Consider the following 144,179-nt stretch of genomic DNA (forward strand, 5'->3'; position numbering starts at 1 on the left):
TTTTTCACCTCAAAGTGTTGAATTTATTTCAGTATATTTTGAGCACTGTTTATAAATGAGTTCCTATTCAGATAAAAAGTTTCAATGCTTATTATTTACTGAATCTGGTAATAGCCCATTGACTCTGTTTGAAATAATTTATTTAATTCATTACATGTGCATTTTATTGCCAGTTATTGCTGAAATTTATCTCCTATGCAAGTTATATTACAACATATATTAATATCTTTTTAACTTGACAAGGAAAAATATGAAAATAATATATACTCAAGAGTTACAGGCACAAATATATATACTTAATCATTTGTAATAACCTAAAATGTATGTATAATAATGAAATCATCTTTTAAAATACATTCACATATTATTTAATTGATATATTTCTCTTGCTATAAGCTTGTGCAAAACTAAGATTAGAAAAACAAATTATACTTTAAAATAATGTCAGAGTTACCATTAGTTATATCTTTACAGGTTTTCATCTCAGTGTGAAAATAAATTACTGTGTTGTGGTAAGAAAACATAATATGCTGGTTATTCTACAAAGAAAATTACAAATTTGTTTGTTTTCTGACATCAAATAAGAAATATAACAAGAGCAAATGGGGAAAAAATGAACAGGAAGGTTATATCCAAGTCATGGCTGTCAGAAATTCCAATTTTACTTCCTAATCTACCCATTGTTGTGTGAAGACAGCTAATGTTCAATCCTAATCATAATAGTGACAGCCATCCAGACTTGAAAGGTCTGTACACATAAAAGATAAAGGGTAAATCAATCTTCATACAATTTCAGTTCTAGGATAATCTTGGATGAGACAACAAATCATGCTCTTGTTTTGGCTTCATTTTGGTTTTTGTGTTGTTTTCTTTCTCAAGTTAGAAACTGTCTGTAGTTATCCAGTACTTTGGAATTTTATTAACATGAATAAAATGTTCATGTTTACATTGATTTGGAGCATGTCATAGATTTCCATTTGCATAATTATGCAATTAAAACCTCATTTATTTATTTGGTAATATATTTACAAATGGAATTTACAATATTTATTACTTTGTAAATCATAATGGTTGCATTTATTATTAAATGTGTTTCCAGGCACTGTTTTGAAATAATTGTAGCTAAAGTGTATTTCACTTCTTATTTCTACAGTGTCTATTATTTGTGAAATAATTCTTCAAATTAATTGAAACGCATGGAATTTTCAGCAACAAGCACCACTTTTAATCAGCAATTATAGTTATCTTTGAAATAATAGCGAATCTCATGAATTAGAAAATTACAAAAACGAAATGGGGAAATTTCCAGAAAAAAATAATTTATAAAGAAACATATGTATCACTTGGGAAAATATTTTAAAACTGTAACAAATACAGTTTGAATACAAATGTTCTAAGATAATGATGAAAGCTCATTTTCTCCCTTCATATTTACAAAGTAATGTCCATAGCTTGGGAAAACACTCTCATACAGCTTTTAATGGAAGTGTATAGATTGGCAGTAATATTTTATTTGTAATATCCATGATCTGTAGAAAAATGTACCTACAATTTAAGACTTTCTTAGTCTAACATAAATTCATACTTTTTCAAAATATGTGGAAAGATAAATGTACAAGGTGCTTACTGCAGCATTGTTTGTAGGAACCAACATCTAGAAAGTATTTATTGCAAAACAGTTGACACATTTATAATTTTTTAGTGAGAACCTATTTTGCATGAATAATACAGTAGTTAAACCATGCATAAATAAGTTCTGTGCCTGTGAAATGTTATTTGAGGGATATATATGAGCCAAAAGAAAAAAGAATCAAGTTTATTTTATTTTAAAAAAGAAAACATATGGTACTCTAGAGGTTATGATAATGGATATCTAATCTGGTAAAGCTTCTTGAAGAAATAATGAATAAGGTTTTATTGCATGAAATGACCCAAGACATAAGAACTTCAGATATAGTGAGTGCCTAAAGAAAACTATATACAGAATATACTAAGTATTTAAAGAAGACTAACGTGAAGCAAAAGTGTCTAGGAACAAAGGAGTAGCAACTAGTATAAATGTAGGGAAATGTTCAGAGCAGATAATTAACATAGATTATCTGCAGGATATAATAATTTATTGAATATGAGGAATAAAGACCGATGGCAGCAAATTATTTCAGATTTCTGTCTTGAATAACTTGAAAGGTTACTTACAACATAGAGAAAGAACAGTGGAAAAAGAGAAGGTTTTTTTGTTTAGTTGGTTTTTCAGATGTAATGAAGAAAAACTGTGAGCTCAGTTTAGTGTTGTGGATTTGAAAAGCCCAAGAGCCATAAAGGCAAATGTGTCTTGTAGACACTTGGATTTTTCTGAAATTTATTTATTTATTTTTTAAAGATTTTATTTATTTATTCATAGAGACAGAGAGAGAGAGAGAGGCAGAGACACAGGCAGAGGGAGAAGCAGGCATCATACAGAGAGCCTGACGTGGGACTAGATCCAGGGTCTCCAGGATCACGCCCTAGGCTGCAGGCGGTGCTAAACTGCTGCGCCACTGGGGCTGCCCCGATTTTTCTGAAATTTAAAAGAAATTGTCACATATATAATATATATATGGGAATTGTCAATATAATTTAAAACACTAGAATAGTTGAAATCAGCCAGGAGATATGATAAGAACACCTGAGATACAAACCAAAGCTAACCTATTAAATTTTCCCTTATTTAAGGATTTGGTAGAGGAGGATGAGAGTGAAGAATGAGGAGGAGCAGCCAATGAATAAGGGAATAATGTTTTTAGAAAGCCAGGGATAAGATTATTTCAAGGACAAGTGTGCTTAGCTGTGTCAAAATTTTCCTACAAAAAATCAGAATCAAAAAATAGGGGGATCCCTGGGTGGCTCAGCAGTTTAGCGCCTGCATTTGGCCCAGGGTGCGATCCTGGAGTCGCAGGATCGAGTCCCACGTCGGGCTCCCGGCATGGAGCCTGCTTCTCCCTCCTCCTGTATCTTTACCTCTCTCTCTCTCTCTCTCTGTCTATCATAAATAAATAAATAAATAAATAAATAAATAAATAAATAAATAAATCTTTTAAAAAAATAGAATCTAGAATCAGTTCTAGATTCATATAAATATATATGTGATATGCTCAGAAGTCAAATGATAAATGTTTTTAATGAGGTGTAAGTGGTAGATATAGAAATTCAGGTAGCAAGAGAAGCAATTCTTGATATATTGTGAAAGGAAAGGAAAAAAGAACAATAAATAAGGTATTTGGAAACTGCACTAGAAGGTAAGTAGGGTTTTTGTACATATGTCTACTGAAAGAAGCTGGATAGGAAAAATCAAGTAGAGTGAATGCCTGGAAATACATAACAAAGAAACAATATATATAAGATTGTGAGTGAAATAGGTGAGAATACATAGAAAGTGAAATGCCTCTCCAGTATAAAAGAAGTGAAAAAGGACATGATGGATCTGGATGGCTGGCCATTTGGCAGGTAAAACAGGAGAGTCTGTCAATTTAGACTTCTATTTTTATTTGATTGTATAATAGGGGGCAGTTTCTTCTGTTGAGAATTAGAAAGGAAGTAGGGTTGCCAAGTTTTTTAGAGGCTGGAATTGATTTAAAAAACTATTGTAGAAAGATGAGTGAATAGAAAAGTGTTGCAGTGATTCAGGGCATTGTTCAGTGACCATTAAGGATCAGTTGCTTTGAATTTATAATGGAACCAATTCACATAAACAGTATACTAAATCCTGGATTAGGTTAGGGAAGCCAAATCATTTTAGGGAAGTTTTTAGTCTGCAAAGATATGTTCTAAATGTAGAAAAATACAGGAAGTGTTAGGATGTTTGTAATAAGTGATAAAATCGCAAATATTTGGAATCCAAGTAAGCTAAGAAGGAAAAAAAGAAAGAAAGAAAAGTGCAGGAGTGTGATGTAAGAGCACATAAAGAGTGATATTTCTCTCTTTTCTGTGTAAAATAACTGTGAAAAGCAAAGCTCTCTGCATAATGGCACACATAGTCTAGGAAAGCAAGGATTGTCTGGTTAGTGTTACATATGCAAAATTCTAAGAAACTTCTTGGTAGGTGTGTTGGATACGTGTGTTTCAAATAATCCAGTAGTGACCTGCAGTTAAGGGTTAATTGTGAAAGCTGACCTATTAAATTTTCTAGATATTTATGTGTGCACTTTATTCACTATCATATGACAGCTTCTAGTAAACAGGAGAATTTTAAAGATTTTGTGAGCTAATACTGGATATCTCAATTGTGGGATAATGCTAGGTTTGTTTCTTTTTCTGGCCGCCCAAGTATAAAAGTAAAATTGTCTTTACGTAACATATTTGAGGATCAACAGAATTGGGAAATATGTGAGTGAGGAGGTGTCTCATTGACTAAAAATGCCATATGTATCTGGAATAGGCAGCCCTAATTATTTTTGTCTTATGTTTGGAGAGCTAAGTTCAATAAATTATGAAACTTCCACAGAAGGGGACTTAAAAATAATGAAATAAATAAATATATACTGACATGGAAAACATGAAATGCACTGCCATCAAATCATAGTTTTATATTGTTAACTGGGAAGGAACAGATGAATAACAGTACACATTACATAATATAATTTTAAGAAAAAAATAATAGTATAACAAAGGCAAAAAGCAAGAGGCAATAATATGGAGACACACACGGTCCAGTAAATAACCACCCTCTCCTCACCCAAGTTTAGAATTAGTTGAGAGTTATTTAGACATTTGGGAAATCAAAATATTACCTTTATCACTGATAAAATAAAAAGGAACTTTAACCATAAGTTTAACAGGGATGTCTGGGTGAAGAAACAGACAAAGAGGCTTAACAGCAAGAAAAAGTTTTTGATAAAGGCCACTATGCCAATTACAGAAAAATTTATAATTTGTTTATATTAGTAATTTCTTTCTGACACACTTTGCAATTAGGGAAGATGTGAAACAAGGTTCTAAAGTGAGAAAAAAATATTTGCAACATACCAGTAATAGAAATTTGATATTTAAAATGGGGTACCTGGATGGCTCAGTGGTTGAGGCTTTGCCTTTGGCTCAGGTCATGATTCCGGAATCCTGAGATTGAGTTCCACATCAGGGTCCCCACAGGGAGCCCGCTTCTCCCTCTGCCTCTCTCTCTCTCCCCCGAGCAAATAAATAAAATCTTTAAAAAAAGTTTACAAAAATACTTACATCCTACAAATCATTACAATGTAAAATAAATCTAATTAAACAATTTCCTTCTAGTAACTATAAATAGACAATTCTGTTTGCCATTGAATCTTAAAATGTCTTTAATTTTATTTTTAATTTAATTTTTAATATTTATCACTGGCTTGAAAAAATAAAGGGGACTTTTTTGTACATATATCAAAACTGATAACCAAAAAGGCTTGAAACGTGAGTTATTTATTCAAGATAAATGACAGAATCTCAGAAAGGACAGTGAAGTTTGTGATGTTTTAAGTTGTATTATTCCTGTACGCCTCTCTTAGCTTCACAGTATCCTGGTAAACCAACAAATACAGTAGCCATGAAAACTGGAAGCCTAGCAGCCACTAGGTGGCAAAATGAGTTTGAAAATCCCCCCAAAATAAAATCATGAATGAGAAAGGAGAGATCACTACCAACACCAAGGAAATACAAACGATTTTAAAAACATATTATGAACAGCTATACGCCAATAAATTAGGCAATCTAGAAGAAATGGACGCATTCCTGGAAAGCCACAAACTACCAAAACTGGAACAGGAAGAAATAGAAAACCTTAACAGGCCAATAACCAGGGAGGAAATTGAAGCAGTCATCAAAAACCTCCCAAGACACAAGAGTCCAGGGCCAGATGGCTTCCCAGGGGAATTTTATCAAACGTTTAAAGAAGAAACCATACCTATTCTCCTAAAGCTGTTTGGAAAGATAGAAAGAGATGGAGTACTTCCAAATTCGTTCTATGAGGCCAGCATCACCTTAATTCCAAAACCAGACAAAGACCCCACCAAAAAGGAGAATTACAGACCAATATCCCTGATGAACATGGATGCAAAAATTCTCAACAAGATACTAGCCAATAGGATCCAACAGTACATTAAGAAAATTATTCACCATGACCAAGTAGGATTTATCCCTGGGACACAAGGCTGGTTCAACACCCGTAAAACAATCAATGTGATTCATCATATCAGCAAGAGAAAAACCAAGAACCATATGATCCTCTCATTAGATACAGAGAAAGCATTTGACAAAATACAACATCCATTCCTGATCAAAACTCTTCAGAGTGTAGGGATAGAGGGAACATTCCTCGACATCTTAAAAGCCATCTATGAAAAGCCCACAGCAAATATCATTCTCAATGGGGAAGCACTGGGAGCCTTTCCCCTAAAATCAGGAACAAGACAGGGATGTCCACTCTCACCACTGCTATTCAACATAGTACTGGAAGTCCTAGCCTCAGCAATCAGACAACAAAAAGACATTAAAGGCATTCAAATTGGCAAAGAAGAAGTCAAACTCTCCCTCTTCGCCGATGACATGATACTGTACATAGAAAACCCAAAAGTCTCCACCCCAAGATTGCTAGAACTCATACAGCAATTCGGTAGCGTGGCAGGATACAAAATCAATGCCCAGAAGTCAGTGGCATTTCTATACACTAACAATGAGACTGAAGAAAGAGAAATTAAGGAGTCCATCCCATTTACAATTGCACCCAAAAGCATAAGATACCTAGGAATAAACCTAACAAAAGATGTAAAGGATCTATACCCTCAAAACTATAGAACACTTCTGAAAGAAATTGAGGAAGACACAAAGAGATGGAAAAATATTCCATGCTCATGGATTGGCAGAATTAATATTGTGAAAATGTCAATGTTACCCAGGGCAATATAGACGTTTAATGCAATCCCTATCAAAATACCATGGACTTTCTTCAGAGAGTTAGAACAAATTATTTTAAGATTTGTGTGGAATCAGAAAAGATCCCGAATAGTCAGGGGAATTTTAAAAAAGAAAACCATACCTGGGGGCATCACAATGCCAGATTTCAGGTTGTACTACAAAGCTGTGGTCATCAAGACAGTGTGGTACTGGCACAAAAACAGACACATAGATCAATGGAACAGAATAGAGAACCCAGAAGTGGACCCTCAACTTTATGGTCAACTAATATTCGATAAAGGAGGAAAGACTATCCATTGGAAGAAAGACAGTCTCTTCAATAAATGGTGCTGGGAAAATTGGACATCCACATGCAGAAGAATGAAACTAGACCACTCTCTTGCACCATACACAAAGATAAACTCAAAATGGATGAAAGATCTAAATGTGAGACAAGATTCCATCAAAATCCTAGAGAAGAACACAGGCAACACCCTTTTTGAACTCGGCCACAGTAACTTCTTGCAAGATACATCCATGAAGGCAAAAGAAACAAAAGCAAAAATGAACTATTGGGACTTCATCAAGATAAGAAGCTTTTGCACAGCAAAGGATACAGTCAACAAAACTAAAAGACAACCTACAGAATGGGAGAAGATATTTGCAAATGACGTATCAGATAAAGGGCTAGTTTCCAAGATCTATAAAGAACTTATTAAACTCAATACCAAAGAAACAAACAATCCAATCATGAAATGGGCAAAAGACATGAAGAGAAATCTCACAGAGGAAGACATAGACATGACCAACATGCATATGAGAAAATGCTCTGCATCACTTGCCATCAGGGAAATACAAATCAAAACCACAATGAGATACCACCTCACACCGGTGAGAATGGGGCAAATTAACAAGGCAGGAAACAACAAATGTTGGAGGGGATGTGGAGAAAAGGGAACCCTCTTACACTGATGGTGGGAATGTGAACTGGTGCAGTCACTCTGGAAAACTGTGTGGAGGTTCCTCAAAGAGTTAAAAATAGACCTGCCCTACGACCCAGAAAATCCCCCCAAAATCTAATCTGGAGAATTGTCCTATTCAACCTTTCTGGCCACTGTTTGAAAATTTTGACTTACAAAACGATTTGTATTGGAACAAAGAGCTCACTCAGTGTGAACAGTCTTTGCTTTGCAGTATTTGTTGGAATCAGTTGGTAGAAATTAACATTGCACCAGTTTAAGGGAGGATAAAAATTGGGGAAAATGAGGCTAGCCAAAAAACTTAATACAGAAATCAGAGGAATGAGATTGCCTATAGGGTGCTTTGAAAAACTTGAACATACTGCCACAAATTCAAAAGGACATACATATGTGCACAGCTCTTTATATGCTCAATAAATATCAGAGAAAGCCTTTATCTCTCTTTTACAATGAATCACGAGTCTCTGCACAAATGGTGTGAAGACATTGACCAGGGTGTAAATTACCAGGATGTAAAAGACAGTCCCAAATATGCTGATTGTACATGGTGGTCAAGACCAAAAGACCTCTTGGGGTGCCTGCATGGCTCAGTCAGTTTGGCATCTGATTCTCAGTTTCAGCTCAGGTCATGATCTCATGGGTGGTGAGACTGAGCCCTGTGTCCTGCTCCACATTCAGTGGAGCACTCTCTGTCTCTCTCTCTAAAATAAATAAATTAAATATTTAAAAAATATTTTTATAAAAGACAGAAACTTCTTAATTCAAGGACCTAAGGAAATCTCTGTCTGATTTCCAGGTAATAATTAAGAATTGAAGCAGAAACTTTATTGACCACATAATACAAATAATACAAACTTGAGTGAATTAGTTTAGTTTAGAAGTCAGTGAACAAATAGAAGCAGTAACAAAACAACAACAAAGAGCAGTGGTGATGTACCCTGCATCTGATTACCAGACTCAGAACATTATATTATTTAAAGTGTCCAGTATAAAAACAAATAAAGCAAAAAATATCTAGACATGCAAAGAAAAAAAGAAAGAATGCCTCATATATAGAAAAAATTAACATAACTAAGCCTGACAGAGTTCACATGTTAGATTTATGAGACTTTAAACTAGCTTTATTAAGAAATATTCAAAGAACCAATGAAATCCATGTCTAAAGACCTATAAAATATGTAAGAATAAGGTGGCATAAAAAAGACAATATCATAAAGAGCTTAAAAAATATAAAAAGAACCAAATATAATTTTGGAATTAATGGAAATGAAAAATGTATTAGAAGTGCTCAGTAGCAGGTTTATGTTAACAGAAGACATAATTAACAATCCTGAAGATAGGTCAATTAGAATTACCCAATCAGAGGACGAGAAAGAAAAGGAAGGAATAAACATTAATAGAGCCCCTGAGATTTGTAGAATACCATCAACCATACAAAAATGTGCACAGTGTGATTCCCTGAAAGTAAGGGGAGAGATAAAGGAGCAGATATAAGAAGAAATAATGTTTTAAAACTTCCCAAATTTGAAGAACATTAATTTAAATAACCAAGGAGCTCAGCAAACAAGGTATGATACATTAAAGAAAAACACCAATATCACTCATGATCAAACTCTTGAAAATCAAAGATGAAAATTCTTGAAAGCAACAACAGAGAAATCATTCATTATAAATAAGGGTTAATAAATGAGATTAACTCATTTCTTTTAAGAAACCAGAGAGATCAAAATATTCAAAGTGCTGAGAGAAAGACTCTCAACCAATATCCAGTCTTTATAAGTATCAGAACTAGGTCAAGTAGATATCTTCCTATAAAAGAAAGTATTTGAACTTGACTTCATAGCATAAAAATTAACTAAAATTGTATCATATGCTTACTGTAAAATTAAAACTATAAAACTCTCTGAAGAAAACATGGGAGTAAATCTTTTGACCTTGGATTAGGCAGTTGATATAACAATTAAAGAGTAATCATAAATAAAATAAATTTGATATCCAAATTAACAATGCTTTTGTTTCAAAGGACAATTAAAAATAATCTATGTAATGGGAAAATACATGTCATTTATCAAGTATACAATACAGATATATTACCAGGTATGTTATTATATCTGACATATCAGATGTAATATTTATGATATCAAATATATTTATCTGATTCATATCATACATCTGATGAAGAACTGGTATTCAGTATAAAGAATTCTCACAACTCAAAAGACAAAAAAAATACAGTTTTAAAAAAGGTCAAGGATTTGGATAGGTATTTTTCCAAAGAAATGCATAGATGCCCAAAAAGTACTGGAAGAAATGCTTGGCATCATTAGTTATTAGGAAAACACAAATTAAAACCCATATAACATGTCACTCTCACTAAGATAGTGAAAATAAAATGTAAAAAGAGTAAGTTTTGTCAAAGAGAAATTGGAAACTTCACACATTGGTAGTGGGATTTTAAAATGGTATAGCCACTTTGAGAAACATTTGGCAATTTCTTAACAGTGTTGAATATAAATCTATGATATGATCCAGTATTCCCTGCCAGGTATATAACTAAGATAATTAAATACTCATGTCCAAACAAAAACCTAGACACTAAGTACATAAGCAGCAGCATTTATAATATGAACAGAGTAGACAGAGTCCAAATACCCATCAACAGATGGGGGGCTAATCAAATTGTGCATATCAATAAGTGGACTATTCAGTAATTGAAAGGAAATAAGTACTAATCAATGCCACTACATGGAAAATTTTGAAAGCATTTTAAGGAAAAGATATCAGTCAAAAAATCGCATACTGAATGGAATTTATATAAAATGTAATAGAAATTATAGGAAATACCAAGAATAAGGAAATCTATAATGGCAGAAAGTAGATTAGTGGTTGTCAGTGACCAAAGGCAGGGGGCAATGAGGCGTGACAAAAAAAGGTACAGAATTTCCTTGTGTGGTTATAAAAATATTCTGAAATCAGAGAGCAGTAATGGTTATGGTTGTGCAAGTATATCAAAAAACTAAAAACAACTGAATCAAAAACTTTAAAGTTGGATAAATATATATATCCCAATACATCTTCTATTTAAGTAAGAAAACTTTAAGAATGTTCTAACGTATTATCTTAAATAGAAATATATCAAAATATCTTTTTTTTTAATTTTTATTTATTTATGATAGAGAGAGAGAGAGGCAGAGACATAGGCAGAGGGAGAAGCAGGCTCCATGCACCGGGAGCCCGACGTGGGATTCGATCCCGGGTCTCCAGGATCGCGCCCTGGGCCAAAGGCAGGCGCTAAACTGCTGCGCCACCCAGGGATCCCCAAAATATCTTTTTTATAGAAAAAATAGTTTCACTTTAAATCACTTGCCAGTGCTTAAAATTGCACATGCTCTTACCTAACCATGTATTTGCATATATATTTATACTTTACAGATTTGTATTCCATGAATAAGGGTCACTTTCCTTTGTATACTTATTTTGAGAAAGTTTTGTTTCCTCCCTCCCAGAAATTGCTGTTTATTGTAAAATTGTATCAGTTATATACATGACTAGCATAGACAGCTGCACTCCTACATCTTTAAAATTCCTATTACATGACTTATCACATTATCCACTTAAAAGAAGTATAAAATGTTGAATTAAAATGAAGTTGAGTTTGAGAACTTTGGAAAATGTCAAGTTGTTTTGAAGTAATATGTTTTGCACTAATGTTATTCTATTCACTATACTGCCACAGAGCTAAGTAAAGTCACTGATGCTTAGCAAGGTAAAAATAAAATAAGAATAACTTCACCTCTTAGTTATGTAAACTCTGTAAAGTCTGAAAGGAAACAGGATCTTGCATGAAACAAAGATTAATATTCATGCAAATTGCAAACACTTGTCAAATAAAACTATTCCAGACTTATGTAAGAAGAGATTTTATTCAAATTTGCAGTATGAAGAGTGCTTGGACTCTTCACAGGATCTATACACATCTCTAGATCAAACAGAGAGTGATTATTTTAATAGAATAAATCAGGACTGGCAGGAACATTGTGAGGTGTAGGGCAAGTAGACAGGCTGAGCAGGTGGAAAAAACAGAAGTTTTCTACAGGAAATGTATCTCTCTGTGGTCAATCAATTCTTAGAGTGAAGGTATAAAAAGGGCTGTTTTGCATCTTAGTGCTTCTTTAAACTTGGGACAATCCAGAATTTAGGGACTTGTGAAGTGAATAGAAACCTAAGTTTCATGGAGCCAAAATAGCCAGAGGAAGTTGATATTGTAGTTACTTGGTCAAAGCTATCTTCAAGAGTTATTTATGAAAGACAGAGAAAAATAACAGCAGATACCAACCTGTGAAGCAATCTCTAATTATGTTTACATAATTGCACAAAAAATGATCTATGTCTTCTTATAAATTCTGCAAAATATATAAGATTTTTCTGTGGCATATTTCTCTGTGGTGAATCTTTAAATTATTTGTTTTCTCAATGAAGTATATTGATACCTAATAATAGCGATTATTATACTTTCTAAGAGTATGAGTCTGCAGTCAGAAAGGTCTGGTATTCCAACTTCATTCTGTTCAGTACAACTACTAAGAACTTCAGGTGAGTTGGCTTAGAGTTTTATACCCTAATTATAGAATTTTAAAATGATTTAAAAACATCTTTCATAGAGTATTAAAATGCTTATTTCAAAAAACAATATAGTAGGCCTGAGAAGAGGGAGAAAGAGAGTAAGAGAGAAATTGTATCTTACCCTGCCTTATTTCAAACTTTATTAATGGGAAAATTGGTATTTATCAAAATAAATGTTACATTTACTTTGAATATGTTAGTCAAATAGAGGATTTTTACAGTGTGATACAAGTACGTCTTCAAACTATTAATGTTTTTTTCTTTTTTAAAAAATATTTATATTATTTAAGAATCTTGAAAAAAGTGTCCAAATATTTTGATAGATTTTCTGCAAAATATGAATAAGCTTGATATTGCTTTAAAATTGCAATTAATATTTTGATTTAAAATGTCTATATTTATTAATTGTAAGATGACAATAAATTATTCAGTTTGCATTTGTTTATTTAAGTTTTTAACTATTCAATGACTCATATTTTTTGTTATTTTTCATTTCCTAACTTTTGACATTTCATTAGTTGGAATCAATACTATCACAAATCCATTGACTTATCAAATGAAAATCTTAGTTTTTGCATTTACACATATCTCAAATATATTGCCCAACCTATATTCTTTGATAATGGGGTTAGGGACACATAAAAATTCTTAATGATATGTTCAAATTGGTAGGAACACAGGATCCCTGGGTGTCTCAGCGGTTTGGCACCTGCCTTTTGCCCAGGGCATGATCCTGGAGTCCTGGGATCGAGTCCCACATCAGGCTTCCTACATGGAACCTGCTTCTCCTCTGTCTGTATCTCTGCCTCTTTCTCTCATGAATAAATAAATTAAAAAAAAAAAAACTAAAAAAAAAATGGTAGGAACTAGTCATTTTCATTTCCAAGATAAATTGTCTCAGCTATAAAAGTTCGATAAATATTGAATAATATTTGTTTCCCACTGAATTTTTAAGTGTATGTCTCTCTTATGTAAATTTAAAGTTATTTCATTGACATGAGAGGTGAGTGAATTCATAAATTATTTATATCTAACCATCAGGTATGGGAAAATTGCTCTTTTCTTAATTTATACTTTATGACTTTTTCATCCAAGCTATAAGGAGAAGTTCTAATTAAAGAGATGGGTAACTAAGAAGTGGTTGTATGTAGGAAAAGAACATGATCAAATAAGAATTTTTAAAATATGTAATTATTTTTAGTGAGAAACTACTTCACTAGAAATTAGTGAAGGTGAAGATTAAAAAGACTGACCATGCCAAATGTTGGTGAGGATGTGGAGCAACTGGAACTCTCATACATTGCTAATGAGGATTTGAATGATGCATACACTTTAGAAAGCAAAGGCTAGTATTTCCTTGAGATTCTGTACTTTTTTAACAGGCTAACTTTAAAAGTGCAGATTTTTTAGATAGAGAAAAGCAAATTATACACAAATATTTTGCTACATTTATTTTTTTTTAAATTGTTATCAATCTATGCATAAATACTGGTATATAAGCACACACACACATGCACATAAAGAGTAGAGTAGGGGGAAAGGAAAGAGGGAGGTAAAGGGAGAGGCCTTGAAGTAGACAGCTATTTGAAGATGCTCTGGGGAAATTGATAATTTATTATTATTCTCTCATTTTTAAGTTATCCAAATTGAAGGTTGTAAACATACACACACACACACACACACATATATATATACACACAAGAAGACATATACATATGTGTATACATGTATATATGTATATAAAGCATTTTATATAATGTTTTTATATGTTACACACTTACATAAGTATAATAGATATGGGTATGCATGTGATAAAGACAGAGATTTCTTACTGCTTGTATTTTCCTATATATCCTTATAAACATATAAATGTATATTAATTAAAATACCTACTTGAGAACCAGGTATCCTAGGTTAAAATTCCAGCAGTGATGCATACTTTTAGAAAATTTCCCTATAGGCCTATTGCATTTCTTCACAGTCTGTGACTGAAGACAGAGGTTGTACTCTGAGACTTTTTTCACAGTTATTAGTATAATCCCAGAAAATAGAGAAAGTGTCTCTCTTCCAAAGGGCACACTTACTAGCTTAAAAGAGAGATATTGTCTCTTTCCAAAGCAAAAGACTGTCATACTTACTTCCCATAATTTCGTAATAGAAACCATGCATTATGTAGTCCTCTGTCTTGAGCCATACTTTCTCTCCTCACTGGACTTACTGACAAGAGGAATTGAAAAAAAATATGCTGAATTTCAAATGTTTACTGTGCTATAAGTAATAAAGTATTTTGTTTCTGACCTAGGAATCTAATGTCTTTGACCAGCATCCATAAAATTGTATTAGACTAACTCATTGTCTTACTAGTAGGGTAAAGGTTTAAAGCCTTCACAGTTCTTAACATATACTAGCTCATATCTTTGGACACTGCCTTAATTTCCTAGAGCTGTTGTAATAATATATCATAAAATGGATAACTTAAAACAACAAAAATGTATTCTGTAATTTTTCTTGAGGCTAGAAGTCTAAAACTAATTTGTCAGTAGGGCCATGCTCCATGCTCTCTCTCTAGGTAAAATGCTTCCTTGCCTCTTTCTAGCTTTTGGTGATGGCTGTCCATCCTTGGTGTTTCGTGGCTTGTGACTATCACTTTAATTTCTGCATCTGTCATCACATGGCATTCTCCCTGTGTAACTGTGCCTACATCCAAATTCCTCTCTTAAGTACACCAGTCATATTGGATTAAAAGCCACCCTACTCCAGTGTGACCTCATTTTAATGTAATTACCTCTATAATGACCCTCTTTCCAAATAAGTTCACATTTGGGCTACTGGGGTTTAGGTTTTTTAATTTTGAACATCATTCAGCCCATTATGAACATGTTATATAATGTCTCAGCATCTAAAGTACCTCATTGGTAAGGGGGGAATGATTATTATCAATATGATTAGATTAATTGAATTATATATAAGACTCTTTGATGAGTACCTGTTAGATGTTTAATTGTTATTATTACTATTATTCTCATCATATACACATATGCATACCTAACTATAACAGAAACATTATCAGTTCTTTCTGGGAGGACAGAGATAGTGAAGGCTATCAATAATTTAATATTTTATTAAATATTAAATAGCATTGTGATTAACAGTATATTCTTAATGTCATAACTTTGAATTGATATAATACATTTTTACTCAGTTATAGTAAAACTGCATCTATAAAATAAAACCCTAGTATTTAACAACCTAGAGAGAATTGGGATTTTGAATATTTAAGTATATTACACATACAGTTAGAAATTCTAGAGCTTTAGAAAATGTCAAGTTGTTATGCATTGATTAAAAATTATTGATGTAGCTCTTGACAAAACAAGTTTAGTAGCACTTGCTAAAACTCATGAAGTGTGTAATGAAATTAAGTAACAATTATGTAAATATAATCTCACTTCAGTGTTACTCAAGAACATTGTAAAATAGTATCTAGCATCTCTGAATTTCAGATAATATATGTTTTCAAACCTGGGTTCGGGTTTAGGTAAAAGTGTCCTGATTTATGAATCTATTTATTTCTTCTTTTAGCACACTTATTCTCATTTACCTTTGATCATCTGGGTCATATGTCAAGCCACTACTACATGACTTCATGTTTAGGTTAATGTGTAAAATACAAATAATATATTTACATAGTATATGCTATATTAATTACTAGTATCTCCATGAGTTTAATAAATGTTAAAGTCAAAAGCTCATAGTTTTGTTATACTATTTTATAGCCTGATTTTATTTTTTTAACATTTTTATTGATTCAACTCTTCAAGCACTGCAGTAGCTGCCTATGAATGTTACTCTTTCCTTAAGTATTTTGAATAGTATACCATGCCAAAAAATAAGAACTTAATGAGAAAATAATAATAGAAATAGCAGTAAAGTGTCAAAGAATCTACATTATCAAGCAAATGAATAAAACTCTTCTTTAAGGCAGCTTCTTATATCACACTTTGAAATTGACCTTATACCTATCAATTTCAATTATGGTCCTATTATTCATTTAAAAAGTCATTCTATTCTCAGCTCTGTGTGCCTCAATTTAATATTTATAAACAAACTTATATTTCATAACTCTACTGAAGGCATATACTTAAAACCAAATCTGCATGTGTCATTGGTTTAAAAAAAAAAAACTAGGACATTGAGAAAATAATTCTGTCTGGCATAATTGCCACAATGTTTGGATTATCATTATTTCCAGATTTCTATGTTAAAGTAAAGACAGTTGCCATTAAAGGGAAAATCTCAACATTTGGAATAAGAAATTCTGGAAGGTTTTGAAAAACTTGAAAAAAAAAATGGACCTCTAAACCTTTCTCATAATGCTTCCCATTCCAATTTCTATCCTTGAAAAACCTGAGGATCTTTCAAAAGAGAAAACTAAAACTCCCGTCATGTTTCAAGATTTTTTTTTCTAATCTTAGTCACTAAATATTTAACAAATACATTACTAGAGATAAAATGATTTAAAAAATTCATACTATTGAGAGATGTGTAGGTATAACTTTTTGATAGATTTTCAACCTACAAGAATGTAACATACTGTTGAACCATATTCAAAGTACATTCATTTTGTGAATTTGGGAAGCCAGCCTTTGTTCTCATTGTTTTATGGTGTGGTTTAACAAGACTGTGATCAAATATTGACTTCTGACATGAAGCATAAAAGTAATAGGAAATATGTTATGCATAGGGAAATTAATTCAAAGACAACAAGAAAAAAAACCACCACCTACTTACTCCAAATTTTACCTAACAAGGTCCATGCTCAAAGAAAATAAATTGATGAGAATGGCACCATAATCTTGAAAACAAAATTTACCAGTTGTTTTTGGTACATAAGGAATTACAGCCAAAATAAATGATATTGAAATAAGATCCATCATCTCAGTGAAGTTGGAGGGGGTCACTAGCATTAGTGCTATAGTAGTTATGGTAAGAAACAAAGTGTACAAAGTCATTAAATAGGCAGCAACGGTGATTCAGTAATCTTAGTGAGTGATCGAAAACATAGAGCTATTTGGCTACAGATAATTGATACATTTCCAAGAAATGAAAATTATAGGCAACCTATTAGTGTCTTACTTGAATTGTGTAACTAATACAAAATAAAATCAGAAAAAAACTTACAAATTCTTTCTCATATAACATATACCTTCCATTTGTTAAATTGATGCTGAGATATATCCAGTGATCAAGACTTAAATACTTGTGAGAAGTCACCAAGACCTCTGCCATTATCAAGAATTGGGGGGGGGGGGGGGCGGCGAGATGGCGGAAGAGTAGGGTCCCCAAGTCACCTCTCACCACCAACTTACCTAGATAACTTTCAAATCATCCTGAAAACCTACGAATTCGGCCTGAGATTTAGAGAACAGCTGGAAAACTACAGAGAGAAGAATTTGTGCTTCTAACAAGGTAGGAAGATGGGTAAAAATAAATAAGCATCCAGTGGGGGAGGGGCCCCGTGAGGAGCCGGGCTAAAGCCACCCGGCAAGAGCCTCCAGGACAGGAAAGCCCACTCCCAGAGACACAGGAAATTTACCAATCTTCCTGGACAGAAAGGCGCTCCCAGGGAACTCGGGCAGGATCCCAGGAAGGGCAGTGGAGCCCCAAGGTTTAGGGTCACTAACAGAGGAACTGCACCCCGGGGTGCAGCATGCAACACACTGTGTGTGGGCTGAGCTCCGTAAAGGGCTAGAGCGACAGGCAGGGCCCGGGAGAAGCTCAGGTGGCGTCTCCCCACGGAGGGGGCTGTGCGGCCCAGGAGCGCGATTCCAGTGGTGCAGGCCCCGAGCCGAGGGCCCCAAGGGACACAGCCCAGGAGCCGGCGCTCCCCCGCGCCCCCCCACCCCCCGAGATAGGTGGAGACCAGGATGACACAGGACAGCAAGGACACTCCTGCTCATTGTGCAGGAGCTCCTGCCCGAGCTGTGCAGGTCAGTGCCCCCACCCCTGGAGCATCAGGCCAGTGTGCACTGGAAGACTGCAGGAGTTACTGCGGGGCTGGACCCAGGGCTGGAGAGCTGGCTGCCAACCACTGTTGCTGTTCCTCCTGGTGTCACCCTGTGCCTGGGAGGGTCTGGGTGACCAGGAAACAGAAGCCCCACTGGATAAATGGCTCCCAGTAAGCAGGCACCTGGCGGGAGGCGGGGCAGCTCCCCCAGGTGCACACCTGAGAATCAGCACAGCAGGCCCCTCCCCCAAGACCAGCTAGAAGGACAGGGGAAGAGCAAGTTGTTGACTGAGCAATGCTGAAAAGCTCCAGAGGATACCCTGCCTTGTTTTGTTTGTTTGTTTTGTTTTTGTTCTTTAGGGTTTTTTCCTTTTTTTTTTAATCTCTTTTTTTTCCTTTTTCCAGCACAACTTGTTTTTAGCCACTCTGCACTGAGCAAATTGACTAGAAAGAACTCACCACAACAGAAGGAATCAGAAACAGTACTCTCTGCCACAGAGTTACAGAATTTGGATTACAATTCGATGTCAGAAAGACAATTCAGAAGCACAATTATAAAGCTACTGGTGGCTCTGGGGAAAGCATAAAGGATTCAAGAGACTTTATGATGGGAGAATTTAGATCTAATCAGGCAGAAATTAAAAATCAGTTAAATGAGATGCAATCCACATTGGAGGTCCTAACAACGAGGGTAAATGAGGTAGAAGAACGAGTGAGTGACATAGAAGACAAGTTGATGGCAAGGAAGGAAGCTGAGGAAAAAAGAGAAAAACAAAAGACAATGAGGAAAGGTTAAAGGAAATAAATGACAGCCTCAGAAGGAAAAATCTATGTTTAATTGCGGTTCCAGAGGGCACCGAAAGGGACAGAGGACCAGAAAGTGTATTTGAGCAAATCATAGCTGAGAACTTCTCTACTTGGGGAGGGAAACAGGCATTCAGATCCAGGAGATAGATCCCCCACTAAAATCAATAAAATCCATACAACACCTAGACATTTAATAGTGAAACTGCAAATTCCAAAGATAAAGAGAAAATCTTTAAAAGAGCAAGAGACAAGAGATCCCTAACTTATATGGGGAGAACTATTAGATTAACAGCAGGTCTCTCAACAGAGACCTAGCAGACCAGAAAGGGCTGGCAGGATATATTCAGGGTCCTAAATGAGAAGAACATGCAGCCAAGAATACTTTATCCAACAAGGCTCTCATTCAGAATAGAAGGAGAGATAAAGAACTTCCAGGATAGGCAGAAACTGAAAGAGGATGTGACCACCAAACTGGCTCTGCAAAAAATATTAAGGGGGACTCTGTAAAAGAAAGAGGAAGTCCAAGGAAACAACCACAGAACAGGGACTGAATAGGTATTATGATGACACAAAATTCATATCTTTCAATAGTAGCTCTGAACATGAATGGGCTTAAAGATCCCATTAAAAGGCACAGGGTTTCAGATTGGATAAAAAAGCATGACCCATCTATTTGCTGTCTACAAAAGACTCATTTTAGACCTAAGGACACTTACAGCCTGAAAATAAAAGGTTGTAGAACCATTTACCATTCAAATGGTCCTCAAAAGAAAGCAGGGGAAGCCATCCTCATATCAGGTAAAGTTTATCCCAAAGCCTGTAGTAAGAGATGAAGAGGGACACATATAATACTTAAAGGTATCCAACAAGAGGACCTAACAATCAGGAATATTTATGCCCTAATGTGGGAGCTGCCAAGTATATCAATCAATTAAAACCAAAGTTAAGACATACTTAGACAGTAATAAATTTATACTAGGAGACTTCAACACAGTGCTTTCTGCAAAGGACAGATCTTCTAAGCACAACATCTCCAAAGAAACAGCTTTAAATGATACACTGGACCAGATGGATTTCACAGATATTTACAGAACTTTATATCCAAATGCAACTGAATACACATTATTCTGCACATGGAACTTTCTCCAGAATAGACCACATACTGGGTCACATATCAGGTCTTACCTGATACCAAAAGATTGGGATTATCCCCTGGATATCTTCAGACCATAATGCTTTGAAACTAGAACTAAATTACAAGAAGAACTTTGGAAGGAATTCAAACATGTGGAGGTTAAAGACCATCCTGGTAAAAGATGAAAGGGTCAACCAGGAAATTAGACAAGAATTAAAAAGATTCATGGAAATTAATGAGAATGAAGATAGAACCATTCCAAATCTTTGGGATACAGCAAAAGCAGTCCTGAGAGGGAAATACACTGCAATACAACCATCCCTCAAAAAACTGGAAAAAACTCAAATACACAAGCAAACCTGGCACCTAAAGGAACTGGAGAAAGAACAGCAAATAAAACCTACACCCAGTAGAAGAAGAGAGTTAATAAAGATTCGAGCAGAGCTCAATGAAATAGAGACCAGAAGAACTGTAGAACAGATCAACACAACCAGGAGTTGGTTCTTTGAAAGAATTAATAAGATAGATAAACCATTAGCCAGCCTTATTAAAGACAGAGAAGACTCAAATTAATAAAATCACAAATGAAAAAAGAGAGATCACCACCAATACCAAAGAAATACAAATGATTCTAAAAACATATTATGAGCAGCTATACACCAATAAATTAGGCAATCTAGAAGAAATGGACACATTTCTGGAAAACCACAAACTACCAAAACTGGAACAGGAAGAAATAGAAAATCTAAACAGGTTGATAACCAAGGAGAAAAATGAAGCAGTCATCAAAAACCTCCCAAGACACAAAAGTCCAGGCCCAGATGACCTCCTAGGGGAATTCTATCAAACATTTAAAGAAACAAGACCTATTCTACTAAAGCTGTTCCAAAAGATAAAAAGAGATGGGATACTTCCAAACTCATTCTATGAGGCCAGCATCACCTCAATTCCAGAGCCAGACAAAGAATCCGCCAAAAAGGAGAATTATAGACCAATATTCCTGATGAACACAGATGCAAAAATTCTCAACAATATACTAGCCAATAGGCTCCAACAGTACATTAAGAAGATTATTCATCATTACCAAGTGGGATTTATCCCCGGGATGCAAGGCTGGTTCAACACTCATACAGAAATCAATGTGAAACATCATATCAAGAATAGAAAAAACAAGGACCATATGATCCTCTCAATAGATGCATTGAAAGCATTTGACAAAATACAGCATCCATTCCTGATCAAAACTCTTCAGAGTGTAGGGATAGAGGGAACATTCCTCAGCATCTTAAAAGCCATCTATGAAAAGCCCACAGCAAATATCATTCTCAATGGGGAAACATTGGGAGCCTTTCCCCTAAGATCAGGAACACGACAGGGATGTCCACTCTCACCACTGTTATTCAACGTAGTACTAGAAGTCCTAGCCTCAGCAAGCAGGCAACAAAAAGAAATAAAAGGCATTCAAATTTGCAAAGAAGAAGTCAACTCTCCCTCTTTGCAGATGACATGATACTATACATAGAAAACCCAAAATACTCCACCCCAAGATTGCTAGAACTCATACAGCAATTTGGCATGTGGCAGGATACAAAATCAATGCCCAGGAATCAGTGGAATTTCTGTACACTGACAATAAGACTGAAGAAAGAGAAATTAAGGAGTCAATCCCATTTACAATTGCACCCAAAAGCATAAGAAACCTTGGAATAAACCTAACCAAAGAGGTAAAGGATCTATAACTTAAAAACTACAGAGCACTTCTGAAAGAAATTCAGGAAGACACAAAGAGATGGAAAAATATTCTATGCTCATGGATTGGCAGAATTAATATTGTGAAAATGTCAATGTTACCCAGGGCAATTTACACATTCAATGCAATCCCTATCAAAATACCATGGGTTTTCTTCAGAGAGTTGGAACAAATCATCTTAAGATTTGTGTGGAATCAAAAAGACCCCGAATAGCCAGGGGAATATTGAAAAAGAAAACCAGAGCTTCTGGGCATCACAGCTGGATTTCAGGTTGTACTACCAAGCTGTGATCTCAAGACAGTGTAGTACTGGCACAAAAACAGATACATAGATCAATGGAACAGAATAGGGAACCCAGAAATGGGCCCTGAACTCTGTGGTCAACTAATATTTGACAAATCAGGAAAGACTATCCACTGGAAAAAGGACAGTCTCCTCAATAAATGGTGCTGGGAAAATTGGACAGCCACATGCAGAAGATTGAAACTAGACCATTCTCTTACACCATACACAAAGATAAACTCAAAATGGATGAAAGATCTAAATGTGAGACAAGAATCCATCAAAATCCTAGAGGAGAACAGAGGCAACACCCTTTTTGAACTTGGCCACAGCAACCTCTTGCAAGATACATCTATGAAGACAAGGGAAACAAAAGCAGAAATGATCTATTGGAACTTAAGATAAAAAGCTTCTGCACAGCAAAAGAAATAGTCAACAAAACTAAAAGACAACCTACAGAATGGGAGAAGATATTTGCAAATGACCTATCAGATAAAGGGCTAGTATCCAAGATCTATAAAGAACTTACAAATTCAACACCCAAGAAATAAGCAATCCAGTCATGAAATGGGCAGAAGACATGAACATAAATTTTATCAAAGAAGACATAGACATGGCCAAGAAGCCCATGAGTAAATGCTCCACATCACTTGCCATCAGGGATATACAAATCAAAACCACAATGAGATACCATCTCACACCAGTAGAATGGGGCAAATTAACAAGGCAGGAAACAACAAATGTTGGAGAAGATGTGGACAAAGGGGAACCTTCTTGCACTATTGGTGGGAATGTGAACTGGTGCAGCCACTCTGAAAACCTGTGTGGAGGTTCCTCAAACAGTTAAAAATAGAACATCCCTACGACCCAGCAATTGCACTGCTGGGGATTTACCTCAAAGATACAGATGCAGTGAAACGACATGACACCTGTGCCCCAATGTGTATAGCAGCAATGTCCACAATAGCCAAACTGTGGAGGAGCCTTGGTGTCCATTGAAAGATGAATGGATAAAGAAGATGTGGTCTGTATATACAATGGAATATTATTCAGCCATTAGAAATGACAAATACCCACATTTTCTTCAACGTGGATCTAACTGGGGGGTATTATGCTGAGTGAAGTAAGTCAATCAGATAAGGACAAACATTATATGGTCTTATATGGTCTCATTCATTTGGGGAATATAAAAAAGTAGTGAAAGGGAATAAAGGGGGAAGGAGAGAAAATGAGGAGTGGGAAATATCAGAGAGGGTGACAGAACATGAGAGACTCCTTACTCTGGGAAACAAGCAAGGGGTAGTGGAAAGCGAGATAGGCGGGGGTTTGGGGTGACTGGGTGACAGGCACTGAGGGGGGGCACTTGATGGGATGAGCACTGGATGATATGATATATGTTGTCAAATTGAACTCCAATAAAAAATGAAGTTAAAAAAATCAAGAATTGGTTAAAAGACAACTATGACCATGTAATGTTGCCTAGCTATGAGATAGTAATATTTTATTTTTCTTTTTAATACCATAGGATATCACCAAGTCTGCTAGGAGCAAAACAATAATCTGATGCAGATACAAAAATAAATGTAGACTTACTAAATGATATTGGTATTTTTATAATTGTTTTTGGTGTAAGTATAATAATAATTTTAAACAGTTTGCATGTTTACTTTGCAGATTAAGACCAAAAAACTATTAAAAAGTGTTATAAGGAAATTATATTAAATGTACACTATATTGAAATTTTCAACATTCTCCTTATTAGATATTTGAATTAAATTAGTGATCATTAAAATTAAAACACCTATGGGTGTTCTTTTCCCTGTAAAAAAAGTGTATATCTCAAAATACATAAATACCCTCTGAATCCTCCCCTAATATTATTCAAAGGCCATGCAGGTTTTGTCCTTGCTACTATGTGTAAATTAAATAAAAATGATGAAACTTCATGGACTAATGGAGAATTCAATTAAGCTAATATTTTGATATTTCAAATGTATTATTTTTCATTTAGACTAGAGGAGATACAGAACCACATGAGAAGTGAATTCTTATCAAATTTCACTGTGGTTTATATTAGAGATATCCTGGGAATGTTCTAAGATTATTTTTCAAGAATTTGATTTTATATTTGTTTCACACCTATTTAGGAATAAAATTAGGGCATCCTGGGTGGCTCAGCAGTTTAGCACCTGCCTTCAGCCGAGGAGATGATCCTGGAGACCCGGGATGGAGTCCCACATTGGACTCCTGCATGGAGCCTGCTTCTCCCTCTGCCTGTGTCTCTGCCTCTTTTCTCTGCCTCTCATGAATAAATAAATAAAATATTTTAAAAAACAACAATAAATTTAGTGCTTGCATTGGTTTGGAGTATTCAAAAGCAATACTGAATCCTTGAAGAAATCGCATTAACCAATGCCACCGTAAAAAATAAGTGAGATGTGTGTGGGTTGTTACTACTCTATCTCCTTTTAAATTACCAGTTTGGCAAGTGTGAAAAATGGATGGTTTTTAAGAGAATGACTTAAGATGATAGTAACTTAAGTGGAGGCTCTAATGTTGGCTGCTTTTGTTTTTTAATCCATACTAAATTTGACAATCTTTGGCATGAGGTAGGAAGTAAAAAATATGAATTACATTTTTTTAAAATAAGGATAAACTTTTACTATAACTGTTATTTTTCCAATATAAAATTGCCTTTTAAAAAATTTAGTTTGCATTGATATATAATATTATGGTAAAATGTTCTCTAATTTGCATATCTATAGCTTTTACATTTTTGTATTGTTTCTTTTTTTAATCATATGTATACATATATTTGAATATTTTGGAGTTTTTTTTTGTTAAGCTAGATTATTCATTTATATAGGCATTCAAAATATATTTACTGGTTACTACTGTAGTAACATGGACCTGACATATGGAAGTTGAATTCTTGTGCTAACAGAATAAAATAAAGAAAGGAAATAAATAATACTTCATGTAATGGTTAATGCTATGAAGAAAAACAGATCAGAATTGATAGTGAGGGATGTGTGCAGAAGGCCAGATATTTCTGATAGAAATCACTAATATCTTCTCTGAGGAGGTGAAATTTAAACAAAAACTTAATCTTTGAACATCTATAATGAAAGTATTTTATTCTAGAAGGCAGCAAGTATAAAAGCTCAGGGGTGGAAATAAGCTTGAAGTTTTTAAGGAAAAAATAGAAATTGTGTGGCTGTAGCTATAACGTGTAAGAGAGATACTTTGGAAGGGGTAGCTAAAGAAGATTCTAAGAATGACTTTGGGGATCTTTGTGAAGGTATTTCTGTATTTATATATATGTGTATGGTTTTGTAAGATGTTAATCTAATGTGGCATGAAGGCATTAGAGGATTTTGATCAAAAGCATGGTAAGTTCTCTACAACATAACATCACACAAGTTGTTTTAGAGAACAGACTATAAGGAAAATAAAGTGGCACCAGGGAAATGAGCGATAACAGGAAATTGGAATAAAAGGTAAACAGATTAGTCCAGGTCAGGGGTGATGATACTCTGGGATTGAGTTTGGTATTGAAGGTAGTAATAAATTGTTAAATTGGGGAAATGATTTTTAGTAGAACTGACAGGAGGAGCTGATGGATTGTGAGCTTTGAGGTGAAAAAAATCAAGGATGACTTCAACGTTTGGGTCTGTGTGACAAGGTGAATGACAGACAATGTTACCACTAAGAAGGGGGAAACTAGGGAAAGAAGTTTGGGAGTGGAACTGTCATGCATTCAATCTTGGATATGTTAATTTTATAAATGCTTGTTAAATAGCCAAATGGAGATGTTGCTCAGTAGATAATTGGATAGTCTAGAATTAAAGAGGATTGCAGCAGATAGGTATGAAGATTTGAAAATCCTTCATGGCATTAAAAATTATGGAATTGAATGAGATCACAAAGGGTCACATCTTGGAACACCCCCACTACAAGCAACTATACACTCTTTCCTGTGTATGTTGAATATTATTGCTCTTCAAAAAAATCCCCAATACCATATATTCTTGTTGTCAAGTTCTTTTCTCTGTTGTGGCTCTTCCTTAATTCATTTGGCTGTCCATGGATGATACTGCTCTCTTTCAGGCTTTTCAGGCAGTGGTTGCTTTTCTTCATATGTCACAAGTTTCTACATGAACATATGCTTTCATTTATCTGGGATAAATGTTCAAGAGAGTAATTACTGGGTATTTTGGTGACTAACTCTCCTTTTATTTTTAAAAGAAATTGCCTAACTATCTTTCAGTGTGACAAACTACATTTACATTCTGATGAGCAATGAATAACAGATGCACTTTCCCTACTTTCTCACCAGCATTTAGTGTTATCACTATTTTTTATTTCAGCCATTCTTTAGGTGTATAGTGATACCTTATTGTTATTTTATTTGCATTTCTCTACTGGTTAATAACATCCAACATTTTTGGCATTTTTTAAACATGTATTATTGAAGTATAGTCGATAGTGTTATATTAGTTTCATTATACAACATAGTGATTCAACAATTGTATACATTACTCAGTGCTAACCACAATAAGTATAGTGAAGTTCTGTTACCATACAACATTTTTATGTGCTAGTTGGCCAAACATAAATACTTTTATGCAAAATGTCTGTGGGTATGTGTCTATCCATATTCTGACTGAGTTTTTATGGTTTAAATGTTAAGCTGTGAGATTTTTTATATATTCTAGATAATGGTCTTCTGTGGTCTGAATGTTTTTGTTCTCCCAAAATTTGTATATTGAATCCTAATATTTTAGGCAATGGTATTAGGAGGTGAGGCCTTTGGGAGGTGATTAGGTCATGAAAACCTAATTGTAGGCATACTTTTAACATAATCTAGTCCTGTTGGAGAGAGCCCCCTTTCCCAGGACCTAATCAGTGCCAACAGGCATGATTCATGGCAAGTTCATGTCCCTTGGTAAATTAATCAGAATACTATTCCTAAGTATTGAATACGATGGTTCCAGAATTCAAAGAGGTCTTCAGAAAAATGTGCTTCCTTCTTATTGGGAATGGGTTCAAATTATAATAATTTGTTCAGTACTTAAGGGGATAAGTTACATGGCCCAAATCATTGTGTCCCTAAAGATTCTTCCTGATGTTATAGTTGTTATTGAATCTTCTTAAGGGTTATATCCTAACCTCTGGGGCCATATGTCTTCCTAGCCCCTTCTATCATATTTGACAATTCTTTATTATCCATACAGATTAACATTATATCATTAGTTTAATGGACTAATGTGATACTCTGGAGAATGTACAGAAGCTCCAGATCCCTTTGGACTATTATACTTTAGAAGGAATTAACATTTCTCTGGGACAAAAAATAGAAGTCTGTACTCTTGTTTATCCCAAATAAATCCAAAACGTTTCTGGAACTCCTTCCTGATAGTGATAGGAAGTAACACATAACATCAATGACCACTTACCATATTTCTAACACCCCATGTTACTTTGCTAAAGATGCGAGTGGCCTGTTAACTGAATGTTAAAGAATACTTCTAATGTTTTGTAGGACTGAAAATTGTTAATTTAATAGGGTTATAATAGGGGATATCACCCATCTTTTTTTTTAAGATTTTATTTATTTATTTATGAGAGACACAGAGAAAGAGAGGCAGAGACACAGGCAGAGGGAGAAGCAGGCTTCATGCAGGGAGCCCGATGTGGGATTCGATCCTGGGTCTCCAGGATCACTCCCTGGGCTGAAGGTGGCACAAAACCACTGAGCCACCCGGGCTGCTGGAGTATCACCCATCTTTAAAGGTGACACAACTCTCTCTATTCCCATTAGAATATATTAATTATTTAAAGTATACCTTCGGCTGGCATGAGGAATAATTCCAAAGTCGTCTACTTGGCATCTGTCATGATGATAACCATTAACTCACAGACCAAGGATTCAATGTGAGGACTCTGCCAAGCATCAAATATGCTCATTCCAATAATATAGCTTTCATATTTCTCTGACCAATGTGTTTCCTTCCCACACCAAATGACATGACAGTATTATTTGGTGCAGGGCATCTTACTCATAAAGCTTCTAGTTATGAGTTTGCCTTATCTCCTGGTGGATATGTGTTTCTGTTAATAACTATTTCGTGGAAGAATTCACTTACATCACTAAATTCTTTCTTATCTAACATTATGGTACCCTCTGACTTACCCTGAGGATCAAGTGCCATACATGATTTCCCAGCTCTTGAATGTATTCTGGCTAAGTCTGCAGCCTCACTGGGGTGTAGTCCTTTCTCTCCTTTACTGGTCCAACACTCTGTAGTCTTGTTTTAATGTGACCTAATCAAAGTTACTGGTAAGAAAGGAAGGTAGGAATAGAGTTGGAGTAAGTGTATATTTCCTTACAAGGCACAGACAGTTGTGGGGAAGGGCTAATAGCTTGTCTTTTAAGGAAGAGTGGGTCATTTCTGTGAGAATAGATGGTTTAGAAAGATATTGTTTCAAAGTTTTTTTTTTTTAAAGATTGTATTTATTTGTTTATTCATGAGAGATATACACATAGAGAGACAGATCATATGCAGAGGGAGAGAAGTAGGCTCCATGCAGGGAGCTCAATGTGGGACTCGATCCTGGGACCCTGGGATTATGCATTAAGCCGAAGGCAGATGCCCAACCACTGAGCCACCCAGGTGTCCCTGTTCAAAGTTTTAAATCATCAACCTAGATTTCTCAATTCCAAGTCTTAGAGACACACTCCATCCCAACTGGGTCAAAACTGACTTGAAATGTCTGAGAATTTATCTTTCTTTGGAGCTATGCTACTCTTATAAATAAGTCTTGTGCCTAATACTCTCATATTTCTGTGAATCCAGCAAGAGATGGCTGTGTTATATGATGCTACAGCAGCTTCTTGACTTTCATATTCATCTTTAATTGGTTAATATTCATCCTTGATTTTTTTTATTATCTTCTCCAATGCATTAATAGCACTCTGCATGGGTCATCTAACTCCATTGTTCTCATAATAGTGCACCTACTATATTTTTCTTCCACCTTCCATTAATGTCCTATACCAATTTGCCATCTGTGATTTTTTTCACAATTGCATTGATCTTCTGGGTTATGTGTTTTGATTTACCTAGTACAATTAATGGGATCCATATTTCCAGCATGTTTGGTAGGTGATCCAGCTCCATATTTCCAACTGAGAGTCTGTTCTTTTGAGCTACTGTTGGAAACAATTACAACAGATCGATTTCCTAAGGAATAGAAATTTTTAAATAAGAATCTTATTAGAGAGTACCCACAGGATGAACACATGTATAGGAGTAGAAAAAAGTAGAACAGGGCAAAATGAAGAGTTGAACTGCAATACAGTTATAACAAAGATTCGACAAATACTATTGACAGCTCTGAAGCTGGGATGACCCTTCTGGACCATCCTTTCTAAAGGCAGGGGGACTGTCATGTATACACATATGGATATCAGTTATTGTATAGGGCTTACCCCTAATCAGGACTTTGTGGGAAGAGGCACATGATTAGGCTGAAGGCAATTTCCAGAAAGAGACTTACCTGAGGGTCCTCAATTTCCAAAATTCCCAGCAAATGTGAGAAAAAAAAATGTCTCAGAAGTATGGATTTTCTAAATGAAGGACTGCATTCACTTCCCCTATTAATGTCCAGATTCCTTGCACCTAATTGTTAAAGATTTAGCATCTTTCTCTCCACTGTTAGTGCAGGCATTGTTCTTGGTTATTTCAGCAACTGCATTAACAATCTACTTGTCAAATAAGATGGCTTATGCTGCATCAGCAATATGCTCCAGATCTCAGTGGCTTAAATAATTTGGATTTATTTCTTATTTGTTATGCATGTCCAGAATGAATTGTTAAAGTGCTTTTCTCATCTTAATCATTTAAGGGCTGGAACTGAAGGAGAATAGTTTTGCTTAGTTTTAGGTTGGTATAGCAATCAATTGTTCATTGATTCTTAAAGCTTCCACTTTGAAATGCAGTCTCTTATTTTTGCTTATTCTTCATTGAACAAAGCAGCTTTCATGGACTCACAGATTTTAACAGAACCAGAAATGAATTTCTACTATGTACACAAGAACCAAAATAACCATTTGATCCCTTAATAGTCCTAATGACAAAACAATATTTAACACCTATGAGGTTACGGTCTACTCTCTTAGTTTCTTTGTCTTTTAATTTCCAATAATCTTTTATCTTTCCTAGATTAGCCACTCGCTTCTATTGTAATTATACAAGACCTTTTTTATCACTAGTAATTTTAATTCCATAAATTTAATTAATTATATTTCCTTAACTAATTCTATAAATTAATTTTATTTCTAGTAATTACATCACCTCCAAAATTTTGATTTTAAGTTTTCCTTTCTCATACAAACAACATCTTGTCTTTCAATTTTACATACTATAGTACAGACATATCAGCATTCATATATCCTCTCAGGATATTCAGATTATTCATTTTAACTTCTTACCCAACTAGAATTCCATGAAACAAGCCAAGATTGCTGTATGGCATACACTTAGTTATTTTGCTACTCAGTCTTTTCACTGAAATCTCCTAGGAAAACCCCATCTAAATTAGTTCTACAAAAGGGAAGCTGAGGTTATTGTTGAAAATGACAGGGGATCCCTGGGTGGCGCAGCGGTTTGGCGCCTGCCTTTGGCCCAGGGCGCGATCCTGGAGACCCGGGATTGAATCCCACGTTGGGCTCCCGGTGCATGGAGCCTGCTTTTCCCTCTATGTCTCTGACTCTCTCTCTCTCTCTCTCTCTGTGTGTGACTATCATAAATAAATAAAAATAAAAAAAAAGAAAAGAAAATGACAACAACAAAGAACGTTCAGTTTTTCAAATTTTAAAATATACCTACAAATTTTAAATGCTTACTAATAAATGAGACCATAAAATATACTTCTGTATAATAAATACATAAACAAATTCAATGATAACAAATGTAGTATGATGGAGTTATCACAGATAAACAGAAAGGATTTCTATACAGTTATAGAAATATTAAGTAACTTTTTCAGATAATAGTAAAAGGAAAAAAAGATAAAAACAATTTCCTTCCAAAGAGAATTTAACTATATCTAATTTTTGATTAATAATATTTCCTTAATAAATTCTCATTTCTCACATTCTCTTTTTTCCACACTGCACTTTTTAAAAACTTCTACAGTATTTGCTGCCTACTCTAAATTTCAACCAATTCTTCTTCCTATTTCACCAAGAAAATAGTTGTACTCATGTGAGAACAATCTCACATTATCAAATCTATAAACTATATATAATCTTTTTACTTCTGTACCTATAATGTGTCACCTATATTCATATGATTTTTTAAACCTATATATATCTAATCCTTTCATTGATGAAATCTTGAATCACTCTCTATACACTATTCATGGAGTTTCTTGCACTTTTTCCTCGTTCTTTATAGTGAAATTTTTTTTCCTGGATTTTTCCTTTCTTTCTACTGGATCAATCTTTTTAAGCTTAAAGGTATACCCTAATATATCACATTAAAAGAAAAAGACACAAACATTTTTCTTGATGGTGTATCCTTATACAGCTACCACATTATTTCTCTGCTCCAATTTTCAGCAAAAATATTAAAACCGTTTTCTAACATACTACTTAATTTTCTTAATATCCCAGTAAGGAAAAGCAAGAGCTGAGGTGATTTTTCCTACGTATTTTGATGAGGGAAAGAGATTTTGTTCTCAGAGCTAATAATAAATATTTTTATGGCTAAGTATAAACATTTTTCATACACAATAATTATAAAATTACCTACATTATTACAAGCACAATTATAGCATCTTTCCATAATCAACATTGTGTATTTAAGAACATGAATCAGGATATCATTCATTGTATTCAGATAATATACACTTAGAAAAACATTATGTTCATTGTGTGCTTTTTACATCTTTTCCTTGGGGGAGAGATCATATCTTCTACATACTGGTGTAATGATTTTGTTAAATTAACATTTGCTGAGTGAAGAATAGGGTGCCAGAGGTTGAGTCAAAATTCAACAGAAGACCGCAAGATAAATTGAAACAGAGAAATGTATTACTTTTAAGTCCTGGAGGAGTTACATGACATGGCTTGAGGGGTACCCAGGAAGGTCAAGACAAGGTGCAGGCAGACAATGGCAGGACATGAGGCATATGCATTTATTAGGGCTGTTGGTAGAGTGCTTTGGGGTTCTCAGACTAGGGATAGATTATTCAATGCAAATCAAAAGAGTGATGTTTTGATAAGCTCCATAGAGATCTTATCCAAGAAGTGCACAAAGGAAAGGCTGTGGGAAATTGAGAAGACTTTTGATCACAAGGACTTTTGAGGAAATCATATCAGCAACTTACATTTGCTTGTGACTCTGTAGGCTGCTCTCTAGGGCATGTACTTGCATGAGAGGTTAGTGTTGAATTAAGGTGCCTGTACACAGCTTAGCCAAATAAAATGGATGCTGAGGTAGCAAGAGTAGCTTGGATAAACTTTCAGCAATTGGAAAGACAGGTAAAGCTAATTTTTTGAGCTATTAATTTTAGCAGAGATAACTAACACAAAATAAGCCTACATTTTCAAAAGGGAGTGAACTGTTTTCTAGATTCATTCCATAAAGCAAGCAGTCAGCAGTTATAGAACTCATTGGAAGAAAGACAAATCTTGATTAAAATCAACAATCACATAAGGCTGTTCACCAAAAGGAATTTCTGGCTTTTGTGTATGAACAAACAATAAAGTTAACAGAGCCATCAATCTTAGAAATATTATATTAGCCCTTAGAATGATAGGTACTACTAGTATTCAACTCAAAGGGTACATGAATCCAAAGTGTCTAAGAGGAAAGACAATTATTTTTCATACAATGTAGTATTGGAGCTATTTATATGTTAAGCAGGAACTGCACATTGAAAAATCTTATTGTATAGTAGTGTTTAAAGTAATGCATAGAAATATTGGCCTAGTTTTCATTTCTGAATATAGTGGCATGGTAATTCCTAAATTAAGAACACATATGGATATATTCATATATAGATAACTGGATTAAATCAACCCTACTTTAAAAAATGCAGTCCAGATTATAATCATCAGAATAGGATAAACAAACAAAGCATTGCCTTTTATAGTTTATGCTATTAAAGGAGCACATTCATGTCTGTGTGTGTTACAAATGGTGGAATTTAAAAATCAGACACAACCCAATATTTAAAATGAACAATTTTTTGAACCTCAAATATTGAACTAAAAAAGGGTGCAGTATTTTTAGCCAATTGGAGTCAATCCCACATTAAGAAAGATAAATATAGCATTGAAAATAGAACAGTGCCATGCTAAGCTGTGAAAACTGAAGCACATGCTTGCCATTTTTTTAATTGGCTTATTTTCATCTTTCTAGTGAATCATTTTAAACTTTTAATGCATTTAATATCCGATCCTCTTGGAAGGAAGACTGCTAAAACTTCAGTTTTACATAATTACATAGTTTTACATAATTTACAAATTATATCTATAAATGTTTTAAAGCCATTCTACCCACCCAACTCCTTATGTTATATGTTACTTATTGAGGACTTTAGCTGTACTGCTTTGGATTGCTTCAGACAGTTGAAACTTATCTTTTCTGTGAAATCCTAATATTTTTTTTTTGAGAATGAAAATCTAATCATCCTTTCATCATAATCCTAAAACAAATAAATGTTTTTTTTAAGCATATGCTCTAAGCCAGGTTCGGAATTTGTCGCAAGGAATACAAGGCTAAACAGAGGTGTAAATTTTGCCTTGACACATACAAACAAGTATAATGCAGTATAGTAAATACGATTGCTGAACTGTGGCGGTATAGGAAGGGAATCAGATAAAGTAATAATGCATATGACATTTTAAAGGAGTCTCTCAGAATACATTGGGATGTCTGATAATAAAAGCCGTAAACTTTTTGTCATCTTTTATAATACTCAACACAGAATTACTCTTCATCTTCACAAAATACACATTGATGGACAAACTATCTTTCTTATAAAGTTGTGGTGATAGGTGGCCCAGTCAGTTAAGTGTCTACCTTTGGCTCGGTTCATGATCCCAGGGTCCTAAGTCCCTTCCCCATATGCCCCGATTAGGGTCCCTACTCAATGTGGAGTCTGATGTGGAGTCTGAGAAGGGGACTTCTCCCTCTGCCCCGTCCCTGTTCATATTCTCTCTTTCTCAAATAAATAAATAAAATCTTTAAAATTACATAAAATTTGGTGAGTAAGAGGACTTAGTAATTTTCACATTTTTTGCCTGTTTACCAACAGCCTTATAACATTATGAAGCTATAAATCACTCATACGCATATGCACAACCATAGTCACTTATATATTTCCATACACACATATTACATTTTAGCTGTTCTTCCATTAAGTAGCAATAGAGTATTGTTAAAATATGAAATGAAATAAGATGCAAATAAGAGGTACCTTTATAAGTCATTCTAAGAAGTCTTAAGATATTTTTTTAAGAAAAGTCATTGTTGGCTAAATACCCAAAGAGTTTATGAAAATTTATATTGGCCAGAGAAGATAAAATAAACTTATTTTCTTTTTTCATAAAATGCAATTCCTCATACATTTGTTGCATGCATAAACTATTCTGTTTATAAAAACAAAGCAACAATTGAACAAACAATGCCTACACAGCAAGTTAAAGATATTAGATTTGGAAATAGCTTTCAAGTGTTCTCCAGCTATAATTATTTAACTTTTAAAAAGCTGATCTATTCATTTTTATTATGTTTTTAATTTAAGGCCACTTAGTGTAAGTTTTATCTCTAAATGATCATGCATACTTACATCTTTATTGCTTCTGAAAAACTTTTAATACTATTCATGGTTGTAGGTTTTGCAATCTCATAAATATGAATTGATTTAAATCCATAACTGAAAATATGATGTTATTATTTCTCTGGTCATTTATGCTAGCAGAATAAATGGTTTCTTGATACATATTGTTCTTCTAGTAAACATTATACCATTTACATTTTAATCAATTTTAAGAGAAACATTTTGAAAAAGTTACATTATTGGCTTTGAAATATATTTCCAATGGATTAAATAATAGTTAATTTTATCTATTAATAATTTCTGCATTTCTTATTTTAAGAAATAATTATATAGATGAATAATTAAAAGTAGCAAACTGATTTAGTTGATTTTGTCTATTAAAACATTATTGATGCTATGAATACTTCCGTTTTATACTGAAAAATTCATCTTTTTTTCAGTTGGCCACCCGGTGAGTCTGGATTTGAGATAGTCTATCACCACAGGAAAATATGACATACACACAAACCAAACAAACAAAACACAAGGCTAGTTCAAGGGAGAAATAAAGTACGAAAGCAAGGAATAAGTCACTTAGTGAAGAGGCTTCATGGAGAAACATTACCTTTGAAGTCAGACATATGGAATTTGAAAACTAAGCTCTAAGATGCTGTTCAAAAAATGTGCAAATAGCCTTTGATTTCTCATTAAAAATAAGGTATAATAGTCAATACTGAATGAAATAATGCCTGAGTTATACCTTGCAGAGTGAGAAATGCACACTAGATCCTCAGTAAATGTTATTTGTATCCATGTCTTCACAGTTGATGGTGCTGTAATCTGCAACAGTTAGAAACAGTTTGTATGATTAAAAAGTAGGAATCTAAGAAGGGAGAAGATATGAGTAATCTAGAACAGAAACTTTCAAAATTTAGGAGTGTAAAAATAAAAATAATTGTGATATTTACTCAAATGGCCCAAACCCAGAGATCAGCTTCAGCTGGTCTAGAGCATGCATAGGTCTCTGTGTTTTAATTAGGTCATCAAGTGATTTTGTGATGTGAAAAATTCAAGTTCTGTGGCCATTGCACCTCAAGCTTCTTTGAAAGATCAAGATTTTATCCTTATGTGAAAGCAGAGCTTATTATGTACAACAATCTAATATTTGACTTTATATCAATATTTCAATATTTCTTAATCATTTCTCTCAAACTTGAAAAATAGGCATATTTTTAAGATGTTATTTATTTATTTAGAATGAGAAAGAGCACACAGCTGTGTGTGTGAGTGGGGGCAGCGGCAGAGGGAGAAAGAGAATCTCAGGCAGACTCTGCTCTCAGCAGGGAATCATCATGAGGCTATATCTCAACAACTCTGAGATCATGATCTGAGTTGAAACCAAGAGCTGGATGCTCAACAACTGAGCTACCCAGGCTCTTTGAAAAATAGACACATTTAAAATAAATACATTCTGAAGAGTTGCCACCTCTGTCCAAGATGCAGTATCAGTGACCAGATTTACCCTCCTATCTGAAACATCCAAAAAAACAACTATATATTTCTGTCTCTATTGTTTATATCATCAATATCATCTATTTCTTCTTTATATGTGTCACTTTTATGAATATATGCATTGATTTTCAAGACACCAGATGACAATGAGTAATGTTTTCTGACACATGGGAAAAATAAGATACTTTCTTCACTAAACTAACTGCCTTGAGAGAATTTCCATGCTGGGACAAGAAAGAGGAAAGCAAGACAGAGTTCAGAGGATTTCATAAAATGAGGAGACAGAGATGAAGTTTCAGAAAGAAAACTGGAGCTGAGAATTACAACACAGATTACTGGAGAGAAAAAAACCCTTACAAGGAAGTAACTCTGCATATCTAAATAGGCCCTGAATACTGATCAGCATGAGTGTTTGAGAAAACTGTCCAAAGCTGAGTTAAAAATAAAATCTGAGAAGATTAGAAAACAGTGCTCACTATTCATATAAGACTGAGAAATTGCATATTCCCACCAGCTAGACCAGGCAAGTTTAATAATTTATATGATATTGGATAAAATACTAAGGATATTCTTGCCTCAGAAATCGGGAATAAAATGCCCTATACAGATCACTATTCTAGACACACCTAGGAAATCATAAAATCATAATGAACCTGAACACTCAAACTCTAAATTAATTATAACCCAGCACCAGCCTCACAAAAATTTGTAGGAAAAAAATATTTATATTCAGATCCTAACATGGTAAAACCCACAAATCTCATACAACTTATATTTATTCAAATATCTGCCAAGACTTTGTTCATACAGTAATATACATGGTATCATGTAGACTTTGATGCAATCAAATAATTATATATAAAGTTCTCTTTCTTTACTTTTTTTTGCATATATCATTGGAAGGAAACAAACTTGTGTGCATTGTGTAAATTTGATCATAAATATACTTCACATTAATATCTCATAGACATAAATAGTCCAGCTGTGGCTATCTAGATAAGTGTTCACAATATGTGTGAACATTGCTATCGAAATTGAAGCACATTTGGAGCACTCCATTTAAAATTATAATAATTGTGGAAAATATTTAAGCAAGAAATTAAAAAGATTTAGGAAATATTTTCTAGTGGATGGAATTGTATAAGCCACTTTTGAGGACATAATGCAGTTACTATAGTGAAAGATGATGACACTTCTAAGAAACTGGCAATAGAGAAAATTTAAGTGTTTAAAATTGTTTATGGCTGTGATATTTAGAGTAAGTGGCATAAAGAGAAATTATTTCAGAAATGAAGGTGGTAAACTCTTCCTTATGCAAAAATATCTTCCCAAAGATATTAGGTTGGGTACCTGTATCTTCTTTGGGAAGATATTTTTGAATGAAAAGTTAAATAGTTAATTCAGATCTTCTTAGTTAATTGTACTTTGTACAAAATGTAAGGAAGTATGGAAGACTATATTTTTACAGGAAGTATTAATAACATGTATGCAAATCCTTAAATTGCACAGGTATAAGAAATGATCATAACCTGAATAGGCCATGAGAAGCACTAAATGGACAGATAACAATGTACTGGTTGCTAGGAGAAAGTGGTAATCTAAAACCATGATGGGATGATTGAGACTGTGTATGTTGAGATATTTGTGAGAAAATAATACAATGCACTAGTTAAGAACTATTTGAAACATAAAGCCAAATGTGACTACCTAGTAGTGTTGGGAGGAGAAATAGTTAAATGAAATAAAATAAGCAATCATAATTACAGTTTTATCAGATTTCACAGATATTTTAACCAAAATCTGGCATGATAGCTTAGCTTTAATAAGCATCAAAAAATAGAGGCCGGTTAGCTTATATGATATTATCACAAAATCTCTTTGAGCAAATCCAGTGCTTAAAATAAGGACTTTATAAACTCAGTGCATAGTATCTTAATATTAGTTATGTTAAGTTACATAATTGATAAATTTTGAAAATCAATATGTGCATATATCTATATATCTGTTGATATTGACATTGATGAATAAGATTATCCTAAGTATTTCAACCAAATGATGAACAAGTTTTGACTGAAATGTTGAAAAATCTAAAATAGTTCATTTAAGCATTATAAAATATGTAGTTTCTACTGTCAGATAACATAAAGGTGGTGCTTATAGAAGGTTAAATATGTTGACAATAGATAATATTCAGAAACTTGCATCATCAATCCAGTGAGGCATATTTCTCTCTTTTCTATTTAATCCACAAACTCTTTCTATAAAAGCAAAGAATTTACATAGAATACACATTCCTCCTGCTAGATTTAAAGTTTTTTGAACTGCGGGAAAGCTGTACACTTTTTAGATGACCCTGATAATTGGCTCATGTAGTGACTTATTCAGTAATATGCATGCTGTGAAATCTCTATTTCTTGGAGTAACAGCAGAGAAACCAGAGGCTCCAGGTATCTGGTATATCAAGAAGATTAAATATTTGCAAAGCTCAAAAGAAACTAGGAGTTTTGAGAAATTTGTATATACACGTGTGTGTATTTACTTTATTAAGAATCTTCAAAAAAAAAAGAACCTTCAAACAAACATACATACACAGCAAGGTTCATAGACTTAAAATTGTTTTCTTTTATAAGATTTATTTATTCATGAGAGACACAGAGAGAGAGAGAGGCAAAGACATAGGCAGAGGGAGAAGAAGCTGCATGCAGGAAGCCCGATGTGAGACTCAATCCCAGGACTCCAGGATCACACACTGAGCCAAAGGCAGGCGCTCAACCTCTGAAGCATCCAGGTGTCCCTTAAAATTGCTTTTAAAGGGGAAGCCCATGTGGCTCAGCGGTTTAGCACCGCCTTTAGTCTGCGCAGAAGAAAAAGAGGTTTTTTTTGTTGTTGTTGGAAGCAACACTACATAAACGCTCAGAAGTAGGAAATAATAGCAATAGTAGTAAATATTGGTAAAATCAGCATAGCTAAAGGTGGGTATAGAGAAGTAGATATGGAATATAAGATGGGGAATAAATGACCAATATATTCAAGCGGCAAATTATGTACTTTTAACATTATTTTATCACTGTGAAAGATAATTTGATGACTTGAAATAGGCAAATAAAATAATTAGAACTCTAACAACAGTCTAAAAAAATGGACTGATGGATGAGCAAAGGCCAGCCAGAAATACTACACACAGTTATTTATTGCACCAGACTTCTTCGACCTAGAATTTTTACTTTACCTTAAGGTGGCATTATGAGATATATGCAGATATAATACTATCTAGATGGTTTTTAGGAATAGAGTTTATTTGTGTATATAATAGAATTAAACAAATGAAAAAAATGTATTTATGTTGTTGGTTCCAAAATTCCCTTGTATGTGAAGTAAGTGATGCATGAGGGGAGGCAGGGAAAAATCTTGCTGCTGTAGGTTAGCATTAGAACTATCCATATGGATCAATAAACCTGTGAATTGTTTGCTGAAAGAACCTAGAAATGCTGATAATTCACTAATGATGAACAGCCATAGTACACAGATCTTAATTTCTAAGTAACATTTCTCATGAAAGGAAACAAGGGGACTTTAATAAAATGGCTGTTTGTGTAATACATATATTCATTTATTTTATACTTTCATGGTCACTTACGTTAGTTCTTTAAATGTTTATTGAGTTGAAGAAGAGAAAAATAATATACATACATTATTTGATATATATAATATATATATTGAGTTGAAAAAGAGAAAAAATATATACATTATATATATATTATATATATTATATATATATATATATATAAAATAGGTATATTACAACCATACAGGACAGGATCTCAGAACTGAGAGAATATTTTAGTTTTCTCACCATTTGAGCATTAGTCTCTGGGATTATATCTCTCAGTCTTAGACAGTGTTTCACATTTCTGCATGTTTGCACTCAGCAGCATAAAAACTGATCAATATGTATTCCTCTGGCTATTGATCACAGTCATCCAGTTAACACTTCATAGAGGTCACATGTTCCTTTAAGTGATATGTAACATTTTGTAGTTTTTATTCACCTTCTCTATTAAAGACAATTGATCTGCTGGAGTATGGCAGTAAAAAAAAAATCCCCATATTTAAATCCAGATATTACAATGTGTATAGATAGATACTGAATAAATAAAATATAACAGTTTCAAAAGAATATTCTGAAGGGCCTCTAGGACAAATGATAAAAGGGCCATCACAAGCTAAATTATTCTGCTACTACTTTCATGGTTCTTAACTATCCTTTCTCTTCCATTACATGCATATTAGAAGTCAACATGTTCTGTTGGGAGGAAAATTATATTGCTTTTAATTCTGTGTGATATTCAATATTGTTCCCTTAGGCTTGAAGTAGACATTTTTTTTTCTCTTATTACACAGGTTATTCTATGTGCCAATAAGATAAAAATTAGGAAAGCCTAATGCTCTTACTTAATTTTTATTATTTTAGGACCCAAGGACCCAGTGCTACTGGGAAATGGATACTGGTACTTGAACATACTATTATACTTTAGCTAAACTGGTGGACATGTGCACACATACCAGAAAGAAGTGGAGGTGGGGGGAGAGGAAGAGGGAATGAGTGGAGACACAGATGGGGAATATAAGAAGTAAACCTAATTTCTGTATTGCATGACCAGAATACTGTAGATCTGGGCTAACTTAGAGTCTGTATGAATATTGTAAGGTCTAACCTAGAGATGGGAATTAATTAGACAGGGATAGCGCTTAGATAAATCATATTATAATGATTTTCAGATGGTATAAATTACTTCCTCTTTTCAGTCTTACCTCTTTTATCTCTTCAAACAAATGGGTGTCTTCTAAAACAGTTTCATTGATCATGGAAAGTTGAAATAGAAAAATTTTCTGATTGACATATATGGTTTTAGAATATCAAGAGTATAACCGTGTCAATAAAAAGTATCATAATCACTGTTCTTAACAATACCTGTCCCCAAGGGAAACTAGTTAATAGAAGCCTAATCTAGTGGGTTATTGTTATCATACCCCGATTGATCTAAGGGAAGAGAAATACCCAACTCCAAGCTACCTTAGTCATCCTGCCCTACCTAAGAGGGAAGAAAAAAAATGAGAAACACGTGAAGTTGAGTCCAGAGGCATAGGCTAAAAGACTTAGACCATTCTATAGAGTTATAGAATGATTCCCTTATGACACATTACCAACACAGTTAGAGGTCCATATATAGTAACTCCTTTAACTCAGTACATCATGCTCTACTATCAGGGGAAATAAATACAAGGTTTACCAAAAGGCAAAAACAAAACAAAACACAATTTGGAGTGACAGAACGAACATGACAACCATACATGGCAGAGATGTTAAAATTATCAAACTCGATATTTAAAACACCAATTATTGAATGATTATGTTTAAAATACCATGGTTAAAGCAGACAGCATGCAAGAACAGGTAGACAACATAAGCAGAAAGATGGAAATTCTAAGAAAATAAGCAAATGCTAGAGATAAAACACTGTAGTAGAAATGAAGAATGTCTTTACAGGCTCATCAGTAGACTGGATATAGCTGAGGAAAAAAATCTTATCTGGAGGATATATCGGTAGAATCTTCAAATGCAAAAAGCAAAGAAAACAAAGACTGAAAAAAAATGAAACAGGAGATCCAGCAACTTTAGACAACTACAAAAGGTATAACAAATGCTTAATGGGAGAGCAGAGGAAAAGAAAAAAAAGGGACAAAAGACTTATTTGAAACAATTTCCCCAAATTAATGTCAGACACTAAACCACAAATTAAGAAAGCAAGAACATTAAACATGACAAAATTTAAAGTATGTTTTAACTAAATGAAAATGAAAATACAACTTATAAAAATGTGTGCAATACATGAAAAACAGAACTTGGAGGGAAATTTATAGTATTAAATGTGTATATTAGAAAACACAGGAGAGAATGCACACAGGCAGAGGTCGAAGGAAAAGCACACTCCATTGACCAGGAAGCCTGGTAAGGGCCTCCATCCCAGGACCCTGGGATCATGACCTGAGCCAGAGGCAGATGCTTAACTGTCTAAGCCACCCAGGCGTCCCCTAAATTGGCACTTTGAAGAGATCAAAAAAGTAAAAAAAAAAAAAGTTTTTTTTTTCTTTCTAAAAATTTCATTGCCATCTTGATGCAGCCAGGAGCAAGAACTCCTAGCTGTGATTTGAGAATTGGGTGTTTGGCTAGTGTTTTAAGGCCCAGGCACCCCAAAGAAAGCCCTGGTGGTGGGAGTGAACTTCAATGCCCCTATTTAAAATGCACTGATAACATTAAGCAGATTAAGCCAGTTTAACCAAATGCCAGAATAACACTAGCTGTAAAGAAGGAGGGGGTCAGAACTGGCTTCTCCAGGCCAGATGAACGCACACAGAGGAGCCCATGCGGAGTGTCGAAAAACAAGGACACAGCCCAGGGGTTGGAAAGCCTCTACTCAGGAGTCCCTGGCTAACAAAAAAGAGAGAGATGATATAAATTACTAATATCACAAATGAAAGAGGGCACATCACTATACATTTCACTGACATTAAAAAGATAACATGGGATCCCTGGGTGGCGCAGCGGTTTAGCGCCTGCCTTTGGCCCAGGGCGCGATCCTGGAGACCCGGGATCAAATCCCACGTTGGGCTCCCGGTGCATGGAGCCTGCTTCTCCCTCTGCCTGTGTCTCTGCCTCTCTCTCTCTGTGTGTGACTATCATAAATAAAAGAAAAAAAAAAAAGGATAACATATTGTGAGCAACTCAATGCCTATACATCTGATAAAGTAGGCGAAATATATCGATTTCTTAAAAGGCACAATTTGCCAAAACTCACACAAGCAGACAATTTGTTTTTTGTTTTGTTTTGTTTTTTAAATAAATTTATTCTTTATTGGTGTTCAATTTGCCAACATACAGAATAACACCCAGAGCTCATCCCGTCAAGTGCTCCCCTCAGTGCCTGCCACCCAGTCACCCCCATGCCCCGCCCTCCTCCCCTTCCACCACCCCTAGTTTGTTTCCCAGAGTTAGGAGTCTTCCATGTTCTGTCTCCCTTTCTGATATTTGAATAGGCCTACATCTATTAAAGAAATTGAATCAGTGATTAAAAATCTTCCAAGACAGCACCAGGAAAAAAAAATGGGTTCATTGGTGATTATAACATAGTAATGAGATATAAGGTTAATATACAAAAGTCTGTTTATTTCCCATATACAAGAAATCAGCAAGTGGAATTTGAAGGTAAAGACACAATAGCATGTGAGTTTATATCTAACAAAATATGTGTAAGATCTACATGATGAGTACCACAAAACTCCGAAGAACTAAATCAAAGAGTAACCAAAAAATAGAGAAATAGTCCATGTTCATGGTTAGGTAGTCCCAATATTATAAAGACATCAGTTTTCACTAATGTGATCTGTAATTCAGTTTACTCTGAATCAATCCCAGTAATTTACCTTCGAGATATTGACAAACTGATTATAAAATTTAATCAGGATCGCCAACACAATATTAGAGGAGAATAACAAAATTGAAGGACTGACATCAACTTACCAACATCAAGATTTTTAAGACTTACTACAAAGACAGTGTGATATTGGTGAAAGAATAGACAAATAGATCAGTAAGACACAGTAGAATTTCCAGAAATAGACTCACTTGATTTTATAGTCAGCTGACCTCTGATAAAAGAGCAAAGGCAATTCCCTGGAGAAAAAGATCATCACTTCAACAAATGGCACTGAAATACTAAAACATTGAAAATGTTGTATATAGGCACAGACTTAAATCCTTCGCAAAAATTAACTCAAAATAGACCTAAATATAAAGTGCAAACTATGAAACTCTTAGAAGACAAGAGAGAAAAATCTATATGATCTTGGGTGTGGTGATGACTATTTAGACACATTACAATCCATGAAAGAAATAATGGATACTCTGGACCTAAAATTAAAAAGTTTTCCTCTGCAAAAGACAATGTGAAAAAAAAAAAGGAAACCACAGACTGGGAGATAATATTTGCTAAGGATACATTTTATAAAAGACTTATTAAAATATGCAAATAACTCTTAAAACTCTGTAATAAGAAAACAAACAGCTTGATTAAAATTTGACCAAAGACTTTGACAGACCCATAACCAAATGGCAAATAAGTTCATGAAAAGATGCTCAATATCATATGCTATCAGGGAAATGCAAATTAAAGCAATAAGATATAATAATACACTACATACATTAGAATGGTCAAAATCTGGAACACTGTCAACAGCAGATGCTGACAGAGATATGGAACAACAAGAACTTTCATTCATGGCTGTTAGGAATACAAAGTGGTACAGTCACTCTGGAAGACCTTAAGGTGGTTTGTCACAAAGCTAAACATACCTTTATCACATGATCCAGCAATTGTACTACTTGGTATTTACTCAAACGAGTTGAAACTTATATCCATTAAAAAGCCCTACACATAAATGTTTATAGCAACTTTATTCCTAATTGGCCAAGTTTGTAAGCAACCAAGATGTTATTGTTTAAAACAGATAAACTGTGGTGCATCCAGATAATGGAACAATATTCTATGCTAAAAAGAAATGAGCTATCAGGCCATAAAAAGACATGGATGAACCTTAAATACTGAGTGGAAAAAAGCCAATATGAAAAGGTTATATTCTATATGATTCAAATTAATGTGTGACTTTCTGGAAAAGGCAGAACTATGGAGAGTTAAAAGATCAGTGGTTGTCAAGGGTTAGGGAGGAGGGAGAAATGAATAGGTGGGCCACAGACGATTTTTAGATCAGTAAAAATACTTTGTCATAATGATGGATACATACAATATATTTCTCCAAACTCATGGAATGTACAACACCAAAGTGAACCATTATTTAAACTATGGACTTCTGGTGATAATTATGAGACCCTTTAGGTTCTAACAAATGTACTATTCTAGTGGTGGATGGAGAAAATGGGAGAGAGTATTTATGTGTGGGAGTAGGGAGTATATGAGGAATTTTTGTAGTTTCTCTTCAATTTTGCTCTGAACCTAAAACTTCTCTAATAAAGTGTTATTTTAGAAAGTATACTAATTTAAAAAACCTTTTCATTACTCATTTCTGAAATCTTTTACTAAATATTCAGTCATTCTTGTACTTACATAATTATGATAAGGGTCTTCAGGGTAAGACAGTTTAAATTTCTTTCAATTTATTAAGGCCAATTAATGATCATAGAAGGGAAGCAATTAATCATAATTAGGCTATTAGAAATTGTGACAAACAGTAAAATTTACCTCAAATTATCAAGTGAAATATAAAAAGAGAGAAGAGGGAAAAGAAAATAATCTAAGACTAATTAATGACAATCAGGATGCCTTTTGTTAGTATGGTGATATATTAGGATATAATTTTAGTACATAATAGAGAACAAAATCTGTGGCTTAAACAGAATTGAATTTATTTTATCCAATGTAATATCCTGTATTTAACCTGTAATAGCCCTTTTAAAGTTTGTAAGAGATGTCTATAGCAAAATGTGATCTAGAACTCTGCCTCCTCCTATCTTGATGCTGTTTTGGTTTTAGTGTGATGTCTACATCTGCATTTTACAACTTTGCAAAACAGAACTATGTTAACCATATTCCAGGAATCTGGATAAGAGGGAGAGAGAGAGAGAGAGAGAGAGAGAGTTATTTCCTTGATGAAAACTGCATGGAAATTGTATGCATCATTTTTAATATAAATAGATCTCATGCATTATTTAAATATACTTATATTAAAATACTGGAAAAATGTTTGCTGCTTGAATGAAATTCCTACATTTTATTTGGCCACTGTACTCACATACCATTAACCAGAATTTAGCCAAAATTCATAGTTTTAAAGAAAACTAAGAGGTGTAAGATTATACCAGATGGTCTTGCAGCAAGCCAAAAATTGGGGGTTCTATGTTTAAATATAATGAAAGCACAACTACAGTTTCTAGAAGTGGTCTCTCCTAGGACTGATAATGGTCATTTGTAAATTCAGGCTTTCTGTAACAGACATGAAAGAATTAGTTATAAATGAATGAATGAATCCTACTGGGAACATACCCATATTTTCAATTTCCTCTTTATAAACTCCACTTGCCTCCACATTTATAGGTTTTTATCCCTTTACACTCTATGTAACCCAGATCTACGTCATGAGGTCCTCTTGGCTGACAGCCAGTGATTTGGGGACCATTTAATTCTCAGGGCTTTAGCAGGTTTATCTGCTCTATCATCATATTGGGCAAATCTGGAATATAATGTCAGATCAGAGATTTTAGTTTCTCATCATACTTATTAAAATTTTAGTTTGTAATTCAAATTTAATAGATACTTTCTGAAGAACCACAAAATCATCTACTTAAAGAGATCATTATATTAGTTTTAGTCATGACAAATAGAGGCTTAACCACAGAAAGAGATAATCACTCAAGTTCTTCTCAAAGTTGCCATGATAGCCCAGCTCCCTCTTAAGGCTCAAAACTTTAGTTTTCCAATTTGCATTTTTACTTTTGTGCCAAACTTTGCTTCTAATCCTTCTCAAATTGTTATAGTTATAATTATGACTGCTATTTTTTTATTATTTTTGAAGGTATGGCTTTTGATCTACAGTAAATGTCACATATTAAGTTCATACTGTTTGTTTCTGGTATCAAATATTTTGTATTCTAGTTCTGTCATTTAACATATTTATTAGTTCTCTTAGTTACTTTTATTAATATGCATATACACTTTTTGTATTTTTAAGAGAAAAATATTTTAAGAATATTGAACTATACTAAGGTAAAGAAAAAGTCCTGGATAATACCAAATAATATTTCTTATTAAGATTATTCTAAAAAAAAAAAGATTATTCTATTGACCATCATTCCAGGTATAATTATCTATTAGCCAGCCCTGTCTTTTCTATCTCGCAAATCACTTAAAATATACAATTCGCTTATTCATTGTTAAATTCATTGAGAAGTAATAATTTATATGAAATTTATATGAATATGAATTATATATGAATTTAAATGACATAATTATATTATGTCATTATAAAATTACATAATTGGCAACCCTACATTTTCTAACTTTTTATAGTGGGGAAAGGTGTAACATTCTCCATATTGCACATTTTCTATCAATAAAATAATTTGGTTTCCATGATAAATATTGTGAATTCAAACAAGAAGTATGATTTCTGTGTTTGTTTTATCTGCCAAAGCTAAATCAAGATGAGGTCTACATTAAGATTTGACCCCCCCAAATTCTTACTGAAGTCCTAGATTATCAAGTAAAAAAAAGTATTTTGCCAAGACAACCATAAGAAGGACATCAGAAACATCATTTTGAGGCAGGTAGGAATGAATCACTTATGTTTTCGACAATGCTAGGCTTCGAGTATATTTGAAATATTTGATTTTGCTATATTTTTCATGTTCACTAAGACAAACGAGACTCATATGGAAAGAAAATATTATAGGCTTACATGAAGAATTAAATCAGGTAACCCCAGTACTGAGAGAACTAATAAAAATTTTATGTCAACATTTATGTATCTCATCAAGGAAACTTCCCCTTGTCTTTAATAGAATTGGAAAGTTACTGAAAAACAAATAAGGAAAATGCATTCTAAATCAAGCACTAACATGCATATAATTTTCTAACAGCCAAATTCTTAAACAATACATAGTTTAATTTACTTCCTGTATTGTAATTTTTTGACTTTATAAGTAAAAATTATATACTTGTGCTTTACTTAAGATTTACTCTATTTATGTGTAACCCATATATGTATCTTTCAGTCTAACCTGATTTTGTTAAAGTGATACTAATACAGAAATTTAGACTGAGAGGACTTTTCACTTCAAGTTTATGATAAGAAATTTTTCATTCTCTGTATTCATTTAATATCTTTTATAGAATCGTGTATTGAATATGAATTTGAGTACTGGCCTCAAATATCTTCTTGAAATTAGTCTTTTAATCATATACTAAGAGCATCTCTATTATTATATTTTGTATTTCCAAGAAATGTCATTTCTAACATCAGGGAAACATTACGTAACCAAAGAGGGATTTCAGCCAATGAAGTGATGAAATGTAAGATCATATAAAAAATTACTAGTAGTAAATTTAGAATATCTTACATAGATAAATATGTTCTAACTTGTCATTGGGGAATGCAACTATAATTCTTTAAAACCTATATTACTTTTATTATATTTTGTTAAAAACAAATCATTATGCCCAGGCCACAGGTAGGAGAGGGAAAGAGAGATTGACAAAGTGGCAACACACCTCTCAGAATGAGGAATAGGTTTGTTATTGGGATGGTGTTGATGATTTCACCTTAATGTCAAGGCCAAAACCTATCAAACTTTACTTAACTATACTTTAAGAATATGTCAGTATCATCTCATACAGATGATTAAACAAAAGAAAGATGGAGAGAAAAAGAGAATGAAACAGAGACAGATAAACAGAGAAACAGACTTCATTAATTCAACTTTTTTCAGTAACCAAATTGGGTAAAGGAGCCTGTCCTGCCTTTATCATCTTGTGGGGTTTTTTTGTTTGTTTGTTTTGTTTTGTTTCTTTCAGAAATATTTTGTTGCTGTTATAAGCTGTTGTTTAACCCATGTTTAAACTGCTATATTTAAATTTTTTATTTTTATTTTACGTTATATAAATGAGGAGAATTTACACATTGCTAAATGCATGAAAAAATAAAGAATAGACCATCACTGAGGTGAATAGGCTTATAATGTAAGGAGACAGGTATTAAAAACAAAATTTATTAAGTATTATGTAATCTGTTTAGGACACTTTATTTTATATGTGTACATTTTTCCATTTTTCTTTTTTTTTTTAAAGATTTTATTTATTCATGACACACACACACACACACACACACACAGAGAGAGGCAGAGACACAGGCAGAGGGAGAAGCAGGCTCATGCAGGGAGCCCAACATGGGACTTGATCCTGGGCCTCCAGGATCATGCCCTGGGCTGAAGTTGGCACTAAACCAAGTATTTTTTATACAGCAAAATCAATGATCAAATATAATCATAGACAAAATGTTATCAGTGTGCTAGAACTTAGTAAATATTTCCTCATGTGTCATTTCTGAAGAATATACGAGACAATGAGTTCAGGTAACCAACATGATCAGAAAGATACCTAAATAAGGTGATGATGACCATTAAATTTAGTTTTCTATAGAACCAAGACAGTATATTAAGAGACAATATAGCATATTATGAGTATATATTTTGCCAGTATAGCTATATTACAACTATATAAATGGAGGGAGGGAAAGCAGATGGAAAAAAAATCTCAAAAAAAAATCGCTGAAATTATAACAATTGTATAAGTAGTGATATTAATACAGTATTTTACATACATATACTTTTATTAGCTCTTAGTATTTATATATAATAAATGTCATCACATGTACTTTATTATATATAAAACATTAATGTAAATGTTTGTTAGCTTTCCCTGTAAGATCTGAAAATCCTTCAGAAAGAAAAATCTGAAAAATATCTAGAAATGATGATGAATCCAGTAATATTTAGCATCCTTAACTCCCAGATCCCATTTCTTATTTTCAGAAACCATAGCTTCTTGAAGAAATGGCTGATTGAATATGTGAGGCAGAAGACATATTATTCTGTAATATCTTTCTTACCAGATTAGCATGAAACTATTAAAGACTCTGAGAGTCAAAGACTAAGGATTCAATATGAACAGGCTTCCACTGTCATAAGATGGAGTGATTTGAGTTTCAAATAACTATTTTTTTATTGCAACAAAGCCAACCAATATTGGTTATATTTATGATTTCCTAAAGATAAAATAGAAAATGCCATTTTCAGAGAGTGATAGAAAACCATTCATTATGTGGTAAATAAAGTGAAAGAATCAGGCATTTTTCCAAATTTCCCTAGGTCCGTTCTAACCTTGGATTGCCAAATCAAAGATGAAGTCTGCGTCTTTTTATAAAGAAATTTCAAACAATAACAAAAATAATGATAAAATTAGAATCTCACCATTTTTGCAAATTCCCTAAAATAATAATTTATAGGATTTAAGCATCAATGGCTGTGGAAATCTAAATGAGAGACAACTAGACATTGTGTGTCTTTATATACTTACCAACACCGTCTGTAGTCTTGCCAGAGAGATTGAACTAGAGTCTGATCTAGTAGAGACTAGAGTTTCTTCATATAGTTGCCAAGTTGCAGAAAATTCAGAGTGTAAAGATACATGTAGAACTGCACCAAGATTATTCATCATCAAAACCTGGAGTTTGGAAAACTGTACAAGTCAAGCAAAATAGCCAAATTTCTCCAAAGAATTTTTTTTAAGATTTTATTTATGTACTCATTAGAATACACAGAGAGGAAAGAAAAGAGAGAGAGAGAGAGAGAGAGACAGAGACAGAGAAGAGAGAAGCAGGCTCTATGCAGGGAGCCTGACGTGGGACTCAATACCAGATCTCCAGGATCAGGCCCAGGGCTGAAGGCAGCCAGCCCTAAACCGCTGAGCCACCCGGGCTGCACTCAATCAAGTAAATTTTAAAGATCTAACCGGTTTTATTGAGTGATTCATCTAGCAATATGAAAAAAGCTTCAAAAGGCTGCAGAAAGGGAAAATGTTTTTAAAGCATGGGAAGACATTAATGAAAAAAAGCGTTGTTTGAGGTGAGATTACCTTTCTTTGAGAGACAAAAGGGCCTATTGGGGATAAAATAATCTTCCTTTGGGAATTAAGATAGCTTTTAAATCTTGGTGGGTTTAGCATATAAGTGACTCCATTTCGGACTGTTTCTTTTTAACAGCATTAAAATGAGAAATACAGTTGGTAAGGGAAAACATTTGACAATACTAAGACTATTTAATGGAAGATTAAGATGAATAAAGTAAAAAAAAAAAAAAAGATGAATAAAGTAATAAAATGCCAGGACTTTGATATGTTGAAGAAAAAAAATGAGAAAGCTTGTTAAACATATGCTTTGATTCTAAGAATGTTTTGTATTAGGAATGTAAATATTGATCAGTATTAGGTAAATAGAGTGTTTCTCTTTGCTTGTTCAGATATCACCAGTAGCATAAGAAATGCCAATTAGATATCTAAGAAATTCTTAAGACTCAAGTAGAACATCTTATTTGCATATAAATAAAAGAAACATAATTTGTATCTAAGGTTATATTAGTCTGTGGGAGATTAGTTCTTTCTCATAATAATTTATTTCCACTATTTATTCAAGCCATTTTATTAGACCCAGATATTTCATGCCTTCTAGCATGAGCCTTCAAAGTGCAAAGACAAAAGGACTATAACACTAAATTTGTTGCTCAGACATTCTCTCATTTTTTTTTAAGTGTTACTTATTTTTTTTAAGAGTTTATTTATTTATTCATGAGAGACACAGAGAGAGAAAGAAAGGCAGAGTCACAGGCAGAGGGAGAAGCAGGCTCCATGCAGGGAGCCCGATGTGGGACTTGATCCCGGGTCTCCAGGATCATGCCCTGGGCTGAAGGCAGTGCTAAACCGCTGAGCCACCTGGGCTGCCCCATTCTCTCATTTGTTTATTCAAATCAGTCTGCACTAAAGCTTAGAAATGGTGGCTTTAGTTTGTAAGTTTTGTTGGCTTCTTTTAATTGAAATCTCTCAGGAGAATAGATCAAGCTAACAATAATTATTTTATTAATTTGAAAATTTAGTCTAACTTCCAGATTTATTATGAAATATGTTTTTATGGAACTTGGGTGGCTCAGTCGGTTAAGCATCCAATTCTTGATTTCAGCTCAGGTCTTGATATCAAGATTGTGAGATCAAGCCCTGCATTGGGTTCCTCACTCAGCAGGGAGTCTGCTTGGGATTCTTTCCCTCTGCCCCACCCCCTGCATGCTCTCTTTCTCTCAAATACATAAATGTTTAAAAAAATAAATTCCATCAGAAGAAATTATATTTCATTTATGAAGCCTTCAAGTTTTCCACATGTAGTATTCTACAATACCCACATCTTGAAATGACTAGAAGAGAAAAACAAAAAGGCTTAAATATAGAGCACTAGCTATATGGGAGTTTAAAGCCTGTAGTATTTTAGTATGGGTATGACATACCTTATTGCAAAATTAAACAAAAATTTTTCAAAATATTAATTCACCATGAGTGTAAAAATTATTGCACTATTGAAGTGACTATATTTATCTGTATCTGATCTCTTGTCCCCAGTGAGTCCAAATCCACTCTTCAGTGGGAGGAAAAATTGTCTAGTTAAGAAATGTTTGCTAATCCAATAATCCAGTAGGGCTTCTTTTTTCTTAATATTTCTTTTTAAATTCACTTATTCATGAGAGACAGAGAGGAAGGCAGACACAGGCAGAGGGAGAAGCAGGCTCCATGCAGGGAGCCCAACGTGGGACTTGATCCTGGGTCTCCAGGATCACGCCCTGGGCTGAAGGCAGCGCTAAACCACTGAACCACCCGGGCTGCCCTCCAGTAGAGCTTCTTAGTAACTTAGTCTCTGCTTGGGTGACTGAGCTAACTGTCTTTCTTCAGAGACCTATTATTTTTCTCTGCCAAGGTAGAAACTGGTATGAAGTTGAAATTCAGATAATTTTGTGATGGGAGAGTAGGGAAATGTGAAGAAGGTTGGATCCTTGAACTGACAGGATATTCTCTCACCCTTTCTGAAATATACTTTGATGTGAATTATTAGTTTGTATCACTGGGTGCTAATTCCTTACAGTTAACGATCCTAACTACTTTCAGGGATTTCATGATTGTGGTCATTTGCTCTCAGTTTCAAAGCTCCTAACTGCTAAAGCCACTTTTTTCTAATGCCAACCTTTTCTGGTCCCTTGACATAAAGGAGTGTGTTGCCCTCAAACAGTCACCCAGGCTTGCAGGAAATTTTTGGTGACTTGATCAGCAATGGTAGGACAGGAGTTTCCCCATCCAGTCCTGTTCTTTTCTAGCACTTCTGCTTGTGCCTTTCTGTCGGTGCCCTCTATGTACATACTGGATGTGGTTGAATGCAGGGCCATTCCCAGAAGCATATCTGCTCTTACTAATCAATCAGGGGTGTCCTGATGTTATGTATTATAGCAACACACTTTAAAAAAAAATGGACTTAATTTTTCCATAATTGCCTCTTTGGAAATGATCTTGTAGTAATCATTCATTCATTCCTTTTCTCCCTCCCTCCCTTCCTTCCCTCCCTCCTTTCTTCCCTCCCTCCCTCCCTTCTTTCTCTTTGCCCTCTCTTCCTCCTTTTTTCCTTCCTTCATTCCATTTTTAAAAATTAATGGACTTTATATTTAAGGCAGTTTTAGCTTTACAGAAAAATGAGCAGAAAATACAGAGTTCCGGATCACTAGGTGGCTCAGCAGTTTAGTGCCTGCCTTCGGCCCAGGGTGTGATCCTGGAGTCCCGGGATCAAGTCCCACATCAGGCTCCCTGAGTGCTTCTCCCTCTGCCTGTCTCTCTCTCTCTCTCTCTCTCTCTGTGTCTCTCATGAATAAATAAATAAAATCTAAAAAAAAAAAAAAATACTAAGTTCTTGTACCAACCCTCAATCACTGAGCCCCCTCTCATTTCTTCTGTTTTTAACGTCTTGCATCAGTGTGGTAAATTGATTACATTTGATAAGCCAATTATGATACATTTACTAGGGCCCATAGTTTGTATTACTATTCACTCTTTATGCTGTACATTATAGGTATTTGACAGATGTATGATGCCATATATCCATCATTTCTCTCTGCCCCTTTTTGAAAATTCTTCCTCTCTCCTTTAATTCCTTCAACTAATTACCTGTTGACTTGTAATTAGCCCTGACTTTAACAAAGTAGAAGTATCAAGTGTAAATAAAAGTGCGAAGTCTGCAACAGACTAACTCAAATGTTTATGTAAGAGAGAAACAACAGAGACAATTCCCATATTGCAAAATAAAAAGCATTTCCCTGGAAACACAATAAAGGCAGGCAACTTACCAGTTTTGGACAGCTCAGAAGTTAATGTTTCATAAGTTTGAAAGATTAGGGTATATGCTAGGAAGTGCAAATATTATCTATTATTCACCAGGGGTATGTTTGTTCCTCAGAGGAGAGGTGGGAGCTGCACTTGGAGGGATATGCAGTAGTCTGGTAATGAAAGGTATTAAATGCTATGTTAAAAGTTAGAAAATTGGCCAAAGCTAACACTGCTTCAGGCAATTGGCTGGTGATTTGACAAAGAAAAATAAATGTTAGGTTGTTACAAATGTCAAAGGAGAAAAGTAGGGGGGGCAGTGTTTTCCCAAATCTTAAAAAAGAAAATCTCAAACTAAAGCATGACAATACACAAACATTTTTGAGAATTTAATAAATGTAGACAAAATGTAGAATTCAATTGAAGTGCCTCGTTTTCTATATAAAACTTGAGAATTCTGACAATCTACTGAGAATGTCACCTTTCTTTCTTTCTTCTTTCTTTCTTCTTTCTTCTTTCTTCTTTCTTTCTTTCTTTCTTTCTTTCTTTCTTTCTTTCTTTCTTTCTCTTTCTTTCTTTCTTCTTTCTTTCTTTCTTTCTTTCTTTCTTTCTTTCTTTCTTTCTTTCTTTCTTTTAGGTTTTATTTATTCATGAGAGACACAGAGAGAAGCGGAGATATAAACAGAGAAAAGCGGAGATATAGAAAGAGAGAGAAGTAGGCTCCCTGTGAGGAGCCTGATGCAGGACTGGACCCCAGGACCCTGCTATCACACCCTGAGCCAAAGGCAGATGTGCAAACACTGAGTCACCCAGGTGTCCTGGCATTTCTAATAACATAGCGATATTGTTTTCTACTATGTTAATAAGAATCTTAGAAACAATTAGTATTATATAGATACTTCCTGTTAAAATTTATAATACATTTAACGACCTTTTCAAGTAAACCTAGATCCTTGTATTTCATGTCAGTTTGAGGGAAATTTCTATTCACTTCCCTCAGATTTCGTCATGAAGAGTTTTGTTCCAATCAGCCCCTCTTTATTGCACTTTATGCTGAATCTTTCTACTTCCTGACCTGATTGGTGTGTGTCGTATATTGTTTCATGTTCCTCTGGATGAACCCAATCTAATGAATAGCTACAAACAACAGAGTTATTTTTCTCTTTTGTTTTTCCTCTACTCCACTCTACTTTTAGGAAAACTCGAAATATATCCAACTTTCTACATTAATATTTTCCTAAGAAAGGCTGTTTTAAGCTTCAGGGTAGAAGTAGATATTCAGATGCTCAGATGTGAAACCCTTTCAAATGTGGAACCACTTTCTCCAATTAGCCTGCAAACTATGGCAGAATATGCTACCCAAAATATACCAGGTTGGCATAAGGATTATTTTAAGAAAAAGGCACTTGAGAATCAGCAGGTACAGGAAGGTCATTCTAATTTCCTTTTCTGTCTGAAATCAGGAGATAAAAACTCCTTGTGAAAGGTGCCCTCCCTCTACCAAGAGAAAAGAAACATTGTTTGACAGGGAGGCAGAAACAAGAGAGAATTCTGTACAAATAGACCTCTTTAAAATAATTCTTATCTTGTTCTAGTCTCCCCACATAGTTGAATTACTTTTCCATAACTGCTTCTCTTTGTTCCATCTAGTATAAAAGAGTCTATCTTTTTTTTTTTGAAGGGTTTTTTGTTTGTTTAATACATCTGAAAAGAATGCATATACAAAGAATTGAGACATGAGAAAGCATTGGTTCAACACTAATGAATCTACAATAATTAGGATTTGGGGAAGGGGGAGAAGATTACCTAAATATTTTTAAAAATTGGAAACTGTGACCAAAATAAGTGGATAATATCCCTATTAACACTTATGAAGAGTCTTCATAAGACTCCATGATTTTTTATTAAACTAGAGAGCCTTAACTAGCTACTCTAGGGTTCCTCATATGCAAAACAGAAATAAGGGGATTCCTCTGACTGGTCCCCATGTTGTTAAATGTTCTCCCCACCCCCATCCCCACCCCCAGCTTCTTCATGAAGCAGATCTCCATCCTCCCAACTTAAAAGAAGATGTGCATCATTCCATAGACATCTGTCTCCTAGCGCCACCTCTCACATTTCTTCGATTCACCAGGTCTTCAGTTGTGTTCTAGGAACACTGTTATCATACACTATTAAGCTGGACATCTATGCTAAGCATATAAGACAATGACTGACAAGGAAAAAAATGTTTTTTAATTACGTACTCAATCCATTTGGTGTATTTCAAAAGGTGCAAAGAGTCTATCTTATGAAAGCTCTTCTATCACATTGAACTTAAATCTGCATGTTGTTCTGTTGATCTTTCTTATGTCAATTTAATTCTTAGGTCCAATGAAAAAATCAAAAAGGGTAGAGGGAAGATCTTGACTCCCTTACATCTATCAGAACAAGGCAGGCATTTACGTTTCTATTTGCCTAACCCATTATCTCTCTCCTCTTTGAGGCTAGGGAGAAAAACAAAGGATTGTTAGTCACTCTATTATATAATATTTTTGGTGTGCTAATCTAACATAAATTACTCTTTCGAGAATTTTTAGAGAGAATACCCTATGTTAGAATTTTGAGTGTATTCTTGAATTCCCATAGTTTCATTCATTTAACTGTTGACCTTGACATTATTTAGATGGGATAATGGAATATTTAAACATATATTTATGTAGACAGACTCAACTAATTATATTAACTTTTCTTCTTGAAACCAGCATAGATGAAATTTTAAAACAGTGACAATAAGTCCTATCAAAATGAGAAACTAAATTTATATTTAGGATGTGGCTTTATGAAATATTTTATTGTAGCGATATAGATATATAACTTCAGATTCAGACAGATCCTTGGGAAACAGTCAAAAATCACCTAGATGTAATTTGAATACAGTAGGAATTGTGACCTATAATAAGAGAAAATGAAAGAGAGAGAGAGTGAAAGAAAGAGATAGATAGATATGGGGGTAGTGGGAGAGAGTGTTTAATCAAATCATAAAGTAGAAACAGGTTCCTGCAGAATTGTGTAAAAATGTAAAATCTGGTAGAATTATATCAAAATGTTACTAGGGCAAAATAGGAACCTTTAAGTTCTAACCCTGGTAAATATAAAATTGTCCAGATGGTAAAGGTTGGTAAATATTGTTTTAGTATGCATGTGTGGGGAGAAATTTAGACATGTTTATCTCCCTAGCTCAAACAAGACTAAGATACTGACATGACTTGAACACAAAAATATGAACAATGAGACCCCAATTGTGGTCCCAGTTTAACAACAATAAAAATTTGGTCACTCTGTGTGTATGTGTGTGACAGTTATCACCCTGAACAAAAATTATCTAGCAAATAAGTGATCTTAGTAACCTCAGCTGTTAACCTCAGTTCACTTTGTTAATTCCAGTTTACTTCGAATATTGTAATTATATCATTAAGGTTAAGATATTTTTAACCCTGGAAAGGTTTAGAATAAAATATAGAGATGATGATATAAATCATAGATACATTAATGATATACTTTTGGTTAGGGATAATATCTGTATTTGGAATAAAAAATGTAATGATTAAAATAATTACATATCTTAGAGACTTGAAAAATTTAGTTTGGTTGTTTTATTAAAATGTGTAATTGAGTGATAGATTTTACACTTCATATTTTATTTTAAAGTTTAAGTAAGGAGCACCTGGGTGGCTTAGTTAGTTAATCATCCTGCTCTTGATTTTGGCTCAGGTCATGATCTTGTGATTGTAAGAGCAAGCCCTGGATCTGGCTCTGTGCTAGGGTGGAGCCTACTTAAGATTCTCTCTCGCTCACTCTTCCTTTGCCCCATCTCACTCCCTCAAGCTCTCCCTTTTTTTCTCTCTCTCTCTCAAAAAAAAAAAAAAAAAATCTTTTTTTAAGTTATATGAAAATTTTAATCCCTGCAAGCAACACTGGAATGTTGAAGACAACTTGAAAATCTTTCTAAATTTACTATATTAAATTTACTGTTATGGATTAAATAATTAGGATTAAAGTATCAGTGACTGAGATTTTAAGAGAATTTTATGTTGATTAAAATAAATATAAGGTGCTCCTGAAGCCGCCACCTCTGCCGGAGGCCACAGCGGGACCCACCCTGGAACCATGTTTCCAACCAGTATGACAATGACGTCACTGTTTGGAGCCCTCAGGGCAGTATTCATCACATTGAATATGCAATGGAAGCTGTCAAACAAGGTTCAGCCACAGTTGGTCTGAAATCAAAAACCCATGCAGTGTTGGTTGCATTGAAGAGAGCACAGTCAGAGCTTGCAGCTCATCAGAAGAAAATTCTCCATGTTGATAAGCATATTGGGATCTCAATTGCGGGACCTACTGCTGATGCTAGACTGTTATGTAATTTTATGCTCCAGGAGTGTTTGGATTCCAGATTTGTATTTGACAGACCTCTTCCTGTGTCTTGTCTTGTATCTCTAATTGGAAGCAAGACCCAGATACCAACATAATGGTATGGTGGGAGACCATATGGTGTTGGACTGCTTATTGCTAGTTATGATGATATGGGCTCTCACATTTTCCAAACCTGTCCGTCTGCCAACTATTTTGACTGTAGAGCCATGTCCATTGGAGCCCGTTCTCAATCAGCTCGTACTTACTTGGAGGGACATATGTCTGGGTTTATGGAGTGCAATTTGAATGAACTGGTTAAACATGGTCTGCGTGCCTTATGAGAGACACTTCCTGCAGAACAGTACCTAACTACAAAGAATGTTTCCATTGGAATTGTTGGTAAAGACTTGGAGTTTACGATTTATGATGATGATGATGTATCTCCGTTCCTGGAAGGTCTTGAAGAAAGACCACAGAGAAAGGCACAGCCTGCTCAACCTGCTGATGAACCTGCAGAAAAGGCTGATGAACCAATGGAGCATTAAGTCACAAACCAGTCTATATGTGTATTATCAAATATGTAAGAATGCAGGAGCCCTTACTGATGACAGTAATCTATACTTTGAACCAAAAGATGCAGCGTGGTCTTCTGGTATGTTTTAAGAATCGGTCCAGATGTGTTTTTCCCAAGTAACTTGTCTGAACCATATAATGGTGTGCATTTTTCTTGAGAGGGTCTATATAATCATTTTCTAGAAAGTATAGTTATCTGTACTAATGTTTTTATATGAAGAACATAGTGTCTTTGTGGTTTTAAAGACAACTGTGAAATAAAATTGTTTCACCTGCAAAATAAATAAATAGATAGATAGATAGATAGATAGATAGATAAATAAAAGTTCCTGATTCTATCAGAGTAAATTGTAGTACTTTACTCCTTTAGAGAGTATCTTATCATTGTTTTCTTTCTTTTCCTTTAAAATTATGTTTTATTAGGCTGAAGTCTTTAATTTGTATACTTAGAGAAGACACTGAAATTATCAGAACTCCAATTACATCATCCATAAAATGAGACTCTTAAATCAGATGATTTTTAAATGACCCTGCACTAAATGTCAGAAGCAAACAGAAACATGAAGACTATAATTCAAAGACTTAAATCTGTTAAGGGACATTCTTTTTTTTTTTTTAATTGTAAAATTATATTCTTACACATGGCTAAGGAGAGATTGCTTCCTGCAGAGAGACAAGAACTGAATGAGAAGTTGTGCACTGCTGAGGGTCCTCATAGTCCCCACCCAACCACTGAGCACCTCCTTGATCTTTCAATTAACACCAAAACAAAGCCACCATTACCTCATATTTTTGGAATTTGAAGTAATGTCTTGCTAGTGTTTGATTTACATTTTAAAGATGAATTCAGACTGCTCCTTTATCAGACTGTGATTGATTCACTTTTTATTCAGTAAAATAGCTAAAATGATCAATTTTCTCAGACTTTAGAACATTTAAATGCCTGTATCTGCAGCTGAAAATTGTCCAACTTTATAAAAAATTCTGAACCTAAGTTTGAATATTTATTTTTATATGTACGCATGTTATGCTCTGTTCCTGAAAAATTATCAAGTCAAATGTTTATAGAAGATTTACTGTCATGATTCTAAACATTTAACCTGATTTTTTAAATATAGCTTAAAATCTGGCTCTAAATCTTCCATCTCAATTTGTTACTTTAATGTTTTTAAGTTTCTTTTTTCATTACTATAGATTGTGTTTAATGTGCTAATACTTTATATTAAAAATAATATTGTTTTAAATCATATTTTAAAATATTTTCTTTTAATACTTTAATTTACATTTTATAATGATTTTATCATGTTTCTTGCATTTGAAATGTATGTTAAATTCAGTTGTCTGAAATCTGTGAGGAATCAGGAAATGTTTATCTCCACTTAGTCTTTTACGAAGGGTAATAAGCTGCTTCTCAGCTGTATTAGACTAAGGACTTAGATTTAAGAGGAAACAATCTTCAAAATAAAATACCCTTGTGGCTTTCTATCCCTCAATTTAAGAGTTAGTCTTGACTTACTCTTCCAGTATACTGCAGATACTCTCTCCTTTAGCTTTCACCAATTTGAACTACTAGAAATCTGAATTTTCGTTTTTCGTTGATCCATGTGGATTTTATAACATGACGGTAGTCTCTACTCTTTGGGACAATATATCTTCAATTTTGTGTAGTTTTGTGCCTGACCATTTTTGTTGGTTTCCTCACAGTAGTATCTATATTACTTTCCTACTGCTGCTATAGCAAATATCCACAAATGCAATAGCTTTAAAAAATACAAATTTATTGTCTTACATTTCCAGAGACCAGAAGCCCTACATTAATTTCATTCAATTAAAATCAGGGTGCCAACAGGGCTGTTTCCTTCTGGAGGCTATGAGAGAATATTCCATGCTCTTGTAGCTCACTGCATTATACCATTTGTAGGCCATTCCTAATCTTCAGAGTTTATTACTCCAGTCTCTGCCTCCAACATTGCATTACCTCTTCTCTCTTTTATACTTGAACCTCCTTCTGGCTCCCTTCTATAATGACACTTGCAATTACATTTAAGGTTACCAGATAATCCAAAATTTATAATGTAATTTTTAAAAATAGATACTGTAGTAGGTGTGTATCCTACCAACCTACTACAGTTGGAATAATATTTTGAAAAATTCTTCTTCCAGTCCAGAATATGAGTAAACTATGATGGAAATCAGCACAATATTTGAGAGGTTGATGTAAAACAGAAACCACTTGTTAACTTGGTGTCAGTATTCAAGCACAGTGGGAGCTCAAGCACGTTGTAAGTGTTGTGCTAAGTTACCTCATTCATAGGGGGTAGCTGCCATGCCCCCAGATAGTCCAGCTGCAGCCAAATATCTTCCTGTAGATTCTACAAGTCCTAGATGAGTTGTATGGGCATCTCCAGTTCTGTAGCAAAGGATGCTAGCGATTCTTGAATTTCACCCATGTCATTGAGAGAAACATGCAGGTTCATTCAAGAATGTTCTCCCTCGTCCTCATAGTCCTGCCTCATCTTATTGCTTCTGTTTTGTCCTCATTGGTTTCAGTTTATCATCTTCTTCCTTTTTTCATATCCATCCTTCCTTTAGTTGCTGTCAGCTGCTGTCTTAGTTGACCTATAGAATCTTCAAACCCACTGTTAAAGCAGAAACAGTATCCACCAAGATACTTTTCAGTCAGCCCCTACTATTTTGTAAGAGTTCGTATCTGCAATAGATCTCTTACTTCACTCATATTGGTTCTGCTTCTCCGATAAAGTTTTGATAGATAAATATGCTGCTTTTATAGCAATAAAAACAATAAGAAGCTAGAACCTAAAAATTCATATTATCTTAGAAAATACTAAAACATTTTAAAATAACAAATAAGGGAAAACGTTGGAGTCTCTTGATGCTCCTATTGTGTGAAGTCAAGTCTTTGACTAGAACCTCTGATCTTGCTTTGACCAAAACTCTTATCACAAACCATCTACAACTTTACTCTAGGAATCCTGGATCTTTTACCATATCACCATAGTATTATATCCAGAAAGTTTAGGGCCTAATTGAGACTGATAATGAACAATTTAAATCATAGTTTTACTCTAATTTATATAATTTTGTTTTCATTAGAAACATCTTCTTGTATATAGTAAGACAGATGGCTGCCTTTAAATAGTGCTGATATAGGGGATCCCTGGGCAGCTCAGAGGGTTAGCACTGCCTTCGGCCCCGGGCATGATCCTGAAGTTCTGGGGTCAAGAGTCCTGTGTCGGGCTCTCTGCATGGAGCCTGCTTCTCCCTCTGCCTGTGTCTCTGCCTCTCCCTCTCTCTGTGACTCTGTGAATAAATAAATAAAATATTAAAAAAATAGTGTTGATATAAACTTAAATGATAAAAGTGTAATATCAATAACATGAGCTCTTAGGAAAATAGTCAAATAAATGGACTTGATGATGGGATAGGATATAAAATGTGTTAGAGGATGGAAAACCTGTTGAAGCAAATAAAAAATTAGAGAGAATATACTTGAATAAGCATACTGCCTGTTAAGAGGTAGCAGTTGGAAGGTAGCTTGTTTTTGAGTTTGTGATTTAAGAGAAGATAGTTTGAATGATGAAAAATCCAAACTCAACACTGGATATGGGTTGTTGAAGGGAAATAGAAGAGAAGGACTGAGAGATGGATGGGCTATTTTCATGGATGTCTAAATAATATATTTTAATGGAAGGTGTTTTAATATAGTAGAAGAGTATGATAACAGGAGCTAATCTATCAAAGGAGCATAGAAGGTTAGCAGAAGGTAAATCAATACTTTTTATATAAAGGTCATGGAACACAATAGAAACAGAACACACTCAGAGGAATCTGAATTTTTTACCATATGATTTTGAAAATAGTATTTAGAAGCAGGGGTGATACTAGTGCCATTTCCATACTCTGAGTTATATGTAGCATGGAAAAAAAAACACTTTTAGGTGGTGAGGAAAATGAGAACCATAGTGATAGTAATAGTTTAATAAAAGCAAGGAGGAACATTCAGGGGAATATTTGTTGAATATAAATAGAGGTTTCGAAGTACCTTCTGGAAAAGTTGGTCAATTGGAGGAAAAAGAGTTTTAAAATACATCTAAAAGTACAGATCATGCTATAGGAATTTAAATTAAATATCTAATTACCAACATGGTACAGGCACCAAATAATCATAACAGATTCTGACTAAAGTGACCAGTAGAGCCATACTCATTTTTAGTAGCTGAACATTAGTGTTAGATTTCTGTTCTAGAAATAATGGAAAACTGGCATTTAAGAAGGTGTCATGGGTCTCCTAGGTGACTCAGTTGATTAAGTATCTGACTCTTGATTTCAGCTCAGCTCATGATCTTGGAGTTGTGAGGTTGAGCCCTGAGTCAGGCTCCACACTCAGGAGTCTGCTTTGAGATTCTCTCTCTGCCTTTCCCTCTGCCCTTCCTCCTCCCCTACCCTTCCTTCTCTTAAAAAAAAAAAAAAAAAAGGCAGTGTCATAAAAACAAAAAGAATGCCAGGCATGCAGGCATGGATAGTGTAGTAGAGAAGAGAACACACAGGTTTGGGTTGATGAAACTTATATTAACCATCATCATATAGTGTTGATAGCTACAACAGTTGTTGCCATTTGTGTCAGCAGTGTGCAAACATAATAGACTTAGATAGTTTTTTCTCTTTAGAAGCATCCGGCAGTAATTTTAAATAAAACCACCCAGAAAACTTTTGGGAAAGCTATTCTCATGGTGATAGGAAAATTTCAAAGGTCTGTTGATTGATGGGGACTCATAGCTGCTTCCCTGATCAAAATAGATGAGAGTCTCATCTAAATATTAAGTATTCTCTCTAACTGCACCTCATTTGTGTGCGTATTTGAGAGAGAGAGAAATTGAGAGAGAGAGAAATCAGGAGTATGATGATTTTGATGGTCTTTTTATTTTTATATTTTTAGCTTTTTTGTTCATAAACACTGATTCTGTATTCTCCTATCACTTTGCACTTTTGGAATCATCTATGAAAACCGTATGGTCATTTGTACTCTTCTCTACAGATAATGACAGTCATTGTAAAGGCCAAATCCTCAGAAGAGCACTATTTTTGGAAAAGTGCTTCTGTGCAAGTCTGTGTTTCTATCATGTTTCCCAAAAAACAGCAGGAATTTTCACTCTCAGGGTGATTCCTACACTCTATATAATTCCACTCTTTCTTGAAGGCAAATTTGAAGAAGCTATTCTCAGAGACAGATACCCACTGAGAGCATAGCAAATACAGTTTTACCTATTATGTTGGATTTACTTCTGTTTTCTTGTCCTTAATACTAGTGTCAGTACCTAGTGCCTACACTTGTTCTGAAGGTGAAATGAATCTAAGAAAAATGAAACCAAGATTTGGCTTACCATTCACCCTGGCCCTCTTTAGAGATAACCTTTACTGGATTCATTTATTTACAATTGATACATGCCAAAATTTGTCATATATATGTTTACTTAAAAAAAGAGGGAAATGATTCTGAAAAATTATAAGCTTACTCAATTACACAGTCTGCCTTTCAGCTCTATGATCAAGAAGTTAATAATTCTTAGACATACAGTACTGCTGGATGGCTTCAGAGAAATTATTTCTAATTGGTGTTAGGCAGTTGGTACTATTCTTCAGTGAATTTTGTCCCTTTGTGTATTTCAGTGATGTTTTCACATCTTCATTCTTCTGCTGATATTAACACTTCCCCGTGTAACCATCTCTGACTTCCTTCAAGAAAATTAAAGTAATCAAGGATAAAATGCATCATTTAAGTATTTTTGCACTAAAACTAAATTATTTAAAAAACACACACTCACACACACATGCATGGACATGTATTCTTCTCAGAGGACTCTTCTTCCAGTTCCTCCATAGGTTTTCCTAGTCCAATCTATACCAATCCCATTTAAAACTTTTTTTCAGGGATCCCTGGGTGGCTCAGTGGTTTAGCACCTGCCTTTGGCCCAGGGCGTGATCCTGGAGTCCCGGATCGAGTCCCGCGTCGGGCTCCCGGCATGGATCCTGCTTCTCCCTCCTCCTGTGTCTCTGCCTCTCTCTCTTTCTCTCTCTCTATGTCTATCATAAATAAATAAATCTTAAAAAAATATTAAAAAAAAAAAACTTTTTTTCAATACATTAGATCCATTGCTATTTTACTGTTTAAGCCATCTAGAAAGATGTTCAAGCCTTCCCCTCCCACACACACAACCCCCCCACACACAAAATGAACCCTCTCCTATCCCTGTACACTGTAATAGTTTACCATGAAATGACACCATATTTTAATCTATGCCCACCTCTTAACATACTTCAATCTGGGCTCTTCCTTTGACTTGCATAATATTTTCACAATGTCATTACTAATCTCACGATTTGTCATTCCCTTTGGTACCATCTCAGTTTTTCTTACAGAAAAATCTAGAACCTGTTTTATGTTCATCACAGGCTCTTTACTGAATTCTTTACTCCTTTTTCTTCCCAAACATATTTAACTGATTCTACTTCTGCTTCTGATAAGAGATCTAGGAAAAGCAGAAATAGAATCAGTAAACATATTTAGCACCATTATATAGTTGTCTTTCCATTTTTCTCTCTAAAATTCTATTATCTTGGTCTTCTATAAAAAATTTCCTAAGAATTTATTTATTGTCATTGTTTCAACTAGTACTTTATATTTCAAATGTTAACTAATCTGTAGATCCAGCTTAGTTGGCATAGTTTGCAGGAAAATTTTGGATCATCACCATCTTTTCAGATTATCTCTTTCTGGATGTCTTATATAAAATAGAATCTCATTAGCTTTCTCCAAAGTATTACTTTTACTTCATTTTTATTGTTTTGTATATATATCCACTTCAACTCACCTTTTAAAAATCACTTCTAGTATTTCCGTTCCTTTATTTCATTTTCAGTAGTACTTGTCAGACAAGGACTAAAATAAAAATCTCCACAAACTTTTTACACATGTGTTTCAGACTCATAGCCTCCTTTCTCTGCTAACCCTGTGCATTTGCCACAGGTATTTTAGATTCTACAAATGTCTGCCCCAGATCTATTCTTTCTGTTCATCTTCACTTTAATCCCTCTGCTTTCATCATTTTTTAATCTCTCCAGTCAGAAATTTGTCTTTAACTCTTCCTCTTTTTTTATTAAACTTTTGACATATAGTAAGTCTTGCTTGTTTTGCTTCTTTGTTACATAGTAGATTAATCCCCTTATCTGTGTCCTGACTTCCTGTGATGGTTAATTTTATGTGTCATCGAACCCTGGTTAATATACCACTCCTCCAAATGATTGCTGTAACTTCCTGACTTGTCTCTTTTCCTCCAGTTTTTCCCCATTAGGTCAATTCATCTCCCTGACAGCAAAATTTCTGTCTTAAATACAATCTTGACCAAGTCATTCCCATTTTGAAGCTTTTCAATGGTTTTCATTCCTTTTATGATAACTACATTCTTTTGAGTATATTAGAGTTGCCTCTGTTTTCATCTCTAGCCCCTTATACATGCATTTCTGCTACTAAATACATAACCATTATATAACAGCATTTATATAATTTGCTTTACAAATACATTATACTATCAATGCCTTATTTTACCCCATCTGTCTGGAATGGACAGGTCCTTATTTTCCCTCATCCTACTATTTTTATTCTAACTACAGGGATCCTTATTATACAAAGATTTCTTATTTGAGTTACCACCATGCATTGAAAAAAAAGAGTCATTATAAGCAAATAATATTAAATGGCAACTTTTTAAATTAGACCTCTCTAAAACATCTTTTGTTTTTTTAAGTATGTATTCTATTCCTTACCTATAATGTTAGTCTGTGAATCAGTTACTTGCTGTTTGTGGGATTTACAGTAAATATACAGTGTAAATCAAATGCAAAGTAAAATTACAAATACAACCCTCAAATAGAATTTTATCTAATACATGACAGTGGTCCTAGAGAATGGTTAAAAAATCATAGTAAAAGAAAAAGTTGGAGGGGATCCCTGGGTGGCGCAGCGGTTTGGCGCCTGTCTTTGGCCCAGGGCGCAATCCTGGAGACCTGGGATCGAATCCCACATCGGGCTCCCGGTGCATGGAGCCTGCTTCTCCCTCTGCCTGTGTCTCTGCCTCTCTCTCTCTCTCTCTCTCTCTCTGTGACTATCATAAATAAATAAAAATTAAAAAAAATTTAAAAAAAAAGAAAAAGTTGGAGAAAATAACAGGTAGATTCATTAAAAAAAAAAAAAAAGGATAAGGCATCTCTTGATTATTTTTGGAAAAAAATAGTTCCCTATATGATTTTCATGAAAAAGTCAAAGATGAGATATAAAACTTGATAATATGGTTTTATACTATAATGCTAAAAAATCAAACAGATAATCACTACCAGATTCAGACTTTGATGAAAGAATCAAATATACAAATATATATAGAATATAACTTATATTTGTTAAATGCAGGATAAATTAAATAAGTTTTAGCAATAATTCTTAATTTTGCTGTTCACAGTGAATGTTAAAATATATTTTTCATTATCTGTAATTAACTTCTGTTTTTCATTTTAAAGATTATTTAAAAAAATTTTTTTTTTAAGTATCAGTGAGGTTTGATATATCCCCATGTTGAGTTTCATGACTTTTTCATGATTTGTAAAAATGTTTCTCCAGGTAATTTTTCAAATTTGTAAAGATGTTTCTCCAGGTAAATATATTAGCTCACATTATGTTGAGAACAATTTGACTATAATATTTAGAAAAATGAAACAGGAGGAAGGAAAGAAGAGAAATAGACAGAGAGAGACAGAGACAGAGAAGAGACAGTGCTCAGGCTGGAATAAGGAAGGGAGGGAGGAAAGACTTAGGGAGGAAGATATGGAGAAACAGGGAGGAGGAAAGAACAAATCAAAACAATTCTCATGGCAGAGCACCCAATGCAGAGAGTAGATAAGGATATTATCTATAAATACTGATGAGTAGATTAAAAGATTCCTTCCTTGGGCATAGAATTTGAGAGCTGAAATAAATATTTTAGATTTTCATGTGAGAAACACATTCAAACTAAAACCATCACAGGATATAAAGCTTATGGACTTCTTTTAAGAATAATGTTTTAAAAAACACAAAAATACATGGACTGTAAAGGGAAATAATTCTATTAACTGTAATTATTAAAATTTTTGTAATATGAAAGCTTGCATGCTTCTATATTAATGCATTTAATAATATGATGCAGCCTCATGTTAATAAAACACTATAATTTCAAAGTAGTGACAACCACAAATGATTTTTAGGGATATATGCAATAAGTGTAAAGTGGTATGTAAATATCTAGGACATCTTTTTCTAAAAAATGTCATGGTATTGCTTTTAATGATGTGGTTTATAAGTGAGATTCATAATTGGAAGAGATGTTAAATTTCAATGAGAAGGTATTAAAAGTATAGACAATTTTTTTTCTCATTCAAATTCCTGAAATCTTCACATTTTATCTAAAAATCCTTTAAAGATAATGGGATCATGCTGATAGCCCAAAGAACAATAAATTATCTGTATAAGGAAAACATGAGCCTTTACACTACTCTGTCTTTGCTTTTGAAATAGCTTTTGGGAAAACCCACTGGTCTCGATTAAAGTTACGTAATGGGCATTTAAAGCTCAATAACCATATAGATATTTGCATATTTTATTTTGTTTTTATTGTTTAATATTGGGTTTTTAGCATCTAGATCTCTTCTGAAGAGTACAAATAACCAAAACTATCTCATGACACTGAAATTCTTTTCTCTGTACTTCAATAAACACACAATCTAAATGAAACATTGATGTTCATATAGCTAAACCATGAAAGTGTGAGATCTTAATTCTTATTCCTCCTTAAAGATGTAGTGATTGAAAAAGAGTGATGCTTAATTACATAGAAAAAAAATCTCATGAGAAGCTAGATACTTTGCATTTTAAATTGTCTTTGTCATTGTACATAAATCAGAATATAAATATAAATTCCACATACCTAATCAACTTTTCCTTAATAGGATATTTATTTTTCTATGCACAAAATAAAAGTAAGTAATTCATTTTCATAATGCATAGCATAGTTAAGAGTTCATATTAAAATTCAGATAAATGGTAAGGAATAAAAATTATTAGGTACAGGTCACTATCAGCATAAAAATTAAAACACAAGGATTGAGTTTTCTCTGAACAGTTAAAATCTCAAACTTCTAGACAATTTCTCTCCATGTTGTAATTAATCATTCTGGGTCATTGTCTCTCCATGATTGGGAGAATTCGCTGAACTAGTGAACCTAACCTGGGTATATGGTTAAAAGATGAGTCTATTATTTTTAAGGCCATGCTGTATCCTGATCCTGCTCTGTCACCCTGCCCCTGCCCTACCCTCTGAGTTGTACATGCCTCTGCTCTCCCCATGAAACTTGACCATGCCTCTCCCCATGCCTCTGGTTTGATCTGGCTTCTCTGACTAGCCTGTCCCAATTATATATTTATTTAATTTCAGTGGCTTAAAACATTTATTATTTCACAGTTTTCTTGGGTTAGGAATCCAGTCATGGCTTACTTGGGTCCTCTGCTTTGTAGTCTTTTAGCTGCAATCAACGTGTTTACTGAGTCTCTGGTCTCATCCAAAGGCTTGAATGGAGAAGCATCTGATTTCAAGCTCACTCATATAGCTGTTGGATTTTGTTCTTAGTCCCTCACTAGCTAGTGAGCTGGAAGTCATTCTCAGTCCCTCACTCCCAAGTGATCCCCTTTATCAGGAAATTATGTAAGAAGAACTAGAGAAAGAATATTAGGGAGGTGGAAGTCTCAGTCTTTTATAGCTTATCTCAGAAGTGACATCTCATCATTTTTGTCATATTTTATTCAGTGGAAGCAAGGCACTAGGTCCAGTCCATTCTCAAATAGAGGGGATTACACAAGCTGTAAATTAGAAAATGATATATACTATATATAATAGTTGGCCCTCTAAAATGGCTTTCAATGATTCTTACTTCCTGATACACCTTTGAACATGCCTGAGTTTAGACATTACCTCTGTTAATTCATAAGTTTGTAAGTTTTTCAAATCATTTAACCTCTCCATTCGTTAGTTAATTGCTTAATGCAAGTCAAAGGGTCACATTTTCATAACTAATCCAGATTCATGAGGGAATGGTATTCATTATAATGATAAACTCTGTTTGGTTATAGAATAGAATAAAACCTACACAATTTAAACTAAAGTCAGTCCATCCAACATGTTTTGTTGTTGTTGTTGTTGTTGTTGTTTGTCTCCCTTAATTTTACTTGGAAGGGGAGCCTATATGATTATTGCTAAAATGCCAGAGCAAAGTGAGAAGAGACCACCTAGTCTCCTGTCCTTGGTTGTCATATTTCAGTAGGCACCAAGTTGTCCATATTAATATTTGGTTCTTCATGCTGTCATCAACTTAGATGTTTGTACTCTCACATTGTTTCTATATTTATTTGTTTTTTTCCTGCATGCACTTCTCTGCATTCTCTGTTCTGACTACAAGTCCTCTCCTTTTCCTGGCTCTTAGTGACATATTCTCTTAATTAATATGAAAGATCATCTCGTTCTTTTTTTTTTTTTTTTTTTCCTTTCTGGGCTATACAAGACTGTGTTTGCTCTCATTCCATCTGCTTATACATTGCACATAACCATTTTACATAACCCATAACTATTTGTATTTTAGCTTGGATATTGTTTCTTCTCTGTGATGTTTACCTGCTTTCCTATATCTTAACTAGATGAAGCTGACATAATAACCCTGTTGACCAGATTTCCCAAATAGCTGGCCTTTTATTTGTTCCACCTACAAACTATCCTTTAAACGATTAGCTTCAAGTTAGAGAAGCAGAAAGCAGTTCTCTTGAGACCAACCCCAGCTTCAGCATGTTTTCATGTCCTATTTGACTACTTTGTTTAATTAAGAGAAGAAAATTTCTCTTTTTAAAAGCTTTTAGTAAGAAGGAAAGGGGCAAAAATTGTCTCAGATTTAGTGTATGTATATATATGTTATATATAAATATATACTAAATATAGACTGTATACTATATTATATATATATAACAGATTAACTTTCCTGTTTATAACTGTATAATATTAAAAGTTAAGAACTTTTTTCATCCTCAAGTTTCTTTGCTAAGTCATTAAAAAAAAAAGTGGGGGATCCCTGGGTGGCTCAGCAGTTTAGTGCCTGCCTTTGGCCCAGGGCACGATCCTGGAGTCACGGGATCGAGTCCCACATCGGGCTCCCGGCATGGAGCCTGCTTCTCCCTCCTCCTGTGTCTCTGTCTCTCTCTCTATGTCTTTAATAAATAAATAAATAAATAAATAAATAAATAAATAAATAATTTTTAAAAATTAAAAAATAAAAAAAAAAAGTGTAGAAGGTCCAGAAGGTCTAGAGACAGGGAGTGGCAGAGAGTAAAAGGAATGAATGAAAATGAAAGCTCATTAGTTAATACGTCAAAATCTTATTCTATCACTATATCAGAGTAATTTGTAAATTCTGAAGCTATACACACACACACATAAGCACACACAAGCACACTTATAGATGTTCTACATACACAAATATGGTTGCACTATTAATGGAATTATTTACTGTTTTTAAACTTAAAACGCCTAATCATTAACAGTATTTACATTGGGAATGCTTCTCAGTTATCTTATAGTTTAAAACAAGTTTGTAGAATTCTTGTTCTTTATTCATATAAAAACTTGATTTTTTAAAAAATACTGACATCAAATTTATTGATTTTATTATGTTTCACTGTAATTAATTATATTTAAAGACATACAGAAAATTTGAGAGATCAAAATACATTAACAACCTATTTCAGAGAACAAATATGAGGCTTACAAATCATGCAATCATAATTACTGCCAGAAATACTTGATAATAATATCATTTTATTGAAATGTTTGAGTTGTGGGGTGCTTGGGTGGCCCTTTCCCCTCTCTTCTATCTCTCTCACTCTCTCTCTCTTAAATAAATAAATAAAAATATAAGAAAAAAAGTATGATTTTTCAACTAAATGATGAAAAGAAGTGATTGATTACAGAAAAATCTGAGTACTGGGTTCTATATGGAAGTTTTGAACCACTATATTATACACATGAAACAAATATTACAATGTATGTTAACTAACTAGAATTTAAATAAAACTTAAGGAAAAAAAGTTATTGGAGAGGGCTCTGAGAGGTGAAAAAAACTAATAAAAATACGTAAACTTATTAGGTCAATGATAAAAATCTTATACTCGTGTGAAGTAGTAAAACCAAAAACAGAAACAGTAATTTAATGTAATCTCATTTTAATTGCAATTCAAATTGTTTATAACACTATAGTTTCATTTCTTCATATGGGGAGTGCCACAAAGTTACCATTTTACTAAACTGTGGATGTATATTTATGTCCAGCAAACTTTCACATTACTGCTGACCATTTAAAAACCTACATATAAAGTTTTTTAAATACCTCATTATTTTAATGGAAACTGGAAAATGTCCTAGACATCTGCTCCTTTACCTTACATTCTGGCATCTGATTCATTTATAAGGGAAAAAAGTTAGAATCTTTGAATTGTGATTTTACTTTTCTTTGATATAAAACAGAACATAATAGATATTATACTTCCTGTAAAGACTATGCTTCACCCTTATTACAATATCCATGATTGTCTTGGCACCAAAGACAATCTCTGTGGCTTTCTCTGTGGCTTTCTCTGTGGCTGTTAATTTGCAATATAGTCATCTCTTTGTCAGAATAATCATCCTGAACATTACTATGGAAAAGTACTATGATGTCCTAGGGAGAAAACACTTGGAGAGACAAATGGAATATAGTTTATATTCCAAAAATCTATATGTGATTCTGACTCATCACATTTTATGAGAACAACATGTCATGGAGAATTTCTTAAGTTCTTTAAAAGCAACATATTATTAACCCTCTTATTAGCTATATTGTAGAACTACTTTAAAATAAATAATATATTTATAAATTTTCTAACATAGGAACAGTTACTAATATGTAATAGGTGGGCAATATATATAGCTTTCTTCCTTACCCATTCTCTTCTGTTAATTCAAATACCAAATTATCTCCTAGATGAGTAATTTGAAATTTTTCCTTAGTCACTTTTTTTTTTTTTTTTTTTGCCTTAGTTTGCCCATCATCAATTCTGAAACTCCTCCAATATTTGTGGAATAGGGGCTATATCTGTCAGGTTGCTCAATTTAAAACTTCAAGTTATCACTGATGCCTCTTTAATTCTTCAAATTTTTTCCTCTACCAACTAATTCATCAACAACACCTCATTAGTCATTCCATTTTACTCTTCATTTTCACTGTAACTACAGAGAACAAATCATCCCCATCTTTAGCCTGGACTTTAACATATAACTGTAGCATTTTGTATGTTAATAATACTCCAAAGTGATTTAAAAAATAATCTATCAGCATTTCTTTTTGAAATGCAAACTCAGTTACCACTGACAAGACCCACAAGATGTGGGTCCTGTCTGCTTTTATTACCTGTTTCTTACTATTCTCCCCTTTATGATTAGGGGTGTGTGTGTGTGTGTGTGTCTATGTGCACGTGCACGTTATGTTTTGTAATAATAACCAACTCTTTGTTATATTCACACTTTGTTGATTTTATGATTTTTAGCCAGGGATTCCTTTCCCTGAATCTTTGAATGTCAGGTAATTTAGATAGTTCATATTGTAGTTTAAATGTATACATATACTCTCATCATATATTTAAGTATTAATAGCAGTATCAATTGCAATTGCCCATCAAAGTTGAGTAGATAAAATGAGGTACAATCATCAGATGAAAACTATTCAGCAATAAAAATAAATGAAAATATTACCATTCAATATAACATAGAAGAAACACAGAAACATTGATTAAAGAAGGCACTTATAAAAAAAAAAAAAAAAAAAAAAGAAGGCACTTATAAAATAATATATATTCTATGAATCTACTTACATAAAGCTGAAAACTCGTAAAAATTCATTGTAATTTAGTAGTGGGTCTATCAGGGAGAAGAAATGACATAGTTATGGGAAAGGGGGAGAAGGAGGCTTTTGTGGTATGCAGGTGATGTTCTAATTATTGACCTGCAAGGTGGTTACAATGATGTGTTCATCTTTGTTCATTTTGGAATAATTCATTGAGCTTATTTATAATTAGTGTGATTTTTCTGTATGAAGGTTATACTTCAACCTAAACAGTTTATTAAAATGACTAGTGTTTAGGTAGTTAGCAAAGAGAATAAGGGTGTCAAACTTGATTAAGAATACATGTTTTTATAATTAGTTGGTAGCTACAAAACCTATGTAAAGGATAATAGGAGGATGTTTTCAGTGAAAGCTAGGATGGGGCTGTGAAGAATACTGAATCCTAAATTAGAGATATAAATTTTAGCTTATACATAATGAAGAATTATTGAAAATTTTATTCCGTTTTTCTAGGTTAAGAAATTGTCCCAAGACATAAATTATTTCCCTCTAGAGAAGATGGTTATATAATTCAGAAGTGAAATTGGTATATTAGTGATTATGTCAAAAGTCAATTATCAGGCCTACTTTTCATCTGCACAGGTGTCTCTGCCTTCTCTCTTTAGCACAAACAGCTATTTGTGCCTGCACAGCAGGCAGGATCAAAAGTGTGTTCACCTACTGAAGTAAACTGAGGAAGCCCAAGTCCTGTACTCAATTAGCAATCTGGCTTTTCCCCATTGTCACTTATGGGGAGTCCCATAGACTTTCCATCTCAGGGAATGAAATCTTGGAGACCGCTGTTTACATTTTGGTATGGATTTCTGTCTTCATTTTGATGAACTGTTTATTTAATATGGAGGATGATTCTCTCATGATTTTATCTTGGATTAAATCACACTGGTTTCTTGGGGTTTTCCTCCCACCTCATTTGACATTTGTACTTTACCCAATATTTTACCATGAAGAAGCTCCTCAGGTTCTAGTCCTAAGTTTTCTTTCCCTCCTTTCCTTTTCTTTACTCTACCTCTCCTTCTCTCTCTCTCTCTCTCCCTCCCCTTCTCCCATCCCTGCCTTTCTCCCTCCCCTTCTCCCTTTCCTCTCTTAACCTTTCTCTTTCTCTCTTTCTCCCTGGCTTTTGGCAGATGTTTCACACTTGTAAAATTATAATCATAAGCCATAAATATCTTTAATTTAGCCTTCATGAAATTTGATTAACACCATATGCCACATGCCAATAGCAGAAAACTTGACAGGACACAAATGCTTTTGAGAATTCAAAGCACTTAACAATTAGTACTGGTTTCGATAGAAAAGTAAGCACATTAATGAATATTTACAGACCAATTATCATACAATTTTTATTTAAGTTCAATGTGTTATCTATTTTGAAACCTAAAATATCTATTTATAATTTACTTTAAAAAGATCAAAAACCCTTTCTATAACATCAGTGGGGTTTTTTTTGTTTGTTTATTTGTTTGTTTGCTTTTAACTGGTTCTGAGTACTGTTGGTTTATAATCTTATAATAAATGTAAGCTTAGAGTTCACTTAGAGTTGTATCTGTTTTCCCCATACATGATTCATTTTAGTCACTGACATGACAACTGCTCATTTACTATAGCCTCAAGAATCTATTACTAACAAACTGAACAAATTATATTAATAACTACTATTAGTAACTTTGCTAAAGTACATTTATCTTTTAAAAATCCCAAACAAAATACAACAACCTAGCTCATTAAATTATATATATATATGTTTATGTGAGTATGCATGTCTACAGATATATACTTATGTGCATATGTGTGTGTATATATATATGTGTGTGTATATATATATATATATATATATATGCCTGTGTTGAATAACTTATTTAATATTTTAATTTAGATTTTTACTAATCCTCTCAAGGTTAACCTACTGAAATGAAACTCTATATTTTGCTTCCAAAACTGTTCCTTAGAAAATTTCCTCCATTCTAGTAAATTGCATTGGCATCTATCCAGTTAATTAGAAACCTAATAATAACTCATCCTTTTTTCATCTTTCTCCTCCCCTATCCATTCCATTAGCAATTCTTGCCCTGTCTCATTTTTATTTAACTCTCTGAATTTTACTGCAATTAAACTAATCAAAGCCTCCATACTCTTCTCCAAAACTGCTTTTATTCATGTTCCATTCAGCATTATCCATGGGAAGTCATCTTAAAAATATTTATATATGATAATGTCACTTCCTTTCTTAAATTATTTGATGATTTTCATTGTAGTTTTTAAAGCCCAAACTACTTATCTTAGCCTTTAAGATTCTACCTTCAACTGTTTTTCCAAAATCAACTTATACCCTTTTTATTAGTAAGCTTTTATCAAAATGCCATAACTCTATTCTCTAAGCATCAAGTTCCTCTAGGTTTCACAATTTGTGAACTCAATGTTATGTCTTGAAATACTATTTTACAATATTCTGAGCATAGCTGACTCCTACTTTATAGTTATCAGTGCCTGTGGTATCTTCTGAAAGATTCTAGCCCACTGCAAACTATAGACCTATTTTGAGTAAGTCTTTCATTTACTTTCCCAACACTTTCCTTTTTTTTTGATAGTTACTATCTTTTTTTTAATATTTCTTTGAGAAAGAGAGAGAGAGAGAGAGCGTGCGTGCAGAGGGAGAGGGGGAGAATTTCAAGCAGATTCCCCACTGAGCACAGAGCCCAACTCAGGCTTGATCTCATGACCCTAAGATCATGCCCTGAGCAGAAATCAAAAGTGGGATACTGAATGGTGACTGAGCCCCCCAGGTGCCCATTCTCTTGATAGTTACTTTCAATCTAATTTTGTTTGCTTTAAAAGAAAAAACTCCTTGAGTAATACATAAAATTCAAGCTCTTACAGGAAAACAAGTATTTTCTCTCTTGTTTCATCATCTATTGCTAACATCTAGCAAGGATGTTAGCAATAGATGGATGGGATATAGTAGTGAAGAAAACCACAGTGTGTTACCCTCAAATTATTGACATTAAAAATTTTTTGAGCTGAAGGCAGTTAAGAAACAGCACACAAGAAAAGCTCCCTCTACTCTTTCCATTTAGACTAAGGAAGGGAGTAAATTTTCCCTCTTCTGGAGATTGACTCCTATCAATCTAGAGATGGTACCAGAAGAATCTGCAAACATACTCTACTCCATTTGTTCTCTATCTTATACTTATCTTCCCACAGTTTGCTGCCCTTGGAAGCCTGAAACTGCTTTCTTTTGTGCTGGCATTTCTCTATGAATTTATTTTTCTTTGTTGAGATGTTATATAAGCTGAAGTGATTAGCCCCTACTTTGAGTTACTTTGTGTTTAGGATTCTCCCATCTGATGTCTATTGCACTTGTTAATGACTGTTTTTCTCATATTAATCTTTTTGTTACAGTATCAGCCAAAAATCTAAGATGAATATAGTTTTGTCTCTCCTACAGTCAGTATCATAGTTTCCTATCTCTGCCACAGGAAAACTACCACAACTTTAATGACTTGAAAGAATACAAGTTTATTACTGTTTAGTTCTGGAGTTTGAAAGTCCAAAATAAGTATAAATGGTGTTAGCAGATAGGGCTGCATTTCTTCCAGAGATTGAAGGAAGAGTCCATTTCTTAGATTTTTCCAGATTCAAGAAGCTGCCCACATTCCTTAGTTCATGGCTCCAGGCCCATCTGCACATCTGCATCAGCACTGAGTGTTCATCACAGTATCATTCATCTCTGGTTCTTTCTCTTTTGCTTTCCTCTTCCACTTATAAGGACCTTGTGATTTATTAGCCCAGTTGGATAATCCAGGATAATATTCCCATCCCAGGGCAGCTAAATTAAGCAACCTTAATTTCATCTGCACCCTTAGTTCTCCATTGTCCTATAACTTTACACATTCTCATAGATTGAGAAGCAGGACAAGCATATATTTGGCAGCCCAGTATTCTCCCTACCGCAGTAGGTAACTTTAAATTTATTTTCTTTGTTTTTCAATAAGTTATAAAGGAAAAATTTCCCTTTAAGTACCTATTAACTCTCTGCAATGAATGTTTGGATAGGTGAATTAGATGACATTGCTTCACTCTTAAGCATATATTCAGAATTAATAAAATTTTATTTTTACTTACACATTCTTTGACAGTGTTCTCCCAAACAAACAAAAGCAGAATTATCTTAAGTATACAAAGCAGCATAGTGTTGTGGACAAGTTTGGGTCTTGGGGAAGAGCAGAGCTGAAATTGAAATGTTCCCAAAAATTATTCAAGTGATTATAAAATCATGGCCATCTCATAAAGCATTTCTATTTATAAGCTTCTTAATACACAGAATAGGGATGTTATCATTGTTAATACTTCAATCCTATTTATGGAAATATTTTATAGAGGGTAAGTGTCAATAAGTACTGTTGGTTTCAAGAACCCACAACTGAATGGTCATATAGTCTTTGATAAAGCAGGAAACAATATCCAGTGGAAAAAAGATAGTCTCTTCAACAAATGATGTTGGGAAAACTGGACAGCAACACACAAAAGAATGAAACTGTACCCCTGCTAAAGCAACAGTTTCTATGCAGTTAGTGATTTGACAGGTTGTGTCTGTCAAAAGTAGAGTACAGCAAAACTCACTGAAAAGATTACTCCTGATCTCTAATTCCCATTCTTTCTTTTCAAATGTTGGTTTCATTTCCTTTAAACATCTGCTCTGAAATAATTTACCATTTCAGCTCTGTTTAACTTCTAGCATTTGTGACTCATTCTGTTTTTCTTAATCACTTCCAAAAAAGTAGTCATAATCTCCCTCAATTGCTTGGGGGAGAGGAAGTAGAACATATTTATTCCTTTTCATCACAATTTAAACTGGATGCAAATCATGTTCATAAAAATAATTCTCAAATGATGATAAGTTAAACCCTTATTTTTTTTTACATCCTCTGTGATAAGAATGCATTGTATCTCTATGTTTTAAAAGGAGACAAATGTTACAGTAATTTCTATTACCCAATCTGGTCCTTTTTGTTAGCCTTTTCATATGAACTATAAAACATCAGAAGTGCCTTTAAAATCGCTTTCCTGAGTGGGCATGGGTATTTGCATACATATACATAGACATATACATAGCTTTGTGTTTTCACTACCTTTATGTGTCAAGTTTATTTTACTTTATCTGTCCTATGCTTACTTGTTTTGTGTTTTGAGGGCCCTTTTTTTTTCCTGAATTGTACTTTTAAGTTGCTTGTTTTCATATCTGAATAATAAATGTACGTAGTGTTAAAGTCACATAGTGCTTACAATGAGGTTATAAAAAATCAATAACAGATACTTACTGGCCTTGTTTTCTTTGAACATCACCCCACTTTCTAGAGACAATACTTTTCATTATTTTAACTCTTGTCATGCACTGTTGTTTCTTTATTTACCATGTTATACATTATCATCTGGCTTGATAGAAGATGGAGATTATAACTTTCTTATATTCTTAACACTTCCCTTTCACAGTCATTGCAACAGTTTTCTTTGAAAAGAAAATCTCTTCTTTCAATACTATCACTCAGTGAATGGTACTTCATTCATATATTTATTGTACAACATAGGCTGCTTAAATTGCCTAATTTTTTCATATTTTGCATTTCATTTTAACATTGTTAACTCATCAATTGTTTAAAAATAATATAATTTTATATATAGTCTCTCCTCTAATATATATCATAATTTTTTTGTGGGGTGAGGTGGATTGTATTTGGCTTTCTATTGTTTTATTATATATTTTCAAAAAAATTTATTCTGGGTATTTCAGGTGTCCGTTTCCAATCAACTTGATTTTTGAATGTCTATTAGGACTCCTGCAAACTGCTTGTCTCAACCTTTCCCTCTCCTGACAGTATTGAAATTCTCCACACAATTGTATAAATATCCATAACAAAGGTATATAATAGCTGAAATGAAGGTATAAAAGTCTATGATTTCTTACTTTTTTTCTTAAAAATAACCATATGCACTATTCACAAATTTATTTAAAGAATTATTCACTGTAATCAAGTGAGATTTATTCATTGGCTGCCAGGGTGGTTCAATTTCACAAATCAATCAACATGATACACCATATTAGTAAAAGAAAAGATAAGAACTATAGGATCCTCTTCTATTGATGCAGAAAAAGCACTTCACACAACACAGCATACATTCTCAATAAAAACCTTCAAAACGTAGGGATAGAAGGAACATATCTCAACATCATAAAAGCCATACATGAAAGAGCCATAGCTTATATCATCCTCAATGAATAACACCTGAGAGCTTTTCCTCTATGGTAAGGAATGAGACCGTGATGTCCACTCTCACCATTATTATTTAATATAGTACTGGAAGTCCTAGCCTCAGCACTCAGAAAATAAAAAGAAATGAAAGGCATTCAGATCATCAAGGAAGAAGTCAAACTTTCACTATTCTCAGAGGACATGATACTATATGTCGAAAACACAAAAGACTCCACAAAAAATTGCTAGAACTGATACCCAAATTTAGCAAAGTTGCAGGATATAAAATCAAGTACAGAACCTTGTTCCATTTATTTTTTTTAAGATTTTCTTTATTTATTCATAGAGACACACACAGAGAGAGGCAGAGACACAGGCAGAGGAAGAAACAGGCTCCATACAGGAAGCCCAACACGGAACTCCATCCTGGGTACCCAGGATCACACCCCAGGCTGCAAGCGGCGCTAAACCGCTGCACCACCGGGGCTGCCACTTTTTTGCATTTATAAACACCAATAATGAAACAGCAGAAAGAAAAATCAAGGAATCAATCCCAGTTACAATGCATCAAAAACCATAAGATACCTCAGAATAAACCTAACCAAAGAGGTAAAGGATCTATACTCCGAAAACTATAGAACACTTATGATAGAAATTGGAAATGGAACACAGAAATGGGAAAACCTTCCATCCTCATGGATTGGAATAACAACTATTCTTAAAAAGTCAATATAACTCAAAGCAATCTACATATTTAATGCATTCCCTATCAAAATACCACCAGGACTTTTTACAGAGCTAAGAAAAAACAATCCTAAAATTTGTATGGAACAACAAAAGACCCAGAATAGCCAAAGCAATCTTAAAAAAGAAAAGGAACGCAGGAGGCATCACAATTCTGGACTTCGAGCTAAATGACAAGCTGTAGTCATCAAGACTGTATGGTACCAGCACAAAAACACACACAAAGATCAATGGAACCGAATAGAATACTCTGAAATGGCTCCACAATTATATATGGTCAACTGATCTTTGACAAAGCAGGAAAGAATATCCAATGGAAAAAATAGTCTCTTCAACAAATAGTGTTGAGAAAACTGGACAGCAACATGCAGAAGAATAAAACTGGACCACTTTCTTACACCATACACAAAAATAATTCAAAATGAAGGGATGACTTAAATGTGAGACAGAAAACAATCAAAATCCTAATATTTTTTTACATCGGCTATAGCAACGTCTTACTAGATACATCTTCTGAGGCAGGGGAGACAAAAAAAAATGAACTATTGAGACTTCATCAAGATAAAAAGTTTTTGCACAGAGAAGGAAACAATCAACAAAACTAAAAAATAGTCTATGGAAAGGGAGAAGATATCTGCAAATGACATACCTGATAAAGGATTAATATCCAAAATCTATAAAGAACTTACCAAACTCAGCACCCAAGAGCCAAATAATACAGTTAGGGAATGGCTGAAGACGTGAATAGACATTTTTCTAAAGACGGTGTCTAACAGACACGTGAATAGATGCTCAACACATTAGTCATCATCAGGGAAATAGAAATCAATACTATTTTGTGATGTCACATCACACCTGTCAGAATGGCTGAAATTAACAACACAGGAAACAACAGAGGATAAGAAGAAAAGGGAACCCTTTTATACTATTGGTGTGATTGTTAACTGGTAAAGCCACTCTGGGGAACAGTATGGAGGTTCCTCAAACGGCTAAAAATAGAACTACTCTTTGACCCAACAATTGTACTATAAGGCATTTACCCAAAGGATACAAAAATACTGACTCAAAGGGGCACATACATGCACCCCAGTGTTTATAGTAGCATTATCAACAATAGCCAAACTATGGACAGAGGCCAGATGTCCATCAACTGATGAATGGATAAAGAAAAAATGCTATGATATTTTACAGAGTACTTCATAATGATATTTTATAGAGTACAGAGCTATTTTACAGAGTAGGGAATTAGGTGAGGAAATATGCTACCTCAAGAGAATGGAACCATGTTAGGTGCATGCCTGTTATAAATTGAAAGAATGATTTAATTATTGCATATTATAGTGAAAAGGATTATAGGGGAAAGGAGAGAAAATGAGTGGGTAAAATTAGAGAGGGTGACAGAACATGAGAGACTCCTAATTCTGGGAAATGAACAAGGGGTAATGAAAGGGGAGGTGGGCAGGGGATGGGGTGACTGAGTGATGGGAACTGAGGGGGCACTTGATGGGATGAGCACTGGGTGTTATGCTATATGTTGGCAAACCGAACTCCAATAAAAAAATATATATATAATTATAGCATTTTAATATCATATTTTGTCACATTTTAATATTTTAATATCATTAGATTCATCATATGACATTTGCTTTAACCTGAAGCTTATGTAGTGAGTGATATTTCCATTCATTTATTATTTTTAATTTTTTAAAAATTATTCCTTTGTTTGTTTGTTTGTTTATGAAGTAGAATTTATGCCCAATATGGTATCCAGTGTGGGACTTAAACTCACAACCCTGAGATCAAGACCTGAGCTGAGATCAAGAGTCAGATGCTCAAATCACTGAGCCACCCAGGCACCCTTCTATTCATTTTAATAGTGAAACTCCAAATCTGCCTGAAGGCAGTTTTCTACTTACTCATTTCCTGAACCAACTCTAAGTAGGCATTTAGGAACTGTTGAGGTACTGAAATCTTTTCTTTTCTTTTTGTTTTTGTTTTGTTATTTTATTTTTGTTTCTGTTTATTTAAATTCCAGTAAGTATACAGGGTAACATAAGTTTGGGGTATACAATATATTTATTCAACAGTTCATTTAACACCCAGTGCTCATCACAACTAGTGTACTCCTTAATCCCCATCACCTATGTATTTTCTTTTTTTTAATTTATTTTTTATTGGTGTTCAATTTACTAACATACAGAATAACCCCCAGTGCCTGTCACCCATTCACTCCCATCCCCCGCCCTCCTCCCCTTGTACCACCCTTAGTTCGTTTCCCAGAGTTAGGAGTCTTTACGTTCTGTCTCCCTTTCTGATATTTCCCACACATTTCTTCTCCCTTCCCTTATATATTCCCTTTCACTATTATTTATATTCCCCAAAAAAATGAGAACATATAATGTTTGTCCTTCACCGACTGACTTACTTCACTCAGCATAATACCCTCCAGTTCCATCCACGTTGAAGCAAATGGTGGGTATTTGTCATTTCTAATAGCTGAGTAATATTCCATTGTATACATAAACCACATCTTCTTTATCCATTCATCTTTCGATGGACAATGAGGCTCCTTCCACAGTTTGGCTATTGTGGACATTGCTGCTATAAACATCGGGGTGCAGGTGTCCCGGCGTTTCATTGCATCTGTATCTTTGGGGTAAATCCCCAACAGTGCAATTGCTGGGTCATAGGGCAGGTCTATTTTTAACTCTTTGAGGAACCTCCACACAGTTTTCCAGAGTGGCTGCACCAGTTCACATTCCCACCAACAGTGTAAGTTGGTTCCCTTTCTCCGCATCCTCTCCAACATTTGTTGTTTCCTGCCTTGTTAATTTTCCCCATTCTCACTGGTGTGAGGTGGTATCTCATTGTGGATTTGCTTTGTATTTCCCTGATGGCAAGTGATGCAGAGCATTTTCTCATGTGCGTGTTGGCCATGTCTATGTCTTCCTCTGTGAGATTTCTCTTCATGTCTTTTGCCCATTTCATGATTGGATTGTTTGTTTCTTTGCTGTTGAGTTTAATAAGTTCTTTATAGATCTTGGAAACTAGCCCTTTATCTGATACGTCATTTGCAAATATCTTCTCCCATTCTGTAGGTTGTCTTTTAGTTTTGTTGACTGTATCCTTTGCTGTGTAAAAGCTTCTTATCTTGATAAAGTCCCAATAGTTCATTTTTGCTTTTGTTTCTTTTGCCTTTGTGGATGTATCTTGCAAGAAGTTACTGTGGCCGAGTTCAAAAAGGGTGTTGCCTGTGTTCTTCTCTAGGATTTTGATGGAATCTTGTCTCACATTTAGATATTTCATCCATTTTGAGTTTATCTTTGTGTATGGTAAAAGAGAGTGGTCTAGTTTCATTCTTCTGCATGTGGATGTCCAATTTTCCCAGCACCATTTATTGAAGAGACTGTCTTTCTTCCAATGGATAGTCTTTCCTCCTTTATCGAATATTAGTTGACCATAAAGTTCAGGGTCCACTTCTGGGTTCTCTATTCTGTTCCATCGATCTATGTGTCTGTTTTTGTGCCAGTACCACACTGTCTTGATGACCACAGCTTTGTAGTACAACCTGAAATCTGGCATTGTGATGCCCCCAGATATGGTTTTCTTTTTTTAAAATTCCCCTGGCTATTCGGGGTCTTTTCTGATTCCACACAAATCTTAAAATAATTTGTTCTAACTCTCTGAAGAAAGTCCATGGTATTTTGATAGGGATTGCATTAAACGTGTATATTGCCCTGGGTAACATTGACATATTCACAATATTAATTCTGCCAATCCATGAGCATAGAATATTTTTCCATCTCTTTGTGTCTTCCTCAATTTCTTTCAGAAGTGTTCTATAGTTTTTAGGGTATAGATCCTTTACCTCTTTGGTTAGGTTTATTCCTAGGTATCTTATGCTTTTGGGTGCAATTGTAAATGGGATTGACTCCTTAATTTCTCTTTCTTCAGTCTCATTGTTAGTGTATAGAAATGCCACTGACTTCTGGGCATTGATTTTGTATCCTGCCACGCTACCGAATTGCTGTATGAGTTCTAGCAATCTTTGGGTGGAGACTTTAGGGTTTTCTATGTAGAGTATCATGTCATCGGTGAAGAGGGAGAGTTTGACTTCTTCTTTGCCAATTTGAATGCCTTTAATATCTTTTTGTTGTCTGATTGCTGAGGCTAGGACTTCCAGTACTATGTTGAATATCAGTGGTGAGAGTGGACATCCCTGTCTTGTTCCTGATCTTAGGGGAAAGGCTCCCAGTGCTTCCCTATTGAGAATGATATTTGCTGTGGGCTTTTCATAGATGGCTTTTAAGATGTTGAGGAATGTTCCCTCTATCCCTACACTCTGAAGAGTTTTGATCAGAAATGGATGCTGTATTTTGTCAAATGCTTTCTCTGCATCCAATGAGAGGATCATATGGTTCTTGGTTTTTTCTCTTGCTGATATGATGAATCACATTGAATGTTTTACAGGTGTTGAACCAGCCTTGTGTCCCGGGGATAAATCCTACTTGGTCATGGTGAATAATTTTCTTAATGTATTGTTGGATCCTATTGGCCAGTATCTTGTTGAGAATTTTTGCATCCATGTTCATCAGGGATATTGGTCTTTAATTTTCCTTTTTGGTGGGGTCTTTGTCTGGTTTTGGAATTAAGGTGATGCTGGCCTCATAGAACGAATTTGGAAGTACTCCATCTCTTTCTATCTTTCCAAACAACTTTAGGAGAATAGGTATGGTTTCTTCTTTAAACATTTGATAGAATTCCCCTGGGAAGCCATCTGGCCCTGGACTCTTGTGTCTTGGGAGGTTTTTGATGACTGCTTCAATTTCCTCCCTGGTTGTTGGCCTGTTCAGGTTTTCTATTTTTCCTGTTCCAGTTTTGGTAGTTTGTGGCTTTCCAGGAATGCATCCATTTCTTCTAGATTGCCTAATTTATTGGAGTATAGCTGTTCATAATATGTTTGTAAAATCGTTTGTATTTCCTTGGTGTTGGTAGTGATCTCTCCTTTGTCATTCATGATTTTATTAATTTGAGTCTTCTCTCTCTTCTTTTTAATAAGGCTGGCTAATGGTTTATCTATCTTATTAATTCTTTCAAAGAACCAACTCCTGGTTTTGTTGATCTGTTCCACAGTTCTTCTGGTCTCGATTTCGTTGAGTTCTGCTCGAATCTTTATTAACTCCCGTCTTCTCCTGGGTGTAGGATCTATTTGCTGTTTTTTCTCTAGCTCCTTTATGTGTAAGGTTAGCTTTTGTATTTGAGTTCTTTCCAGTTTTTGAATGGATGCTTGTATTGCGATGTATTTCCCCCTTAGGACTGCTTTTGCTGCATCCCAAAGATTTTGAACGGTTGTATCTTCAATCTCATTAGTTTCCATGAATCTTTTTAATTCTTCCTTAATTTCCTGGTTGACCCTTTCATCTTTTAGCAAGATGGTCCTTAACCTCCACATGTTTGAGGTCCTTCCAAACTTCTTGTTGTGATTTAGTTCTAATTTCAAGTCATGATGGTCTGAGAATATGCAGGGGACGATCCCAATCTTTTGGTATCGGTTCAGACCCGATTGGTATCGGTTCAGACCCGATTGTATTTTCTAAGTACTTTTATACTCCCATTTTCTGAGATAACAATTTCACTTCTTTTGAAACCTTCAGAATCTCTTATTTCCTTATTACTCACAACTACTCACTTGTATTTCTACTTCACAGAGATAATAAAAAGTATAGAAGAAGCATTCCAGTATTCTACTTATCTGTCCCTGAAATATTTTGAAAAACTATTGTACCTAAAATTTTGTAACATATATGGTTGCAGAAATGTAACTCTTGACATTTTACATATTAATATAATTTATTTTAATGCTAGAAGTTTCAATGCTATCAATGTTATCTATTCAAAGGGAAATGCAAGAGAGTAAGATTTAGAATGGGTAAAACATACACACTTTTATCATAAAGTAATGGAGGATTATTGTAAAAGCAGAATTGGAACAATAGATCCAGCATGATGCATCCATCATAAGTACATTTTAAGTATTTTAGGAAAAAGATGAGATTCTGAAAATATATTATAATGTATTACCCGTACTACAGACACTTAACAAATTATTGGTGTACTTTTATGGTTATCTATGTCCCATTTTGAAGAAATTATTCTGGAATATGGAGAATTCCTAGAATGTAAGAATGAGTGGTTTCTCGTCTCAAATTGGGAAGAGGCACTACCAGCAGCAAAATGCAAATAAAAGGTGTCTTTGGTTTTTCAAAAATGGGAAAATTTACCATAAGTGGATGAAGTTTTTCTTAAAAAAGATAAATATTTGATACCAGAGTACCTAACTTATATGTTGAAATATATTTAAGCAATGATAAGGCCACTTCATAGATGCACATTTATAACAAAATTAAAGTTTTATATATAGAGTTATAAGAAATAGGTGTTTTGGCTTTTTCTCTTATATACCTCAGGAACAATCCTCGGTATGTAAGAGACATGGTTAAGAGCTCTACTCTGGAGCTGCAAAAGAGTTTGAGCTCTGGCTTTGTCACTTAGGGGTCATTGTTGAAACTCATTGTGTTGAGTTCCTTCATATGTAAAAGAATGATAATCAAATACTAACTACCTTTCAGGGTTGATTTGAGAATTAGAGGATGTATTAAGTATACTAAAACACAATAATAGAAAAACAAATAACCCACATAAGAAATGGGCAGAAGGCATGAATAGACACTTTTCCAAAAGTGACATCTAGATGGCTAACAGATTCATGAAAAGATGCTTAAATACATATCAAAAACCACAGTAGGTTACCACCTCACGCTGTCATAAGGCTAAAATCAACAACGCAAGAAACAACAGTATTGGCAAGGATGGGCAGAAAAGGGAACCCTTTTGCACTGTTGGTGGGAATACAAACTCCAGAACTCTGGAGAACAGTATTGAGGTTCCTCAAAAGGTGAAAAATGAAACTACCCTATGACCCAGCAATTGCACTAAGTATTTGCCCAAAGGATACAAAAATACAGATTTGAGGGAGTACATGTACCCAGTGTTTATAACAGCATTATCAACAATAGCAAAATGATAGAATCCAAGTGCCCATCAACTAATAAATGGATAAATAATATATATGTATCTATATACATATATGCACACAAAAATATATACATTGGAATATTACTCAGCCATCAGAAAATGAAATCTTGCCATTTGCAATGACATGGGTGGAACTAGAGTGTATTATGCTAAGTGAAAGAAGTCAGTCAGAGAAAAATATCATATGATTTCACTCATATGTGGAATTTAACAAAGAAAACAGATGATCATATGAGAAGGGGGGAAAGGAAAAAAAGGAGAAATGGAAACAAGCCATAAGAGACTCTTAACCATAGAGAACAAATTGAGGGGTGATAAGGGAGGTGGGTGGGAGATGGGCTAGATTGGTGATGAGTATTAAGGAGGGCACTTGTTATTATGACCACTGGGTGTTGTATGTAAGTGAAGAATCACTGAATTCTACTCCAGAAACCAATATTGAACTGTATGTTAACTACCTAAAATTCAAAAAAAATATCAATCAATCAATAAGAAAGAAAATTATAGGCCAATGTCTCCATTAACAAGAGGCAATCAATCGTGAATACAAAGTTAATCATATAATCTAATGATTTAAAAGCACACATACCTCAGAATTCCCTTTTAATCTTTCCCAATTTCTCTGCAGCACTGAGACAATCATTGCTGGGTTTCTTTAACTACAGATGATTTTTATCTATTTGAGAGTGTATGGCACCATACAATATGCATTTTGGTATCTAACCTTTTCATTAATTGTAATCTACTTGAATTCATCCATTTTGTGTCTGTCAGCAGTTGCTTACTTTTCATTGCTGAGTAGTATTTCCTCATATGTATATATCATACTCTTGTTAATGGATATTTGTTTTCTGTCATGATTATATAATGAATAATAACACTATGAAATTAAAAAAAAAAAGAAAGAAAATGCTTGGTATACTGCCTGGTCCATAGTAAGGGAAATATAAATGTTAGTGCCTTATAGTGCTTTATATTATTATTATCATTGTTGTTATACACATGTATACATATATAGTGTATATTAACAGAAATATAAAATGCATGTGTATTATATGCATGCATTTGGTATGCATATATATTATCTATAATACTATACATATTAAACTTACATGTAACATTGGTAGCTTATTATAGACTCAGTTAACTGAGAAAGTTCTGAATGTGGTCTCTGCTGTTATCTCTGATAATCTCAGTGAGGTTAAAAGAAATACTTAGGTACTGAAGTGTCCAAGGTGTTTAAATTTCTACTGTTAAGATATGGCTAGCTTTGGAATACAGCTCAGTCAATTTAATTGATCAATTATTGGTTGAAAAATTGTTTAATCTTTCATCTATAGATAACGCAAAAGATAAGAGGAGAGTTTGTTTTAATTATAACTCATAAGTCCCTATTTGTGTTTTTAAGATTAGTGTATAGGGTATAAAAAGTTATTTTGGATACATAAATTCAAATCTTTATATTCATAGGAAAAATATTATTTTTAAGATATAAGAATCTTATTTAATAGCTAGTATTTGGGCAGCCCCGGTGGCTTAGTGGTTTAGCGCCACCTTCGGCCCAGGGTGTGATCTTGGAGACCTGGGATCAAGTCCCACATCGGGCTCCCTGCATGGAGCCTGCTTCTCTCTCTGCCTGTATCTCTGCCTCTCTCTCTTTCTCTCTCTCTCTCTCTCTGTCCCTCCCCATCTCTAATAAATAAATAAAATCTTTTAAAAAATAATAGCTAGTATTTTAATTTCCCCAGTGACAGCTTAGATGCATAATTTCTACTTAAATACATGTTAACTTTCAGAAAATATTATTATCAGATGTATGAGAGCAAAATAAGAAGAAAAAGGAGGGAGGAGGAGATAGGAAGAAGAAATCTACTTGGATTTTTTTCTGTATTTCCTATTTACTTTGTCTTTTACAATTTCATAATAACTAAACTGTTCTGTGTTAACTTGTTTTTTAACATAATATGTGTGTAGTCTCTTAAATGAAAATGTACACAAGGTTACAGAGCTCTTCTGCTTTTAAAAAATATTATTTGCATATTTTTAGTTCTTAAACTATTGGAAGATGCTGTTAATGCAAATCAAGACCCAAGAATGTAAGAAGATTATAATTTTCTTGTATTACTAAAAATGAAGAATATTATAGAATTCTTTTGAAATAACTTTATGATAATTTAAATAAATTTCACATTTTGAGCCAAATTTAGTTCTAAGCAAGTTGAAAATACTGAGAAATCATTTCTATAATCTCTGCCAACACATAGTTAAATTATTTGTTAATTCATTGATGAATTTTCCCTTTTGTAAAACATACAATATTAAATAGGAAAAAGAAATAATTATTTTAGTCTTAAAAATTGGTTCAGTGAAACATTCTTGATTGCTACATAATCAATGTGGAAAAATCATCATACATTTGACTGAAAGTAATTTAGGAAAGCTTTTGGTTTGAACAGGATGAAATAATTTTCTGCCCCTTTCTTCTCTTAACCAGAAATAGAAAGAAAAACAGAAACAAAACCCCTATTTTCAGATAAAAGCTGTCATTACAAAGAAAAAAATTATAAAGTTGAAGTATTTTTAAGTCACTTAAAAAAAACAAGAATAGAAAAATTCAGATTCCTGTTTATGTATAAAACAATGAAAAATAGGAAAATACATCAGGAGTATCATAGAAACAATTTATAATTTTGCCACTTTTTAGAATAGGAAATATTAAACAAAAATGTGAAAATAGAGATATTGGATAAAACCATGTTCCCTGCCTTACCAGCCATACTGCTCCTTCCAGAGCCTAGAATTTTCAGAAGTCCATCTATAGACATTAAATCAGACTCTAGATTTAGCAACATTATTCACAAAGGAATGAATAATTGAACCTGGCATACTAAACGTGAGAACTTTCAAGATCCCTTCATCTTTCCAGATCCTTGGAATTGGCAAACATAATTTTCTTGATAAGATTTAGGCTAAGATTCTACTTACGAGAAACTCAATCATAAAAAGGGCATAATGATCAGGAGTTCTTCCTAAAAATCTAGTGGCTTTCTTTTCAGTAAACTCAGTCTTTGAAAGCATCAAATATACAGTTTCCAACAAATCTTTTTGGGGAATATTAAATATAAAAGGGCATCCAAAAATCACCTAAATTTTGAGGAAATCTGCCAGTATCAAAGAATGATACCTAAAACTAACAAGCAAACAAAAACACAAAAAAGTAATTCATTGGAAATACAGAAGTGAAATGTCTGGAGAAAAGATTCATATATCTTCATTTTCAGAGAGATAATAGACCAAATTTCATTTATGACATGGGTAAGAAACTATGTGCAAAAAATCAGAAATGCAAAGCATAGCTCCTAGAAATAAAAATAAGTGTTGTTCCTGTTTTTTAAATAACTGTATTTGGAAGATATATTTTTAAAATATTCCATAAAGTAGAACAAAAATATAAAATATGGAGAAGAAGGTAGAATTTATGGGATATTAAGTAGGAAATCCACATAGTCAACACATAACCTAAATAAAAAATTAGAATTATAATAAAGTAAGGAAAATCATGGGAGGGAAATTATCCGAGAAAATAAAATATAGAGAGCAATTTTATAAAATTTTGGACTATATTAAATTGCCCTTTGGGTGTTTAGCACAATGAATTAAAAGTAAAAACATAGATTTTGCTTTAAGATTTTGATTTCAAGTGTTTTGGGTATATACTCAGAAGTGGGATTTCAGGATCACATGGTAGTTCTAACTTTAGTTTCTAGAGGAAACTCCACACTGTTTTACATAAGGGTGTACCAGTTTATAACATCAGCAACCATGTACAAGAGTTCCCTTTTATACCACATCCTCACCAACACTTGTCATTTTGCTTGTTTTTTGTTTGATCATAGTCATTCAAATAGTTGTGAGGTAATATTTCCTTGTTTTTGATTTGAATTCCCTGATTTTTAGTGATATTAAGCAATTTTTATGTAATCTCTTAACCATTTACATAACATCATTGGAGAAGTGTATAATCAGGTTCTTTTTCCATTTTTTAATCAAGTTGTATTTTGCTAAAAATATATAATTTTCATTTTCATGTGCCTTCTGGTGTATGATCTTGGATTTAGTGAAGCCGAAGCAGAAAAAATTAGTGTCTCCACTATGTATAACAAAATGGCATTCCTTTTACTATTTCTAAGGTAATGACATGAAAGTTAAGCATTAATGTAATTCAGGTATCTTTAAATATACTTCAAAAATAAATCTTATTTAATAAAATAATTACTGATTTATAAGTATATGGTAGTTATATGGTGCATAGATTTGAGCCTTTAAGGAAATGACATGATGACAATTTTTCCCATAAATCTTAGAGCAGGGGATCCTTGGGTGGCTCAGCGGTTTAGCCCCTGCCTTCGGCCTAGGGCGTGATCCTGGAGTCCCGGGATCAAGTGCCATGTCGGGCTCCCTGCATGGAGCCTGCTTCTCCCTCTGCCTATGTCTCTCTCTCTCTCTCTCTCTGTCTCCGTCTCTCTCTCTGTCTCTCATGAATAAATAAATAAAATCTTAAAAAAAAAATCTTAGAGCAAAAACATATCCAAATATGCAGGAAGATATTGTACACTTAAATAGAAGAATAAATAAGTTTCGTTCACATTTAGTTTTGCATATTTTATGAGGCAAATGAACCCTTAAATTTTCAAGCATGTATGAATGTTGCTTTTGACTTTTGCATATTAAACATTTCTATATAAATTATAATTGGAAACATTAAGGACTTCTCAATTTTTTTTTATATTCCTAGCTAGCCCACTAGCTAAACCATATTTGTCACTTACTCTTCTTTTTTATTTTATTTTTAAGATTTTATTTATTTATTCACAAGAGACAGAGAGAGAGAGAGAGAGAGAAAGAGAAAGGCAGAGGCACAGGCAGAGGGAGAAGTAGGCTCTATGCAAGGAGCCCGACGTGGGACTTGATACCAGGTCTCCAAGGATCACGCCCTGGGCTGAAGGCGGCGTTAAACTGCGGAGCCACCTGGGTTGCCCTTACTCTTCTTTTTTAAAAGAGTTTGGCTGAAGTACAATTGATATACAAAAAAAAAAAAGAGAGAGAAAAAAAATCTGCATATATTTAATATATACAACTTGATGACTTTGGGCATATGCATGTATCTGTGAAACCATTACATTAAAAGTTTCCTGTGCCTTTTTTTTATTGTACGTTTTTAAAGAAGATATGTATGTTCTACCCTCTTAATAAATTTTGCAGGTGCATGGTGCAGCATCACAAACTATTAATCTTATGTTTATAGCAGATCTCTAGAACTTTCTCATCTTGCATAAAATGAAAGTTTATGTCTACTGAACAAGAATTCACATTTTCATCTTCTCTCAGACCCTGGCAATCACCCTTTTATTCTCTGATTCTATGAATTTGAGTATTTTAGTTACTTCATATAAGTGAAATCATGTAGTTGTCCTTTTTGTGATAGGCTTATGTCACTTAATATAATATCCTCAAGTTTCATCCATGTGGTCACAGATGGCAGGATTTTCTTTTTTTTAAGGGTATTTTATGAATATTATGCATATTAAATGGATACCACATTTCTTTATCCATTCAACTGTGAATGGAAACTAAAGTTTACATATTTTAGCTATTGCAAGCCATGTTACAACGAACATGGTAGTACAGATATCTCTTGAAGATCCTGATTTCATTTTCTTTGGATATATATTCAGAAGTGGAATTGCTGGATCATATGGTAGTTTAATTTTTAAGCATGTATAAATTTTTGAGGAACCTCCATACTGTTTTCCATAGCAACTGTACCACTTGTGGTTTAGATTTGCAATTCCCTGATGATTAATGATGTTCAACAACTTTTTATGTGAAATTTGGCAATTTGCAATATTTTATTTGGAGAAATGTCTACTAAAGTCCATTTTCCATTTTATAATCATTTATTTTTCTTTCTACTTAGTGAGAAGTTTTTAAAAAATATATTTTGGATATTAGCCCCTTATCAGATATATGTTTTGCAAACATTACTGCTATTCCATTGGTTTCATTTTTGCTATTAAAATGTTGTAGTACTTAGCAGGTTTAAGATATAGCAATTAGGTGTAATCAGTTCACATAAACATCCTCTATCAAAATGAGATTTGCATGAAGGACTAAGAATTTGTTACTGGTTTAAATACATAGTACCAATTATTTCCAGTTCCAAAACACATCTCATTCTAAGGTACAGTCGAAGATACTCGGATTTAGAGAGTTTGGATAACTTCCAATTGTCATTTAAATAAGTGATGAAAGTATGGATTGAACAATAAATCATAAATCTCCCTGACTAGTGAAATTTTCTCAATGCTTAAACTAATGTAATTAATAACTATGAATTATAGCTTATGGTCTGTGATTTGTGGCTCCAAGATGAATAGTCTTGCTGCCACAAGAACATTCATGGTAATGAAAAAGTCATAGAACTGTGCTTAAGGTTTGAGAGATTCAGGAATTCACAGTACAATCACAGAAACAATTTTTAAAATTTTAATTTCTTTAAAAGCTTCTTGACCTTTTTATCAAACAAGGAGATGTATAACTTCAAGTCTAGTGTCATAGGCTCATTTTATATTGGCAAATGCTGAATTGTTTAAGATATATAATAATAAATAGGTGAGATTTTTTAGCAGAAATCACATTTATACAGTAAAATGATTCATAAAGCCAACTGGTATATAACTCACCTGCTCAGATCTGATTCATTTTGAGTTTTCCTGAACAGATATAGATTACTGAAAGTATTGATTCATTCCATTTTGGGTACAGACCATTTCATTGTAAGCAAAACCTGTGAGATGGACCTTCATACAGATATTAAGTCTCACTTTGTCTTCATTTTTATTTTCCACTGAGTTCCAGGCATTGACTTAGGGAAAGGTTCCACTACCAACAAAAATAGCTAGAAATTGAAGAGTTATACTCCATTTTAGTGGATAAAGATAAAAACTATGTCATGAATTGTATGTGGTTTGAATTATAATTAAGTGAAAGAAATTAAAACTCACCTTTTTAGGGAAAACTAGTGAAAGGAAGGAAGAAAAAATTGAAGAGTGCCTGATTATAAGAATTTTTATGTTTTCATCTAAAGGCAAGAACAGATCAGAGTTAATGACCCAAACCAAGATCAAACAAGTCAGAGAGAGGACTGAACCTGATTATAAAGCAAATTGTCAGAAGAAGATAATTAAGTAAGGGGAGAAATTTCTCAGAGTTAGTCTGGAATAACTTGGACTTAAAATTTTTTCTATATTACTTTCAATGATTCACTAAGCTACAGCAGAGCACTTCTGTATGAATATAATTGATAATCCTGAAAGGATAATAGTAATGCCAACTTCAATATGTGTCTATTAGTAGTATAGCGAGTATATAAATATTTATTAAAATAAATTTATAGTTAATGGTATTTTTAACCATTCCTGAAATTAGTTACAAATTAGAGGACCCAATAAGACATTAGGATATGACAAGTTGAAAGAATAAAATTAAGCTGTAACACTCTACTTTTCAAATGATATAATTTGAATTGCATTTCATTTTCTGATTTCAGAGACTAAAGAGATTTTTCTTTGTTTTCTTTTTTATTTTCTTTAATTTTGCTTTGTGTTTGGTGACTAGACATTGTTTTTAGTCTCCTAAGAAAAATTAGAAGAATTAGTCATTTAAGACAATAAAAATAGCATGGTTTCTACTAAGAGAGTGTCCCCAAGTAATCATTCCTGCACAATACTGTTTTCTTCAAGGCAGTGAGAATTCTATAATTGATGATTTGGGTATGGAATTATTATGTACTAATAACAGTGCATGGCCTATTACCATGTGGTATCTCCTGCTGCTTTATAATTAGCTCTGTGCATTGTTTGGACAAGTGGCTGTGTACTTCACGGACTGTTCACTAGGTAGAATATAACGGCTCCTTGGGAACCAATTAGTTGGGCCTGTCAAGGCCAATTGCAGCAGTGTTTAGTTTGTGGATTATAAGCCAAAAAGCTGTACTTGTGACAAACATATAGAAATGTGCTAGAAAATAATACCCACTTTGCCAATATAAATTATTTCCCATTCAGATTTGTTCATTATTATAACAAAGAATTATTGTTTAGAAGTCTATGGTTCTGAAATCGCTGAAGTGTTTAGCTGACAATGACTAATAACTAACAATTCTTACTTTTAGGATAGAATCTTAATTTTGAATGAAAATTAGAGCAAAGAGAAGCGAGCTTCATTTGTCTTTTTGCAAAGACAATAATAAGAATACTATTAATGTGTTAACAGAGTGTCTTTAAGAATTGAATCCAAGGGATGCCTGGGTGGCTCAATGGTTGAGTGTCTGCCTTTGGCCCGCATGATTCCGGGATCTGGGATCGAGTCCCACATCGGGCTCCTTGCAGGGAGCCTGCTTCTCTCTCTGCCTATGTCTCTGCCTCTCTTTCTCTGTGTCTTTCATGAATAAGTAAATAAAACCTTAAAAAAAAAAAAAAGAATTGAATCCTTGGGGATCCCTCGGTGGCTCAGTGGTTTGGCGCCTGCCTTCGGCCCAGGCATGATCCCAGAGTCCCAGGATCGAGTCCCACATCAGGCTCCCTGCATGGAGCCTGCTTCTCCCTCTGTCCCCACCCCCTCTCTGTGTCTATCATGAATAAATAAATAAAATCTTAAAAAAAAAAAAGAATCGAATCCATGATAAAGCAAGAAACACAAAAATAAGTCATGTTTCATGCTGTGTTTTTGCTGTTTTGTTTTTATTTCAAGACTAACATTTTCCACAAATTCAGGATCATTCTATATGACTGGTAGGTCCAAATTTTGCACAAGGCTACACTAGTGGAATCTGGCAATTATATAGTAAAATGAATATTTTATTAACCCCTTTCTTGTCTAATAACAAGAAACTTATCCATGAAGGTTCTCTGTCTTACTCTTTATGTTACAAATGGAGAGAGGACATACCTGCAAACCAGACATCACTTTATTCATAGGTAGAATATTAACACCTACATGATGTGAATTAAGGGGTGACACAGGGGAGTCAGTCAGTATCCAAAATCTTTTTTCAAAGATCACCACATCTAAAATTTCCAGTATTAGACCAATTTACTGAATAAAATATTGTTCTAGAATATTGGTGATGAATGCAAAGTAGAGATAGCGTACAGGCAATTTTCTAAAGGCACTGTTGCTTATTTTACAAGACAATGGTTAGCCTAAACTGTTGACTAGTTAATAAGTGAAGGTCAGCTGTATTATTGAAGTTAGAAAGGAGGAGTCTATCGATGTCCAATATAAACCAAATGAGTGATATGATACACATTCTACATATAAAATAGTCAAAATGTGGGTTTAGTTAAAGCATTAATTCTGTAAATTACTGAAATTGTACAAATTACTATACTTTAATAATTAGAATCTTATCTAAGAAGTTTTTTACAGCAATTTACTTATTGTAAACTAAATTTCTGCAGATAAGGAGACAAATATAATTTGTTTAACTATTTTCTACATTGTCAAACAGCATGGCTATTTTTGACAGTCATATATTATTTTCATTTTTCTCTAAAAGACATTTATGAATAGTACCATAAATTTCATAAAATTCAAGAGTGACCACAAAATTTTTCTTCAAAATATTCCAAAAATTTTCCTTTAATGGTCTCATTTTTTCATTTCTTAAAATAATATTATTAAAAAAGAATTGTGATGCAGTGTTATATCTGGAACACATTTTTACATATTAATTTTGACTATAGACAAAATAGAGGAAATAATACAAGTGTGAATCAATCATATAAATTGTATTATGTTTATAAAATTCTCTTTGGAGTTAAACTAATACAAATTATCAAGGATTGGTTACCATTTAGACATGGCACAAAACAATATTTCTTGGAAGAATAATACCCAATTAAAATAATATACAGTTTTTGTCATTTTACATTATTCTGGCTATTTGAATTTAATTTTATGAAAGGATTTATAATGTATGAATTTTAAACTTCAAATTATTTAAGCCAATCATATTTATTAAAATATTTTGTTGACAAAAGCCGAATATAAATTAATAGTAATACATTACATTTCAATATTCTATGTTTGGATTTCAGTTGTTAAAATGGTAATGACTAGAAAACAGTGTTGTGTTATTAAAATGTTAACAGAGATTAAGAAGTATACTTGAATGCAACTTTAATATTATTAAGTTGTTAGTTTAAGATGTAGTGCAACAAGATATGCAATATGCTGGGCCACAAAGCAAAACTGAATAAATTGCAAAGAACTAAAAGCATATGTAAAGTGTATTTTAACATTGATAACAAGAAGATATCTAGAAAACCCCAAATAACATGGAAATTGAGAGTCACATTTCTACACAAACCATGGAATAAAAAGGATATCAAGAAATATTTAAACAAAAATATTTAAAATAAATGATAATAAAATTATAGTATGTAAACAGGTATTATAAACTAAATATCAATAGAGAGAAACTTGTAGTATTATAACTATATACTAGAAGAATGATTGAATCAACAATCTTAGCTTCTACCTTAAGAATTCAATAAAGAGCAAATTAAACACCAAGTAAATAAAAGGATGAGAAACAATAAAAATTAATGTAGAAACCAGTAAAGCAAAATCAGCAAACCCCTAAATGTGTTCTTTGAAAAGTAAATTATGTTGATTAATCCCTAGTAAGGTTAATAAGAAAATATTACATATAACTTTGTGTCAGAAACATTCAGTAGTTCAAATTCAACACACAAACACACAGAAAATTTGAATAGCTTCCTATATGTTAATGATACAAATTTGGTATTTTAAATAGTTAACTACAAGAAAACTCCAAGCCTATTGGCTTTATTGGTAAAGTCTATCAAATACTAGAAAAGGAAAAAAATATTCTTATACACACATTCACATATATGTTTTATGCTACCATCTTAATTCAGAAACTAAAAGTTGACAGTGCTATTACCAGAGAAAGAAATTATACTCTAGTATCCTTCATGAACACACATTTTCTCATTGGAAGGTTTTTGTTTGTTTTACTTTTATTTACTTATTTTTTTCAATCCAGAAAAGGTGGTTTTATTAAAGGACTGGGACAGGACTCGTGGACAGAAAGAGCTCCGGGAAGTTTTTAAAATAACAAATTTAGTTATCTTTAGCAGATAGCAAGCTATTAAAATTTCCTGTATGTTTGTGTGCGTGTTGAATTTGAAATATTGAATACTTTTGACACAAAATTATATATAATAGAGGGCTATTATTACCATTTTTTTTTCAGATCTAAATTTAAAATCCATTTATTGCACAATGCCATCACCCAGAGAATTTCCTTTGTGCCTCCACTCTCTCCTCAGTCTCTATGCTAGGTAGTCCCTTTCTAATTTCTAGTACTACCAATTAATTTTGACTGTTCTTCAAATTCATATTAATAGAACTATGCTATATGTAATGTTTTGTATCTTTAACTGAACACTGTATTTGGGAATTCATCTATGTTGCTATAATTGTGAGACCTAAAGCAGAGAATTCAGTTAACCCCTGCCTATACTTCTAACTTTTAGAACTGTAAGATAATAAATGTATGCAAGTAAACTCAGATTGTGGTAATTTTTTATGTAGCATAGAATACTAATAATATACCTTCTTTTTCTACTTAAAAATTAATTTAAAAGATGATCGACTCTTTAGTAAAAATAATTATTTATTGTGCACCTAGGTGCCTCAGTCAGTTAAGCATCTGCCTTCGGCTCAGGTCATGATCCAAGGTCCTGGAATTTAACCCCGCATCAGGCTCCCTGGGTGATGGGGAATCTGCTTCTCCCTCTACCCCCTCACCCCTGCTTGTGCTTTCTCTCACACTTGCTCTCACATTCGTTCTCTGAAATAAATGAAATCTGAAAAAAATATTATTTATTTATTTATTTTTCTTCTTGTTGAAACATTTATTAAGTAGGATGATTTGAGCTCCAAAGAATAGAAATGTGATTCATATTAAACTAATCAATATGGCTGGCTCACAGCAATAGAAGTACAGGGACAGTTGGAACTTATATTGGATTCCTATTGGGTTCATATTGGACTGATCAATCAACTGGCTCACTGCAATGGAAGTACAAGGATAGGTTGGAATTCATGCATAGTTTGATCAGGGTAGCTCTACTAGCTCTGCCTTTTTAGCCTGGATCCTTCCCCTCATGGTTTAGATGGCTATCACAGCAACCAAAATCTCAAGATTTCTGACCAACTGAAGTCTCCTATCTTAATGATATATAGAGGCTTCCCATCCTGAAGCTGCTGATAAACCTCCTCTTGCTTTCATTGAAACAAATATGGTAGCCGTTTCCATCTCTGTATCAAAAGAATAAGGCAGATGGGGTGAGCATGATTGCCAGCCAGGCTCAATAGTACTCTCTTCTGGAGCTAGTGACCAGTATGGTCATATGGTAATAGAGAATGATTAAAGATCATACACAATAAGTCATTTTAAAAAATGCTTTTCTATGTTTGTTCAAAAAAAGCTATTTTTTGTTCTTTAAATCTAGATTTTTATTTTTTCTTTTTAACATGTAAATAAAGTTTTTATTTTTATTTTTTATTTTTAAAATTTATTTTAGAATATATTTAGATTCAGAGGTAGTTTGATGAGGTAATACGAAGAGATTTCATATGTACTGAATTTCCCCTATTATTTTTCATTGGGGTAAATATACATATAAAGTTTACTATTATTTTATCTGTATAGTTTGGTAGTGTTAACAGTATTCATACTGTTGCACTATAGATCTCCAGAAACTCTTCACCTTGAAGAATCAAAGGTCTATAACCACTGAGCAAAATTCCGGATTTCTCCACCTCCCAGGCCCTGGCAATCACTATATTACTTTTCATGCCTGTGAGTTTGACCACTTTAAATTCCTCAAATGAGTAGAATTATACAATATTGATTTTTCTGTGAATGGCTTATTTCACTTACTATGATGTTTTCAAGTTTCATTCATGTTGTTGCATCCAGCAAGACTTCCTTCTTTTTTAAGACTGAATATTATGATACTACTAAATGTAGTATCCATATACTACATTTTCTTTATCCGTTCATCTGTAGATGGATGCTTATATTGGTTTTGTATCCTGGATTTTTTGAATAATGCTGCAGTGAACATGGAGTGAAAATTATCTTTTTAAGATCCTGATTTCTATTCCTTTGGATATGTACCCAGAAGTGAAATTGCTGGATTATATGGTAGTTCTATTTTTGAGAATACTCTTTTCTAGTTACCACAGCAGCTTCATTGTTTTACATGCCCACTGATAGTGTAATTGGATTCCAATTTCTCCACATCCCTACTGATGCTAGATTAAAAAAAATAATTAAAATATATGTAAAGTGTGACTTTGATTTGTATTTCCCTCATAATTAGTGATGTTGAGCATCTTTTCATACACTGGTCAGCCATTTCTATGTCTTTTTTGGAGAAATATCTATTTAAGTCCTCTGCCCATTTTTGAGATTATTATTATTATTATTGTTATTATTATTATTGCTGTTGATTTGTAGGAGTTTCTTATATACTTTAGATATTAGCCCTTTATCAGATGTTTGTGTTACAAATATCTCCTCCTATTCTGTAGGTTGCCTTTTCATTTTATTATTTCCTTTGATGCTCAGAAGTTAAGTTTGAATAATCTATTTGCTTACTTTTGCTTTTTATTGCCTGGACTTTTAGTGAATTTATTGTTGGTTTTATAACTAATATAGAATAAAAAGGCAGAACAATGAAACAAATGAAAGGTAAAAAAAAATATTTAGATACTTGTAAGATTTTTACATTTTATGCAAGTGTTGCTTGAAGGTATGTTGTGATAAGTTAAAGACAGGATGTAAAGAAACTAAACAATGAAGGACAGTTACGTTGATTTTATATACATAATGAAATACTAAATTACTAAAAAGAATAATAATCCAAAAGAAGACAGAGAAAGAGGAAAATATACATAAGAGAACTACAAAGTTGATGGTTTCTGAGCTTAAATAAATCAAAAATCAAAGTTAATGTGATAGCATAGTTCAAATAAAAAATATAAGCTGGGGGTACCTGGGTGGCTTAGTCAGGTGTCTGGTGCATATATGCTGAAAATTATAATGTCTTCCTTGTAAACTGGCTCTTTATTATTATTCAGTGTTCCTCCCTATTGCTGGTATTATTCTTTGTTTGAATTCTACTTTGTATAACTATATGTTAATATAGTTACTAAAGCTTTTCAGTGTATATGCACCAGACTGCAGTCTCAAATCACACTCAACAAAGTATTATATAGCTCAAAGAAGTAGTAATGTTCAATTATATCTCTTCACTTCTGTTTTTTTTAAATAGATTTAAAGGTCAGTAAGTACAGAACAAATAATTTATTAATAACAATTTATTATTTTATTAACAAAAAAGTATAGAACTAATTATCAATTTAACGTAATTGATAATCTTAGAACTTTCTATTCAATAACAACAGAATACACATCCCAATCAAATGTGCATGAGAAACACCAAGATAGAACATATGCTAATCAATGAAAGAAATGACCATGAATTTAAGATAATTCAGAATATACAGTGTATCTATTCTGACTACAACAAAATTAGAGAATAAATAATAGGAAACTAGCTGTATTATTTCCAAGTGTGTCGAAATTTAATAACAAATTTGTATGTAACAACACTTAGATTTTAAAAAGTGGCAATTGATGTTATTTGAACAAGGAAATGAAATAATTATTTTTAGGACCTGTGATAATCTTTTAATAGTTTTAATATAAATTTAGATTATAATATCAGTTTTGATGATAAAAATCTGAAAAAAATGTTACAGATGATTTTTTAGAATTATATGCAGTGATAAAATGAGGAATGATAGGTTGAGGAATCAAAAAAGTTTGAGGTAGGAAAAGAGGTACCTGTTGGCTTGGAAATCTTAGACACAGTATTTTCCAATTCTTTGAGGCATATTGCACTTGATTTTGAGTGACAGCTGAAATATTTTAATATTGTAACTTTCAGTCTCTTCTTAGTTGAAGTTAGATTTTTATTCGTACTTTTATCTTTTAAGTTGAGATAGCTCTATATTTTAATTGAATAGCTCTATATTTAATTCAATAGTTCTGTATTTTATTTCTCATTTGAAAATTTGGGTAAAACTCTTTATGACATGTTTAATATATAACAGCAAGGAAATATATTTGTACTTTCTATTTCAGAAAATAAGTGAACATTTGTAAATTTTTCTTTTTATTTTATGAAATTATAAAGTATTAGTTATCACATTTAAAACATTATAATTTTTATTTTATGGACTTTTTCTTGTTATGGTTAAACAAATAGCTTAGTGAAACTACACATCAGTTATTTATTTTTCTTAAATATCTATGTTCTTTGTTAGTTGATAGCAGGAAAAATGTAGTTTTTTATGTCATTAAAAATAAATACAATTGGTACCTAAATGGCCTGATAACAATCTGAAGTATCAGCCGGCATGTGCACCTTGACCCCGTTCATTTCTTGCAACCTTCCATCTTGCTCTTAAGACTTCTAAGTATCACTTTTAATGTTGAAATTGTCATGGTAGTTTTTTAATATTTTTAGACACAGTATTGCTAGACAATATTTATTCTAAAAATGCACATATGAATTAGAATTAATCCTAAGAGCTGATTCAAAGTACCAAAAGTAGCATACTTTTATTGCCTGAAGTCTTTGTAGGTTTGCTCCTATTGAGTTATTGTTGTGCAGTAACGGAATTTGATACTCCTCATATCTATTTAAAATAATTGTAGCATATCAAGTAAACTCTATATAAGTAAATCAGATAGATCTTGATACCATTATATGTTATATTCATTAGTCTTTTTAATCAGTTTTATTAAAAACATATTTTTATTTTACTGATTGGGTTAGTTACATTAATTTCACTATTTTTTTAAAATTTTTGTTTGTGAATGTCACTGGGTATGTTTATTAATAAGATTGGTTTTAGGATCCGTTGATAACCAGGAAGGGATATCAGGACCACTACTAGTAGATTTATTTTAATGGCATTAGGTCTTTTTATTGATTTAGTTTTATGTATTAAAAGCTATTTTTCACTAGAGGGTCAAGTCTCTAAGAGCTATTAATGACAATGGCCTCTGAGTAAAATAATAAGAACAAAAATAACCAGATACAATTAAACATTACTCAGTATACAGCTAATTGTTGGAAGCATTTAGAATTTTCTCTGAGATTTTTCCCAGTTTTGACACTTTTATAATACCAATTTTAAAAGATTAGCCATTTGCTTGTCAGATATTTTGGCTCTGTTGCTAATTAAAACCTCACAACATTTGGAAAGAATATGCAAATAAATTGTTCCATCCAATGTAAATGAAAGTGCCTGATTTTTCTTAATGCAGAGATTTAATTATCTTTAAATTTTAACTTTGAATTTCAAAGCATTCTTATCTGAGTTGTTTATATACTTAACCCCAATCTTACGTATTCGAAAGTAAAATTGGGCATATTTTTTTATGTTTCTTTTCAATAAAATGAAGTTATTTGGTTGTCTTCACTGGTTTCTGTCATAGTGACCCTAATGAAAATCATAACTAATATCCACATGTTCTGATAGCAATCCATACTGTTAACTAGCTAGTATGTGCAACTTGAGCAGCCTGGTGTCTGATCCTTGGCTTTCCTATGTATCATTTCTGACAGAATTACCTCTCTCATAGCGACAGATTCTGACAGCATGAATCCTAATAGACTGTGAGCCTCCTCTCTGAAGCTTATCATCAATTACTCACATGAAACAGCTAGAAGAATGCAAGTTCACTGCTCTTGTCCACAGGCTGCTTACCAAACAAGTGGCTTCCTGATGGCTCATTAGTCACTTTGCACAGCACAGCTCAAATAGAAAGCCTCTGGTGGCCTCAGGTAGACATTTTAAAGAGAGAGAGAGAGAGAGAGAGAGAGAGAAAGGAGCACACACACACACACACACACACACACACACCTTAAAGAGGTTACCTCTAAGGAGATGAGCTAAGAATATTCAGCATTATGGAGAAAGTAATAGAAAAAGAAAAAATTAATATTTATAAAGCTTTAAGGGGTATCCTAGGGTTTTCAGGGAAGGAATGTACAGCTCTTTTTTTGTGCTACAGTGGATTATCATGACTGAACCATGCTACTATTGATTACATTGGAAGAGGAAACCAGTCCATATTAGAAATCAGTCAGTTGGGGAAAGTCTTGTCTTTGGCAAAGATGAAGCAGGCTCTATTATGAAGCTCTTATGTTTAGTTTTGTCATACATTATATGATTTGAGTCTTATATAATCTTTAACTTATAATACTGCCTGCAGCTTTAAAAAAAAGAAAAGACCCTCTACTCCTAAATTTATATCTTGAAACTAATTTCCAAAATTAGTTTCTTTAAATAAGAAACTAAAATAAATAAATGAATGAATAAATAAATAAATGTAATATTATAAATCTTGGAAAACAGTATACAAATATACACACACTTTTATTTATTGCAAAAAAGTCCTGCATTCTAGATTCCTTTTGGATAAAAACAATGATTTTTTTTTTTTGCTAAAGCAAAACTTGAGTAACATAACTTCTAAGTTTTCAAAATAATCTGAAAAAATACTTTCTTCTTATTTAAAAAAATAAAATGCTGACACTAATTTTAAATAAATTATTTCGAAGGAGGACAGACCTGAAACAAAGGAAGACAGAACATATCCAAAGTAACAACATAAGGTTAATGTAATATTGATACTAGAGCATAACAAGAGCATAAGAATACAGATGAATTCAGAATAGCTTAAGAATAAAGATGCAAATACAAAAATTCTCAACAAAATATCAAAAAGGCTCAATCTGTTTAAAAAAAGGTTAATGCATCATGAAAAAGGAGTTTCTCTCAGGAATGAAAATTTGTGGTAGCTTTTATTGATTTACTTACTTATTTTTTATTTAAGGTTTATTTATGTATCTTAGAGACAGAAAAATAGAGTGAGCATGAGCAGGAGGGGCAGAAGAAGAAGGAGAGGGAATCTCAAGCAGATTCCACAATGAGTGTGGATCCCCATGTGGGCCAGATTTCAGAACTCTGAGATCATGTTCTAAGCCAAAACCCAGAGTCAATGCTTAAACAAATGTGCCACCCAGGCACCTGTGTGGCAGTTTTTTTTTTTTTTTTTTAAGATTTTATTTATTTATTCATGAGAGACTGAGAGAGAGAGGTAGAGACACAGGTAGAGGGAGAAGCAGGCTCCATGCAGGGAGCCTGATGTGGGGCTCGATCCTAAGACTCCAGGATCAAGCCCTGGGCTGAAGGCAGGCGCTGAACCACTGAGCCACCCAGGGATTCCCTGTGTGGTAAGTTTTTAAAGAAATAATAGAACTCACACTTATAAGATGAAAGAAATAATTCACATTTACAAGATGAAGGAAAATCATATGATCATCTCAATCAAAAGAAAGCATTGGACATAATTCAACATCCATTTGTGACCTAAATTCTCTAAGAAGGTTTTTTCTTAATCTGACAAAATGTATCAAAAAAATGTTATAGCTAATGTCATATAAAATAGTGAAAGTCTAAATATATTTTTTCCTAAGATTCAAAGAAAGAAGGTCTACTCTTACCACTTATATTCAATATCATACAATATATTTTGGCCATCAAAACAACATAATAGAATAAAATAAATGCCATAAATATTGGAAATAATAAAGTACTAACAAAACAATGAAACTTATCAAAGTCAGAGATGCAAAGTTGATGTAAACAAAATATGTTCTCATAAATAAACTGTTGGAAACATAGATTTAAAAAGAAATAGAGAGGGGCCTAGGTGGTTCATTTGGTTAAGCAACTGCCTTTGGCTCAGGTCATGATCTTGGATGGAGCCCCATGTTGGGCTCCCAGCTCAGTGAGGAGTCTGCTTCTTCTTCTCCCTCTTCTCCCCCCATCCATGCAGGCCGTCTCTCAAGTCAATAAAATCTTAAAAAAAAAAAAAAAAAAAAAGGAAAGAAAGAAATAGAATTCACAATTGCACAAGAATACTGATGAATAAATTTAGCAAAATTAGTGTAAGGCCCTTGAAATGAAAATATTTTAATATTGCTGAAGGAAATTAAATAATATATAAATAAATGGATAAATATATATTTATCAAAAATATATACTTTAGGAGTCTATTAGGACTTAAAGTATAGATTCAACAATATCTCATCAAAATCTCAGCATAATATTTTTGGAAGGAGAAATCAACAAGCTTAAATAGCAAAGACTTTTTTTTTTGACTTTTTGTTTTTTAATAATAAATAACAAAATTGGAAGCTTTAGACTAAATGATGTTAAAATTAAACGATGTTAAAAATTAATTCTAAAGCTAAAATAATTACATTATAATACTACTGGCACAGAGACACATGTAGGTAATAAAATAGAATTGAGAAGGCAGAAATGGGCCCAAATATATCTGTTCAATTGTTTTAAAATATATATTCCAACATGATTTAAAAAGAAAGTATAGTAAATTTTTTTTAAAAGTGGTAAGAAAATTTAAATATATGTACCAAAAGAAGAAAAATGCATTTCAACCCCCACCTCACACCATACAGGAAGATTAGTTATAAGTGAATCACAGGCCTAAATATAAAAACAAACATCTAAATCCTTGAAACGATAGTTTAGGAGAACATCTTTACAACATTTAAGTTGGGAAATATTTCTTAAATTGTTCAAAGAAAGCATTAAGTTTAAGAGGAAATTGATAAATTTGATTTACCAAATTTGAAACTTCTGTTCTAATTACCCTATTAGGAATTAAATGCTTGTGTGCTCTCTTTCTCTCTCCCTCAAATAAATAAATAAAATCTTTAAAAATAATTAAAAGAAAAGCTACAGACTGAATGTGTTTATACTACACATACATGACAAATACATTGTACCCAAAATATTTAAGAAATTTGTGTAACAATAATAAGTAAACAAACAACCCCCCTCCAAAAAAGTGAGTGAAAGATTTGAACTTATCTTTCACAAAAAGTTGTCCAATAGCCTTTGTCATTAGGGAAACAAACATTAAAATCACAAGATACCATCACTGTGACCACAATTTCAAAGTTTGAAATAGCAACAATTGACCTGGATTTGAAAAAACTGTACTTCTTGTGCATTCTTTATGGAAGAATAAAAGAGTGCAACCAGTGTGGAAAACAGGCTGGAATTACTTATAAAATTAAAACTGACCCTTACCCTATAACATAGCAATTTCAATTACTAGGAATTTACCAAACAAACTTGTGTATGAATATTGCAGATGTACTCATGATCCCCGATTATTGAAAATGACTCCAATGTCCTTCAATGAGTGAATAATCCATAGGTTGTGACATTGCTTGGAAATTAAAGGTAGCAAGCTACTGATATATCCAACTTTGTGGTGGAATCTCAAAATTATAATAGTAAAATAGTGAGATGCAAAAATTATATATCATGATTCAATGCATTTGAATTACTAGGACAAAAAAAATCATCTATTATAACAAATCAAACAGTTGTAGACTGGGGTAAAAAGTTGGGATTTGCTGCCTAGGAGCATGAGGAAACTTACCTGATAATGGTAATATTCTCTATCTTTATTGGGTAGTGGTCCCATGAGTACACAAATTTGTGAAAATGCTTCAAAATATTTACTTAAAATATGCCTATGTTAATGTGAATTATATTGCAAAATGTTGATAGAGTATAAATAAAAGCATTGAAGCAGACTTTGTGGATTGACAGTTCCAAAACTATTTAGTCTGTTTCTCTCTTGATTTCGTCTAACATAGATATTAAATAAATAGACTTCTTAGAATTTCCTATAGCTAGGACTTGTCTTACAGTCTAATTCTAGCTAATAAGATGTAAGCTGAAGTCACTATCAATTTCCAGGAAAGTTTATTGAAAGGAGAAACTTACTGGAAGGACTCCTTCAACCTTTCAACATTTATTGCTCCATCCCTCACACTTCTGCCTTTTGAATATGGATATGATGACTTAATTGACAGTTATCAGTCATGACCACAAGAATGAAAAACATGTGTAAGAGGAGTGGAGAAGAAAAATGGGAAGAAATGTTTAATCACATCTTGACCTGTCAGCAGCCTTACAAGGCTTATCTCTGTATTTATGACTAATGAAAGATTCTACTGGTTAAAGGAATTCAAAACAGATGGGTTTTTTTTTTTTTTGTTTTTATTTTACTTTTTTGCTTGCAGCTGAATGTATTACTTCCTATATAAAGAGTGTAGTCTATGACTCAGCAATCTTACCAGTGACAACTAATATAAAGGAATAAATAATAATGGGATTTTGAAAACTTTTCTGTATTCTCCTTTTTTTTAATGACAGCTGTATGGTAAATGTATAAGGAGAAAAACAATAGCAACAATAATAAAAAACAGAATCATTTTCAAAATGGCCATTAAAATAGATTTTAGGTAGTTTAGAATTAGATAATACTTATTAAAGACTTTAAAGAAGAATCATTTGCCAAGAAAGGAAGAGTGATCTTACAGGACTTGTGCTCAGATTGATTTATCTATATATCAATTATCCATGTATGCATTTGTAACAAAATCTGTCAAAGAAAAATTGCAGCAGACAAGTTAAACAGGGAAGGAAGACTTTATTCAAGACTGCTGCAAGAGGGGAGAGAGTTTGAACTTCAGAGAAACAAAAGGAAATAGAATTTTTTTCAGATTTTATTTATTTGAGAGATAGCAGGGAGTAGGGGTAGAGGGACAAGCAGACTCCCCATTGAGCAGGGAGCCAGATGCAGAACTCCATCCTAGGATCCTGGTATCATGACCTGAGCCGAAGGCAGACACTTACCCAACAGCCTGAACTACCCAGGTGCCTAGGAAAGAGATTTTTAAGTGCTAGAGTGAGTTCCTGCAAATGTAATGAAGCATGTTAGAGGTGAGGTTGATCAATGTGATTAGGCGAATGTGTTTGCTAATTTGCCTAGAGACTGGGAGATGAGGCCACTATTTATTTGATTAAATTGCAAATCAGTGGCTCCTAGGTCCTTGAGAATATTTCTGGGTTGTAAAGCTGGCATGAGGTTGAGAGAATATTTACATCTTAAAGGGGCAGAAAAGGTATTTGTAATTGCAAATTTTCTAAGGTAAATGCTTTAAGAAATATGATCTGGAGACTAGAATCAATAAAAATAAACTAAAAATGATGCCTGGGTGGCTCAGCAGTTTGGCCCAGGATGTGATCATGGAATCCTGAGATCGAATCCCACATCAGGCTCCCTCCATGGAGCCTGCTTCACCCTCTGCCTGTGTGTCTCTGCCTCTCTGTGTGTGTGTCTCTCATGAATAAATAAGTAAAATCTTAAAAAAAAGAATAGAAACTAACAAACAAAAAACTTACATGGTGTTCATCAATCTGAAGGGAATGAAGCTGTCTAGGTCAAATTCAATTCAATTTTAGTTGGAGATAGCTCATAATTTGGTCATCTGTTAATACATTCTAGATGAAATGGGGAAGAGAGAAGACTGGTTCTTCTTCATTTAATCATGACCAGTGTATGCTTCTTACCAGAGGTAAAGTGTAGAGATTTCAGCCCACTTGTTATCTTGAACAAACTTAGGGCATAAATTTATACTTTAACAGAAAGACAGCTGATCATCTCTCCTCCTCCAATAGTTGGTAGCTAAAATTCCCCTTCCAAGCCTTTGTTTTATACTGTATACTTGATGTTCAAAGACTATTTAAGGACTTTGCCACAGAAGAAGGAATTAAAAAAAAAAGTGTGTACAAGGTGAAGGACCAGAAAAGGGCACAAAACATTTATGATTATGTTTACATTAAGTTAAAAAATATGTGCCTCCCTCTCACATGATAAAATGTTTCACTCTTCCATGGCAAAGCTTGACATTGATCCATTCTGAGTCATATGATGTTGGGTTGAAATCGTCTGAATTTCTTTCAGGGTTGGCAAATTCAGTCTCTTCTACCCGATTTACCTGACCCTTGGTTTTCCAGATGTTCTGTCTTGTTGGTGCAACATTAGTCTTGAAGATGATATAAATTCCATGCTAAATTCATCTCGGAGTACTAAACCTTATGTTCATTTCTTGGCTCAATTTGTTTGAAGTCAGTGGATAGTAGAAGTCTTATATTTACCAGAAATACAATGACATTATTCATAAGAAAATATTTAGGATTTCTTGAATGTGGTGATAGATTATATTATGTGGTTAAGAGCATGTACTCTTGAATCAAGTTAACTGGATTAGAACACTTGCCCGAGTACTTTGTAATTGAGTGTGTAAAATAAATTAAACTCTGTGCATCAGTTTCCTTTTTTGTAAATAGAGAAAAATAATAACATGTGCCTTACCAAGTTGTATTAAATGAGCCTAAGACATATGATGCAATATGTATTGAATATTTATTATTATATTGTCAATGTTATTGTTACAGATTGAGTGCCCTATGACTAACAGTCCTAGTGTACAGGAAAGAGTAAAATTTCCAAGGACGATATGGCAATTTGTTTTCTTTGGCCCAAGCAAAAGATATATAACCTAGTGCAGGCTGCTTTATATGTTTCTTATCATAAAAGGTGAAACAGTGCTTAACTAGCAGTTATTAGAGTCTGGCCTGAATTAGTAAGCTCAGCAAAACTATACAAGATATTCTTCTTTTCTCCAGGAATCCCATTATTTTGAACACTGCATAGCTAGAGGTATTTTTTGTTTGTTTTGGTTTGGTATGTGTGACTAATGAGATGGATACAGATTAAAATAAATAGAAAATACAGTCTTTATCTTCATTGGTCTTCTGAGTTTTACATGACTGCCAAAGTATTTGTCCAGGGTCAGGAGATACAGTAAGTTGTTTGAATACCTTATATATACTTAATATAGTTAATTAGGTCTCATTATTTTCTAAAATTTATTATACAAAACTATTGATTCATGTTTCCTTTTCTCTGCATTTTCTCAGTGACCAGCTCCTTACCCTCCTCACTCACCACGAGCACAGTAGTTATCTAGTTGTTTCTCTCACAGTTTGCATTAATAATTTTAGAAGTGGTAGCACTGAGACATTATGAATAATTACAGCCTATATTTTAAGAATCCACCTGAGAATCTTTCCCCTAGAAGATTTGAGATAAATAGTAAAGTAAAAAATGTAGCAAAAGAGGCAAAAGCTTCTCATGCTTTGAATGTTTTGTTGACATCTTCTGTGTTCTAGATTTGCTTTCTGTTAATATTTATTCATCACTAAAACATTCCAAGGGAAACAAAGATAGCTGCAAATATAATTATTTCAGATTAAGTATAATTTTAAAAATGGATAACATCTAATTACCTTTTAAATTTGATAACTACCGTATAATTTAAAATGTATTGATTTGTTATTGATATGTGGTCTCTTTTCTATTGTTGTGTTTCACATGCTGAATGAAAACTAGTACACTTTTAAGAGATGTGTATCAAAATACACAAGGCAAACCTACTTCTTTTTGTTTTTAGTTTTACTCACTTTAGTATGGGTAGACAAAAATTGCTTTTAAAAATCTTCTTAATGTACCTATTTGCTGTAGAATGGAACCTGGAGTTCCAGTAAGTTCTATGTGTTTCCATTCAAATCATTATTTTTGTTTTGCTTTGATTTTTAAAATGTAATAAACTTTTTTAAAGCATACTCTTTACTTTAAAGTAGGAGTAACATAAATAGCTTTATTCTAAGTATGTACATATTATTTTAGAAATTTTATGTGTGATATCAAGATAGTTGTCCTTGATATGCAGTTGATTGTGGGTTTTTGTTTTGTTTTGTTTGTTTAACCTACTCTGTTAACTTTTAATAAGGAGTGTAGATTTTTTCTGGGGAAGAAAAGGAAGGGCCCTTTAAAACCATTCAGTAAATTCAGTAACATTACTGAATACCAATTCTGAATAGTGTCTTTTATAAACTTGCATTTGTATTTTTTGAGCTCCTATTAAAGCCCACACTGCAAGATATAGGTTAAAGTAAAAATTTTATAAACAAATATTTTTGTCAACAAAATCCGTCCCTTAGACAACTTCTAGGAATCTGGTACAAAATGTTAGTATTTTCAGACTGACTAGCTTTTCTTCTTAAAAACTTGTTTTTAAAGTTAATAAACTGGGATCCCTGGGTGGCGCAGCGGTTTGGCGCCTGCCTTTGGCCCAGGGCGCGATCCTGGAGACGCGGGATCGAATCCCACGTCAGGCTCCCGGTGCATGGAGCCTGCTTCTCCCTCTGCCTGTGTCTCTGCCTCTCTCTCTCTCTCTCTGTGACTATCATAAATAAATAAAATAAAATTAAAAAAAAAAAAAATAAAGTTAATAAACTGTATATGTAATGGGTTAAGCAAACACCTCTTCCCATAGTCTTCTACACATAGGTTTACAAATAGTTTCATCTTAATGAAAGATGTTCGGTGAAAGAAGGCTTATATACTGTGTGGTTTCAACCAGTTAAGTTTGCCGCTTTTTCCATATTCTATCTTTACATGTTTGCAAACACTTCTATCCTTTATTTTTTTTTTTCAGGAGTAGAATTTGGTGATTTATTACTTACATATAACACCCAGTGCTCATCACAAGTACCTTCCTTAATTCTCATCATCCATTTAACCCATCTCCCTGCCCATTTCCCCTCCAGCAACCCTGAGTTTGTTCTCTATACTTGAGAGTCTGCTCATGATTTGCCTTTTATTTTCCCCACATGTACACCTGTTTCATTTCTTAAATTTCACATATAAGTGAAATCATATGGTATTAGTCTTTCTCTGACTTATTTTGCTTAGCGTAATACACTGTAGCTCCATCCATGTTGTTGCAAACAATAAGCTTTCATTCCTTTTTATTACTAATATTCCATTGTGTGTGTGAGTGTGTATACCACTTCTTTATCCATTCATCAGTTGATGAACATTCGGCTCTTTCCATAATTTGACTTGTTGATAATGTGGCCATAAATATCAGGGTGTATGTGTGCCTTTCAATCACTATTTTTGTATCCTTTGGGTAAATACCTAGCAGTGCAATTGCTGAATTATATAGTAGTTCTTTTTCTTACTTTTTGAAGAACCTCCACACTGTTTTCCAGAGTAGCTGCCTCACTTTGCATCCCCACCAACAGTTTACGAGAGTAACCCTTTCTCCATATCCTTGCCAATATCTGTTGTTTCCTGTGTATTAATTTTGGTCTTCTAACAGGTGTGAGGTGATACATCTCAATGTAATTTTCATTTGTATTTACCTGATATTGAGTAATGTTGAGTATCTTTTCATGTGTCTGTTACCCATCTAGATGTCTTCTTTGGAAAAAATGTATATTCATGTCTTCTACCCATATCCTAATTGAATAATTTGGTTTTTTGGGTGCTGAGTTTTATGAGTTCTTTATAGATTTTGGATATTAATCTTTTGTCATATATGTCACTTTTAAATACCTTCTCCCTTTCCTAGGGTTGCCTCATAGTTTTGTTGATTGGTTCGTTCCAAGTACAGAAACTTTTTATCTTGATGAAAGTCACAGTAGTTCACTTTTTTCTTTTGTTTCCCTTGCCTCAGAAGATACATCTAATAAGAAGTTGCTATGGTCAATGTCAAAGATGTTGCTTTTTCTGTTCTCCTTTAGGATTTTAATAGTTTTCCATCTCACAGGTCTTCCATTCATTTTGGATTTATTTTTGTGTACAGTGTGAGAGAGTGGTCCAGTTTCATTCTTCTGCGTGTTGCTGTCCAGGTTCCCAATACCATTTGTTGAAGAGACTGTCTTTTTTCCATCGATTTCCTTCCCTACTTTGTCAAAGATTAGTTGACCATGCAGTTGTGAGTCCACTTCAGGATTTTCTATTCTGTTAAATTGATTCATGTGTTTTTATGCCAGTACCTTACTGTCTTGTTGACTACAACATTGTCATATAGCCTAAAGTCCAGAATTGTGATGCATCCCGTTTGCTTTTTTTTTTTTTTTTTTCAAGATTGCTTTGGCTATTCAGGGTTTTTTTGTGGTTCCATACAAACTTAGGACTGTTTTTTCTGGCTCTGTGAAAAATCCTGGTGATGTTTTGATAGGGATTGCATTAAATGTGTAGATTGCTTTGGGTTGTATAGACTTTTTAACAATATTTTATTCTTCTAGTTCATAAACATGGAATGTTTTTCCATTTCTTTGTATCACCTTCAATTTCTTTCAGAAGTGTTCTGTGTTTTCCAGGGTACAGACCTTTGACCTCTTTGGTTAGGTTTATTATGAAGTATCTGGGTTTTGGTGCAATTGTAACTGTGATTGATTCCCTGATTTCTCTTTCTGCTGTTTCAATATCAGAAACAACAGAAATTAATATTAATCAATGCAAAGATTTCTGTATGTCAATTTTGTATCCTGAGATTTTATTGAATTCATGTATCAGTTCTAGCAATTTTTTGGTGGAGTCTTTTGGGTTTTCTACATAGAGTAAAATGTCCTCTGAGAATAGTGAAAGTTTGACTTCTTCCTTTCTGATTTGGATAACTTTTATTGTTTGATTGCTGAGGCTAAGAATGCCAGTACTATATTAAATAACCTGACCATAGAGGAAAGCCTAGTAGCTTTTTCCCTTTGAGGATGATATTAGCTGTGGGTCTTTTGCATATGGCCTTTATTATGTTAAGGTATGTTCCCTTTATATGTACTCTATTGAGGGTTATTATTGAGAATGAATACTCTAATGTGTCAAATGCTTTCTCTGCATTTATTGAGAAGGTAATGTAGTTCTTATCTCTTCTTTATTAGGGTAGTATATCACATTGGTTGATTTTCAAATATTGAACTACACTTGCAATCCAGGAATAAATGCTACTTGATCATGGTGAATAATTCTTGTATTGTGCTGTTGGATTTGATTTGCTAGTATTTTTTTGATATTTTTTTACATCCATGTTCATTATGGATATTGGCTTCCAGTTCTCTTCTTAGTGCAGTCTTTGGTTTTACTATGAGGATAATACTGTCCTCATCGAATGAATTTGGAAGTTTTCCTTCTATTTCTTTTTTGTTTTGTTTTGTTTTGTTTGGAACAGTTTGAGAAAATTAAGCCCTAACTCTTCTTTAAATGTTTGGTAGAATTTCCCTGGGAATTTATTGGAAGATTTTTAATTATTGATTCAATCTCTTTCTAGTTATTGGTCCGCTGAAGTTCTCTATTTCCTCCTGCTATGGTTCTGGTACTTTATATATTTCTGGGAACTTATCCATTTCTTCCAAATTGCCCAATTTGTTGGCACATAACTTTCCATAATATTCTCTGATAATTATATTTCTGTGGTGTTGGTTGTGATTGCTCTCATTTGTGATTTTATTCAAAACAAGTGGACTCTTTTTTTTTTTTTTTTTTGATAAGTCTGTTAAATACTGGGTCACAAATCAGGCCTCAGAAAGTATCAAAAGACTGAAATCATACCAGGAATATTTTCCTATCACAATGTTATGAAATCTGAAGTCAACCACAAGAAAAAAATTGGAATGACTACAAATACATAGAGGTTAAGGTACATACTACTGAAGAATAAATGGGTCAAACAGAAAATTAAAGAAGAAATTTTTTAAAAATACACAGAAACAAATGACAATGAAAACACAATAGGCCTATCTCAAGAAGCAAGAAAAATCTCAAAAAAAAAAACAACCTAACTATACACCTAAAGGAATTAGAAAAAGAAGAACAAATGAAACTTAAAGGCAGCAGAAGAAGGAAATAACAAAGAGTAGAGAAGAAATAAATGATATAGGAACAAACAAAGAGATCAATGAAACCAGGAGGTAGTTCTTTGAAAAAAAACCTAGAAATTAATAAACACCTAGTCAGACTTACCAATATGAGGATGTAATGACCACAAGGAAGGAAGAAACCTTAGGAATGCATAAGTGATAAAGAAGATAAAATTATGAAATATAATAGAGCTGAAAAGAAAAGGGAAGAAAAAATATTGGATCTTGAATGTAGACTTAGGGAACATTCTGGAGAATGCTCCATGTAGACTTTAAAATACACTTTAAAATAATGAATATTCAGGCAGCCCAGGTGGCTCAGTGGTTTAGCGCTGTCTTCAGCCCAGGTTGTGATCCTGGAGACCCAGGATCAAATCCCATGGCGGGCTCCCTGCATGGAGCTTGCTTCTCCCTCTGCCTGTGTCTCTGCCTCTCTCTCTCTGTCTCTCATGAATAAATATATGAAATCTTTAAAATAAATAAGTAAAATAATGTATATTCTGTTGCTTTAGGATGAACTGTTCTGAATATATCTAAGTCCATTAGATTCAGTGTCATTCAAAGCCATTGTTTCCTTGTTGATTTTCTGCTTAGATGATCTGCCTATTGATGTAATTTGAGTGTTAAAGTCTCCTACTATTATTGTATTATTATTATCAGTGAGTTCCTTTATGTTTGTTATTAATCATTTTATATATTTGGGTGCTCGCAAGTTGGGAGCATAAATATTTACCATTGTGAGGTTTTCTTCTTGTATAGATCCCTTTAATATCACATAGTGCCCTTCTTCATCTCTTGTCACAGTCTTTGGTTTAAAATCTAGTTTGTCTGATATAAATTTTGCCACTCTGTCTTTCTTTCGATGTCCATTTGCATATAAATGTTTCTCCATCCCTTCAGTTTCAATCTTCAGGGTGTCTTTAGGTCTAAAATAAGTCTCTTGTAGTTAATATATAGATGGGTCTTGTTTTTTTGCTTTGTTTTGTTTTATTTTTGTTTTGTTTTTTTTTTTTAATCTATTCTGACACTCTGTGTCTTTTGTTTGGAGCATTTTGTCCCTTTACATTGAGAGTAATTATTGATAGACATGAATCTAGTGCCATTTTATTACTTGTTTCTGGACATTTTATCTGTCCCTTTCTAATCTTTTTGCTTTTAGTCTTTCTTTCTCACTCGAAGAATCTCCTTTAATATTTCTTACAGGGCTGGTTTAGTAGTCACAAACTCCTTTGGTTTTTGTGTCTGGGAAACTGTCTCTCCTATTTGGAACGACAGCTTTGTTGGATAGAATATTCTTGACTGCATATTTTTCCATTCAGCACATTGAATATATTATTCCACTTTGTTCTGGCTTGCCATATATTCTTCTGAGAGGTCTGCTGCTAACCTGATTTGTCTTCCTTTGTAGGTTAGGGATTTTTTTTTTCTTGATGCTTTTAGCATTTTTTTTTTCTTTATCTGTATTTTGCAGATGTAACTACAGTATGTCTTGGGATTGGCCTGCTTTTCTTAATTTTGATGGGAGTCCTCTGTGCATTCTGAATCTGTTTCCTTCCTAAGTTTAGGGTAGTTTTCAGCTATAATTTGCTCAAATAAATCTCATGCACCCTTTTCCCTCTCTTTACTTCTGGGACTCATATGATATAAATGATATACAGTTGATGCGGTCACCAAGTTCCCTAAGTTTACATTTGTGATTTAATATTTTTTCTTCCCTTTTCTTTTCATTTCTATTATTTTCCAGAATTTTATCTTCTATATCACTTATGAATTCCTCTGCTTTTTCCTTCCTTATGGTCATTACATCCTCATTTTTTAATCTTGTTTATTGCATTTATCATTTCAACCTGACTAGTTTTAAGGTCTTTTGTCTCTGTAGTAAGGTCTCCTTGGTGTCTTGTATGCTTCTCTCAACCCAGCTAGTATCCTTATGATTGTTTTTTTTTTTTTTAATTTTTATTTATTTATGATAGAGAGAGAGAGAGAGAGAGAGAGAGAGAGAGAGAGGCAGAGACACAGGCAGAGGGAGAAACAGGCTCCATGCGCCGGGAGCCCGACGTGGGACTCGATCCCGGGTCTCCAGGATCGCGCCCTGGGCCAAAGGCAGGCGCTAAACCGCTGCGCCACCCAGGGATCCCCATGATTGTTACTTCATATTTTGAATTAGTCTTATTACTTATATCTGTTTGGAGTAGATGCCTGCCCATGAACTTTCTTGTTCTTTCTTTTGGGGTGCTTTCCTCCATCTTAGCATTTTGTCTAGATCTGTGTCTTCTCTGTGTTAGGAAAGCCTGATATGTTTCTTGATCCTGAGAGTAATGCCTTTATGAGGAAGAGGTCATATACTTCCAGGGCCTGGTGCTTTAGAAAATGTCTCTGGTGTACGCTATGTATATTCTGCTGCTGTGTTTTGGCTGCTCTTTCCCTGAGGTGAGTCATCAGCAGAGTTTCTGCTTGCCTGTGGTGGGGAGTGTTTGGATCATATCCAGTGTTTAGCAGGTTTCAACTAGATGTACTCTAGTCTGCTTGTTCAAGGAGACATGATGCTATTTCCTCTAGAACGGAAACTGCAGCACTCAATGGTCAGCAGATGTGATATGTTCAGGGTGTTTAGATTGGTCTTCTGGGGGAAAAGCCCACTGCTCTGGTTCTCATTATACCTGTGAGAAAAAAGCAGCAGCACCTGATCTCAGCTGGTCATAGAATAGTGTAACCACTGTTGGCACTATGCTGCTTACTGAATTTATGCTGAGGAATGGTGGGACGTGGGGGAATGTTGCCAGGCAACTCCCACATCCCTGGAAAGGAGAATTCACACCTGTTGCTGACTGAGAAGCCCGTCCAGAAGTGCAAACAATATCCCTTCATGGGGATCCCTGGGTGGTGCAGCGGTATGGCGCCTGCCTTTGGCCCAGGGCGCGATCCTGGAGACCCAGGATCGAATCCCACGTCGGGCTCCCGGTGCATGGAGCCTGCTTCTCCCTCTGCCTGTGTCTCTGCCTCTCTCTCTCTCTGTGACTATCATAAATAAATAAATAAAAATTAAAAAAAAAATCCCTTCATGTATCCAATGTGTCCCTCAGATCATTGCCTTGACTTTGTATGTGTTGAGCCCACCTTCCCACCTAGCAGTGCAGTGCATCTTGCGATCTATCCCAAAATATTGGCTGAGTTTTAAAACTCCAAACTTTAGGGACCTGGTGTGATGGGGCCTTGCTGGTCCTTTGGAGGATGGTCTTACCATGCTGGAATTACTGCAGGTTTGTCCCAGAAGGGCAGTCACAGAAAAGTGCAAGTGTATGGAGTTTGGATTAAAGTGCAGCAAAGTGTCCAGGTTAGCCATCCTCAGCAGATGTCTATGTATCTATGCTGAGAGGTGAGGGAGGGAAATGGCACCTGCAGGATCTTTTGTCCTGTAAGAGGCAATGCCAGCTTTCCCAGATTGGCTCAAGAAGAGGGAACCATCTCTCCTAGTGTGCCCCAGGGGATCCTAGTATCAAGCTGTTTGTCCCCAGGCTATATGCCATCCTTCTCCATAGGAGCACTGCAGCACCCTCAGGGCCCCACACCAGCCTGGTAGCAGATCTCTAAATCTCAGTCTTTAGGTCCAGCTGGATGTAAAAACTGAGGAAAATTGTCCCTCTCATTTTCCCAGTCAATGACTTTGGGGAAGGGTTTTCCTTGTGTGATTTCCTGTGTCTCTACTCTATCTTATGTTTCTCTCTCTCTCTCTCTCTTTATCTCTATGTCTAGGTTTCCCTTCCCTCCACTGCTCCTGTAAGCCATTTCTCCCCCAAACCATATCTCCACACCTCCTACCCTCCACAATGTGACCTCTCTCTCTCTCTAGTTGTACTGTTCATTCTTTTAGTCTTCAGATTGATTTCTTGAGCATTAAGAATAATTTGATATTTATCTACCTGTGTTTGAGGCAAGCCTAGAGCACTCCTACTACTCTACCATCTTAGCTCCTCCTCCTCAAATGTAATAAGCTTTTTTAAAAAAAAATTATTTATCAGTTTTAGAGAGAGAGAGAGAAACTGAGAGAGAGAAGAGTCTCAAGCAGCTTCCTCACTGAGCATGGAGCCCCACCAGGGGCTCAGTCTCACACATGAGATCACAACTTAAGCTGAAACCATGAGTCTGACGTTTAACCAACTGAGCCACTGAGGCGCCTCATTTGTAATAAACTCTTACCTTTAAAATAGTTTTAGATTCACAGACAAGTTGCAATAATATTACAGAGAGTACCTGTATACTCATGGACGGGACATATTCCCTTAGTATTACTATGGTACATTTGTCATAACTAGTGAACCAGTATCAATGTGTTGTCATCTACAGTTCACATTTTAGTTGGATTCTCTAAGTTTTTACCTATTGTCCCAGAATACCATCCAGAATACCATATTACCTTTAGTTGTTATGTTTCCTTAGGATTCGTTAGAGTGTGGAAATTTCTCAGACTTCCCTCATTTGTGGTGACCTTGACCATTTTCAGGAGTACTATGTATATATTTTATGGAATGTCTTTCAGTTTTGGTTGATTTTATAATTTTTCTCATGGTTATGTAGTGGCTATGGGTTTGAGGGATGAAGACCACAGAGTTTAAGTACTATTCTAAACAATTTATATCGAGGGTATAGGCTATGCTATCAACATTACTTATCACAGCTGATATTGACCTTTATTATTACCATTCTGGGATAGTGTTTGCAAGGTTATTCAACTGTGAAACTATTGCTCTTTTAAAAGAAAGTCACTTTGCTCATTTGACATTTAAGGAACAAGAGTTATGTTTCCTGTCCTGGAGGGGTATTATCTTAAAAAATTTTTGGAATTCTTTTATGCAGGAAATTTCTCATTTGTCCCTTATTTGTTTTTCAATTAATCATTTATTTCAGTATGGTCTAAAAGGTATTTATCTTATATTTTGGCTTATAATCCAACACTATATAATTTTCTTTGTTGTTGAGATTATTCTAGCTTTGGAGCTCTCGTTTCTGTGTCTCTTTGTTATACCTCCATTGTTGTGATATTTTGTTTGTTTTGTTTCCATTCCCTTACTTCCTGGAAGCAGAAGATTCTCCAGGCTTATCTTCTAAATCTCTAACCTTAACACTAGACTTAACAGTTTCTCCACGGTGAAATACAAATTTATTTTATTGAAGAATGTCATTAGAAACCCAAATCAGGAGGCAGCCCAGGTGGCTCAGTGGTTTAGCGCCACCTTCAGCCCAGGGCCTGATCCTGAGACCCTGGATGGAGTCCTAACATCACACTCCCTGCTTCTCCTTCTGCCTGTGTCTCTGCCTCTCTCTCTCTCTCTCTCTGTGGCTCTCATTAATAAATAAATAAAATCTGAAAGAAAGAAAGAAAGAAAGAAGAAAGAAAGAAAGAAAGAAAGAAAGAAAGAAAGAAGAAGAAAGAAAGAAAGAAAGAAAGAAAGAAAGAAAGAAAGAAAGAAAGAAAAAAGAAAATATTAGTTCATGCTGAAGTTTCCGGGTTTTACGTGGTCTGACATGTCTCATTCTATCTATTGCCACTTGCTTATCTAACCTCCCTTTCAAACAGTGAGAAGTTTGGATTGTACCTTCTATCACCTATATATTTTTATTTTTCAATCCATATATATATATATCCATATATAATCCATATATATGTAATCTATATGTATCTATTATCTATCATCTATCTATCTATCTATCTATCTATCTATCTATCTATCTATCATCTGTTATTGTTGTTTTACTGTCCTTTTCCTTACTTATCCCATGACTCTCTCAACTTAATCATAGGTACATGGAGGTGATCAGGTTTTAGTGAGACAACCATCTCTGGAGTTTCTTTTATCTGAGCAGTTTTGCCCAATTGAAAGTACTAACTTTGCAAACATCTACTTAGGAACACCTTACTTAATTCAGATGTTACTACAATAGGCGTTATGGTAATATAATTTTTTTTTCTACAATGAGTTATAATCAGAGTCAAGTAATTTTTCCAATGACTTCTCGATTTCATCTTCTCCTTTGGTGGTAAAGATGTAGTTGCCTATTCCAACCCTATGAGCCCCAAAATTTCTGGACATTTTTCTCAAATTCCCTTCTCTTTTACTTGTAAATCAGTGGTTGCTTTCTGTGCTCATCCCTTTTTCTGTGATGACTTGACACATAATAATAATAATAATAGCAACAACCAGTATAACCCATAATAACCCACATATTTACAAATATTCTGTCTATAAGCCTCTTTGTGGAGCTATAATTTCATTAGACACATCAACTACCTTCAAAGATATCACACAAGAGTTTATTTGATGTTTCTCTACCACCTATTTAATAGTTCTTCTGTCCTTCTGTCCTTCCATATGTTTCTTCAACATCTGTTTTTCAGTACCTATATCTTACACAATGGAGATTTTCAAAGTTTAAAGAAAAATTTCTTTGAAATAACATTTTGGTAACTTTTTTCCCATTAATTATTTCTGTAAATCCCTTCTCAACATGCTATAATCATAAGAGATTAATTCTTTATAAAAGTAGACAATGAGAAAGTCAACTTACCTTCCATGTGGAGCACATGACTTACAGCGGAAAATTAAAAGGCTCACCTTGAGAATACATCAAGAGAAATAATTTTCTCAGGAGGAGCTAAATTTTCTTCAAGGCAAAAATAGAAAGAAAACATTAAGAGAAGTGATTGAGGATAAAGAGTGGGTGTTCCAGGGGTGCCTGGGTGGCTCAGTCGGTTAATCATTTGACTTTGGCTCAGGTCATGATCTCAAGATCCTGAGATAAAGCCCCACTTTGGGCTTCCTGCTCAACAGGGAGTCTACTTAGCCCTCTCCCATGGCCCCTCCCCCTGCTCATGCTCTCTCTCACTCCCTCAAATAAATGAAATCTTATTTTTTTAAATGAGTCTTATGTATAAGAACCTCAGTTCCAAAGGGAAATGTGAACAAGTCTATGAAAGCAGGAAAGATTGAAAGAGAGATTCTGATTAGAGTTTGTACAGAGAAGCAAGAAATAGATAACTCTATAGTGCATAGTGATGGATAATCTGACAGGCCTCACTCCCAATGATGACTTAGATAAGTGAAGATTTGATGCATTTTGAGCTAAACCAGACCAGAAACCAAATAACACAAAAATGTGGTATTTCTAGGCTTGCTGGTGTCCCCACTAAGAAAATGAAAGACTTACTACAACACTCAAAAACTAAATACATTGGGGAACTTTTTGCCCTAAATAGAAATGTGTTTTTCAGCATTTGACACATGATTTGTTCAAAAATATCTTTTAGATGAATAAATCTAGGGCAAAATTTTGATTAGAACATCAAAGATAATAACATTACTAGGGAGCAAAGAAGTATTGACCTTACTGTCAAGAAATTTGGTTTCTGATCTCAAAAGTGTAGTTTCCAGGCTTTCAAGCCTATAGTGAGAGACTATACTCTGCTGGAACTTTTGATAGTCTAAAAGCAAGCAGAAGAATTAGATTATTTACAAGCTTCTTTCTGTTATAAAAATTTTTCATTACTTTCCCTTTATCATTCATTCACAAGTGAATGGCTTTTCTTCCAGTTTTATATTTGTTATGTTTAGGAAATAAAATGGGAAAGAACTGAAAAATTGGCATCTTTTCCAACCTTTAATTTTCTGCTGTGCAATCCCCAGTCTATCATGGTGCTCTATACCACCAGCAGCAATTAACTTTGTGCTAACCAACCCCACCGTTAGTTTGGCATGGAAATACTCACCTACAGTGCTTCTAATTATTGATGGATTTTCCCTTTTTCAAAATGTCAGACACTGTTTATGTGTAATCATCTGGCTTACCACCTGTGGCTACTCTATCCACTAGTACAAATATGGACAGTCACAAATCTCCCTCATTTCATTTGAATCTGAGTCTCATGAATTCTTCTTGTGTCTCTACAATATTTAAATTATGTTTCCTAATTATCTCAATGAATTATACATCTGGTTGTGATTACTTAGCCTAGGAGGATGCTGCCTGATTGGTGATTATATAGCAATTTTATATTTTTCCATTGATTATGTTAATTTCCTTTATATTATATTGGATTATTGTACTGAGTGAAAAATTACTAGCACCTGCCTCTCATATCATGAAAAATACTTTGCAAATATATTTGACCTAGAAAGCTTATTTTGCTTGTAGATTTTATATACAACAGTTTTAAAAGATATATTTTTTCATAACAAAATTGTTTTGTCCTTTGGCATTTTTCTTCTGTGTAATTTGGTGTATGTATAATTTTAGGTAATGATGCTCAGAGAAGAGGAAAATATTCTGTGTAGGGTAAATAAGTCCTTTAGAACTATATCTTTTGTCTTTTGTATTTTTACTGATACACAACTGTTACACTCTTGTTTCCTTCTTCTTAGTTTTAAATTATTATGTTCCATTATTTTTGTTATCTTTTCACTGACCTTTAAAGTAAATAATTATAACAATATCCTAAAAATGAAATACTGTATCTACTTATACTCAACAAGTACTTTTCATGTGTTAGTTCATTCATCCTTTTTTTCTTCTTTAAATAAAAAATGTTCATGAAGCTTTTTCTATTTTTTTTAAAGATTTTTATTTATTTATTCATGAGACAGAGAGAGAGAGAGAGAGAGAGGCAAAGACACAGACAGAGGGAGAAGCAGGTTCCATGCAGGGAGCCTGATGTGGGACTCGATCCCAGAACTCCAGGATCATGTCCGGGGCTGAAGGCAGGCACTACACCACTGAGCCACCCAGGGATCCCCGAAGCTTTTAAGTTTAATCCAGTCCCTTTTTATATTGTTTTTGTAGCATAAAAGCCCATGCTTTGAAGACAGGCTGTATATCAACTACAAGTTTTGTCTAAAAGGTAAAATATTCATTATTTGTTTCCAATGATATTTTCAGGTAAAAGTGCACCTAGATATAATTACCTCTTTAAAATATTCAGCAACAAATGTCAAAGTTTAATTTTATGAGATAAATACTGTCACATGTAGACTTATGTCTTTGACCAATACTGGGAACTGATTTGCTGGCAGTGTTTCCTTGTCTTCTAATTCCCCCTTGTTTCTGTCACTGCCTTTCTTTTTAAGCTCCATTCTTCTGCCCAACCCCAAGACTAAATAATTTAAGGCTTGGGCATGCACCAGTTTCTAAATAATGTTTCTCGAAGCTTTAGGGAAAATCTGAATTAAAAAAAAAACTCTAATGTTAATTTAGAATAAATTGTGGAGTCTACTCAGACCTACTGAATCAGAATATTTGTAGAGGATGCCCAGAAATTTGCATCTTTATGAAGTATCACATGTGCTTCCTAGGCATAGTAAATTTTGAGAACAACTATCATTTTTTTTTTAATTTTTTTTTGAGAACCACTATTCTATGGTAAATAATTTATGAGGAGACACTGTAAAGCACTTTTACCATAGAATCACTGTTCTCTGCTTGCTTGTAGAATATATGAAGAGAAAGTGTAAAACAATCACACATTTTTGGATTTTCCTTATCTTTGTGTTAGTTGTTCAGCTCATTCTCATCTTGTGATTATAGTCCAATATACTCCTTACTCTTTGTCTCAGACCTGGTTTCTAATTATATCCCAGATCTGATGAATAGAATGTTTGTAAAAGTTAATGTTTGAATCTGATATTTGATTGTCTATTGTTTTTTCTACTCATCTAAGATGGGAGCCAGCTTACTCTGTCTCTATTACTAGTAAGATTATTTTTGTTCCTGTTTTTCTTTTTGGCAAGATTTATCTGGCTCTCTTTGGGTACTATGTATGGTTCACTATCATTTACTATATTCCTGTGTTGGGGCATATAATGATCTAAGTTTATGATTTTAAAAAAATCTATTTTTTTTTTGCTAACCACCCTATATTTATTATTATATGCCCCAAAGTATAACATGAGCTTCTCCAATACAATATTGTCAACTACAACCATTAGTTTTACAATTTTTCCTCAGAACTTACCCATTTTACTTTTTATTTTTAAATTTATTTATTTATGTAATCTCTACACTCAACATGGGGTTCTAACTCATGATCCTGAGAACAAGAGTCATACACTTTTCTGACTGAGACAGCCAAGTGCCACAGAATTTATTCATTTTAAAACTGAAAGTTTGTTTCCTTTGGACATCTCTCCATTTACCCCCACTCCAGCCCCTTGTAAACAGCACTATACTGTTTCTATTAGTTTGGCTTATTTAGATTCCACAAATGTAAGACCATACAGTATTTGTCTTTCTCTGTCTGACTAGTTTCACTTCACATAATACCTTTAAGGTCCATCTATGTTGCAATGGCAAGATTTCCTTCTGTTTCATGGTTGAGTGAGTTATATATATATTCTTTTCCCCTGGATCATATGGTAGTTCTATTTACAATTTCTTGAGGAACCTTCAAACTGTTTTCCAAAATAACTATAGCAGTTTACCTTCCTATAAAGAGTATGAAAGTGTTCCCTTTCTCAATATTCTTGCCATAATTTCTTACTTTTTATCTCTTTGACAATAGACACTCTAATATATATGAGGTCATCTCTAATATATATGAGGTGGTTTTGATTTGCATTTCTGTGGTGATTACTGATACTGAACATCTTTTAATTTACCTATTATTTATTTGTACATCTTCTTTGGAAAAATATCTGTTTAGTTTCTTTGCCCATATTAATTAATCCCTTAGATGGTATATGGTGTGCAAATATTTTCTATGATTCTGTAAGTTGCCATTTCACTTTTGGTGATTTCCTTTGCTGTTTAGAAGCTCTTTACTTTGGTGTAGTCTCACTTGTTTATTTTTGCTTATGTTGTTTTGGATCAGGTCATGATCTCTGGGTCCTGGGATTAAGCCTCAATTGGCTCCCCTTTGAATGAGGAGCCTGCTTCTCCTTCTCTCTCTGTTCTCTCCTTCTCTCTCTCTCTCTCTCCTGATTTCTCTCAAATAATACATAAAATCCTTAAAAAAAAGTCAACCACTTTTTTGGGGCACCTGGGTGGTTCAGTCAGTTCAGCATCTGCTTCAGCTCAGATCATGATCCCCGGTTGGGATGGAGCCCCTTGTCAGGGTGCCTGCTCAGTGGGGATTTTGTTTCTCCTCTCCCTCTGCTCCTCCCCCTGCTCACTTTCTCTTGTGTGCACACACATGTGTGCACTCTCTCTCAAAGAAATAAATGAAGCCTTAAAAAAAAAAAAAGGTCAACCACTTTTTCTTTATATTAGCAATGAATAAGTGAAAAAACATAATACCTATTACCTTAGCATCCATAAAATGAATATATCTAACAAAATGTATACAATTTGCATATGAGAAAAAATGATAAAACTCCAATCAACAAAATCAAATAAAAACTAAATAAGTGGAGAAATTTTCCTTGTTTATTGATAGGAATACCCAATATTGACTCTCTAGAAAATGTATCTAGTACTTGAGAAGTACTTGAGGAATTTGCTGACTGTAATGGACATATTATAAATATTTCCCTATTTATTTCAGAGAGTGTGTGCATATGAGTAGGGGGAGGGGCAGAGGGACAAAGAATCTTGAAGCAGACTCCCTGCTAAGTGCGCAGCCAGATGCAGGGCTTGACTCAGGACCCCAGAGATCATGACCTGAGCTGAAATCAAGAGTCTGCTGCTTAACTAATTGAGCCACCCAGGCACTCCTATAATGGTTATATTATAAACCCATACATTGTATAGTACCAGTTTCTTTCAGTTAACAACCAGATTCAACTAATATTAATTTACTACCTCTTGTGCACCAGGGATCGTGTTACATGATGGGAATACAACAGTGAAGAAAAGAAAAAAAAATCCTACTCTCCATTAATAAATGTACTAGTCTTCATGGGGGAGACAGACTTTTAAACAAATAATTGTATAAAGTCAAAACATCAGCTAATGTTAAGTTTTATAAAGAGTGATACAAATAAATATAATAAGTGTGAAAAAGACAGTGTTATTTTATATAGGGTGGTCATGGAAGCACCTCAGATACTAGAACTACTTAACAGTTTATTAAACAATACCCAAGGAAAGTGACAAGTGTCTTGTGAATATCTGGGGAAAAGAGAATCACAGAATAAAAAACAATTGATTAGGCCCTAAGGCAAGTATGAGAGGCATGCCCAAGGAATAAAGAGGAGGCCAGTAAAATTGAACAAACAATATGGAGAGCAGTAAGAGATGGTATTATAACCATAGCCAGGGACTGTATCATAAGTAACAATATAGGCCATGATGATTTCTTTGGGGTTCTACTGCATGAGATGGGGAGTAAAGTTAAGATCTTTATGCAGCTGCCTTGAGTTTCAGTTTTAAAGGATGTCTCTGGTCATAGTATAAAAAAGTCTCAGTGCAGGGGATCACTTATGAGATTATTTGAACAATATGTGGAAAGTATCATGATGTCAGAATATAGGTAAAAGAGGTTAAAATAATTTGCTTTCCTGATACATTCTGAAGAAGAGTAATACATTTATTAGGGGATTATTATTTTTTTTAATTTTTTTTTATGATAGTCACAGAGAGAGAGAGAGAAAGAGAGGCAGAGATATAGGCAGAGGGAGAAGCAGGCTCCATGCACCGGGAGCCCGACGTGGGATTCGATCCCGGGTCTCCAGGATCATGCCCTGGGCCAAAGGCAGGCGCCAAACCGCTGCGCCACCCAGGGATCCCTTATTAGGGGATTATAATTGTTGTATAGTAGAAAGAAGTCAAAAGGTTACTACCAAAGTTTTTGAACTGAGTAACTGAAAGAATTATTGTTGTCATAATCATTGTTAATTAGATGAGAAATAGGGAAAAAAGCAAAAGGTATGAAAGTAATGGACAAGAAATAAGAATTGTCTTTGGAAACATTAATTTTGTGTGGCTTATTAGATATTTGGTGGGAATGCTTGTTGGGTAGGCAATGCAAATATTCATTTTTTAAAAGATTTATTTATTTACTTTATTTAATTAATTAATTAATTTATTTATTTATTTATTTATTTACCTTAGAGAGAGAGGCAGTCAGAGAGAGCACATGTGCAAGAGAGGAGAGGAGCAGAGGGCAAGGGAGAGATAGAATATCAAGCAGACTTCACATGAGTGTGGAGCTGATGTGGGGCTTGATCCCACAACCCTGAGATCATGACCTGAACCGAAACCAACAGTAGGATGCTTAACTGACTAAGCCACTCAGGAGCCCCTAAATATTCACATTTTAAAATTTATGGATTTTTTTCATATTTTATACTGCTGCTTCAGCGAACTAATCTTCCCGTTTAATGTAAAATAAAAATCTTATTTAGGCATGATCTTGACTGACCAGAGTACATGTTTTCTTATCTTGAATGTAAATTTATGACAGCATACTTTATGACTATTTTCTAGGTTACCAGGATGATGCTTATGTAACATTCAAGGCTTGCCATGAGAAGAGACACTGAAGAAATGGACAATGTGATGCTTTTATCCAGCTAAGGTAAGGGGAAAAAACTGGAATATTGCCCTTTCAGAAACTATTTACTCTATGATCAGTATTAGCTAAAAAATATATATATTTTTACCTCAAAATTAAAATATATATTTTAAAATTTATTTTCCATATATTTATTTCATCTTAAATGTATTTTAAATTAAAAAAAAACTTGGAATATCTCAGTGGCTGGAATTGAGTTGATTTTAGAATTAGAAGCATGATTCCTGTGTCTGCTCTTTAATATATATTTTCCCAGTAGACTAGGAATTAGGCTGAATCATGTTCCTACAGGGATATTAGAAATTCTTCTACCAAGTTCTTGGTGGAGGTTTTTATTATATTGTAGACATGCAAGGTGAGATCCGTCATTTCACAAAATAGTCTGGCAAGAAAGAAAAATGTTAGTTGATAATTCATATAGCATTCTAGGTAGCATCCTACTAGGATTATGATAGTGGCAACCCTCACCCCGCAAATGAAACTAATCATGGTTCCATTACTTCTGGCCACACCAACAAGAGATGGACATAAGCACTGACTTGGTGATATATCTGAAGAAAGGTACTGATCAGAATTCTCTTTTTATGAGCTCTTATTATAAGAAAGGTCCTTAGAATCCTTCTTAGTCAAATATAATTCCTTCAAGTTTATTTCATCCTCATATATCTATAGAAATGGGGCTATGAATGAGTATGGAGGGTTATAAATAGTAAACACCTTTGTGAAAAGTTATATCTTGGGAAAGGATTCAGACAATTATAAAGGAGTTATTATAATTAATGGCATGTGCTGCTTTTGAATACTTGTAAATCTCTATTTGTGAACTTTGTGACTTAAGGTTGGTTGATGAACCAGAAAACAAGTTTTAAAAATATTTCCATGTTGTTATTTCTCTTTTAATTGCCAGTGTCATATGACAGTATCTATTTTCACATTTTTCATTGCAAATACTCGGCATTTCAGAAACGTGCATTAATAGGTTTTCTGTATGGTAAGCTGGGAATATAGCCAAGATTTATTATACTGTTTTTCAACTCTAAATAACACACTGGGGCAGCCTGGGTGGCTCATCGGTTTAGCGCCGCCTTCAGCTCAGAGTGTGATCCTGGAGACCCAGACGGCGTCTCCAGTTGGGCTCCCTGCATGGAGCCTGCTTCTCCCTCTGCCTGTGTCTCTGCCCCTCTCTCACACACTCTGTCTCTCTTATGAATAAACAAATAAAATATTTTTAAAAATAATAAATAAAAATAAAAAGACAACACACTGACATCTAAGCAAACTTCTTGTATATCTAGGTCTTCTTTAATTATCGGGGATGATTTTTTCCTAAGCATTGCTTTCAGCCTCTCAGATATTAAAATAAGATGTAGGTAAATAAAGCCCTCAAATTCATGATTTTTTTGCTCTAATGATACTATTTTATTTTTTATAGCTCAAATTATAGTCATTTGAGTAGAATACATGTAATATGTAATATGTAATAGGCACTTATAAATGGCCTTCTAGATTACTAACATATTAAATTAGATTTGAAAACTTAGGTTATTATGTGGGTTGTTACTTCTACATGATACTAAGAAAGACTCCAGAACATATCTAAGTGCCAATCTTTAGTTAAAACTATGTCCTTATCCAGAGAACATCTGCTCTAACAAGTGTGTCTTTTAGACCATTAACATAGACAATGATTAATATGACATTGTAAATGATTTAGCAGGTGGAAAATATTAAGTTGCTTAACTGGATTTAACTCAATCGTATAAATAAAAAACTATGGATAGGATTCCTTAATGACTTTCTAGTAATTGTGCTAAATTACTAATATAACATTTGCCATTTTTCATATTAAATTCATGTGTAAAAGCATGACCATTTACTACTTTTAAAAAATCTCTCTTAAAAAAAATCTCTCTTAGATTTAGTGTTAGACCCATGTATTTCTTCCTGCAAAATAAAAAATCATTACACCACTTCAATTTCCTTGCTTTCAAAATGAACAAAGTGTAATAGATCAACCTAAAATGTTATTTGCTGCTAAATTTCATATGAAGTACTCAAAATTTTGTTAGAACATCTTATTATTTTTTAGTATTTTGATTTATCCTATGGGGTACAATTGTTTTTATAATATAAAGTCATAAAACTAATATATCCTTTTTTAAAATGATTTTATTTATTTATTTGACACACAGAGAAAGTGAAAGAGCAATGCAGGGGGAGTGACAGAGGGAGAGGGAGAAGCAGACTCCCCTCTAAGCAGGGAACCCAACTTAGGGCTTGATCCCAGTACTCTAGGATCATAACCTGAGGCAAAGGCAGACACTTAACTGACTGAGCCACCCAGGCACCCCAAAATAATATTATTTAACATAAAATATAAATATATTGGGTTGCAAATAGGTAGAATGAGAATATATGTGTATTTGGGAATATATATGTATGCATATTTGTATTTATATTCAAAATACATATATATACAGTTTTGTATATTTAAAACTATATATATTGTATTTTATTTCTCTAAGCATATAACTATCTGTAGTTTATACTTTTTGACTCAGTTATTTGTGATATTTAACTTAATCTGTGCAACACCACTTTTATTCATTTTAATTCCATGTATTATATTGTTGTAATTATATATCTCAAAGCATGTTCATTGTACTCTTGATGGGTATGTGTGCGGTTATCAGTATTTTGCTATTGAGACCAATACTGCAACCAAAATTCTTATCCATTACTTACTTGTGCACCTATGTGAATTTTTCTGAGATATATATACCAAAGTGGAATTCTTGGAATGAAAGATATGTGCACTGTTATTCTTCCTACCTGTTGCCAAATTGCTCTCCTAGTTGGACATATCAATTAACAATCCAATTGATGGTATGAAATTTCAAATTTTTACAGCCTCATCAATGCCTAGTAGTATTGTTTCCTTCCTTTTCACCACTTATGGCCTTCTTCTATCCATCCCTCTCTTACTACCATCTTTTTATTTATCTTGTTCGGCCTTTATTAAATCATACTATTCTTGTGAATGAATGTGAAAACATATCTCATTGCAGTTTTAATTTTTACTCCTTAATCCATAGTTAAAGTATCTTTTAAATTAATTTTTCTCCTCTGCTAAATACTTGTTCACATGTCTTTTGTCCTTTGTTATACTGAGATTTGGGTTGATTTTGTATGGATTTGTAAAAGGGTCTTTTTTCTATTTTGTATATTATGTTCAGTTTTACATAGGAAATGCATTTCCTTAAATGTTGACTTATATTGCTTGTTTTATACTGTCCTTTTTCATGTAGAAGTTTTTATTTTAAATATAGTAAGATTCATTATTTTTTTGTTCATATAGTTACTACATTTCACCTTGTTTCAATACATTCCTTTATCCTGGAGGTCTACAGAGAGCCCCTATTTAAAAATATATTTTAATGCATTTTACACATCAGTTTTAGGGTTTTGTAATACATTTCAGAGTTGCTAAGCCCACAGTATTTTTGTAACAGAAAGTCTTGGAATCTATGGTATAAAAATCTTCATTATAAATCATTTCTGACTGTTAAGGAATGTGTTAAGTCTTTTACTTTAGAGAAAAACATCAGAGCTTTATAATTTGATAATATTACATGTATTTTTCATCTATATGTATAATTCATAGTACTAAAGAAATATATATCAATTAAAAATATTTTTCTTACCAAAGCATAAGAATTTGGTTGAAACATTGCATTTTATTAGCAATTCTCATTTTTTAAATAAAGATTTTTATCTCACATTCTGATAAAGTATTATAGATTTCTCTTTTTTTAAAGATTTTATTTATTCATGAGGCATAGAGAGAGAGAGAGAGGCAGAGACACGGGCAGAGGGAGAAGCAGGTTCCATACAGGGAGCCCGATGTGGGACTGGATTCCGGGACTCCAGGATCACAACCTGAACCGAAGGCAAGTCACTCCACCGCTGAGCCACCTAGGCATCCCAGAGTATTATAGATTTCAAATCAGTGTTATTCTCAAGGCTTAAAATATTTACCAGTTGATTAAGTTCTATTTTGAGTATTATTTTCTTTCTAGATTAAATAGAGAACACATAAAAACATGGGTTTTTTTTTACTATTTTTGTTGTTTGCAAATTATTGAAACAAGTGGAATATTCACTGAATATAATTTAATTTGCTTAAACAAGAAGAATGTAGAAATAATTAATCATAAGTGTACTACAAAACCTACAGTTTTCAATACATCACTCTTAATTACAGATAATTTCTCAAATGGTACGCATATTCATTTTTATAGAGTTCTAAAGGAAAAAATAAAACTAAAAATTTACAATTCTCTATAAAATGTTTACTGAAGTAAAGAAATATATCATTGTATAAATTCATTTATATATATATTTTAGATATGTGTCTAATTTACATTAATGATTCCAAAGCCTAAACATGATATTTATATGTAAATGTATGAATTTCCATTGAGTTCTTTAGAGTAAAAGTCTAAGAGCTTTAGAAAAGATTGCAAACTGAGAGGCTATCGTAGTAACTTAATGGAAAAGTAATCTTGTATTAGTGGTTCAGTATTTTTTCCATGCTTAAGGATTTAGTCCTGAGAATAATCAATATGCAAAATCAATGGAGGAAGTTTCAGTGTTCAAAACTTGAATGAGGGAGGCCTGGGTGGCTCAGTGGTTGAGCGTCTGCCTTCGGCTCAGGGCATGATCCTGGAGTCCTGAGATCGAATTCCACATCGGGCTCCCTGCAGGGAGCCTGCTTCTTCCTCTGCCTATATCTCTGCCTCTCTTTCTCTCTCTCTCTCTCTCTCTGAATAAATAAATCAAATCTTTAAAAAAATAAAAAATAAACTTGAATGAAAGGTTAGACAATTACAAGACTTGATGTTCTACTAAATACATTTTTAAAAAGTAATTATTTACTTAAAGTGTCCATAATCTGGTGCCTGGGTTCTCAGTCACTTGAAGGTCTGACTCTTGATTTCAGCTCAGATCTTGATCTACTGATATAGATATAGAGTCCCAGGAGAGCTCCCTGCTCTTCAGGTAGTCTGTTCCCCACCCCCCTACTGAAATAAGTAAATAAATCCTAAAAAAAAAAAAGTATCTATAGTCAATTTAATTTTGGTGTAGGATTTGAAACACAAAAATATTGATTAATCTTAATCTTCATTATTAACAGTACATAAATGCATATATATAAAAGAACTTTATGAAACTTTGTTTATTCATTAATTATAAACCATTCATACACTTATTTTCAGAATAATAAACATTTATTAATCCACTATCCAATATAAGAATTAAAATATTGCTGATATTTATAGATACCTATACTCCTCCCCTAAGCTGCCAAGTGCACTACTTCTCCCAAAATGGTAAAGCACTACCAGGTTTAAATGTTGATCATTCCCCTTTCTTGTTTCTCAACAATCATCACATATTTATGCATGGTTATATAATATTTTAGTTATATATTTTTTTAGAGATATGGATTATGAAACAATATGTAATATATTTAGAGTTGTTTTGTTCACCCAATATTTTTGTTCTTAAAGTTCAATCATGGTGTTGCATATCATTATAGACCTTTATTTTTACTGTTTTACCTATTTCATTCTTTGACTATACTATAGTTTATTCATATTCTGAAAATGAATGTTGTATGACTTTTAAGGTTTTTCTATCATGAGAAGTGGTGCTACGAAATTTCTCCCAAGATCTCTTTTTTCATGAAGTCAATTTGCCTTATATTAGTTTCATTATTTTTAAATCAAAAATTTTATGTTAACAAAATGATACAATCACATATTATTATAAGAAATAATTCATAGAAATTCTGTGTATTTTTCACTTTTTTACTATTTGTAATGATCAATATTTATTTAATTTTAGGTTTATATCAATGTCAATATGGAGTAAAAATATAATTTCACTTGCTACCTTAAAAAAAAAGCCCTAATGTTCTAACTGTAAAACAGATAAAATACAAGTAAAACATCTACAATATAACAGAGGACAATCTTAGGGTAGGCAGACATTTCTTAAGTTGGATACAAAAACACTTATCCAAAAAAGGAAACCTTTAAAGAATTGAATTTTATTAAAATTGATATCTGCTTAAATATTTAGGACAGTTAAAAAGGCTGAAATTCTGAGAAACAATTCGTGATACATACTGACTTAGGTCTTCTATATAGAACCCATAAATAATTACTATCAATTATTATAAAAAGACATGCATAAAATTAAAAATATGATAAAAATACTTGGACATGACATGAAAAGTATTCAAATGGCTAACAAATATATAATAATATATCCTAATTACAAGGGTTAATTCAAATTTAAATCTAATCTATTATGATATACCATGAGTGCCTACCAGAATGACTAAATGATTTTTTCATCTAAATACCAAGTGTTTTCAAGAATATAATTTGTGGAGCACCTGGGTGGCTCAGTCAGTTGTGTCTCACTCTTGTTTTGGGCTCTGGTAATGATCTCAGGGTCATGGAATGAAGCCTAGCATTGGACTCCATGCTCAGTGTGGAGTCTACTTGTCCCTCTCCCTTCTGTAGCTTTTATGTTCTCTCTCTCTCTAAAATAAATAAATAAAATATGTAATTTGTAATCACATATATGCTGTTACTAGAGTGTGAATGGAGATGTTCATTTTGGAAGTACTGACTAAGGGTCAGCATACATATGTATCAGCAGAAATTCCTCTTCTGGTTATATATATAAGAGTAATGTGTACAATGTGCAATTTTAGACATGCACAAAATGTATTTGAGGGCATTATTAGTAATAGCTACTACAACTCAAATGTATATCTCTGCAAACATGCATAAAATGGGTATACTTATACAACGACCTATTAAATAGCCATAAAAATAAACATGTTAGAGTTATGCAAAACAGTGGAGTGAATCTCACAAACATAATAATGAAAGAAATTAGGAAAACACAAAAGTACTTGTGCAGTGATGACATTATTCAAAGTTCAAAAGGAAGCAAAATGAAATGACTATTACAAATCAGGATAATAGTTGCCTTTATGGAGGGGGACAGGGATAATAATTGGAAGAGACCAGGACGGGTCTTCTGGGTTGCAATTACTTTTTCTATTTGTTGACCTTTGACAGTTGTAGTTACAAAGATGCGATTATGTTGTGGTAATCCACTGACCTGTATAGTTAATGAGTTGTGCACATTTCTCTTTGTATTCCATCCTTCAAAAGCATTTAGTAATGTTATAAACATTTTATAGATTGTCCTCATTCATGCATGTAAGACCTATAATTTTCTTTTCTTTTTTTTTAAGATTTATTTATTCATGAGAGACACAGAGAGAGAGAGGCAGAGACATAGGCAGAGGGGGAAGCAGGCTCCTCACAGGGAGCCCATTGTGGGACTCGATCCTGGATCCTAGAATCACGCCCTGAACCAAAGGCAGATGCTCAACTGCTGAGCCACCCAGGCGTCTCAAACCCATAATTTTCAACTTTAAGTAAAATGACAATTTTTATTTATGAAGAATCTATAATAATATGTAATCACACAAACAATAAATAAGTCATAATGATGAATACTATCCTGTTTATATTCAGCTGATTTATTTTAAAAAGTTAATTGCCTATCTTGTCATCTTCATTTGCATTTGTCTGATTATTGATAATATTAAGAATGTCTTTATTCATCTACTTCACAATTTCATCATCTAATATTCTAGATATTTAGAGCATTATGTAAATAGCATGTACTTGGGTTTATATATGTCTATCTGTCTGTCTATGCATTTATCTGTATCTACTATTTGAAGTTCACAAAGGATGCCTCATTTTTTTTATTTTAATATGTGAATATTAATGTTTTTGCTATATTTAAAATTAGCTTTACTACCAGAAATGTTTCTTTATTGGCAAACAATGTTTTCTCTTAAAAGAGTTCAGCTCAGAGTTGTAGACAACAGTAATAATTATGATTGGAAAGTACCAGGAGATTCTAGCATCCATTAGTAAATATTTTCATAATATAAACAAGTTTCACAAAACAAATTTCATAACGTATGTAATACATCATAAAATAGAATAACCAATCAAATATTGCAAATGCAACTTCAGACAAATGATATGTGAGGTTAACAGAAAGCTCTCACTACTATTTTATTTAGCATATAATCCAAGCCAACCAATTTGATAAGGTGCTTCAATTCCCCTTGTCTCTCCAACTGAACAGGCTGTAAATCAGCACAAGCTGATCACAAAGTGATTTCATTTGTTTGAGAAAAAATACTACTAAGCCCACTAGCTTAGGGTGGACAGTAGGCAAAGCAAAGAGATAAATAAATGAATCCATTGAAAAGAATAAAATAAAAGTTTTACCAGCTACATGGGTTATTTCCAACTTATAGATCTGAAATGCAGGCTTTTGGTTGATCTTGATTTGTTGTTTCTCTGAATCATTTAACTGGCAATGAGATGGAATGTATTTAAGAGGAGGATCTTGAGAAACTGATCCCTACCTTGGCAGAAACGTTGCTTTGAATATTAATTACTCCTACTTTGGATGTGCTGGAAATACATAACAATACGTGTAGAAATATAGGCTCTGTGAGAAATGGTTAACAGTTTTAATAAAGAGAAAAAAGAAATTTCTTAGAAATCATCCCTTGGTCCCTCATAAAAATTTCCTTTCTAATAAAGGAAGTCCATATAGAAGTCCACGTGCATGCTATTTACATAATGCTCTAAATAGCTAGAATATTAGGTGATGAAATTGTGAAGTAAATGAATAAAGACATTCTTAATATTATCAATAATCAGACAAATGCAAAAATCAGAAAAACAAAATCAGAAAAGGTTTTGAAAAAAATGGAATTGGGAAAAAAAGGGCCACAATAAGCAGTATGATGACCACTACAAGAAATATAAGCAACTCTAATGTAGTATTAATTATGATATTAATCATTAAGAAGCATTGGGCCAATCACCATCTACCTAATGAAGCAGGTGATTAGTTTCTAGCAGCTATGCCATTTATGTTTTTAGAGAAAAAAAAAAAAAGGAGAAGAAATAGAGAAAACAAAGCTACAGTTCCAGAGCATCTATCAGGCAGATTTATAAGATCTGGGATAATTGTGCCCAGACCTAGAAAAGAATCTCCATGATTATTGACTTTATTTTACTTATTTATTTTAAGATATTTATTTATTTATTTATTTATTTATTTATTTATTTATTTATGACACAGAGAGATGGGGAGAGAGAGAGAGAGAGGCAGATACACAGGCAGAGGGAGAAGCAGGCTCCACGCGGGAGCCCGCCATGGTACTCAATCCCGGGTCTCCAGGATCACACCCTGGGCCGAAGGTGTCACTAAACCGTTGGGCCACCCAGGCTGCCCTTGACTTTAATTTTAAAAAGTGTGCTGATAAGTCTTTTTATTGGTACCAGGAGTGATAGCTATAAGAAATATAACCAGAAAAAAAAAAACAAAAAAAATAAAATTAAATTAAAAAAAAATTAAAAAAAAAAAGAAATATAACCATAAATAAAGGATTTTTTCAGCTCCTGAATGCAACAGCTGCCCATAAGAAAGATAAAATCTCTTTTAAATTAGATATATGAAGCATGGCAGCATTGATGGCCAGCACCTAGTATAAATTGCATAACAACTAGATCTTTGGAAAAAATATGAGGCTGTCAAATCGTAACTAAATTAGATGATTGGATGGAAATATAAGCCTTAAACTAAGCCAGTATTCCTAAGATCATGACAAATAGGAAAATTCTAATAGATTATGATCACATTAAATCTCTAATAGAGGGGATCCCTGGGTGGCTCAGTGGTTTAGTGCCTGCCTTCCACCCAGGGTGTGATCCTGGAGTCTCAGGATCAAGTCCTACATCGGGCTCCCTGCATGGAGCCTGCTTCTCCCTCTGCCTGTGTCTCTGTGTCTCTCTTTCTCAATCTCTGTCTCTTATGAATAAATAAATAAAATCTAAATAAATAAATAATAAATAAATAAATAAATAAATAAATCTAATACATGAAAGAAAAATTAATACCAAGTAGTATTTCTTTTAGGAATGTAATGTTGGTTTTATATTCAAAAATTAATAAATTTGGTCTACCTGGAACTTTGATCTAGGTAATGAGAATACTCACACAATGGATAAACATCATGATAAACAGAGGAATGGCCACGAGTACAAATGAATTTTACTTATAAGGCATTTAAAGCTTATTTATGATGAATCATATTTGACAAATATATTGTATTGATTATGTAGACTGGTGAATGCTGTCTAGACCTGCATTTAAGTTTAGTTCTGAAAGTCAATAATTCAGTTACTTGCACTACGTCAATTTAAAAACTCTTATTGTGAAACAAAGAGAGTATTCAACATTCTTGATTGTGTAGTGATGGGGTTAGAGTAAGCTTACCACCTGATATGCACATATTCATTAACTGTGTGAAGTCAGAATTGTTAGCTTTGTTATTATTATTGGAATAATAGAGCATTTTTTCACATACTCATATTAATGCCAACCATCAATTATTTGACTTACAATATTTTTCTATTTTATTTATTGTTGGAAATAGATATGCATAGATAGCATTCAGACATTACCAACTTTCAAGATCTTTATTTAACAGTTACATAATGAAGTATAGAAATGAGTTATCAATAATACAGATCAGGATCCAAAAGTAATTACTTTTGATTTTCTTTCTTTCTTCCCCCCCACAAGTGAAATCTATCAAATATTTGTTTATTTATTTATTTATTTTTAATAATAAATTTATTTCTATTGGTGTTCAATTTACCAACATACAGAATAACACCCAGTGCTCATCCCGTCAAGTACTTGTTACACCTCATAAAACACTTTCATATAAGTATAAAATAAACAGAAACTACTATTTAGATATCATATTCTTCCTTATAGAAGCAGATCATTCTGCTGACACTGCATTCTCAAAAACCAATGAAGGACTCTCATGGCATTCCTATTTAAGTTTGTGAGTGTGTATGTGCATAGCTAGAATGGAAATGAAGCACATAATTAAAAATAAAAAGAATTCTAGGAACTTGAAAGATAAATCAAAAAGAAAAAGATGCTTTTAAAATGATACTAAGACAACTCAGAATTTTAGCTTCACTTATTATATGTTTCCCAAACTTTGATTAGCAGGACTATGTTAGAAATTTATATTCTTCCTGGTCCAAATTCATTTTCAAACCATTGAGTCATTTGGGAGTAATAATTCCTGTGTCTTTCATGAGCCTCCAAGTGACAATACTTCACAACACAGATTGAGAACTACTCTTCTTTCCTGATATTAGAAAACCTGTCTCTGTTTTCGAGACGAATGTTTTAGTGCTCAAATAGCTGAATTCAAAGAATGAAATTGACAGCAAAACCATTATCCGTTAACCGTTAACCGTTAGGAAGAGTCATTTTCAGCTCAACATTATTAAAATTTGAGTAGAGGGGCAGTCCGCTGGCTCAGCAGTTTAGCACTGCCTTCAGCCCAGGGCGTGATCCTGGAGATCCGGAATCGAGTCCCAAGTCGGGCTCCCTGCATGGAGCCTGCTTCTCCCTCTGCCTGTGTCTCTGCCTGTCTCTCTGTGCCTCATGAATAAATAAATAAAATCTTTAAAAAAATTTGAATAGAGATCCCTGTATATGATGTTTTAATTGCAAATAAACTTCTCATAAATAGAAGAATAAGGAAGACTCGCTGGCATTTGAATTTTATGAAAAAATATGTGGAATACATAGATTTCTATATAATGCTATTGTATGACTTGTAGCACTGAGCCAGAAAATAAGATGTAATGATTGAGGTGACACAAAAATATCTCTATTGTGATCAAACTTTCTAGAGTATGGTTGAGATGGAGTTGCCAAATATTATCATGTTTAAACATGCAACTTGGAATTCTAGATGCAAATAGAAAACAGTGAAAATGTTTTTTAAAAGTGTAGAAGGGGTATTCTAGTAATAACACTGCATAATAATGTACACAGTAATTAGTAACTTACAATCACAAGTCTCATTTTATTATTACTCATGGTTTTGCATATAAAGATTTGAGCAAAAATTCATCTACATTTCTGCCAGAAGCTCTCATGCAGTTAATCAGGTAGTATTTGGAGCTGAAATGGCAGAGACTTTGATTGGATGGATGTATGCAGGCTGGGCATTTCTCTCTTTGTATTGTCTTAATTCTTCTCCATGGATTCTCTTCTTTTTGCTGTTTTGGATTTTCTTATAGCGTAACTTCTCATGAGTGAGATTACTTACACCAAGAGTCAGGAAAGTATAGCACAAGGAGGATTGCCAGATGAAAAATAAGATACAGTTAAATCAAATTTCAGATAAATATGAATAACTTTTTTGTATAGTCTAGACAATATTTGGGATCAAATAACACTTTAAATAAAAAGGTATTTGTTGTTTATCTGAAATTCAAATATAACTAGGCATCCCATATTTTTATTTACTACATCCGGTAACCATGGACCAAATCTGGATGGTCTTCTATTTTTGTAAATACAATTTAAGTGGGACTCAGTTCAGCCAAATCATTTAGGTATTGTGTATGGAAGCTTTAGGACTGCAAGAGCAAAGTTGAATAGTTGCAGCAGAGACCACATGCCTGGCAAAGTCTAAAATATTTACTATTTGACCTTTTACAGAACAAGGTTTGCCTGTCTCTGCCTTGTAAGGCAGATTTCCAGTAAGAAAGGTCAAAG

The 144,179-nt window shown here is 33.7% G+C and overlaps 1 pseudogene; it reads left to right on the plus strand.

Annotated features, from left to right (window-relative positions):
• The first annotated feature begins 3,454 nt into the window (after positions 1 to 3,454).
• Positions 3,455 to 59,916, plus strand: LOC112655815 (proteasome subunit alpha type-1-like; annotated as a pseudogene).
• The last annotated feature ends 84,263 nt before the right edge of the window (positions 59,917 to 144,179 follow it).

This window comes from Canis lupus, chromosome 22 (assembly GCF_003254725.2).
Source record: "Canis lupus dingo isolate Sandy chromosome 22, ASM325472v2, whole genome shotgun sequence".
Taxonomy (NCBI): Eukaryota; Metazoa; Chordata; class Mammalia; order Carnivora; family Canidae; genus Canis; species Canis lupus.